The sequence below is a fragment of the Lucilia sericata genome, unplaced genomic scaffold (assembly GCF_015586225.1).
Source record: "Lucilia sericata isolate MDLA Ls3-8-SP2 unplaced genomic scaffold, ASM1558622v1 Contig000441F_arrow, whole genome shotgun sequence".
Lineage (NCBI taxonomy): Eukaryota > Metazoa > Arthropoda > Insecta > Diptera > Calliphoridae > Lucilia > Lucilia sericata.
In genome coordinates, this window is record NW_023994456.1 from 33,542 (window position 1) to 177,720 (window position 144,179).

The 144,179-nt window shown below is 33.6% G+C and overlaps 1 protein-coding gene across 1 annotated transcript; it reads right to left on the bottom strand.

The window, feature by feature from the left end:
- Nucleotides 1–2,233: 2,233 nt before the first annotated feature.
- On the bottom strand, nt 2,234–64,413 carry LOC119604896 (zinc finger protein rotund-like; the record flags this gene model as incomplete). The annotated part of the gene is made up of 4 exons (XM_037957794.1): nt 63,991–64,413; nt 33,212–33,689; nt 2,708–2,758; nt 2,234–2,430 (listed from the first exon to the last, which is right to left on the bottom strand). Coding segments are annotated over exons 1-4 (1,149 nt in total), but the record flags the coding sequence as incomplete, so codon positions are not given.
- Between the last annotated feature and the right edge of the window lie 79,766 nt (nt 64,414–144,179).

The following is a 144,179-nucleotide window of genomic DNA, read 5'->3' on the forward strand; positions in this document are numbered from 1 at the left end:
TAAATGTCTTACAGCACGGTAGCGTCCGTAATAATCTTACCTGTGACCAGTGTCTAGACACTAGAGAGAGTCCTAATCACTGGTTTATTGTTCGTATAAATACGAATATTTCCGCCGTATATTCTATAGTATCTCATCCAGTTTATCGTCCGTTTGATGACCAATAGCTAAGCCTAAAGGATGATGCATTCATTATGTAACTTGAAACATGTTTCTTTTTTGAAATTACAAATATAAAAACCACCACCTACACCTCTCTTAGATGCAGATCCATCACATTAGACTTCAATATGACCATCCTCAGTAGAGAGTGACACATTCGTAGAACATACTGTGAAAACTTCATCAGGGAAAAGGGTAGGGGAGCAGTGATCAATGTTATACGGAATAGAATTACTATTTCATAGATTCTTCCAAGGACCAACGAAAAGAGCACGAGATGGCACATTTGACAAGTGTGTTCAACCAAACCTATGTACCATACCTTAGAATGAGTTCCCCGGGGCATGTTACCTTAGTGAAATCACCATCTTGGTGTTATTAAAATATCCCGGGGAATTGAGGTGCTACAAATACCTTTAATCTGACGGGACTATAAGCTGGTGATTATCAAATGTATACTCGGCCTTTCCTTGGAATGATTTAACATGGGGTCGAACTAGAGCACCAGATAATGGATGACCAGTTGCCCGCAGGACTTGTCCTGGCTGATCAGTTGGTTAAGGTTCCTTTGGGATCCACGTAGTGGCACCAGAGCTGGTACTGGTACTACGGGTGGCCAGTTGCCCGCATTACTTGTCCTGGTTGCTCAGTTGCTTGAGGTTCCTTTTGGGATCCACGTAGTGGCTGTGGGTTAAACTCAAATTTTCGGGGAGGAAATGATGGTTTATATGTATATCCTATGCCATATATATCTGGATTCTCTCTCCGGTGCTGTAGCCATCTCAACAGATGTCACTGGATGATGTGACAGAGCAACTTATGCAGGATTCCTGAACCCGTGAACCAGTATAGGTTGGAGAATTTGCAGGTTGACACTTGCTACTTGCATGTCATTCCGTAATGTAAGTTGATGAACGATAGGGAAAGACTCCTCTGTCTGACAGTGGACTAGTACTGATTTAGTGGGGAAATTCTCGGTGCTGTTGCCATCTCAACAGGATGCATATTGTTTCATGCTTCCTTGTCGAGCTATGCATTGAGATTGATGCTGCCTGTCATTCCGCAATGGGGCTACTATGACAAGAGATAGGTCGAGTACATCGGCAAAGTGCTTCCACATGAACCTTCACAGCCATGTATAAGATTTACCAGTTGATTTCTTCATAGAAGGATTCATGGCCGCGTGGTAGACCGTTTTCAAGTGTGGATGAAAAATACCACCGTGAAATAAGGCCATCAACACTTAGAATGGGCTTCGTCGAAAAGGAATTTCGCAGGGTTCGGGGTAATTCATCAAGTCATACCTATGACTATAGCATCTTTTTCTGCTCTAGCTTTCATATTCAGATTCCATGACAGCTTAGAATCCAGAAAAATGCCCATATACTTTGCTTTATAAGAGAGTCTAAGTTTATCTTAATTGATGCAAGACAATGGGAAGTGTGGGATTTTATACCTTCTGGATAATAGCACCAGTTCCGTTTTCCTAGAACTTATACTAAGACCACTGTTAGTATTATACAAACTATGTTTTCTAAAAGAGTTTTGAAGTAACAGGGAACAAGGCGTTAGTAAAGGGTTAATGGCGAGTGTTGGATCTTATCATTCGAGAAGTTAACATTTTTCTTATTTAATGCACCCTTACTCATTCTAGAGAAAATCTTTCTCCTTGCCAGCATCTTCCCAATGGAATATAATAATTGTCCATTTAAGTTAAATATTTACAAACACTATTTCCCCAAAAACCTCTCTATATCATAACATCGACTTCAAGTTTAACATCCACAAACATTACTCCCTCTTTCCTCGTACTCATATCCTTATTTCGTTTTATCACTTTCCCTTATTCTGTAGAGTTTGGTTCATATTCATGATATAGAACCAACTTTCTCGAATTTTTCTGTTTAGTCGGAAGCTAAATGCCTTTGATACAGAAAAACTTAATCTTTCGAAGACACGAAGCATTTCGTATAATGTACGACATTTGTGGTATATTTATGTCATGTATTATTAAAAAACCAAAAACAATTGCATCGAACTAAAAGAATGTAATACTCAAAACTTCACTTACCTGAGGACACATTTTGCATTGATATTTGCGACCTGTGCCTCCACCGCCACCACCGCCGGAACCACCTAGAGAAGAACCAATTTTTGTGGCATTAATGGGTTGAGGAACAACAAGAAGGGCAGCGGCAGAGGCGGAACTATGATGACCAACATGATTACCATGATGACCACCACCGGCAGAACTCAAAACACTGCCTCCTAAATAGACAAAGATAAACAACAATTAGATAATGTTCTATTAAGAATATCTTTTAAGACAACTTATTAAGAGTAAAAGAAGAAGTATTAGAGCAACAATTGGGGGTACAACATATAACTTCTTATAGCTCTTTACTTTAAGAGTACTTTTAACGAGCAGTAGGTCTCATAATGGGCCTAGAAAATGTTGTTAGAAGTTTAATAAACTATATCCTAAACTATATCTAAACTCTTTGAAATCGTATTTCAAGTAGTGGCTCTTGTTTCTTTAACTTACCTTGTGGTGTTACAGCATGATGTTCCAAACGATTGTCGTCTATGAAATGACCTAAAAGTAAAAATGAAAACATGTTTTTAATAGATTTTCTTCTTTTTTTTCTAAACTCATACATGTTTAATGCAACAATTAATAATGATGTTACTTGTTTAAGTTTTAGTGAATTTAGTTAGTGACTGAAGAAAGGAAAAAAACAATAAAATACTAAATAAATATAAATCACATGAAGCTTCTAAGACAAGTGAGTAGTAGTAAGTAACGATTCCTAAAGAGTTGCAGCAGATCGTATAAACATTAAAGTGTGTCAGAAATATAACTTATAGTTATAGTTATACAAACGTTTGATCAAAGATACAGATAAATGGTGGCGCCACCTATTGAGCGCCCATGTATGGTTTGTGTAACAATTTTCAAATACAACACTACCTAACTCTTGATATTTGTCCACTGGAACATTTGTCTGTCTGTCTGTCCGCGCAGTTTGTCTTTTTATGGTCTTTTGCCAGCTTGACTAAGTTTATGTCGGCATCTTTTTACTGGACCGTTGCAAACTTCTTCATAGATACCATTGCCAGCATTGATTGGTTGTGGCGGTGGTGGTGGCGATGGTGTATCTTAAGTCTCAATGCCAAAAAATTACTCAAAAGCTGACACGTCTTGTACGTGCATCGGCCAATTCGTTTCATCTGATTGCTTGGTGTTTTAATTAAACTTACTAAAATTATAGATTAGTTATGGTTTTACAATCGATATTTGATTGACAGCTGGAATGTGCCTGTAATCGTTTTCTTTTGCAGTTTTACTACTCTGCTCTGCTTTTATATAATGGAATTTCTTGTTGTTTGTTTGAATATCCATTGAGTTGAAGCAAACATTTGCCATTATTATGAAATAATTGTCAGTGCAAATGTGGCAAGGTAAAGCTGTTCCGTTGTCATCAATTCTGTCTAGACATTAAAGAATTAATAATTAATGCTAAAATTTTCTAAATTTTACTTTAGATTTTCTCTAAACGATTGCAAAAGGATAGCTTCCAAGTATAACTAACCAGAGATTTTCCTTGTTATTCGCTTTTTTGTCTGTTAAAGTTCTTTAGGGGTCTGTTTTCTTTACTACACTGCTGCCTTGTATCTCAGGGATATAATTAAGCTGTTAATGGGATACAACTTTGTTCTTCACTAAATATATTAACAATATAGAACTATTCGATAAGATATATTAATGCTTAAGCTAGAGAATATTTTGTTGTCAACAAACTACAAATGCAATCCGTTAGCTAATTCTATAGCTCTCTGTAACCAATTATGATTTACTGGCTATAACTTGTTAGGAAATACAATCCTTGAGGTGTACGCTTGGGGTTTTGCGGGCTACCTACCGGTTACAGCCTCAATATTATTATGAAATACGGATTATGGCTTTGCTACCCAGGATCAAGATATAATTAAGTCTACTTAGATCAACTCGAAGTAGTTAACCTGACAAACGCAAAACCATTCGACGCAACAAAAGCTGAATTAAAATTGCGGGTGAGAGAATCTCATATGGCCTCATGAAATAATGAAACGGTAGGTAGAAATACTCAGATCCTATGGGGCGAGTATGATGAGAGCAAGACGAGAAATCTCCTCAAAATGAGCATGTCCGTGGTTAGTATGATGGTACGTATTCTGAGTGGACACACAGGATTACGAGCACATCTATACAAAATTGGACGTACGGATTCAGAGAAATGTAGAGCATGTGTAGAGGTCAATAACATTTTGGAGCACTTTCTTTGCCACTGATTGGACAATTCTTAGGAATTATGTCCAGGAAACTGAGTTTCTGAATATTGAAAAATAATGCATTCAGTGAATTTTTTCATAAAAAGGAGCGCACAACAGGCCCGATAGTGTCCTAGGTGCATTTCTTTGGATTTGATATAGTATACATCCTCCTATCAACCTAACCTAGATCAACGAACTGAACACAGAAAATTAAATTTTAAACACATTCATCGAAATTGACTCGATGTTTTACCGCAAAATTGTGTTCAGCGATTAGGCTAATTTTGGACTTATGAAGGCATATGGAGTGAAGTTAATCTAGAACAGACCCAGACACTCCATTACATGCAGAAAATTCACCGTTGGGTACGGTTTATGGCTCGTGGCATAAACGCACCTTATTTCTTCAAAAATTATAACGGAGCCCGAATTACCGTCCATGATTTCTTTAATTTTGACAATATGGATGACATTGATTCGGTCGATGTGTTATTTCAACAGGATAATACATACAACGTACCATACGATGACCGTAACCATCTGTATGCTGAAATCAAAACTTGTCTCCAAAGTCGTGCCATTTGAAACTTTTCGATTGTTTCCTTTGAATCCACTTTATGCCGATAAACTAACAATAAATGACACAATAAGTTTCATTTTATTCATGACATAAGGCCGAGAATGCTTAAAAAACAAGTCGCAACTGAACATTCGGAATGACCTTTGTCAAGAACAGCTCCGGTAGCTACATATATGACCGAAATTACTTTCAAATTTTTACCATTATTCAGTTCTCTTGTCCATATTTTAAATTTAGCCCTCGTTGACTTGAACGATTTTGCATTTCCTCACTTTTACTTGCTCGAATTCTCTTCCCTTTAAAGCAAGTACATTCGCTCTTACGTTGCCGAATATTCTCGAGTGGCCTGTTATATGATATGATGTAAAGCCTACCTCAGGACAATGTATTCGGTAAATGTTTTCTTACCTCTTTAAGGTTATATCTTATCACCTGATATAGACCTAGGTTGGCGCCATATTTCTACCAATCCTGGTTACACATTTCGTTAATGCATGGACTTCTGCCGGGAAGTTAGTATTGTGATTAGCTATTAAATTTCTGTTTCGTACCACCCCCGGGAGCATGTTACCTTGATGACCCCTCCCATCTTGGTGTTATTATAAGCCTGGGTAAAAGAGGTGCTACCAGTATATTTAGTCTGATCAAATGTATCCTCTGTAGTTTGGTTGCTCGGCTTTGAGATTAAGGAATGCACTGTGGTAAGTTTTTAGATGATGAGAATTTTCTTGGGAAATGAGCATTCCTCATAACATCAATATGGTTTGATGTTCTATTTACTCTGAACTAGTTATTGCCCTTTCCTTGTCGGGTTATATATGATGATACATGTCTCATGATACCTGTCATTTCTCAAGGGGTCTACTATGGCAAGAGATTAGATAGCTCTAGTACTTGAGCTAAGTGATTGTACTTGGACCGGCAGAAACATGTAGAAAGGGGCGGTGGTGAGTCGTGAAAGAAGCTAAGTACGAGTAAAAGTTGTTACACCAAAAGTTTTCGGATAAATGACGAAATTTAGATTTTATCGCCATTGTTGAAAGTAATTGTTGAGAGTTGACCACATAAAATACCACTTGAACCACTTCTAGCTAAACACAGTGGGGCAGAATCAACATTTTTTATAAATATGGACTTCTAAACGGATGGTCCGATCGGAATAAAATTTAACATGGGCGTATAGTTTATGTTTTGAAGATGCTGAAGAGGAAGCAAAAATCTCAAAAATTTTGTTGTCTAACTTACAACGAAAAAAAAAAATCGTTTTGATTCTGCACCACTGTGCATTAAATGGTAGTTTAGTTTTGCACTTTACCGCTTTAAACGATGTTGTCCACTACATAGGTGCATCCTTTGATAGCAAACTATATACACTGGCGGTATGCATTGACATCGAAGGCGCCTTCAATAACATGCACACTGATACTCTTATCCAATCCCTAGACCAGTTTAATTTTGACCGAATGCTCCGTAACTGGATCAACCACATGCTAAGGAACAGATGGATAAGCTGCGAGATGTACGATATAACTATCAGGAAAAAGGTATTTCGCGGTATACCATAGGGTGGTATTTTACTCTGGGTTACCACGATTAATAGCCTCCTAAGGACACTAACCGAGAAAGGACTTAGACCTGTCTGCTATGCAGACGATGTCGTAATACTTTTAAAGGGAAAGGATCCAAATTACTTATGTAGAAGAGCTGAGGAGGCTCTGATTACGGCCTTGAGCTGGGCTCAACCTAAATGTTAACCCGCAAAAACGGAAATCTGTCTTTTCACAAGAAAGACGAAAATTTCTACGTTTACTGAACCTTTCTTCCTGGGCAAGAAGATACCATTGACAGACAAAGTTAAGTACTTAGAGGATAGGATCAACAAGACACATCGGTGCTGGGCGAATTATATGCATGAATTGGGGTCTTAGTCCTAATATGACAAATTGACTTTATATAAGTGTAATTAGACCTTCAATAATCTAGTGAACTGCTATAGACAAAAAGTGCAATATCAAACTACTACAAGGAGTTCAGCGTACATGCTGCTTGGGTATAAGTGGTGCCATGTGTACTACTTCAACCAAGGCTCTGGAAACGTTGCTAGATATTCCACCCATTGAAACATATTTAAGATATGAGGCGGCGCTTACAGCCGAACGGCTCTTTACTTTAGGCGAACTGGCCAAAAGTGGTTATAGGACACGTCATCAATGTATACTGGACACATTGGAAGGTTATACACAATCATCGGACGTGCCTGATCGTATACCAGACACAGAATATTTGGGAAACTTTGAAACGCTGATCCCAGATAGAATGTTTTAGTCCAGCGGAATATTAGAGCAAAAAACCATTAGGAATCTGTTGTTACACGAATGCCTCTAAATTGGGGGACAAAGTGGGGCTGGGGCTCAATATTGAAGACCCCGAAACAGATATAAACCACCGTTTACCAAATCATAACACAAGCTTCCAGGCAGAAGTACGAGCAATAACGGAATGCGTAAATTGGATTAGAATAAATATGGCGCCCACAGCGCTTAATATATTTACCGACAGCAGGAAGGCAATTAGGGCAATATCAGGCGATAGAACTAAATCTAAGACCGTATTGGATTGTAAGAAAGCTTTAACTGACTACTCTCTCAGAGGTAAGGTTCACATCATATGGGTACCAGCCCACTCGGGAGTAGTCGGTAACGAAAGGGCGAATGTAATAGCTTTAAAGGGAAGGGAGCACGAGGCAGTTAACCTGACAAACGCAAAACCATTCGACGCAACAAAAGCTGAACTAAAAATATGGATGAGAGAATCCCATAAGGCCTCTTGGAATAATGAAACAGTGGGTAGAACCACGAAGATCCTATGGGGTGACCCTGATGAGAGCAAGACGAAAAATCTCCTCAAAATGAGCAAGTCTAAAGTTAGTATGATGGTACATATTCTGAGTGGACACACAGGATTACGTGCACATCTCAGCAAAATTGGACGTTCGGATTCAGACGAATGTAGAGCATGTGGAGAGGACAGTGAAACTCTGGAGCACTTTCTTTGCCACTGCCAGGCATTCGTGGAAGTTAGATCCAAGTATCTTGGAAGTGATGTTATTCCGGAAATAACATTCCTGACTAACACTGATTGGAAGATTCTTAGGAATTACGTTCAGGAAACTGAGTTTCTGAACATTGAAAAATAATTCATTCAGTTCCCTTTTTTTCCATGATAAGGAGCGCACAACAGGCCCGATAGTGGCCTAGGTGTATTTCTTTGGATTTGATGTAGTATACATCCTCCTATCAACCTACCTACCTAGTTTTGCACTTCTTGGTTTTGACCATTTGAAACCCTATGCTCTAACCCATAATTCTTGACTTTATTAGAAGAAAGTTGTCTGTCAGACTTGATGAATATTCTTTCAATAGTTTCAAACTTCAATATGTATGTTTATCGTTTTATTTTTAGATATTTTGATCTCCAATAAACAACAAATAAAGTTAATTGTTAAAACAATGGAATTTGAAAACAAATACAAAATGTATTTACATTTGTGAAGCTGATAACAATATATTTTATAATATGAAGTATTTTGTGAAATAATGACTCATAAAAAGCCATTGTTTTATTATTAAAATATCACAAAATTTTATTTGTTATTTTTTTTTAAATAATGACACTTAACCTCTTATCGAACGGCATCAAATTTACTTGTTTTAAGAACTTAATATACAAATAAAATCTCACAATGATAGGAAAACAAAAATGTTAACAAAAAACCTAGATAATATACTAAGTAAAGCTTTAACTAAAATATATATAAATACAGGAATTATATTGTGGTTAAATTAAATTAAACGAGACATGCAACAACATCGTTACAACGTTGTTTAACATAAATTCCCAACAAAAGACTCTCACACACACACACACACAATGACATTTACACAGAGTGTGGCAAAGAAAATGCAAACTACAGCCTGAGACTACATCCAGCTACAGGACACAATTTTCATTTAAGAAACACATATTCTTTAGTTGCTGCATAATGACAGCCAATACTGCCAAGACCTCCCTGCTGGCACAAAAGAATTTTTACCTCTCTACAGTTTAGTTTAGTTTGTTTATCTTTTGTTTTGTTTTTGTTTTCAGTTGAGCTTGTTAAATTTAGTTTAAGATTTTTCAAAAGATTAAATCACAGATACAAACTCTCTTCGTAGTGCATTTTTTTGTTCTTCCAAATTCTTTAAGTTCTTGCTGGAGTAGTTGTTTTTTTTTTTCAACTTTGTTAGTTGTTTTAAAGATGATATCAGTGTTAAACACAATGACTTGGAGGGGGAATATATACATACATATGAACATACCTAACAACTAAATGCATCCACTCACAACATACTGATACATTTCAGCATGAGATGTGCTAAAGATTAGACCCAAAGTATCGATAAAATAAACAGTTAAGAATCTTTAAGAGATTTTTTTGTGTCTCTTGTATTGAGATTGCATGTAAGTTAATCAATTAATTATAGTATTAATAGAAGAATATTGTGTTGAATATAAATTACCTTTTTGCAGATTATTATGATGATCATTCATTTTGGCCTAAAAAGAGAAATAACAAATATTAAATTACTTCATTAAATCCGAAATTGTATTAATTTGTTTGAAAAATTAACATTTGTAGTATTTAAACAAGTAAGAAATTATAGTTGGGCGAGGCCGACCATATAATACCCTACACCAGTTATAAAAATAAACTGTGATTTAGTTTTTATAATAAAGCATTTAAGTGGAATTGTACCTTGCCTTAGATATCCTTAAGCTATTTATTGTTGAATAAAATTGTGGACATTTAAGCTATATTTTGAAGAGGACTTGGTATAGGAGCTAGGGTAAATTGAAGCCCTATAATTATAGAATTCATGAGGGTTATCAAGGCTAGTAAAGAAATTGGTTTTGCAGCTTTCTTTTGTGATGCGTATATATTAAACATAATTATGAACTTAAAAACCCTATTCGGCTTTTTGTATGGGGGCTAAGTGAAATAATGGACCAATGTAAACCATTTTCAATGGGCTTCGTCTATGGTACAATAGACGATCAAAGTTTGATTACAAGGTTTACAAGCCCTATTCGGGGGTTCAGTTGTACGGGGGCTAGATTAAATAATAAACCGATCTTAACCATTTTCAATAGACTTTGTCCCTGAGATAATAGAAGATCATGTACCAAATTTTATTGAATTATCCTCAAAATTGTGAGCTGTAGTACGGACATAGCTAAATCGACTCAGAAAATGATTCTAAGCCGATTGGTATACTTTATATAATACCAATATTATTGTGCGTTACAAACATGAGCACAAACCCAATATACCCTCCTCACAAAAGTGGTGAGGGGTAAAATAACAAGAAATAACTGGTTTTCGCTACGAAACTGAACTGAAACATCAAATTCCAAACATAAATCGGGGTTAATGATTCGATATAAGTTTGAAAACTTTCTGGTGATTAAGATTAAAGCTTTTACACAAGTTTTTGGTATCATTTGAAAACATTATAACTTGGGGATTAAACTTTAATAGGTATATAATATAACGGATCTTTTATTAGAACAACATTTACGAAAAAGTTCAAAAATCATAATATAGATTTTTTAAATCAAATATAAAATTTGAATTAATGTAAAATTTAAACGAATGAAGATATCGTAACAAACTTTTGGACATATGTATATAGATCCAAGTCTTTCTAAAATAATGTCATTACCACTTTTTTCTTTTTCTATACACAAATACCGAAATTCCTAAAGCGGATAATATGTGTTCAAAAAATTTGTTTTTTGACGCTATTTACCGTGTTGTAGTAAAAATACTTTGTATATATTTAAGAAACATATTTGACTATATAAATTTAGGATCGTTGTGAGGATCGGTGCTTTGAGTTTTTAAAATTTTTTATTCAAATCATAATATTTATTTCAAAACTGACCAAGTTTAGATAGAGTTGGTGGGGGCAATGCTCGCTTAAATGAGCCAAGTTTAATTTCATACGTTTCTATATTAAGTTCTCTTTTCGGATAATATAAAATTTGTATAAAGTCCTGAAGAAAATTTGTTTCTATAGAAAAAATAGAGTATTTTTTATACATTGCAACTTTGAATGCGTCTCACTTTTATAGTGACAAAATAACTGTTGAAATGTTTTCTTTAGTTTTTTTTTTAGAATTTTGTCAGAAAACTATGAGATATTTTTAAAAAAATTTGCGGTCCTCCTTAGGCCCGGCACATTAAAGAAACTAAAAATAGATCGGGAAAATTTAAGAACAAAAAAAACTAAACCTAAATATCTTTTAAAGCAAAAGAGCAAAGCATTTTTTTGTAGATCTTCTCAAGGAATAGTTATATTTTTAATTTCAGCTCATTCCAATCAAAACTGGATTTTTGGCGATTTCAAAAAATATAAATACTTTGAGGGGCTACCCACTGACCCCCAATTCCCACCTCGATTACCCGCAACTGTCAATCAACTTGCATCCCCCAGACATGTTTCCTTGATGAAAGACCCCTATCTTGGAGTATTGCAGTCCCAGGGTAAAGAGTTGCTACTAGTACCTCTAGTCTGCCTGGATTGGTTTAATATGGGGTTTAACCATGGAACCACATAATCTGGTACTACGGGTGGCCAGTTGCCCGCAGGACTTGCTGGTGAGTTGGTTGAGGTTCGTTCGGGATCCACGTAGTGGCTGTACACTTGACACCAACTCTTTTCCAACGCTTAGTTTCACAGTCACTGCTCTGTTGATTATCTGTTGTCTCGGTAATAGCACCGAATTTATCTTGAATTACAGACTTTACCGATTATAATTCTTTTTACCAAAATTTTCTATAAACCCAAATTCGCGGGAAGGGTAGGTTGCGGTTAAAAGACTGATGCAACAGATATGAAATGCGTTGATATTAATAGTATATGATACAGGATGAATGTAGGGGTATACGGGCCTTGCCAACCCGAGTAAGTGTGTCGGATGTTGTTCTCTTATGAGTGTATTGGATTAATGGGAAGTGATCTGGATTGAATGGTGATGGATGAAAGGTATCTTATACTAGTGATACCATTGAATTTTTCTTCCTTGTCCAGAGTAAACTCTGTTCATACCAGAATTACCACAGTGTGCCACTGTGATTAAGAACATAGTCTCGGCTTACTTTATGGATTCGTATCGTCTACCGGTTACGTCTTTAGGTGCTGTTGCCGAATCACCAAAGGCCATCCCATCTGCGTGGTTATAAACGGAAATTATGTTTTTGCATCTCGGAAGTTAAACAACAGGACATCAATGGTCAGAGATTAGATAGCTCAAGTACTCGAGCAAAGTGCACGTTTTATATTCAGTCTAGATCAAAATGTATTTAAAATTTTCGATACCAACTTTCATCCCAAAATAATAGCATACGAAATATTTTGACCCATTATTGAGTTACCGTTACGATTACTTTCAGGGAATGCTTACTAACATGCTTCACTTCATTAACACCCACCAAATAAACTTTTTAGAGCTATTTTAAAAATATTTAAAAATTTTTCTAAATTATATTAAACAATAGTTTAAATACTTTAAACATTCAATAAACTAATTGAAAAAAAATATTAAAAATAGCAAATTCCATTATTACTACACCTCAAAAGGCATTTAAGTACTCAATTTTCCAACAAATCCATTAAATTTCTATTACTTTAACAATTGGCGGAAAAAAATGCACACAGATTTATATGTGTATGTATACAGCTGTTTGTATTTAATCTAATACAATCAAAACATAAAGGATATAGGTTAAAATTCAGTTATTTGAGAAGAAAAAAAAAATGTTAGAAAAAATAGCGCATATTTTTTCAGTTTGTTTTCTATATGAAATCAATTCTAACAAATTCCAACTAACCAGCCGAAGCCAAATATTATAAAAAAAATATAAAAAAATCAACAACAACAAAATAATAAAAATAAAATAGAAAACATGGACATGACCTAGGTTTATATATTGTTAGAATAAAATCTAAAAAAAAAATCATATAAACTTAGAAAAAAAAAATAACAACGACACAATAAGAAAAAAATCATATAGAAAAAATCATTTGGAAAAAAACTTTATATAAAAAAAGTCGCTGGAATTCCCCCTGTTGGTGGCTGCTTTTTCGTCCTCTTGCAAAAAAAAAAGGAAGCAAGAAAAAACTAGACGTAGTACGTTTTTTGTTTCTTTTAAATGTTTAAGTCGTTTTTTTTCTGTCTGTATCATTTGTCCGAGCTTTTTTCTTTGTTTGTTTGAGAATCTTTTTTTTCGAAAAACTGTAAAAAATCTTGAAACATATAAAAAATGTATAAGAGAAAAAAATATGTAGCAGAAAAAAGAAAACAGCAATAAAATTCTATAAATAGAAGTAGACGATGAAGGATGAAAGAAAGGACTCCTTGTTTTGTGGTTATAATATTATGATGACATACTACTACGTTCAGTGGTTTTGAGCGGAATAATATAATACTTATAAAATATCTTATTAATTAATACATATTATTGTTTGGAAATTTTTTAAATTACAAAAAAAGCTATTTTTTAAATAATATAAAACTAAAAATTTTGTAATTAGAACTTAACTATTTGACAACGTCTTCAGAACATCCTCATACAGCGAAGCCCCTTATACAGTTCACTGAGGTTGAGGAGTGAGGCAAGATTGTGTTACCATGCTCTTTAACCTGATATTAGAGTCCATTATTGTGAAAACTAAGGCTGAGCCGATGGTTTGGATTATGTAGATGTTATATACGTGATATATACGATTATCGGAATACAATCAAAAATCAGCATCGGTATAGCAGTACGGATTTAACACTGTTGAAACCCAAGTCTTGCGCTTCTTTGAAATCTGTCATATCTTACTGACGTCAATGCCTATTCACATAAGAATTACCTTACTGACGTCAACGATTTTTCATATCAGAATAGCCGCCTCCAACTTTGCTAGTTATGCTACCCTAAGCATCGTGGTCGATGGAGTCCAAATTCCGACCGTGCACCACCCAAAAATCACATTTGATAGCCTCTTTACTTCCTCAGCTTACGCCACTGCAATCACGCACAAGTTGAAAAGTAGAAACAAGGACCTCAAAGCGCTAGCCGGCAGCACTTGGGGTATGAATAAAGAAACCTTGTTAGCTACATATAAAACGATTGGTCGGTCAGTGGATAATTATGCTGCTCCAGTATGGTCAACTTCGCTCAGTGATACCCAGTGGAGAAACATTCATTGCTGCCAAAACGCCACCCTAAGGACTGTAATGGGCTGCTTACAAATTACCTCGGAACATCACCTGCACGAGGATACTAAGCTCCTCCCAGTCAAGGAACACAACGTCATGTTGACTAAACAGTTCCTCCTGGGATGTCATCGGAGGAGTCATCCCAACTTGAACATCACACAGTTGGATACTCCCCCGAGGCATGTCAGGAAGAATCTTCGTATATACGAGAAAAACATATACAAATATGTGCAGGATCCATTGGATCAGACCTCGTATACGGCAGCTTTGAACGACATTCATAGAGACGCCATAAATTCCGCGGTAGCAGGATACCGCATGAATGTCGTACTTGGAGGTCGCCCACCGCCCATAGCAGACACGGAAGAAAACCTGACGCGGAAAACAAGAGTAGTTCTGGCACAACTTCGATGTCCTGCATGTGGTCAGGGTCCCCATGACACCCACCACATATTCAACTGCCCAGCCAACCCTACTTCGCTCCGTCCAATGGATTTATGAACGCATCCAGTTGAAGTTGAAGTAACCCAATTTTTAGGCCTGGACATTGATGTAGAACTCCCCAACTAGATTATTGTATAGTTTTAGCTATTACAACAACAACAACAATCCTCAGGATGTCTCAGCAGTTTGGCAAAAAGTCAATTCAGTAATTTACACTAACGTCTAACTACCATGTTGGCTCTAATTCTCCTTTCATCATGGAAGTACAGTCATCACTTTAGTTCCCCTTTTGTGAAAAAGAGCGGAAACTTTCCCTAAATAAACTAGAAAGTAGATACTTAAGAGAAAAGCTGTGTTGACATTCCCTGGAATAGTTTTCTTACTGTCTCTTTTGAATCTATGGAGTGACGATTAACTATATATATATGTATCTCGTAAAACTAGCACATGATAAAATATCTAATCAGCTGGACAGTTTGTGGCTAGGGGTAATCCTAAATGTTAGGTTAAATAGTTACTTCCGGCTGTCCACCCGAACTGCAGGGGTAACTAACGGAATGTCTTGGCTACAGATAAGATAACTTCTATACAATCTACTATCAAATGAACTCTTTTTGTCTGTCAGTCCGGAGGTAATGGATTCGATCCCTACTAGATAATCTAGTAAAGGAGCGCACAACGGGCCTGATATTGATCTAAGTGTATTTTTTGATATCTTTCAAACTAAATTGTCCATAAACTATAGCCGTAAACCTAAGCTCATAAGTTGCTAAGTGGTAAACCAGTGCCATAATCGAGAAGAAAAGCTAATCTTATAAAAATCAACCAAAGGCGAATGAAGATCATGTCATTAATGTATATTTAGTGGACATCAGATGTATCCGATCGCCAGAGCAAAACTTCCAGTACGAATAGAATATTTGAACAAGTGTAATAGTCTATGCTATATGAGCAGGTCAAAACAGGAAGATGGAACAGACATGGGGCATTATGTTAAAATCCCAAAATCGAGATCTAATCGACCAAAGTTGAATGTTGATCATGTCATTAATTTATAGTGGACATGTCCGATCGCCAGAGCAAAATTTCATCGTCAATGGAACATTTGAGCAAGTCATAGAGGCTATACCTACTATATGGACAGCTCAAAACAGGAAGATGGAACAGACATGGGGCAATATATTAAAAGCCCAAAAATCAAGATTAAATCCCCGACCTGAATAAATTATGAGACCGACATACATATAAACCGATAAGCAAAGATCAATTAGGCTACATTGAACTTTAAAATATCCTCTCTCCCATTAAAAAAAACTCTGAATTATATAGGTTTAAGGGACTCGGCTATAATCTAAATAGGGGACATAACTTAAAGAATTCAACCTAAAAAATGCAAAATCGTTAGCGATAACGAAAGCGAAGTTCAAAACGCTGGCGATATATTCTCACACGGGTACTTGTATTAAATGAATGGTAGATCCCTTTACATGAGGAACTTCCATAGATCAAAAAGTCTGACTTAGGTATGCACTCCCCCCGAGGGCATGTTACCTTGATGATCTTCCCTAATCTTGGTGTTATTGCAACAACACATCTAGTCTACCGGGACTATAAACTAGTGACGATCTGTCTTTCCTTGAAATGGTGTCGGACCAGAGAACCACATAATCTGTCTACGTCTACGGCTATTGGAAAGGTTTGAAATGGTGTCAAACCAGAGAACTACATAATCTGGTACCACGCAAGCCGGTAGTCTACGGTTATTAGAGAGGTTCCTTCGCCATAAATTCAATGCTGTTGCCGACTCAAAAACGGAGTCTCTTCGACTCTACTTGACTGTTTGCGTGCAGTGAACTATGTTACAGAGACAACGGATAACCCGCAGAGGAGTTAGAGGAGGAGAAAATAATTGCTGTCAAGTGTATACGATACGGGATGGATGTGGGATATGTGGGTCGGATATTTTTCATAATGAGTGTGTGCTGAGTTGAATAGTGATCGATGTAAGGTGATAAATTCAACGATATTCCCTCCTTGTCCGGGTATGTTCAGAGTTTATTCTGTTCATGCCAGATTTACCATAGTGTGTGTTTGATGAATTCGTTTTTCGGTCTACCCATTACGTGCTGTGTGGTTGTAAACGGAAGTGATGTGTTTGCATCTCTCTCAAGTTAAGCAACGGGATCAGAGATTAGATAGAACCAAAGGGACGGTGCTGGTCTAATAAGCTCACTCTGTGGTTATAAAAGTTCCAGCGTGAAATAAGGCCAATATAACTGGTATTCTCGTATTCTGATGGATACTCTCGACTACGAAAACTAATATAGAGCTTCAGCCATGCACTGAAACATTTTCTTCGTTATGGATAGGTAAAAACATTGGCTTTAAAATTCTAAAGAACTTCATCCATGAGACTGAGCTTATGAACCTTCCAAAGAAGACCTTCGAATTCGTTCTAGTACTATAACCATCGATTTATGGCAACGAAAAGATACTGATATTTAAATTTTGAGACGTCTATCATTAATATTTATAAAGTAATAAGGTCAAAATGTCGTCTCAAATATATATTGGCTTCTGAAAATGAACCCAATGAAATGAGCTTTCCGGTGAAAGTTACACAAAGGTCATGACTGTAGTATGTTTCAATGTTTCTACATATAGGGAAAAATAAATATACACGCCTAGTACCAAATTGACACCAAACTGTTTATGATTTTTCAATACCATCCGTTGTCAAATTATATACATACGTACGACAACACTATGTAATGTTGACAACATTGCAACAATTCGTTGACGAAATCTAAAGTTTATACACATCCGTTGTCTAAATATTAACAAACGTGGTAAGCTCACTATTGACAAACAATCCGTTGCCAATAGTGAGCTTACCACGTTTGTTAACATTTAGACAACGGATGTGTATAAAACTTAGATTTCGACAACGAATTGTTGCCGTAGTATTGTCGTACGTATGTATATACTTGACAACGGATGTTATTGAAAAATTACAAACTCTTTGGTGTCAATTTGGTACCAGGCGTGTATATTTCCTTTTCCCTCTATGTACTAACTAATGTAACCTCTTTGGCAAGATCAAACCTATTTTGAAAATATGTTCTCCAAGTTTAATAAAAGATTTTAAGAAAGATGTTAAATTCAAAACTGAGTTAAGTACAATTTTAATTTGATATCATATTTGTAGGATTTCTTATTGCTATTTGAAAAGTAAAAATATATCACAAAACATTGAATTAAATAATCCACGAATTTAATAGAAACAAATCTGATTGTAACATAAAACTAATAACCCAGTTATTTGAACAAAATAGTAGAATAGAAAAAAAATTTCATATGAATACATCACAAAAAAAATACAACAATTTATTGGCTTGAAAAAAAAATCATAATAAAAAATCGACGGTCATCTAAGTTCACAGCGAAAAAAAAATTGTAATAAAAGGTGACAGAGTAAACAATTTTTAAGTTCATATTTTTATATTTTTTTTGTTAAATTCTTATTGCCAGTCATGCAACAAACAAAGGAAATAAAACGCAGGCATATAAAAACCAATAAACTCCTAAAACAATTTAGAGTCTAGAAAAAAATTCAAGCAGAGGAAGAAAAAAACTTTTATTTTTAGTAACAAAAAAAAAAAAAAAAAATATGCAAGAGAAAAATGAATTGTAATGCAAAATAGTATACAAAAAAAACACCGGTGATTTAGAGAATTTGAATTCTAAACAAAAGAAATTTTATTTATACATATTTTATTTATTTTTATTAGAGGTTTAAAGGACTGACTGGTCAGACTGGTTAAATTTAAAAAGCCAACACCAAGATGATAATTTCGAGTACACTGGCAAAATTTAAATAAAAATTAAGAGACATAGAAAAACCGGAAATAGGAAGTGAAAAAAAGGACAACAGTGGTATAATTAACATGAACATGAAAATCCATGGCGTTGAGTTTGTTGCTTTTGCTGTTGTTGGAGTTTTTGTTTTTGCAAAACATCCTAGCCCTACTCAGCCAACACTTTGAGGATTTTGCTAGAGAAACGCACGGCTAACTTACACACCAACCACCAACCCACGCCTCTAGGGGTTTAAGGATGTAAGCAAAAGGGTTAGGGATTTGACCATGGTTAAGGTTTGAAAACTCACACTTAAACTTAAACAACAAAAAACAAAGCTCTCTTACACACAAACATAAATAAATACTACATCGTGTACACTACTACTACTACAATTGCATTTTGCAAAGCCTTCTCAAAACTACCTTTTTCTCAAACTCCTACACACCGTGTTACGAAAAAAAGGCGAAAAACAACGAAAACTCACACACACCAAAATAAAAAAACCAAAAGAAAACACAACAACATAAACGCACTCTCACACACAAACCCAGAAAACAACTTAAAAATAACACATTCATAGAAAGAGAGCAAGAGCGCAAAAAAAAAACATTCAATACTCAAACCTTTTGGACAGGACTAAAAAGGAAGATCCAGTCAGTCCAGTGGGTGGGTGATGCAAAAAATTCAAAACAATTTTTTACAGTTTTTACCCGATTTTCTTTTTATTTATTTTCGTTTTCTGTACAAGTATGGGTAAGAGTTTGCAGTTGGAGTGTGTGTGTGTTCGTGGCTTTGTGTATTTGTATCCTTTTTTGTGTCTGTTTTTTGCACTGTAACCCCTTTGGCAAGACCAAACCTATTTTGAAAATATTTTTTTTCCAAGTTTTATACAAAGCGCGAAATGTGTTTCATACACCGATTCTGTTTAACTACATCAGTGTAGTCATCGTAGTATTATTAAATTTTTTTTTTGTTTGGTACTAGTGGAGCGTCATGATGATGCCACCTTAACAAACGCTCGTACCACACAATTGTACACACATTCAGCAGCAGACCTTATAAAATCTAAAAAAGAATGTATGACTGAATAGATGGATGGATGGCTGTTCAGTTTGGTTAAGGGTTCTATGAACTAAAACAACAAAGAAAAAAATATTTAATATTATTGTATGTATGGCTTTTTTTTAAGGAAAAAGAAGTACTAGAAGATGTTAACCAAATATGATCGATAACGAAGTTGTGTTAGCCCTACGTTATAAGATAAGTTTCACCACTGGTCGAAACTCTGAGCGTATGACTTATGCTTGCATTTTTCAGTAGTTAAAACGGATCCCATTTCGATGAGAGTGTTGATCTCTTTCTTAATTTATAGGGCAAGTTAAATGGGTAGTTCATTCGTTAGTTACATATATCAAAACCGAGGTATCTATCGGTCCTGTTGTGCGCTCTTTTACCATTACCTCTGGTGGAAAACGAACCCACGATCTCCGGTCTACCACACTAGAGCACTAAACTATCAGAGGGTAATGCTGCTGTTGAAGAGACTTTGACCTGAAAACTGGACGACTGAATGATATTGTGTGTTATCATTCAGTCGTCCAGTTTTCAGAAGCCAGGAAAAGAATAGTTTGATAATCCTTCCGACTCCAGCTTGTAGCCGGCAAGGTTCCTGGCATTTAGACATAAAGATGGGCGTTTACTTTTCCCACAAATTAAAGCAACTTGAGAAGATGTAATTTGCTCAGAAAAGAAGTAAGAGTCTTCTTTTATTCAAATATTATTTCCATGACATACACGAGAACCTCCAGTAACTTGTTGGAGAAACACTATGCCGACTTGTCTACGCATCCCTCCCTTACGGATTTGGTCAACTACATGAGCTCCGACTCAGTGGTTCCCATGTTGTGGGGGGAATTGTATGTTGTAAAGACCGCTCGTCATATGTTTGGTGACTATGACACTATGTCGATTTAACTACGCGTCCCTTCTTTACCGATTTGGTCAACTACATGAGCTCCGGGCCAGTGATTCCGATGGTGTGAGAGGATTTGAATGTTGTAAAGACCGCTCGTCAATAGTTAGGTGCCACCAAACCTGCCGATTCTTTGTCCGCTATCAGTGGTTATTTCTGCATCCAAGTTGACCGCAACATTATATACGGTTCCGATGCTGTTGTATCAGGCCAAAGGGAAATTGGCATGTAGTTCAATGAGAAAGAACTCTTTGAAAGGAAACCCCTTGCTATTGATATTCTTCCCCGATTTCCTAAATTACATATGATCAGGCTCAGTGGTTACCATGGTGTGGGATGGTCTGAATGTTGTAAATTGGCATGTGGTTCATTGGGAAAGGACTCCTTGACTGAAAATCCGCTTCAATTTCCAATCAATGAAAATATACTCCGTAGCAGGCATTGTAACGTGTTTAGTTATTAATCAGAAATGATCTCAACAAGTTGAAACTTCCATGTTCCAACATTGGGATATCATTAATATCGTTGTAGCCACATCAATATTGCCACAAGTGTAGCTTGTACTGTGATTTTTTCCGCCCTTTAAATCTAAAGAATCATATGATATATTCCCTGCCTTACAGCCATAGTCATTATCGTCGTCTTTGACTTAAAAATTGACGAAAATCGGAGAAAATTGCAGACATTAGGAAAAATTACAGCTTTAGTTTATATCAAGTGTATTTCTACTAAATCGCCTCATATATTCCGGAAGCCTGGTGCATTGGTCATGGTAACCTCCTACAAAAGTCGACTTTGAATCAGATTACAAATAAGACAAAGCAACGCAACCTTCGACAGCGAGATACACTCGACAACTAAATCCTGAGATGTCAATCATTAACAATATCTTGAAAGCAATAAGGTGGAAATATCTTCCCAAATGCATTTGTATCCTGACGTAACTGAGATGACACTTTGTTATTTGGGGATTTCCCCCAATTAAACAAAGGGACCATCCGGGTTGTAGAGATGATGAAAATGAAGGCTCCCCTTTGGAGCACCTCGATACTTCTCGAATCTACATAAGTGAATTAGTCAGTTACATTGTTAGTATGGAGAAAATGTCGTGGGCGGTGTCATCCTTCAAGCCCCTTAATCTCCATGTCCAGATGGCATATGCCATGGCTAATTATGATATTTAGCAGCAGCCTGGACACAGGATATATTCCTAAATTATGGCGACAGGTTACAGTGGTATTTATACCCAAAGCGGGAAAAGTGAACCATATGGCACTAGAAGGCACTTGACATAAGAGAATATGTTATGGCACCATTCTTGGACATTGATTGTGCGTTTAACAACGTAAACATATCCGTAATAGTCGATGAACTGGGTGACCTAGGTGTTGATCAGCGGATAAAAAATTGCACAGAAAACATGCTCAAGAGCAGGGCCATTAACTTTAATATGGGTATTGGCAAGGCAAGAAAAGTTGTGACAAGGGTCACACCACAAGGTGGTGTCATCTCTCTACTCCTGTGGAATCTTGTCGTAAATAAAATAATTTTCAGAATGAATGACTATAGTCTAAGCTCACGTGGAAACATAATGCTGAGAGTCGAATGAAGAAGGCATTATGTGCCTTCTATATATGTAAGAAAACCTCTGGGAAAAGATGGGATCTTAAACCATATATTTTGCACTGGATGTACCCGCGGTCATAAGACCTATTTTGACCTACGGAGCTCTTGTTTGGTAGAGAACGGTGGATATCAAGACTTACCTCTCTATTCTAAACAAGGTACAAAGATTAGTATGTCCTGCAACCACTGGCTGTTTGAACTCCACCCCTCAGGCTAGTCTAGAGATGATGCTAAATATAACTCCCTCTGATACATATATCAAATGCATTTCTGCTAAATCTGCTCTACGACTTAAACAGTCGAACGGACTGAAGCACGACCGCATTGGTCACGGCACCATCTTACAAAAGATAGGCAGGACAATCATGGGGCAGGCTACATTCTATCTACACTGAATTTTAATAGGTCATTCAAGACCACAATACCGACAAGGGATGATTGGGCCGCGAACACTGTCCTAAGTAACGACGTGATCTCAATCTCTACTGATGGCTAAAAAACAGAAAGGGGCACAGGATCTGGAATCTTTTCCGAAAAACTAAATCTTCTACTATCTCTTCGACTACCTGACACCTGCACGGCCCTTCAGGCAGAGATATATGCCATCTATACAGCAGCGAGAAGAATCCGGGAACTAAATCTCGAAAATTCGAAATATCTGATGAATGCGCAACCAAAGGGACGTCCGTAGACTTAATCCTTGCGTAAAAGGATATTCACACTCACCTGGCGACCCAATCAAAATTGATTGATAAATGGGCTTTGAGTGAGACGGAACTCAGGTGGTCTAATATCTCCATTTATAGAATATCGAGACTGCTCTGGCCCACTCTGACAACAGATAGGACTAGAACTCTCTCGTCTCTTACTAAGACCTCGATTAGGCTTCTAACTAGTATAATTACTGGGCGCTGTATGATTGGACATATGTCGGAACGTATGGGCTACTCACGTTAAAGCTACTGTAGAAGCTGCTTGGACGTAGAAGAAGTGGAATCGGTACAACACTTTCTATGTGACTTCACAACCTTACAAGAGCACAGACTACTCTATCTTGGTAGAGCTCTTTTCCATGATCTGGACTGTCTCAGAGATCAGAGTGTTAAGAGCCTTGTAAACATGATCGATTTTATTAGAAGCATCGGCTGGTTTTCACGAAGGCCGAACGAACCAAGTAGTCAATGAAATTAGGGAGGGAAACATTCTCTCAATATTAGCGACCAACCCACGTAAGCTAACCTAATCTTGGATGAAACTCTTTCAATGGGAAAAAGAAGAAATGGAAAAGACTTCTTGGTACTGGTAACTATTTGATTGGACAGTTGTCAGGTCGTATGGGAATCCAGGAATTGTTTAGAAGCCAAGATGTCTGGAGCAAAACTCTTTCATGTTCTGGATCGTCTCAAATATATGTCACTAATGAATCCGATTACATATGTTACAAGTACTAATTAGTTCTCTCGATGACCAAAGTATATCATGGTCAAACGGAATATTGGATGAAATAGTCCTAGGAATCACTTTCTACTCGGATGGCTCTAAACTGGGAGACAAATTCGACCTTGAAATCTATATTGAACTCGGAAACTTGTGATAACTGCCAATGAAAGAGAAAATATACCCGTTAGAAGAGGAAAGGAACTAGAGGAAGTTAACTTGATGAATGTTAGAAAAACAAGAGCAAGTCCCAGGTTAGTATGATACTATGTATTCTCAGTAAATACTCTGTGTATGAAGGATACAACTAAACAAATTTTTTATTGCAGCATAAGTCAGTATCAGTGGTACTATTGTATACAAAACTATCTTTCAAAGATCGAGATAATCAAACAATATATTTATAAAACAAATGTTGCAAATGCCCTAACAAATACACATTATCCAGTAGTTCATTGTGGGGAGAAGTAGAAAAATTGTTTGGAGTTGTTGGCTAAAAAAAAGGAAGAGTATTAGGAAATATATTTCGTATTTTTTCATAATTTGCTTCATTTTTTTCTTTTTCTCCAGCAATGGACATTCGTTCGCGTTTATATTGATGCGTTGGGTGGGCAACTCAGCCGCAGTCATTAAGAAAGTAAAAAAATCCGAAAAAAAGAATTTAGTTGAAATAAAAAATTGAGTATGCGTTGGAAAAAGCCTTCTACAAATACACATAGTCATATACAAACACACAGACACACACATATAAAGAGAAATGTAAACAGACATGCAGGACAAAACTCCAACAGGAAGAAGAATTTCATAGAAGTGTGGTAGGTAGGTGATGATGGTTGGTGGTGCATGAGTATGCATGCAGCAGTCAGTATTGTATGTAGTATTCGTACTACTTGTATTAGTAGTAGAAGTTGTAGTAGTAGCATTTTTAACATCATCTTCATGATAATGAAGATAATGATGTTCACTAAGATGATGATTATTTTATTGCAAAAACGATAATGATGTTTTGAAATTTGCTTGGTTTTTTCCCTTCTTTTTTTTTGTGTTATTCTACAAATTTTATTTTCAAATCCTCAAACTTGGTACAACATTCTTTTTGCCATATCCTTTGCCTTTACAAACAATATTTTTCATTGCTGTTACTGTTCCCTTATTCTCCGGCTTGCGCTTGAATTTTTTTTATCTTCTACTATTTCTTCTTTTTTTTTTGTTTTTGATGTCGACATAGAACAACGTTTGCAAAACGTTCAAATATTTTTTAGCTTTTACTCACAAACTGCATTTTTTTTGTATTTGTTCGTTTGAGTATATGCGTTCAAATTTTTGCTAGGAAAAAAATTGTTTTTCTTGATTTTTTACGGATTATTTTGTTTTGTTGCTGTTGTACTCTTACTTTGTCAATTTTGTTAACCTTTTTCTAATGTTTTTTTTTCGCATTTTGTTTTTTAAAAATTTTATCGTATTTTTTTCCCTCTGTCTGGTTATATTGATTTTTTAAGCTGGCGTATTTTTTGTGTCCTTTTTCGTTCAGATTTTTTCGCTTTTTTCCAAAATTTTTCGTATGTAAAAAATATATTAAATTGTAACCATCAAATGCTAGATTTGCAATAGTATTTGTATTTGTTTTAACTGTTTTTTAAGTTGCTTCCTTTATTTTTTTCATTTTAGCTGTGGTCTGAGGTTGTGCTGTATGAGAGTGTGTGTGTTTTTTTATTGCTGGTCATTAAAATGTTAGAAAATTTCGTTAACAAATTTATTTAATTGTATAATTTTTTTTTTATACATTTGAAAAAAGTTTGTATTGGTTTTTTGGTCTGTGGTGGTTTTACATAGATGTAGCTTAAAGTTTGAAACGAAAATAAAATTTAAAAAACGCAACAAAATTCATATATTTGTCATCCTAAAAGCATACTAAGGGTTTTGCAAATTACTTACATATTGTTTAATTAATTTAAAGTTTTATTTGAATGAATACTAATATGTTACATTAATCTTTATAATTCGGCATAAAGACATCAAATTATACAATTAAAACTCACAATTAAAACAATAATTTATAAACTTAGGTCATCTTAGTTCTCCCTCAACATATCACGCAGCTCATTAGTCGTATAATCGTGTTATTGACCTCATGGAGATGTCAATGAGCTACCTCAAAGCATCATTTCATCACACTGAACATTTGGACTCTCAGTCCACCAGAATATGTTTGATCACATACAAGAGTACCAGCTATTCGAGAATAATATGCAACGAAAGAACGAATGTACTTGCTTTAAAGGGAACGAAACTCGAGTAATTTAACCTGACGAATGCAAAAGCTTTCGACACAACAACAGCAGAATTAAAATTATTTGTGAGAGAATACCATACGGCCGGTTGGAATAATGAAACTGTAACCCTAGTGAGTGAAGAACGCGAAGTCTACTCTTTAGGTTAGGTTGTGTGCGTTGCTCGCAAGTTAGCGAGTTCATTCCAATATTTTGCGACCCATTGTGGTTTATACATAAAGGGATAAGTAGTTTCCCTCCCTAGTTTCGTTGACGATTCCTGTGGGTCCCGCGAGAACCAGCTGGTACCCCCAAAAAATCTGATCATATTTACTAGTGACACATCTCAGCGACAGTCGAGATCATGCAAAAAAGCTCTACCATACATACCGACATGTATCCAATTACAAAGTGGCCTGTGATTACAATTAGGGCGATATCAGGTGATAGAATTAAAGACCGTATTGGATTGTAAGAAAGCTTCAACTGAATACTCTCCCAGAGGTAAGGTTTACATCATATGGGTATCAGGCCACTCGGGAGTAGTCAGTAACGAAAGGGTAGTTAAAGGTGGTTAACCTGACGAATGTAAAACCTTTCGACACAACATAAGCTGAATTAAAAATATGGATGAGAGAATCCCATAAGGCCTCTTGGAATAATGAAACGGTGGGTAGAACCTCAAAGAGAACCTCATCAGGGATGACCCTGATGAGAATAAGACGAGAAATCTCCTCTGAGTAGACATACAGGATTACGAGTACATCTTTACAAAATTGGCCGGAGCACTTTCTTTGTCACTCTCAAGCATTCGTCGAAGTTAGATCCACGTATCTTGGAAGTGATGTTATTCCGGATATAACATTCCTTACTAACACTGATTGGAAAATTCTTAGGAATTACGTCCAGGAAACTGAGTTTCTGAACATTGAAAAATAATGTATGAACAAATTTTTTTTCATGAAAAGGAGCGCACAACAGGCCCGATAGTGGCCTAGGTGTATTTCTTCTGATTTGATGTACTATACATCCTCCTATTAATCTAACCTAAGGCAGCCCCTATAATCTTAGCTCTGCAAGACCCCCATAATGGGCAGTTACATACAATATGTTCTGAGGTAGACCACAGTAAACAATACCAGTAAACAATACCAGTAAACAATACCGTTAGTACTCTAACATCGCTTTTATTAACGCTAGTAGCTTTTGAGATTTTTCCTTTGACAGTGTTATAAAACGTTTTGTTTGTCTGAGCCCTGGTATTGCTTCCCAATGGCGAATGAATTCAGGATATACCCAAGAGTCACACTTAACCTTTTCATATTCTCGGGGAATACCAAAGATGGGATCAGGATCAATAATTGGTGACTAGCACCCTTATTTGCCAGGCAGTTCGCCCTTTCACTGCCAGACAGTCCGACCTTTCATTGCCAGAGTGACACTCCAAACCAGGTATCCAATATAAAGTCCTTTTTTATGTCTATATAATTCTTTAAGTGAAGTCAAGCAACACCCGACCTAATTTCAGATGACATTAAGACCTTTAGTGATGCTTGGTTGTCCGGCATTATAAACATTCTTAATCCCTTGGTTCTTCTCCTTAAACACTCCCTAGCACAAATAAAGATGGCTTATATTTCTGCTTGAAAAATTGAACGATAGTATCCCATGGTGATGGCCTCTTGGAAGTTGGGACCACAAATACCCGATCCCGTTTTGCCATATATTTGTTTAGACCCATCCGTAAAACAAACTAGATCAGCATTTTCTTGCCACCAAGAAAATACTAAAAATACATCATTTGGGTGCAGAAGTCCTCTGGTTTCATTAGTAGATAATGATTTTCTGCGACATAATCAGGCTATAGACATCGATTAGCTAACATTTAAAAAGCGAAAACACTTCAATTTGAATTATTAAAACTAAAAGCTTCAATTGGGGGATAATATTTCCAAAGTATAGACTCCTTCTCTCTACTCTATATAAGCAAATATTGGCACTTGTTTAAGTATTATGCTTAATATTAGACGAATATTTATAAATTTAAAATCCTTATTTGAAGAGTGTGTACATATCGAACTTCAAAATCAAATACAGGGCGGTTTTCTTATTTACAAAATTACGCATACTATTTAAAAAATATAATGATAAAGTAAAATCTGTAAAATACTTTGGCTTTTCGAAATAACAAAGCAATATTTTGAGTAAAAACCAGACAAATAACCCCAAAAAGTGTAAAAACAAAAAAAGGACAGCTTCGTCAAAAAGCGCGTAAATAAATAAATTCCACTTGGCGATGTTTAGACATATACCCCTTCTTAATTTATTTTCAATATGGTATAACGTCATCATTATGAAACCAAAGAAATCTGTACACATACATACATGCATATACACTATCGGACAAAATAAAGTGCAAAAGTACTAATACTATATTCTATCAGCGACAAAATCTGTTAAATGATTATTGAATATAGAAAATTTTTTTAAATGCTACAAAAATAACAATAAAACAAAATTATTGTACTAAAAACTTTTCTGTATAACGTCAAAAATTAAAGTAAAATCACTTTTTTATCGGACAAAATAAAGTGTAAATTTTATATATCATTATTTAATTTTATTGTATATCAAAATTTTGTATCTATTTTGGTTCTGTTTTGAATATTTGGATCTACTTAAACCATTGTGGTATTTTTTTACCATTATTATTCCCAATCGCTTTCCCTTCCTCTTGTTTTCCCGCATATGATTATTTTCAAAAGGAATCTATTTTTATTCACTACTTCATCAGAATTTTTTATCAATTGTGGTCCAAAATTAATCTATTGGATTTAGGGCGGTGCTCTGAGCAGGTTTTTCCAATTTTTCAGTGTTTTTATTCGTACAATAATGATATTTAGCCTTTGTTGTGTGTTTGAAGTCATGAATCTGTTGAGACATGAAGTCTCCCAAGACCATTTTTACGCCATTTATTCCAGGATTTTTATTAAAAATGCTCGTGTATTGCTCATTTGTAATTACTAACTCCATTTTCACTAAGATTCCCGCCCCTAAAGTTGAATAATGTACCAATACAGATAGCCCTCCACGCTAATGTTTAAAAACCAGGGTATTGTTTTTCAAGTTTTGTATATTAAATGGCTTACCTCTCACTCATTGTCGAAATTTAAAATTTTTCGATACAAATAGGAACTCATCTGACCAACTACATAAATTTGAGCTAAAAAATACAATATTAAATACTAAAATCGGAAGAAACTTTCCGCGCTTTTAAATAAGTTATTGGAAGATTCAAGGTATGGTTCAGTTGACTCTTCGTATGTGTTAAATTTTTAACGTTAGGTGTGCGGAACCTACGGGAATGTATTCAGAAAGGTCTAGTGAACACTACGTGAGCATATTACACTCAAATCTAAAGATCAGTGCCTTAGAAATGGACTTGGGCAAATTTATATCACGGCAAGATAATAAGCTTAAGTACTTGATAAATTTAAAAAGTAACATTAATGTAGGAAAAAAACACCGGAAAATCGGAATGTCCTGTTCAGAGCACCGCCCTAAATACAATAGATTAATTTTGGACCACAATTGATCAAAAAATTCCGATGAAATAGTGAATAAAATTGGATTCCTTTTGAAAATAATTGTATGCGGGAAAACAAGGGGAAGGGAAGGCGACTGACAATAATAATGGTAAAAAAATTGCCAAAATGGCTTAAAGAGATCCAAATATTCAAATCAGAACCAAAATAGATAAAAAGTTTTTATATACAAGAAATTTTAACAATGATATATAAAATTTACACTTTATTTTGTCCGACAAAAAAGTGAATTTACTTTAATTTTAAATTTTATACAGAAACATTTTAAGTACAATAATTTTGTTTTATTGTTATTTTTGTAGCATTGTAGCTTAACTAAATGAATTTAAATAAATTTTCATTATTTAATAATCATTTAACAGATTTTTCGCTTAAAGAATATAGCATGAGTACTTTTGTACTTTATTTTGTCCGATAGTGTATACTGGTACACCATCATTTACTCGCATCTAATAACAACTAATTTCTTTTAATTTTACAATTTTCTCTAATTAATTAAAACTAGAAATAAAATTTCATCCCTTTACTTTATATTTTTTTTATTTTTTGTATTTGACCCAATCAATTTTTCTTTTGTTAATTTTATTTTACAAACCCTAAACCTACCCCCTCCCCTAAACATTTCCCTTTCCTACTTTTTTAAATAACAACAGCAAGTAAAATAAAAAGAACTTCTAACAAAACAGCCAGCAGCAAACCTGTAACAATAAAAATACAAGAAATTTACAAGAAAAAAATTTTTCATTATTTTTTGAGAAAAATATAAGAAAACAAGGAAAAATTTAATGAAATTAATTAACTGTACTTTTGGGGAAAAAATGTTAAGACAAACTAATATAAAGAATACGTATTGGGACAGAGATAAATGACCCCCCACTGAAAGTGTAAAGAAGAATAGAAGAACTAAAGAAGAGGGCTCGACAAAGAAGATGAATGTGAAAAAAATAAAGAAAAACATAAGAATCCATAAAATATTTTTAAACAAGAATTCTTGAAAAAAACATACACTTATACATATAAAATCTAATACATACACACATTTTCATAAAATTTTTAATAAAAAAATTGAAACCAATATACATGCAAACACATGTTTAATACAATAAATAAAGTAAATGTCCTTGGCAACCATCAATCCTTATTCATTTACTTGTGTGTAAACGAATGCAATACTAGCCTCTAGCTAAATTCAATAAAAAACACTACACTTACACGAACGACAACAAAATATTGTGGTAGCAAAAGGAAATTTTAATCCTTTTTTTGCTTCTCTTCCTTTTCTTCATTTTATTATTGTTGTAAAAGACAACGAACTACAGAAAAATTCCTTAGGACAACTTGTTTACAATGCCAAATCAAAAAAAAAAAAAACAACAACAAAAAGATTTTTATTATGTTGGGTTTCCTTGCAACGCAAGAGGAGAGAATCTCAGAGAATAAGAGTGTTAATATGAACATTTGCTTACATTGACATTGTTGTATGATTGACCAAGGAAGTAAATTTAGTACCAAATATTGAACTTTTCTTGAAACATACATACATATTACTTATTACATATGTTGGATACTTAAAAGAACAAAACTTAGCTAGAACTGAACTAGAACTGAACTAGAACTGAACTAGAACTGAACTAGAACTGAACTAGAACTGAACTAGAACTGAACTAAAACTGAACTAGAACTGAACTAGAACTGAACTAGAACTGAACTAGAACTGAACTAGAACTGAACTAGAACTGAACTAGAACTGAACTAGAACTGAACTAGAACTGAACTACACAGGGGGAAAATGAAATATACACTCCTGGTACCAAATTGACACCAACCTGTTTATAATTTTTCAATACCATCCGTTGTCAAAGTATATACATAAGTACGTACGACAACACTATGTAATGTTGACAACATTGCAACAGCTCGTTGTCGAAATCTAAATTTTACACACATCCGTTTTCTTAATGTTAACAAACGTGGTAAGCTCACTATTGACAAACAATCCGTTGCCAATAGTGAGCTTACCACGTTTGTTAATATTTAGACAACGGATGTGTAAAAAATTTAGATTTAGACAAGGAAGTGTTGCAATGTTGACAACGTTGCGTTGTCAACATTACATAGTGTTGTTATACGTATGTATATACTTTGACAAAAGAAGTTATTGAAAAATTATAAACTCTTTGGTGTCACTTTGATAACAGGCGTGTATATTTCCTTTTCTCTCTGTGTAGAACTGAACTAGAACTGAACTAGAACTGAAATAGAACTGAACTAGAACTGCACTAGAACTGAACTAGAACTGAACTAGAACTGAACTAGAACTGAACTAGAACTGAACTAGAACTGAACTAGAACTGAACTAGAACTGAACTAGAACTGAACTAGAACTGAACTAGAACTGAACTAGAACTGAACTAGAACTGAACTAGAACTGAACTAGAACTAAACTAGAACTGAACTAGAACTGAACTAGAGCTGATCTAGAACTGAATAGATATGAATTCATACAATAAAGAATTAAAGATTCTGTTGTCCAGACTACAGACTATTCTATATTTCAGATTATAGACTATTCTATAGTCCAGACTTTAGACTAATCTATAGTCCAGAATAAATACTATTCTATATTCCAGACTATAGACTATTCTATAGTCCAGACTTTAGAGTATTCTATAGCCCAGACTAAAGACTATTCTCTAGTCCAGATTATAGACTATTCTATCCAGACTAAAAACTCTTCTATAGTCCAGACTAAAGACTAATCTATAGTCCAGAATAAATACTATTTTATATTCCAGACTATAAGTAGACTATTCTATATTCCAGACTATAGACTATTCTATAGTCCAGACTATATACGATATTTTTCACCTCAAGTACTACCTGGAATACCAAATTTTAACATCGATTTCATATTATATTAAAATCGAATACAGAATTCTATGGCAACTCACTACTGTAAACTGGGTAGTTATATTGAAAATTGCCCTGGAGTTGTGAGATTATATAGAAAGGATGTCGATTGGATACTTAAGCAAAAATTAAGCAATAGCTAAATATATGTATACTTGAACAATTAAAAAGGTTGAAATCAAAAACCTTTCAGCAACGTTACCAAGAAGCAATTAAACTTATATTCTTTACTGAAGCAAGAAATTTTAAAATCTTTAATTCTCTTTCTATTTTATTTTTCAATAAAAAACTTTTTTGCTTATTTTCTTCCTTATTATTTTAGTTTACTCTTCGCTGATTCTTAAAAAACTTCACTCACTTCATTTTCTTAATTTTCACTTTCGCGCAAAATTTTAATGAACAAACAGCAGCATCAGTAAAAGATGGAAAAAAGGGTCTAGGATCTTAAAAAACAATTAAGAAGTTGCATCCTTCACTGTTAAACCCAATCAAACACAGCAACGACTGGACAAAAGCAAACAACAAAGTTTTTAAATTAATAACAGAACGAATAAAAAAAATGAGAAAAGAGAAAAACACAACAATAACTTCGGCAGTATTTAAATTTTGCAAACCTTGTTAAGGAAAAAACTAACAAAAGAAAAGTTTATGTGTTTTCCAACACATCGAAACATTTGAACAAGAAAAAGGAAACCATTTTCTGGTCATTTTCATGTTTTACATGCATTCATACTTACATCCACATTACCATTCCACATATAGTGCATACCCACTGCTGTGGGATCGTGATGCGTTTGCCCCGTCATGTGTTCAGCCATTACAGCACTCATCCAATGCACTAAACCCTGGGTAGGATTTTGTCCTTGTACTCCTCCTATTGGCATATTAGAGCCGTTGCCAAGATGATTGTCTGATGATGACGACGACGATGTTGTTGTTGTTGCTGCTGTTTGTTTATGTTTGAGAGATTTGTGACTTTGGGTTATTTCTTGATGTTGATGTTGTTCAATTAAATCCGTTTCATCAATGGGTTTTAACGAGTTATTGTAAGATTTCGAGGGATGTTCTAGATTAAGATGGGTATCGGGTGGTGGTGTGGGCGGAGTAGCAGGATTTGTTAAATGGGCAGAATCTGTAATAGTATTGTTATTGGCTTCTGCTTCAGAGCTTGCTGTAGGCCAAACGTAATTTGTTGGTTTCTAAAATGCAGAAAAATAGTAATTAATTAAAGTAGAGTAAACTATTAAAATTAAAAGAAATTTTATATTATGGAATTATTTAGTAAGTGAAAGTAATTATTTAGTGAAAGTAATTAATTAGTTTTTATAACTATGTTTTCTAATTGTATTTGAATGATAAATATTAAAACATATACATGATACAAAACATAAGGAGTAAGTTTGCAGATTCCTTAACTACCAAGGGTTATAACATGTTATTTTGTTTCGTTTTCTAAGCAATATGTTGTAAAGTTATGCCGTAAACTTTACTAAATTTACACAAAATAGGATCTTAGTCCAACTATAAAACACTGGCTGTATAAAAGCTTAATTAGACCAATTCTAAATTACTCTTCAGTAGCTATGCTGATGGTCATTCCTCTTATCGTATTGCTTTAATCATACAAGACGAAATTGACCAACATGAATGCATAATTTATATGAATATGTACTGGACATTCTAGACGTTATATACCAAGAGCAGACTTGCCCGAATGCATACCGAAAATAAAAATTGCCAAGAATTGTGAGATATTGATCCCAGACATGATATCGTGGTCATGCGGAACAGCAGAACAAATGGCTCTAAACTTGATCTGCATTGAAAACTCTGTAACTGAAATATTTTACCGTCTTCCTATCGCCAGTGTAGACTCCGAGAGTTAGCGTCACGCAGTGGAAGAAGCTTCAAAGCCTATAAAGCGATCACCTTAGGACTATAACGGACTGTATTCAATTGAAGTCAGGAGAACATCTGCATGACCAGATGAAGAAGCTTACGGTTAAGGAGCATAGAACCATGCTTACCAAACATAAATCAATTCCTATTGGGATGTCATCATAGGGGCAACCCGAGCCACTATCTTACGGAGTTAGACTCATCTCCCAAGGCATTTCAGGAAAGATCGTTTGTATCAGAGCGGCATCCCAGAACAGCTGTATAATATAAATAATGAAAGCTCATACAAGGCAGCTATAAATACTAGTGTGATATTGGCGCAAATAAGATCGAGATGGAGTACCGGTTTAAACTCGTATTGGTCGAGAATAAATGACACCATTCAAGATCTTTATTTTGAGTGTGGCATAGGTCTATACAATGTTCAACACCGTTTCAACTGGACCCATCCAACATATGCTATTCGGCTACTGGGTTAAGTTACTAGTATATCGCTATAGCTTTTCTAGATTTCCAGATATACGAATTTTTACCGGGCAACATTTGTTCACTCTAGCTGTTCTAATTTTCTAGATATACGAGTTTTAGTATTTGACTAATATGGTAGATGCTACGTCCACTAATGTCAATTCGCCCATTTTTTATGTTTATATAGATGTCAAAGTTATCAATGCAAAATTTTACGATTGTAGCCCATTTAAAATTGCAAAATTGGATTTTACTTTTAGTTAATTCCAGACTATAAAAATTTGCCTTTAAACAAAAACTCAAACAAACACACACATTTCAAAATCTTTTTATATCCTACATCCCTATAGTGGCTAGGGTATTATGCGTTTATGCTGATGTTTGTAACACCTAAATAACAACAAATATTGCTCTTTACCTTAGTATGTCCGTCTGTTTGTGTGCCCATGTAAAACTTGCGCCCATGCTACAGTTCGCAATTTTCTAGACAATTTGATCAAATTTGGCACATACTCTTCTTATGATCCAAACCTATGGAAAATGGTTAAAATCGGTCCATTATTTCGCAAATGGACCAGCGGGCAGCAAAACTTAGTTTTATAAAGGTCTAAATGACTTTTTGTAATGATCAGGCCTCATTTGATCATAACCTCCATACAAACTCCGCTTCAGAAAATGACTTGAAGGTCAAAATTCACTTATAAACACTAATAACACTATGAAATTCTGCATAAATAATTTTAATGTAGACGTAAAGTAAATTCCTCTATCAAAATTTATATGGATAGGCCCATATTTATCCTTACCCCCATTTAAACCCTTTTGTAGGTAATCTCTTTTTTTTTGTCAACGAAAAGTAAAACTATTCCGGAATTAAGGTAAAAACCAAATTAAAAACTTTATTATTTAAAAAAATAATCGTCATTTTTAACATAAGTACTCACTGGTGCAGGTCGACAACGTCTGACTATACATTCATACTTGCTATTCATAAAATTGTTCACAAAATATCTGACTGATATTTGATCAGAAAAATTGAAAGAGACTTCTTTGTTCTCTTTTGTTCCATAGGAGTTACAGTCTATTAGTTGCCAGATTTTTGGGAAATTTGGACCATTTTTTAAAAGAAAGAAAATATTATTTCATAAGTGACCAAAGAGCCCTCTACCGACAATCATTTCTATATTAATATTGACCTATTTATATAAATATTAGGAATAAATCATAGTTAAAAATACAGAGAGGATCCACCCCTAGGTTATTAGACTTTTTTTTTAATTTTGATAGATTTATACAATGGAATTTTTCATGAAAAACACTTTAAAAATGCCACAATCATGTGATCGGATTATCTACAATGTCCAACCACAATTTCTTTCTTATCATACTCACCATCAAAGAAGTATATTAATTTTACTCTTCCGTATATAACGAATATATTGGTCGTAGAGTAGAGTATATAACGAATATATTGGTCGTAGAGTTGGCTACTTCTTGATACAGAAGAGCAAAATCAATGATTTATGATGATATAGTTGGGCATGGATACTGATGGACCGAACTACACTAATATAGCATTCAAAAATTCCATGTCTGTGTGTTTAAAACATGACTGGATCTAAATGGAAGACGCTGAAATATTCCACAAATTTCTGAATTAATGTGATTTGCTTGGTATTCAAAATCGGCAAAATTGACCCACAAGTTTAATTATTAAATTCGATATACATACATTTTTATGAACTAAATCTCATTAGGATTGGTTTTTAATTAATCCTACCCATCATATAACACCTTATACAGAAAATAAAATTCAATTCAGTCAGTCAATGAATCGTCTAAAAGTCGAAGTATTAAGGAAAATTCAACAAAATAATTTCTTATTTAAAGTATTTTTGTCGATCTCTCGGTTCATAATTCTGCACAATCGTACAAATACAACACTCTTATTTGTTTTTATACCCTTCACCTTCGTGAGCAGGGTATGAATGTTGAAGTGCTTTACGTGAACACCTGCCCTGAGGGCCTTATTTCACGGTGATATTTTTCATCCAATGGGTGAGCTAAAATGTAACTCACCACCGCCCCATTGTGCATCTTACACGCCGGTGGCTATTTACGTATCTGGATGTTCGATCCATTATACGTGCACGAGCTATCTAATCTCTTGCCATAGTAGCCCCGTTGGGGTATAACAGTTGTCATGAGAAGAGCTCAATCTAACCCCGACAAGGAGAAGGCAATCACTGGTTAGAGTCAATAGAAGGGGCGGACCCAACATCAGGTGAAAACACTCTATTGATGCCATTCTCATCATCTAAAGACTCACCCCAGAGCATTACTGGACCTTATATGTCATCCAACCATACTACTGAGATGGCTTCTATTGGTTAGCCAACAGCACCTAGAGACGTATTATAATACTCAAAATAATAAATTAGGATCCCACTTCATGGACCGATCTGAGACAAAGGATTTAAGAATTCCCAAAATAAACTGAAACCAATAATTGCCCCGACAAAAAGTCGCGTAGCATGAATCAATATATCCTGTTGAGATGACAACAGTACCGAGAAACTTGTACGAAGCGTAAAAAGGCATTCTAAATCAGTACTAATCTCCAATATATGAAGACTTTCCCGACCTTTTACCAATTTTCGCATCAGTTTCATTCTCATGATCACAAAGATCTCTCTAAAGAATGACAGGTAACTACTGAACGCTAACCTGACAATTCCTCAGCATATATCGACTCCCTAATAAGCGGCCGATAAGAAATACCGATCGGTTTCAGGAATGCAGCATATGCTGCTTTGTACACAGACCTATGTCATTTGAAAAGACAATTAATCAACGCATTATGTTTAGGGTATATCAGCCCTTAAACCAACATTCTCTTCCCGCGAATTTGAGTTTAAACCACAGCCACTACGTGGATCCCGTGGAAGGAACTTCAACCAACTGACCAGCCAGGACAAGTCCTGGGGGAAACTGGCTACCCATAGTACCAGATTATGTGGTTCTCTGGTTAGACCCCATATCAAGTCATACCAAGGGCTAGCCGAGGAGTGGAGCGACATCACCAGTTTATAGTCCCGGCAGACTAGAGGTACTGGTAGCACTTCTTTACACCGGGATTGCAATACACCAAGATGGGAACTATCATCAAGGAAACATGCCCCGGGAGGCCGTGAGCAGGGTATATATAAGTTTGTCATTCCGTTTGTAATTTCCACAATATAATTTTCGATCCTATAAAGTATATATATTATGTATCCTTATAGATAGCGGAGTCAATTAAGCCATAAGGGTCTGTCTGTGCGTCTGTCTGTCCGTCTGTGTGTCGTAGAAGTGTTGCTGTAAACACCTTAAAGACTAAACCGATCATTTTAAAATTTTAGGGCTATATAGATCTTTACGTGTAGAATTCACATTTACAATCAAAGCTTTGCAACGCGGACCGGGCACCATTAAGTAGTATAAAATAAATTGAAATGTTATATATTTTGAATACATTATGGTGAAGGGTATCTCAGATTCGGCAAAGGCGAATATTGAACTTTATTATTTGTTATTATTCCATTTGTAACACAACAACAATCTAGTCATGTCCGTCCGTCTGTCTGTTGAAAGTACAATAGGATCCGAACAGAAACAGAGGGCAGACATTTTTCACAAATAATCCCTATAATTAAGATTTATTTGGTTTTGCAAATGTTCAATATTGGTCCGCGTTTTCGTATAGCTATCATATATATATCGAAATATAGTTTGAACCGTTATAATTATGTTAATTAGACAGCAAATGTGCTGAAATTTAGCATAACTAAGTTGTATATATCCAGAAGTTATTTCTGTAAAGTATTGCCAATGTTTATGATTGGATCCTACGCTTATATAAGATTCCTTATGAAATCCAAAGTTGTGAAGATTTCCTATGATTTTTGTTTAAATAATTTTTGGTTCACACTGTCCACAAACTTCTACTTTGCATGAACAACACTTAATAAACAAAATCAACAATAATTAATTTTTGAGAGAGACATCATTCACTCATTTAACTATTTACCTTCTCATTTGCATGAGAACGTTTAACAGATTCAGCCATGGCAGCAACAGCAGCTGCCGACGATGAAAACAATAAATTGCGTGGAAAATGCGTAGTGTTGGCATTGGCAACATATGATGAAGAATAAGCTGTTGCTGCTGCTGTTGTTGCTGCAGATGATGAACTACTGCTATAAGCAACAGGTGGTGTTGCTGGGGATGTTGTTGATGCTGCTGCTGTAGTATTTGATTTTAAATAACGTGTCTCGACTAAATGAGACTGAGTTTGCGTGCGACTGCTATCATCCGGATTAACATGATGTTGCTGATTGTGATGATGGGCATCATTATTTATAGTGTTGCTATGATGTAGAACAGCTGTAGCAAATAGACTTTTATAGAATTCCGCAGGCATAAGAAATGGCGTAGCAGCTGTTGCAGAATGACAATTTGTTTTGTAGGAACTATAGGAAGATTTTTGAGCTTTTAAAGGCATTCTGGTGGGTTGTATTAAACAAGAAGTTGTCAAGGAATTAGAGGGAGAGTGGGATTGAGAGCAGGGTGACAACATGTTTAGAAATTTTTTTGTTTTGCACTTTTTTTTAGGAACTTTAAATTTAACACTTTCACTTTTTAAAATAGTTGTGGCAGCTTATTTTTTGTATTTTTTTAAACATTTTAATAAATAAAAACTAAGGGCTTAACTTTGTTGTTATTTTTAAGCCATTAGTTGGTGATATTTTTTATTTGTCTAACTTACAAACAAAATCACACATACACACACACATTTACTAGCTTTGTGCAAGAAAAAAAAAACACAAAACTTTAGCACACTTCCGCATCCGTTTGGTTACTTTTTCTTTTCTAAGTTGTATTAGTGCTTTTGTTTTTGCCCATTTTTTCCCCTCAACCAGACACCCACACAAAAACATATATTTTTATAAAAAAATATTTGATCTAGTTTTAGACCGTTTACACTAGTATTTTTTCTATTTATTTATTTTATATATTTTTTGTAATTTTTTTTAGAATTTTTTTTTTTTTTTGTGCTAAAAAATTTAGTTTTATGTGGCCATTATTTAGTGGGGGAGAGCTTGAGTTGGGGGTGGTTGAGTTAAATTTTGTTTTTGTGGCACTTTTTGTGTGAAAGTCTAAAACCGTTTTTATACAAATTTATTTATTTTTTTTTTAATTCTATTTCTATTTATTTTGTTTTTCTGTTTGTCACTGTGCAACAACCTTGAACATGGATGCAGTTTTGAATTGTGGCAGTTGCAGAGTGTGTTTGCCTTTATGCAGCCATTTATTTAGTTTTATTTATTCTATTCCTGACACTGTTGATGGGTGATTTAGAAGTCACAGTTTTTTTGTTGCTGCTGTTGTTGTTGTTGGTCTTTGGCATTTAAACATTTTGGTAGTTTTTGTTATTTTATTTAATAAATTAAATTGATATGTGTGTCTGTCTGTCTGTTGGGTTTTATTTAAATAATGTTTATAAATGATTTTTTAATTTTATTTTATATTTTTTTGGTTTTATTTATAAATAATTTTTTGTTAGTTTTTAGGAACTTTTGTTACTTTATTATTATTTTGTTATTATTACTATTTTTTTTTTGGTATTTTGTATACATTTAGTTTAAATATTTGGGAATTTGCACTTTTATTTATTTGGCTAAATCTATTAGGAACTTTATGGTTGCATAAATGTTTATTTAAATTCGTGTTTTTTTTTATATTCACATTTTTAATATTTTATACAATATGTTGTTGTTGTTGTTTTTGTCAAATTTGTTATTTTACGACTAGATTTAATTATGTTTCCATAGCATAGAGAGATAAATTAAATGCTATTAAAATGCTATTTAGTTAATAATAAAGAAGTATCTATGTACATAAATATTTTAAAATGATTTTTTGACAATTATAACCTAAATAATTGAAGTATAAAAAAGTGTTATTAGCCGTTTTATGTTTATATTTAATAAACAATTATTTAGATCTGAGTTTAGGTTAAATGTTTTTATTAATGATTTAGTATCGTAGTTTATGTAAAAATATGCAGAAAAATCTAATTTGTTTAGTTGTCAAATCTGTATAAGAAGAGATGATTTCTAAATTCTAACAAACGATCCCACCGGTTAGTGGATAAGGGTGATGATGGACTATCTGTTAGCTCCCAGTTATTGTTTAACTTTATTTAGGGAAGGGTAGAATGTCCACCAAATGGTGCAGGGACTAAATAACCCAGCAGTGGCGACAAGTGTAGATCTTCTCGCGTATCGTCTTCATTCTAAAATCCAGAGCTGAAGGCTACTATTAACGTGGCTAACTTGGCCAAGATTATAAAGAGCACACCATCTCTTAGATATAGTCGGAGCTAAGTCATACCACACTCAAAGGAATCTCAAACCAGAAACCTTCGAGTGATAATGTAAAACAAGATATTCCGAAGACAAGCACATCAGCGAAATTATCCTCTAAGATAAGGGTATCTCTAAAAAGGCCTTGAAAAAAACTGTCCGAAACGGACAATGGGTTATGTGTACTGCAGCTCTCTCGGAAAGAGCTCTAAGTAATCTCAAATTTTAAAAAGGATGAAGTACAGCAAATGCTGAAGGAGTTGAATAATAGCTCTGGGAAACAGAGTGCAGTTAATTGAAGAAGATGATTTAGAAAATCCTAGTGAGTCAATTCATTAACACTACATTGGATTCTCTCTTAATATCATAAGCAAAGAGCATACATACGATCTTATTAAGAGCCAAAGTCTAAGAACAAATTCAAGATTATAAAGATCACCCCTCCTCTTACATACAATCGAAGCCAAGTCAAAGTAATCTTAAACCAGAAACCTATAAAACACGTTATTCCGAAGAATTATCCTCTAAAATAAGGGTGTCAAACAATAGACCACAAACAAACTGAAGCTGGAGAGTAGAGCTTACCTATGTATATACAACTAAAAACGGCTTTCTGAGACATACAGAAGAAGTTGCTTTAGAAAATCTCTCTTAATATCATAAATAAAGAGGACCCGATCTCACCAAGACCCGAAGACTGAGAACAAATCCATGATTATAAAAAGCACCCCTCCTCTTAGATACAGTCGAAGCCAAGTCATACTACACTCAAAAGAATCTCAAACCTACGGGTGAGGGTAACAATGTAAAACACGATATTCCGAAGAAAAGCTTGTCGGCAAAATTAACCTCTAAAATAAGGGTGTCTCAAAATAGACCTCGAAAAAAGCTGATACTGGACCTTGGGCTCCGAAACGGACTAGGCATGCTGTTGGCAAAATGTAGGGAGAAAGAGAGTGCTCTAAGGAACATCTGCCTTTAGGATAGGGTAAGAACAACATCATATCAAATTCTAAAAGGATAGCTCTGAGACACAGAGTGCGGTTAATTGAAGAAGAAACTTTAGAAAATCATAGTGAGTCAATTCCATAACACTGCATCGGGTTCTCTCTTAATATCATAAGCAAAGAGCATCCAATCTCTTCAAGAGCAAAAGACTATGAACAAATCCATGAATATAAAGAGCACCCCTCCTCTTATATATATAGAACCATAAAAACGGCTTTCTGGGACATAGAGTGCTGACAATTGAAGAAGATGATTAAGAAAGTCTCTCTTAATGTCATAAGCAAAGAGGATCCGAACAAATCCAAAATCTTCTTAGGTACAGTCGAAACAAAGTCATACCATACTCAAAGGAGTATCAAACCAGAAATCTAGGGTAACAATTTAAAACACGTTATTTTGTAGACACGAACGTCAGCGAAATTTTCCTTCATGATTAGGGTGTCTCTAGACAGACCTCGAAAAAGGCTGACCTGGTCAGGTCAGCCTGGTTGAGCCCCAGGTTTACCAGGTTGGCAAAATGTAGGGAGAAGGAGAGAGCCATAAGCAACCTTTGCCTTTAAGAGAGGGCATATCATATCAAATTCTCAAAAGGATGATGTACAACAAATGGTAAAGGGGTTGAGTGATAGCAGAGCTAATCTATCTACAACCAAAAATAGGACTCGAAAAAAGCTGAAGCTGGACAGTGAAAAAGGTAGCCAAAATGCTGAACAGGACTTGGAGAAATCTTTCCTAGTGAAGTGGAAAATGGAAATTTTTCTTGTGGCAGATATCGATCAGAACTCCAAGGCAAGGTAGGGCATATCTCGAATCTAATGCTATCATCTTTAAAAATGGAGAATGTAATAGTTGTTGTAATACTACTAAGAGGATCCAAATCACTTGTATAGAAGTGCTAAATAGGCCCTGAACACGGTCTTATGCTGGACCCAAACCGAGATGCTCAAATATTAACCCGGTCACTACTGAAATAACTGATTTCACAAGAAAGACCAAAAATTCCTAGAAACATTAAACCTTGCTTCCTGAGCAAGAAGATGCCGGTGTCCGAAGGAGTTAAGTACTTAGGTATACTTCTTGAACGGAAATTTAAATGTAAACACTACCAATAGGATAAGATTAAGAAGGCATATCGTTGCTGTGCGATGTGTGGGAGTATTATAAGGACATTAGTCATATGACATACTTTCTTTCTAAAAGCATTATTAGATCAATTCTCTTTTATGCTTCAACAAGTGCAATATAAAACCACTACAGGGAGTAAGCTGCACATGTTACTTGGGTATAAATTGGGGTCATGAGTACTACGTCATGGTTCTGGAAACGTTGCATACCAAACTCAGAATATGTCGGAATGGTTGAAATATATATGGATGTAAACTGGGAAACAAAACTCTTGAGGGGTTCGACTTTCCAGGTGCAAACGTGCGTCCAAGAGTTCCTGGCGAATGCAAAACCGTTCGACTAAATTTGGGTGACTTATAAACATAAGCGATAGAATCCCATTCGGCTATTTAGAATAATGAATCAATGGGTAGAGACACAAAGTTTTTATGTGGTAACCCTAACGAGCGGAGATCGAGAAGCCTTTGAAGAATGTAGAGCATGTGTAGTGAACAATGAAACGTTGGAATATTTTCATGGTCATTGCCAAGCTTTTGTTGAAATTAGAATTAACGATATTATTTGGGATATAACATCTCTCACGAACGCTTTGAGAAATTCTAAAGAACTATGTCTAGGAAAGAGACCAAGACGAGCAAGTCTGCAGTTAGTATGATGGTACGTATGATGGTACGTATTCTGAGTGGACACACAGGATTACGAGCACATCTATGCAAAATTGAACGTGCGGATTCAGACGATTGTAGAGCATTTGGAGAGGAGAAAGAAACTCTGGAGCACATTCTTTGCCACTGCCAGACATTCGTCGAAGTTAGATCCAAGTAACTTGGAAGTGATGTTATTCCGGAAATAACATTCCTGACTAACACCAATTAGAAGACTCTTAGGAATTACGCCCAGGAAACTCAGTTTCTGAACAGATCACTACAGGCCCGGTAGTGGCCTAGTTGTATTTCTTCGGATCAACCTAATCTAATCTATGTCTAGGAAATTGAGTTCCAGAACATTGAACTTCCTTCCATAAGTCACAATATAAAGTTGTTCCTCCAACAGTTTTCTATGTAAACAAGAACAGAAAAGGTCAGATAGCGGCCAAAGTATAGTTTTTGGGAGTTGTTGTCATTTATTTCCATGTAAAGAAACACTTACGGAAATAAACAAAAGTAGGGTAGATCTTATTTAATAATAAAAAACTCCATCCTTAACTGATTTTTGTTGGATAGAAGTAACATTCCTCTTTCAATATAAACGGTTTATTTGTAAACTAAATTAATGTTTGAAGGGTTTAAATCATCACAGTCATAATTATTAGTTTACATGGTATAATATGCGGTTTGAAAATATTTTTTTTTTTTTTTTTTTTTTGTAGTGAAAAGGTGTCACCTTAATGTTTATATGTAAATTTGTATAGATTTTTTTATGTGTTAAATAGTATGAATTATTTTGCATATAAAATGACTGCAATAAATAAGACATCACTTTTCCCTACTCTTTTGTTGTTGTTACCACTTTCTCATGCTGTCATAAAACTCATCATACTCTTTTTATTTTCACAATTTTCACAATTAATATCACTCATACGTTATGTATTACCATCACGTTGTTGAAAAGGAATCTTGTTGGAGCATTTTTTAAACACTTTAAACAAACATATTGAATGAATGAATTAAAGCCAGAGGAGCATTTAGTAAGGAATGACCCAATTAGGTGCATTTTAAAGAGATTTTTTTTGTGATTCTTAAATTTTTTACAGGAGCTTTAAGACTTTTTTTCTTGTTACTTATAACACTTGTTAGCTGTAACTATAACTTTACTAAATTTAACGATGTAATTTATTTATAATATTATTATTTTACTTAAACTTTGGTTGATTTTAACACATTTTGTTGCAATTTTATTTAATAATTTATTTAAACAATTTTTATATAATTAATTTGTTTTGTATGAAATGTTTTTTGAAGAACGCGCGCTATTTTCTTGTTTTTGTACAATGGCAGCCATCTCCACCAATATGTGAACATCATCTTGGCTACGTATGCTGGAAACAACTGGAGTTTTTTCAAAAGGCATCAGCAAACCAAGCGTTACGTTACGTTTTCAGTTTTTTTCTCTTGTTGTTTTATTTTTGTTTTTTTTTTTTAATATTGTTTTTTTTTTTTTTTTTTTTTTTTTTGTACTTTTTTCGAGGCTCTATATGTTGTGAATGTTTTGTAGTGGGGATTTTTATGTGTTTTTTCCTTCTTGATGGTGTTTTTTTTTTACTTCTTATTATTTTTTATTTCCACTGCTCGACGACTACTACTATTATTACTACTAGTACTATTTTTTTCCATTTTTTTGTTGTTCATCTCTAGCAGTTTTTTTGTTGCTATTGTAGCTGGATTTTTATATTTTTTCATTTCTTAAAAGCAGCTGCAAGCAGGGCTTTTTAAGATGTGAACCTTCCACCGTACAACAAACGGGCTAAAGGAAAAAAAATATAAAATTATTGTATATAAAAAAAAATAACGCCATGAGATGAGGAACAACGACAAAAAAAAAGAAGAATTGTATATCAGCATCAGTAATGTGCAGCATGTAGCATACAAACAGCAGCTAGCTGCGGCAACGACAACACAACGAAAAAAAAGGAAGAGATTGATTTTCTTTTATACGTTTTTAGCGTTTTTTTTTCCATTCAACAGCGACTACAACAACAGCAACAACATTAATAGCAGCACTAGCAACATCTTTGAAATGTATTCTATTTCTATATGTTGTCGTTTATTTTCCATTTTTTTTTTTTTGTTGTTCCTGCAACCATGTCCTGTTTTTTTTTTCTTCTTTTTCTCGTTTTTGTAACTTACATTTTTTCTAAGAATATAGTGGGGTTTCCATTATATTTTTTTTGTTCCTGTTGCCGCCGTTGCTGTTGTTGTTTGACTATAAATACGTATGTGTATATTTTGATCCTTATTTTTTTCTTATATGTGCATGTACGTATGCAAGTGTGCTTGTGCAAAAGTTAAGGTCCTTTAAGTATAAGTAGACCTTAGTGTGTTTAGTTGCTAGGATATTGTGGAAGCATTGCTTTCATTTTACATCTTTTAGTATCCAGCTTTAGCAGTAAATGGTTTGTGGAGTATGAGTTGTTTCTTGGCTTGGAATCGTATGTGTAAAATGTTTGTTTCCCACATTTGCAATAACTGAACTTGCTTGTCATGCTGGTTGTTGTTGTTGTTGCAGCAGCAAGACGTTGTTATCCTTATTGTTGTCGTTGCTACTGTTGCTGTTGTAATATGTGACCATTGCAATGCCAACGTCTTTAAGAGGAGCGAACAACAGCAACATATTTGACGATGTCGTTTCTTCTTATTTTTTGCTTAGTTTTTTTCCATTTGTCCTTTCTAACGGTTTCCTTTTTTCATTTGCTATAGCTGATTTTTTTTTTGTATGGTTTAAAGGACATTAAATATCGTACAGTGTTTGAGGTGAAAGTTAATATTGAATAAATTTTATATAAAAGGCATATAGTCTAGTCTATAGTGTAGTCTATAGTCTAGTCTATAGTCTAGTCTATAGTCTAGTCTATAGTCTAGTCTATAGTCTAGTCTATAGTCTAGTCTATAGTCTAGTCTATAGTCTAGTCTATAGTCTAGTCTATAGTCTAGTCTATAGTCTAGTCTATAGTCTAGTCTATAGTCTAGTCTATAGTCTAGTCTATAGTCTAGTCTATAGTCTAGTCTATAGTCTAGTCTATAGTCTAGTCTATAGTCTAGTCTATAGTCTAGTCTAGTCTAGTCTATAGTCTAGTCTATAGTCTAGTCTATAGTCTAGTCTATAGTCTAGTCTATAGTCTAGTCTATAGTCTAGTCTATAGTCTAGTCTATAGTCTAGTCTATAGTCTAGTCTATAGTCTAGTCTATAGTCTAGTCTATAGTCTAGTCTATAGTCTAGTCTATAGTCTAGTCTATAGTCTAGTCTATAGTCTAGTCTATAGTCTAGTCTATAGTCTAGTCTATAGTCTAGTCTATAGTCTAGTCTATAGTCTAGTCTATAGTCTAGTCTATAGTCTAGTCTATAGTCTAGTCTATAGTCTAGTCTATAGTCTAGTCTATGTCTAGTCTATAGTCTAGTCTATAGTCTAGTCTATAGTCTAGTCTATAGTCTAGTCTATAGTCTAGTCTATAGTCTAGTCTATAGTCTAGTCTATAGTCTAGTCTATAGTCTAGTCTATAGTCTAGTCTATAGTCTAGTCTATAGTCTAGTCTATAGTCTAGTCTATAGTCTAGTCTATAGTCTAGTCTATAGTCTAGTCTATAGTCTAGTCTATAGTCTAGTCTATAGTCTAGTCTATAGTCTAGTCTATAGTCTAGTCTATAGTCTAGTCTATAGTCTAGTCTATAGTCTAGTCTATGTCTAGTCTATAGTCTAGTCTATAGTCTAGTCTATAGTCTAGTCTATAGTCTAGTCTATAGTCTAGTCTATAGTCTAGTCTATAGTCTAGTCTATAGTCTAGTCTATAGTCTAGTCTATAGTCTAGTCTATAGTCTAGTCTATAGTCTAGTCTATAGTCTAGTCTATAGTCTAGTCTATAGTCTAGTCTAGTCTATAGTCTAGTCTATAGTCTAGTCTATCTAGTCTAGTCTATAGTCTAGTCTATAGTCAGTCTATAGTCTATAGTCTAGTCTATAGTCTAGTCTATAGTCTAGTCTATAGTCTAGTCTATAGTCTAGTCTATAGTCTAGTCTATAGTCTAGTCTATAGTCTAGTCTATAGTCTAGTCTATAGTCTAGTCTATAGTCTAGTCTATAGTCTAGTCTATAGTCTAGTCTATAGTCTAGTCTATAGTCTAGTCTATAGTCTAGTCTATAGTCTAGTCTATAGTCTAGTCTATAGTCTAGTCTATAGTCTAGTCTATAGTCTAGTCTATAGTCTAGTCTATAGTCTAGTCTATAGTCTAGTCTATAGTCTAGTCTATAGTCTAGTCTATAGTCTAGTCTATAGTCTAGTCTATAGTCTAGTCTATAGTCTAGTCTATAGTCTAGTCTATAGTCTAGTCTATAGTCTAGTCTATAGTCTAGTCTATAGTCTAGTCTATAGTCTAGTCTATAGTCTAGTCTATAGTCTAGTCTATAGTCTAGTATAGTCTAGTCTATAGTCTAGTCTATAGTCTAGTCTATAGTCTAGTCTATAGTCTAGTCTATAGTCTAGTCTATAGTCTAGTCTATAGTCTAGTCTATAGTCTAGTCTATAGTCTAGTCTATAGTCTAGTCTATAGTCTAGTCTATAGTCTAGTCTATAGTCTAGTCTATAGTCTAGTCTATAGTCTAGTCTATAGTCTAGTCTATAGTCTAGTCTATAGTCTAGTCTATAGTCTAGTCTATAGTCTAGTCTAGTCTATAGTCTAGTCTATAGTCCAGTCTATAGTCTAGTCTATAGTCTAGTCTATAGTCTAGTCTATAGTCTAGTCTATAGTCTAGTTTATAGTCTAGTCTATAGTCTAGTCTATAGTCCAGTCTATAGTCTAGTCTATAGTCTAGTCTATAGTCTAGTCTATAGTCTAGTCTATAGTCTAGTCTATAGTCTAGTCTATAGTCTTCTATAGTCTAGTCTATAGTCTAGTCTATAGTCTAGTCTATATTCTAGTCTAGAGTCTAGTCTAGAATCTAGTCTATAGTCTAGTCTAGAGTCTAGTCTAGAATCTAGTCTAGAGTCTAGTCTAGAGTCTAGTCTATAGTCTAGTCTATAGTCTAGTCTATAGTCTAGTCTATAGTCTAGTCTATATTCTAGTCTATAGTCTAGTCTATAGTCTAGTCTATAGTCTTGTCTATAGTCTAGTCTATATTCTAGTCTAGAGTCTAGTCTAGAATCTAGTCTAGAGTCTAGACTAGAGTCTAGTCTATAGTCTAGTCTACAGTCTAGTCTACAGTCTAGTCTATAGTCTAGTCTAGAGTCTAGTCTATAGTCTAGTCTAGAGTCTAGTCTAGAGTCTAGTCTAGAGTCTAGTCTACAGTCTGGTCTATAGTCTAGTCTATAGTCTATTCTATAGTCTAGTCTATAGTCTAGTCGTCTATAGTCTAGTCTATAGTCTAGTCTATAGTCTAGTCTATAGTCTAGTCTATAGTCTAGTCTATAGTCTAGTCTATAGTCTAGGTTATAGTCTAGTCTATAGTATACTCTACAGTTTAGTCTATGGTATAGTCTACAGTTTAGTCCATTGTATAGTGTATTCTAGTCTATAGTCTAATCTATTGTCTAGTCTATAGTCTAGTTTATAGTCTAGTTTATACTCAATTCTAGTCAAGAGTACAAATTGTATTTTTGTTTTAAAGTACTATTTCAAATTTCATTGCAAAATACCATGCCTGATATGAACTATATACAATGGGACGTATGAGTAATGTATAATACAATTTTTTCAAATATTAAACATACGCCAACTAAATGTTTTTGTTTTAAAAAATACATATTTTAATTACGTTTATTGAAAGGATTAAATTTGTTAAATATTAAAATTTTACAAGTTTTCCTCGGAGTAAAACACTGTTCAAAACTAACTCCCTTCCGTATTATTTTATTGTTGATATTTTTTCCCTTTTCTTTAGCAATTTTATTTTTTTATAATAAAAACTCATATATACGTGAAACTTGTTATACCTTTTGGTTGGCATCACAGAACATACTTCTTCGTCTACATTTCAGCAGTATCTTATAAAAACTAGTGAATATTTCTCTGTTTTTTTTTATTCTCGTTTGGATTTCTTTTTCTTTAACACAGTGTTCTTGACTGGCAATTGCTTTTTATTGTTGGGGGAGTATAAAATGCAATAAAAACCATGTATTATTTCTTTTCTTTAATTTTTGTTGTGTTTTATTACATGAGCAGGAGGAGAAAAAAATGTGAAAAAATTTAAAACATTGATATAAAATTCAATTTTCACGCGATTTGTAGTTGGAATAAAAAAGAAGCTTAATTCAAAATAATAAATAGTTGCTACAGTATTCTGAAGACAAAAGTAAGGCATATAACAACACAATAATAAGTTAATAATAATGGTGATATTTGCAAATTGTTAAAGACAAAGAAATAAACAACAGACATTGACACAAAATATTTATAAATAAGTATTTAGTGATCAAATTCTAATGCTTCATAAAATCGTATCTAGTAAAAGTGACATTTAAATTATGTATTTTATATGGTATGCTGAAATATAAAAAGTACTTAATACAATTTCTTATTAAATAACAGAAAATCTTTAAGAATTGAAAAATGTTCTTTTATTATTATAAATATTTCTTTTCTGTTCATATTTTTGTTCATTTTTGATTTCAGCTGGCGATATATGGAAACGTCTATTGTTTGTATGTGTCGCTTGATACATTTCATTGTTAAAAATAAATATATGAAAATAAAATATTTTCGCATTTAAGTAGGAGATGGTAATACAAAAAAAGTATATATACTTTTGACCAGCCCGAAAATATCTGGGGTCTTCAGAAAATTGATTTCAACAAAGAGACTGACAGATGGACAGAAGGACAGAAGGACAGACAGAAAGACGGACAGACAGACAGACAGACAGACGGACATAGCGTAATCTACTCCGCTATTTTTGCAGGTAAAAACTATGCCCTCATATTTCTTCAGTCCAAAATATCAGGAATCCCTCTCAACTATAAGTTGTCAAACCATTTAATTGTATACCCTATTAATATCCCTCGCAATATATCACCCTCCGGTTGTAGGGCTTTTATAACAATACATTCTGCTCTTTATGTTTGTTGTTGCTACAATATCCATGAGATTTTTTACACGTCTGCGGGAATTCTTTATAAAAAAAACCAAACAAACATTAAAACATGAAAAGCACACAAACCAACAAGTAAAATTTTATAAGAAAAAATCTTTCACAAAAAAAAAATTTAAATAAACATAAAAAAGTAGCGCGCCAGTATTTTTTTCTCTTCAAAAAAAACCCAAAAGAAAAGCGAAAATTGTACTTCTAACATACATTTTTATTGGTAAGGCAGCAAAAAAAAATCACCCAAACACACACAGTCAAACTGGTAAAAGGAAATGAAAATAACTGTAGAAAGGATAAATGTGACTGCTGTTTATATTGGCAGCGTTTTTTTGTATTTCCTCTACATATTTTTATGTGTGCAAGTGTTTTTGTTTTTGTTATTTCGCTTTTTCTTGTAGAAACATATGAAGTAGTGTCAATTACTTTTATGTTACTGTTTGCCTTAAGGAAAAGTGCAAAAAAGTCTTGGAAATTTACACTGTTTCCTGTGTTAATATTTTAATGTAATGTTTTAATGTTGAATTTTTCGTAATATTTACGGAAACTCCGTGATAATACTAAACCCTTTTGCAATTTTACGAAAGTTCAAAAATCTTTTGTGAAAGTTTTATTTTATAAAAACAATAATTTCGTAACAAAATTATTTCGTGGTATGCAAAGCAAAAAAACTAACAAAATACGCAAAACAATAAAACCAACATGTTGTTGGTTCTTTTTTCGAAGCATACACTAACATTCGCTTTTTTTGATGAAATTTTTAGAGATTGTCCCGTATCTTTGTTCATATCTCATTTATTTATGAACGGATTTTGCTGATTTTTAATAGGAAACTTCTCGAAAGCATGCCTGACAGAATCATTGGATAGCAAAGACAGACGGACATGGCTTAATCGACAACGCTATCTATAAGGATCAAGAATATATATTGTTAATATGATCGGAAAATTATATTGCTGAAATTACAAACAGAATAACATTCACTAAGATGAATAGGGTATAATATATGAAATAAAATAAAAACTAATAAGGTGATATTCACGAATTTCTTCACTAAATAAAACAACACAAAATTCGATAATAGTTAGTTAGTTAGTTAGTTAGTTAGTTAGTTAGTTAGTTAGTTAGTTAGTTAGTTAGTTAGTTAGTTAGTTAGTTAGTTAGTTAGTTAGTTAGTTAGTTAGTTAGTTAGTTAGTTAGTTAGTTAGTTAGTTAGTTAGTTAGTTAGTTAGTTAGTTAGTTAGTTAGTTAGTTAGTTAGTTAGTTAGTTAGTTAGTTAGTAGTTAGTTAGTTAGTTAGTTAGTTAGTTAGTTAGTTAGTTAGTAGTTAGTTAGTTAGTTAGTTAGTTAGTTAGTTAGTTAGTTAGTTAGTTAGTTAGTTAGTAGTTAGTTAGTTAGTTAGTTAGTTAGTTAGTTAGTTAGTTAGTTAGTTAGTTAGTTAGTTAGTTAGTTAGTTAGTTAGTTAGTTAGTTAGTTAGTTAGTTAGTTAGTTAGTTAGTAGTTAGTTAGTTAGTTAGTTAGTTAGTTAGTTAGTTAGTTAGTTAGTTAGTTAGTTAGTTAGTTAGTTAGTTAGTTAGTTAGTTAGTTAGTTAGTTAGTTAGTTAGTTAGTTAGTTAGTTAGTTAGTTAGTTAGTTAGTTAGTTAGTTAGTAGTTAGTTAGTTAGTTAGTTAGTTAGTTAGTTAGTTAGTTAGTTAGTTAGTTAGTTAGTTAGTTAGTTAGTTAGTTAGTTAGTTAGTTAGTTAGTTAGTTAGTTAGTTAGTTAGTTAGTTAGTTAGTTAGTTAGTTAGTTAGTTAGTTAGTTAGTTAGTTAGTTAGTTAGTTAGTTAGTTAGTAGTTAGTTAGTTAGTTAGTTAGTTAGTTAGTAGTTAGTTAGTTAGTTAGTTAGTTAGTTAGTTAGTTAGTTAGTTAGTTAGTTAGTTAGTTAGTTAGTTAGTTAGTTAGTTAGTTAGTTAGTTAGTTAGTTAGTTAGTTAGTTAGTTAGTTAGTTAGTTAGTTAGTTAGTTAGTTAGTTAGTTAGTTAGTTAGTTAGTTAGTTAGTTAGTTAGTTAGTTAGTTAGTTAGTTAGTTAGTTAGTTAGTTAGTTAGTTAGTTAGTTAGTTAGTTAGTTAGTTAGTTAGTTAGTTAGTTAGTTAGTAGTTAGTTAGTTAGTTAGTAGTTAGTTAGTTAGTTAGTTAGTTAGTTAGTTAGTTAGTTAGTTAGTTAGTTAGTTAGTTAGTTAGTTAGTTAGTTAGTTAGTTAGTTAGTTAGTTAGTTAGTTAGTTAGTTAGTTAGTTAGTTAGTTAGTAGTTAGTAGTAGTTAGTTAGTTAGTTAGTTAGTTAGTTAGTTAGTTAGTTAGTTAGTTAGTTAGTTAGTAGTTAGTTAGTTAGTTAGTTAGTTAGTTAGTTAGTAGTTAGTTAGTTAGTTAGTTAGTTAGTTAGTTAGTTAGTTAGTTAGTTAGTTAGTTAGTTAGTTAGTTAGTAGTTAGTAGTTAGTTAGTTAGTTAGTTAGTTAGTTAGTTAGTTAGTTAGTTAGTTAGTTAGTTAGTTAGTTAGTTAGTTAGTTAGTAGTTAGTTAGTTAGTTAGTAGTTAGTTAGTTAGTTAGTTAGTTAGTTAGTTAGTTAGTTAGTTAGTTAGTTAGTAGTTAGTTAGTTAGTTAGTTAGTTAGTTAGTTAGTTAGTTAGTTAGTTAGTTAGTTAGTAGTTAGTTAGTTAGTTAGTTAGTTAGTTAGTTAGTTAGTTAGTAGTTAGTTAGTTAGTAGTTAAAGTCTCGGTTATCTCGAATATACAGCCATTAACCCGTCTAAGTAATGCCAACCATAGACCAGTTCGAGTCTGTATATATATTAAAAGTAGAACAAGAAAAAAAATGGAAAAGTACTTTTAAATTACCTCACGTTGCCATTTCTTATGCTTCCCAGCAACAATCTAACTGATAAAGAACTTCTTAAAACTTATTTACTCATAGTCACCCTGTGCATATCACAGGAATTACATTCATTAAAAAAAATTAGTCAGGACACAATCCTTTTTTCCACCACATGATTTTTTTTCCTTCAACTATACATTACCTTTAGAGAAAAAGCTTTTTGCTACATTAGAAAAAGCTTTTGCAAAATATTCTAAACAAATTTACACTCAAAATGAGTGCATTTTCTAAGCTAAACTAATAATATTCTCTTACAAACATAAAACTACTCTTTTCAAAACACAGTTTTTAAGAGAAACGTTGGTTTTGTTATTGTTGTTTTGCTGAAATTCTTAGTGCCGAAAAAAATTTCATTTAGTTTGTTGTTTTAGTGGGCGTGTTTGTTGTGAGGTTTTTTGTCGCTTTTACGAACTGTCTACCATTTTTTTGTGCAAACTTTTTATTTGTTGTTTTTTCGGCTTTTCGTTTTTTTGTGGTCGAAAAAAAAACAACAACATGTTTGGCTGTTGTTGCTTTAACTGCTGCAATAATTTAAATTGTTATGATAACGCCCTTTTTTTCTTACACTCAAACAGTAAAGTCAATGAATGTATGCTCGTTTGTGGTTTTATATGTGTCATTTTGATTCGTTAACGAATTAACGATTCAATTTTTTTTGTTTTTGTATGATTTGTTGTTTTTGTTATATGTATCATTATTTTGATATTTGGTTTGTTATTATTAGTGCGTGTTTGTGTGCATTTGTTGCTTTGAATGTTGTTTTTTTTTAATTAATTTTAAATTATGTGTTGGTATGCCGGGTCTTCAGACGGCTCGGCTCGTCTGAACCAATTTAAATTGTTTTTATTTTTTTAGTTTTGTTTTGATTAATAATTGTGATAACCAACAGCTATTACATAGTACGTCCTATAGTAAAAAAATACAACAAAAGCAAACAAAATGCAGTTTATTGATTACAAGTAGAGTTGCATAATTTAGCAGTAGTAGTCTGATTAGTTGGGAACAATTTATGGTTGTTTTTAATTGTGCCGTTTAATTATTTTAATACGACTGAGAATTGTTGAGAACTGTTTTTTTTAATGTCATATTAATTAGTAAAAGATGTATCTTTTTATACCCTCCACCACCATCAGTGGTGATAGAGGGTATATATAAGATTGTCGTTCCGTGTGTAACACCAAGAAATATTCATTTAAGACCCAACAAAGTATATATATTCTGGATCCTAATGAAATTCTGAGTAGATTTAGCTATGTCCGTCTGTCTGTCTGCCTAAAACACGCTCACGTTAAAACTAAGCAAAGGAAATCAACCAAATTCACCCAAAATATTTATTATTATCCTAAGCAGTTTGGTATTGAAAATCAGCAAAATCGGTTCACAACGTAATAACTTATGAGTAAAAATTTCAGACTACCTCGAAAAAAAATTACTTTTTTTCCTAATTCTTTTGAAGTTTTCTCAGAAACTACCAAAGATATTTCGATGAATTTTGCCACACATTATTTTTTCAGGACAGTGATCAATTATGTTCAAAATCTTTACAATCGATCTAATATTTCCCATAGCCCCCATACAAAGGTATATATTCCCGGAAATTAGTTTATCGTTAATAACTCCCTCAAATATATCGGTATCAGCACAAAATTTTGTACATGCAAATATAATGTAAACAGAAATCATAACATCAACGTAGATCTCAGTCGGTCCACAATTGGTCATAGCTCTCATATAAGGTCCACTTCCGAAAATCACTTAAGCGCTCATATTTCATTGTCAAATAAAGCTATCATGATAAAATTCGACACAAATAATTTTTGTCTAAATATGAATCACTCTACGAAAATTTTTTCCGGATAGATAATTGATAAATAAAGCTATTGTGATAAAATTCGATACAGGTATGTTTTGCGTACATACAAATCATTCTACCAAATTTTTTACGGATCGGACAATTATTGGTCATAGCTTCCATATAAGGCCCGCTTCCGAAAATCACTTAAAAGCACATATTTCATTGTCAAATAAAGCTATCATGATAAAATTCGACACAAATAATTTTTGTCTAAATATGAATCACTCTTCATTGAATTCAAAAGCTATAGGGATAAAATTCGACACAAATATGTTTTGTGTACATATAAATCATTCTACCACTTTTTTCCCGGATCGGTAAATTTTTGGTCATAGATCCCATATAAGGCCCATTTTCGAAAATCACTGAAATGCACATATTTCATTGTCAAATAAAGTTATCATGATAAAATTCGACACAAATATGTTTTGTCTTTATATGAATCACTCTACGATATACGATTTGAATACTAAGCTATCGAGATAAAGTACGACTTGGATATGTTTTGTGAGCATATAAATCATTTTACGGAATTTTTTTCCGGATCGGTCCATAAGTTGTCTTAACTCCCATGCAAGGTTTACTTCTTAATTTTAATTCGTTATTAAATGATTATATCCGGTTAAAATTCGACAAGAATATGTCCTGTGTATAGATATATCATTATAATAAAATGTTTTCGAACTGGCCTATTAATATAAATTTTTCTGGACTTAATTAAAATTAGATTGACATATGCATATCAATACAGAAACAACAATTTTGCCAAGTTATCAAAAAATTTGATAGTTTAATGGGTTTTTTTAAAAATAGCTTGCTGGTGGAGGGTATTTAAGATTCGGCACAGCCGAATATAGCACTCTAACTTGTTTAAATTATTTTTTTTTTTTTTTGGTTATGTCTCGTGAACATTTTTTGTAATCATACTGAAAACGTCTGTAAGGTCGGCAGGTCCCAGGAGTGGGCTATTTTTGAATAGAAATAAAAATAAATAAAAACACTTTCTTTTTAGTTATGTCATATGAAATTGTGCATATAACAGTTTTTATATAATTATGTATAACAATTTTTTTATACCTACATATTCCTATTACAGTTTTTTTTATATTATTTTACAATGTCTTCCGTAGATTATTTTATGTTTCTATAGAAATTTTTTTCTCCATATAGAATAGTTTAGTTAGTTTTTTTCTGTACAGCATAACAATTTTTCTGCAGAAAAAAATTAGTTTACAAATTAAACTATCAAAAGTTATGTGTTTTGTATAGAAAATTGCTTATATAACAGTTTTTTATACAAAAAGTTAAAAAAAAAGTTTTTTCTATGGAGAATTACATATTACAATTCTGTAGGACAGTTTTTTTCTATAGAAAATTATGTACTTGTATAATAGTTTGTTATACAGGAAATTGTGAGTATTACACTTTTGTTATAGAAAATTATGCGTATTACATTTTGGTCTACCAAAAATTATGTTTTTTGTATAGAAAAATTCTATATAAAATTATGCCTAAAACACTTTTTCTTTAGAATATTGAGGATATAACACTTTTTCCATAAAAAATAATGATTTACTCAAACTAAAATATCGGAATTACGAAATCAAACATGTGTGTATAATAATTGTATGAATAAATGTTTTTTTTTTTTATAGAAAATTGCATGCATAAGTGTTTTTTTCTTTATGCGAAATAAAAATTTGTCTCAGCAAAATTCAGCCTCATCTATAGATTATTCCTAGTATAAGAGTTTTTTCAACAGAATGTTCTGCGTATAGAAAAGTAGTTCAGTTGTTATAATGTTCATAGACGTTATGACAATATTGGTTGTAGACCCACAAAAGTATATATATTGTGGGTAACTATCAAATTCTAAGACGATCTAGCCATGTCTGTCCGTCTGTCAGTTGAAAGCACTATAGAGTTCGAACGGAGGATTGAAATTTTGTACAAATATTCTCTATAGGTACGGTTTGTTTGGTTTGGTTGTTTGAAAATGGGCAAGATCGGTCCATGTTTTCGGATAGCCCCCACACAAGTGGACCCCGCCAAAAACAGCTTTAACGGGCATATCTGTTTTAAAAGTACGAGTATAGCAATGAAATTCGACACAAATTAGTTTTATATGATTCAAAATCTCCCTGCAAACTTTTAAGAGGATCGGTAAATAATTCACCTTTCCTCCATATAAATTCCCCTTCATAAAATGACTACAACGCTTATTACTGGCTTAAAAATACGATTATAGTGATGAAAGTCGACACACATAAGTTCCATGCGAGTCAAAATCTCACTACAAAATTATATATGGATCGGTATATAATTGACACTACCCCCATATAAGGTTCCCTTCAGAAAATGACTTTAACGCTCATTTCTGGCTTAAAAATATGAATATAGTGATAAAATTCGACACACATATGTTTCAATGGAGCCAAAATCTCTCTATCAAGTTTTATGAGTGTCCATAGTTGACCCTACCCCGCATATGAGGTCCCTTTCAAAAAATGATTTTAACGCTTATTACTGACTTAAAAATACTAGTATAGCAATGGAATTTGACATAAATAAGTCCCTTATGATCCAAAATCTCTCTACCAATTTTTATGTATATCGGTCCATAATTGACTATACCCCCCATATAAAGTCTCCTTCAGAAAATAACTATAACGCTCATTACTGGCTTAAAAATACGAGTAAAGCGATGAAATTCGACCCAAGTAAGTTCCTTACGAACCAAAATTTCTTAACCAAATTCTATGTGGACTGGACCATAATTGACTCTACCCCCTATAAGATTCCTTTCATATAATTAATTTAACGCTCATTGCTGGCTTAAAAGTACGGGTATATAGATGAAATTCGACATAAGTAAGTTTCTTACGAGCCAGAACCTCTCTACTGACATTTATGAGAATCTGCATATGATTGACCCCCATATAAGCTCTCCTTCAGAAAATGACTTTAAAACTTATCACTGGCTTAAAAATACTAGAAAAGCGATGAAATTCGACACACATATTTTTTATACGAAATTTATTGAGGATCGGTTCATAAGAAAATTACTTTAACGATCATTGCTGACTTAGGAATACGTGAACTTTGATATAAGAAACATTCCTATCGAATTTCATGCGGAAAGTGTGATATTCAATGTAAAGATGTTTTATATGAACCAAAATCGGTCTAAAAAAATTATTGCAAATTTTATGAAAAACGATCAATAATTAACTCTATCTCTCATATAACATGTTGGTATAAAAAATATGTCATATTTTTTGAATAACTCGCTCCTACAACCTTCCGACCAATTTTTAATAAAAATTTCCATTTTGTGCCACATGTTATAAAATCCCAAAGCTGGGATCAGAAAACTTAAAGCAGTTTTGGAAGTCTTGATGTCTTCCCTATTTATCATCAAAGTATACTCTGAGCCCCGTGAGAAATGCGGATCCTATGGTTAAAATTTTAAAAAATACCATTATTGGGATCTTCGCTCCAATTTTTGGGATTTGGGGGCTTTCTTTTGACAATTTTTTTACACTTTATTTTACTTTTTTATACTTTAAAAAAATTCATTCTTTCGAGGACGAAGCCTATTGAAAATGGTTAAAATCGGTTCATTATTTCACCTAGCCTCCATACAACCGTATCCCGAAATAGAGCTTTGAGCCCATAATTATGTTAAAAGTTCTAGTATCTCTACAAAAACATTATTTTATATAAGTCTAAATAATGCTGTTAATCCTATAAACTGGAATCTCATTACTATACTCATTACTTTTAAAGTTATGAGCATTAAGCTAATTATCTGAAGTGGACCTTATATGGAGGGTAGGGTCACAAATAGATCGATCCTCATAAGTACGCAGACTTATGCCCTGTAAAACTAATTTAAATCTATTTTTAATGTTTGCCAGTATTTTTAAGCTATTTATCAGTTCAAAAGTTGTTTTCTGAAGGGCATCGTTCATGAGCTGTAGAGTCGAATATGTGTCAAATATATGCATTAACTAAAGTCACTTTTAGAAGGGGACCCTCTCTTGGGGCTATAATTATAAACACTGGGGAGTGAGGTCGGTAAAATAACGGTTAATGCCAAAGTTTTAATATTAAAAAAAAACGTGGCACTAAATTAAAATTTTACAATTAATGTGTTGTTCCTAGATAATGTGCGATTAGTTTGAGCACAAATTTTACTAGTATTTTGTTATTGTGACAAAAAAATATATCATGAATTCCAGGAAAAATAAGAAAACCTGACAATTTTTGACCACATGTCTTCCAATTTCCTTCATATTATCAATATACGGTCCTTATGTAGAAAATAAAGCAACTCCGTTGTTTATTTTGAAAAATTTCAAGAAACGCGATTTTTATGGCGATTTTAATTTGATCGTAAACTACAAAGAATCAAATAGGTATAAAACTTTGAACCTTTATGCAGTTTCCAATAGAGTAAGTGTGTACAAAAAAAAAAAATGAAAAAAATCTGAAGACCATCGGTAAATTCTTAATTGATTTCTCATGGAATTCATGACATAAAATTTTCACTCAAAATACTCACACGTTTTTATCATAATAATATGTATTTATTATCGAATAAAACCAAACAAAATTCCACATCACTGTAAAAAATTTCAAATATCTAACTTCTTAACTGCCCAGTAAAAAATTTTTAGACTTTAGGAAGCTAAAAAGGGAAGTAACTGCATCTGTATTCGCTTACTATTAAGCCTTACTGAGAAGCAGGAAATAAGGGAATACCAATGATAGGAGTAATTTTATAATGTAAGCTGAAAAAAGTTAAAAGCTTACTACTATCCCTTACAGAGAAGCAGATTGTAAGTGAAGTATTTAAATAATATTTAAGCTTACTAGTGGGAATGCTTCCAAGTGGGAATTCGCTATATAAAAATCATGCCTTATCGAAGCAGGTTTGTAAGGGAGAAAATAGCTTCGTTCCCTTACAAACCTGCTTGCATGTAATCTCCAATTTTTACAGGGTGTCGTCGTAGTGAGCCAATAGTAGTTTACTAGTTATAATTGGTCTGTGATTTTCGAAAAGTACTTTAGTTTGAGAATATAATAAACAAACCTTGAAGTTTTGATCTATCCAGGTGATACGCTGTATTTTTCGGATGCATTTCGACAAACCGAAAATGACCGTTTTTCAATAAACGTCTGGCCATCTGAGATGTTTTAGCAAAACAATTAGATTACATTTGAATTTATACATTTGTATACCTACTATCAAAAAAGATTGGCGTGTATTGTTTACTGTTATTCCGTTTGTAACACATCGAAATATTGGTCATAGACCCACAAGAGTATATAGTCTATTTTCGTATTAAATTCTAAAACGATCTAGCCATGTCCCTCTGTCTGTGTTGAAATCACGGGAGGAGCTAGATAGTTGAAATTTTGCATAAATATTCTCTATTGATAAGGTTTGTTTGGTATTGAAAATAGTTAATATCGGTCAACATTTTCGGATAAGTGGACCTCCGAAAAACAGATTTAACAGGCATAACTGTTTTAAAATACGAGTATACCGATGAAATTCGACATAAATAAGTTTCATAGGAGCCAAAATCTCTCTACCAAATTTTATGAGGATCGGTGCATAAATGACCCTACCCCCATATATGGTCCCATTCAGAAAATGACTATACGCTCATTACTGGCTTAAAAATACTAGCAGCGGTTAAATTCGACACAAATAAGTTTCTTGTGACCAAAACTATCTACCAAATTCTATGTAGATCGGTCCATTATTGACCCTACCCTCAGAAAATTACTTTAACGCTCATTTCTGGTTTTAAAGTACAAGTATAGTGATGATGAATTCGACATATGTAAGTTTCTTAAGTGCCAAAACCGCTCTACTGACTTTTATAAGAATCGGCATATGATTCACCATTAAGTCCCCTGCAGAAAATTACTTTAACACTCATTACTCATTAAATTCGAAACAATTAAATTTCTTGCGAATCAAAATCTCGCTAACAAGTTTTATGTGGCTCGATCCATAATTGACTCCACCCCCATATAAGGGCCCCTTCTGAAAATTACTTTAAGGCTCATTACTGACTTAAAAAAACCCTACGGGTCATATAAGGTCCTATTCAGTTAATTTGATAAGTATTCAACAAATTATGTACTAGTACAGCGATGAAAATCGACATAAAAAAGTTTATATTTAGAAAAATAATTCTTCATTCCGAATTTAATGAGGATTGATCTATAACTGACCCTAGCCCCTATAAAAGGTTACCTTCGTGAAGGGGTTTTGCTTATTCCTTATTTAAAAATACGAGTATAGTTATGAAATTCGACATACACAAGTTCTATATAAATCATGTTCTGTGTACAAAATTTTATGAGCCGTTCGTTATTAACCCCACCTGCATATATGGTCCCCTTCAGAAAATTACTCTTAAGCTCATGACTGAATCGAAAATACGAGTAGAGCAATGAAATTCGAAACAAATAAATAAATGACTGTTCTGTACTGTTCACGGTTTAAGAATTTAGCAAAAATATTTTATTTTCCAAAATAAATATTCAAAAGCCATATTCCCTGATGGTTATAGGAAAGCATTCCTTTTACGCCATACTGTTTGATGGCGGGTATATGAGATTCGGCACAGCCGAAGTTTACTTTATATGTGAGCTATGACCAATTGTGGACCGATAAAAATCTGCATTGGTATTAGAATTTCAATTGTTGTGATTTTGAATACTTGATCTCTGACAGAAAAAAGTAACATGTGACAAAATTCATCCCAATACCTTTGGTAGCTTTAAAGAAAACTACTTAAGAAATGAGAAAAAAACGTAATTTTTTTTTTGAGGTTTCTGATATTTTTACTCATTATTTTTACCTCGTGAACCAAACTGCTTAGGACAATAATACATAAATATTTTGGTTGAATTTGTCTTAGTTTTAGCGTGAGCATGTTTTACAAAGACAGACAGACGGACATAAGCGAAATAATAATGGATGGATTTTACCCATTGTCAATATCAAATCAAAAAAAAAAAAGTATGTACCAAATTTCACCAAATTATCTTCAATGTGCACACAAGGTTTACATGGACAGACAGACGGACATACATTGAAAAATCGACTCAGAAAGAGATTCTGAGCCGATTGGTATTTATCATTCTAAAATCATTTAAAATGTTAATGGTAGAATTCTTAAACAGTATGACAAATTTTTAAAAAGAACTAAATCCTTATCTTTTTTCTAAAGAATGAGTCGCGCTGAATCCGAATCTGTTCAGATTCTCAGATTTTCCCCATCACGTCTTTGATTTAATCTTGATATCGTGCCCAGAAGTTTGAAAAAACGCCACTTTTTGAGTGCCAAGACAACTTTATTTATAAAATGTTGTATGCAATAAAATAAATTCTTAACAACCGACAAATCTTCTTTCTTCTTCAAGATATCTTCAACTTAAGCTGAAAAACGCATGGTTTTCGTTATATTCACGGTATTTATACCCTACATTACGATAGTGCGGGGGGAATTATGCTTTGTAAATATTGTTCATAACGAACGAAAACTTTAGATTCACACCTACTTGAGGAAGATCGAATCGACTCAAAATTACTTTCAGATTCGATTAAATGGTGTCTGTCCGTCCGTCAATTTCAACGGTCTATAAATTTTGCTATAAATTTTGTATTTTTCAAGAGTTTATTTATTTCTAAAAAGTAGACGCAATTTCATATCCATCGGTATATGCAAAATTAAGGAGATAATTTTAAATATTTCTAAATCGTGGCGGTAAAATTTTATAAAGTATACGCCACGTAAGCATGTTAAAGAGATTTCATGTATAGCAAATATTTCGAAATCAGGCAAAGTTTATATATCCGAAATGTTCTTCTTTAGGGAACTATGGCCTTGCCCCGGTGGGCCTATGATACCCAAATCATTCCATTTTGAATAGTTTATAAAGCTAGCATCATGTGGTTAAAGGAAATTTCTTAAAACAAATTTATCAATTCTTATTTAATGCTGTTAAAAAACTCACCTTAAAAGTGGTACTATCTACAATGGAACAATCCAAACCATTGAGAGTATAATCCTCAACACCATTCAATGATTGTGAGTGCTGTTGTGACGTCGGCTGTTGTTGTTGATGTTGTTCTTGTTGCTGCTGATGATCACTATAATTCTGTTCAATTTTAATAGTTGGACTTAAAACCGTTAAATTATTAGATGATTGTACACTAGAAGCAGTAAAAGAACCCTCTACCAAAATCGGGGCACTCGGAGCACTGGGTGCTGAGGAATTGTTTAAAGCTGCAGCAGCCGCTGCTGATACCACCGATGTGGATGCAGAAGCGTCGTGATAGGGGGTAACAACAAAAGAAGGATATGAACGAAACTGATGATACTCGGTATGAGAGTGTGAATGTGCCAGTTGTGGTCCTTTATACCAAGTACCATGCATAATCATTTAAAAATTATGCAAATTGTTAGATAAATGTATACGAGAGGAAATGTTGTTGTTGGTTTTATAAAGAACTTATATATTTTTGTTTTATTGGAACACTTTTCTTCTTAAGTATAAGATAGATTTAGATTTTGAGATTAAGATAATTTTTTTTAGAAAATTGTAATTACTTTAAAGACAATTTTTTTTTAATTTTTACATTGCACAATTACACTTTTTTATTTGTTTTAAATTTATTTATTTTATTAAAAATTTATATTTTTTAAGATAAAATTTCTTAAATTTTTTTTGCTGCTTTTTAAAATCACTTATTTATTGAAACACCTTGACTTGATCATTAAATATTTTTTTATTTTTTTAAAGCTTTTTTCAAGGAAAATTTGTGTGTTTTTTTTTGTAAAATTGTTGTAATTATAACCGGCTTTTTTTTCTTATATTTTTTTACAACAGTTTTTGGTCATTAAATTGTTGACATTCAATGTTTCAATGTGTTTTACATTTAAACCTGAAAACTGATCGATTGCCACTATATTCAAAAGTTGTTTGCGAAAAAAAAAGAGGATCGATTGATCCTCGCTTGTGCTTAAAAATACCGAGATGTATGCACTGAATTTCAAACTTACAAATGGCAAAAAACTGACTTCTTAAGATGGACTTGCACCACGCACAGTAAGTAGAAAACACTGGAAACACATTCGAACATTTAATAAAAATCGCGCGCGCGTTTTTGGTCACAGTTTGCAAAATTTTTCGCTGACTTTTTGCTTGGTATTATAAGTTTGTTTTCGAATTACTGCTTTTTTTTTTTGTTTTGTTTTGTTTTGTTTTAACTGAGTCCAATGTACGAGCACAAGTTTTGTGGCACTAGTCGAACAGTGTCTTAATGTGTAAGGCAGCAGCAATTGGCAAAAGACACAGACACAAAAAAAATTGCTGCCAACTCGCAAGAATTCCGTACACGAATGCTGAGTATGAATTGAAAAAAATATTGAAATGCCTCGATAGCTTTTGCTACTGTTGGATTTTTTCTCTAGTTTTTCTTTCTTTTGCTTTGCACAAAAACAAATACGAAAACCTGCCACAAAAACCCATAACAACAACATTGTGAGAGACGACAACTACAATGAGTAGTGAGTCGTATAATGTGCTTTTACTGCCGCCTCTTGATTAACTTTTTTTGTATCGGGGGCCGTTTCCCTATATGTAGTATGTATTTTGTCCATGCCACCGTGAGTATGTGTGTATCAGTGGTATCCACAAAATCATCAAAAAAACAACAACTTTACCCACCTCTCACTATTTTTGGGTGCATTTTGGGCTCAATCTGTTAACAAAAAAGTACTCAACCACCTTTTTTCCTCTGTTCGGCTACTGTGCACAACTCGTTTTTTCCCCAGTTCTTGTTTAGGTTTTTTCTCCCCTTTTTTAAATGCTGCTCCCAAACAGTAGCCAACATTGCGCATGCTCACATACCGTATTAAAGAGCAAAAACTCTTCAAAACCATTAAGAGTTGTTTGGGGTCTAAAACAGCATATTGGTGTTATACTCGTTGCTTGAAAAACCCACCAGCAGACATTTGATTTAGCTTTGACATTAAAATGAGCAACAGATTTGAGATTTTGAGTGGTTTTTTGTTTGTGGGACGATATTAAAGTTGGGGAGATGCATATGAATTGAATTATAATTTTGGCGGGAAATTTAAACAATCAATTATCTTGTGTAGTAGTGAGGTTTATACCTACTACTTACAATATAATTTTAGAAAACTGTTAATGATATAATAAGTCTGTAATTATTTTTACACGTTATATGTAATAGACTCTTTTCAGATTTTTATTAAATTAGGTTATTTAATTTAGGTTGTCGAAATCCTGTGAAAAACAGAATACTAGATATAATAGCGGCACTCGGGGTTCAGAAAATATAGATAATACAAGCTGTCGGTTGCTCAGAAAATACTTTGGGGATAAATAGAAAACACATCAAGGCTTCCAAAACCGCTTTCAGTTTTCTGATCCCACACAGAGGGAAAAGGATATATACACGCCTGTCACCAAATTGACACCAAAGAGTTTATAATTTTTCAATAACATCCGTTGTCAAAGTTTATACATACGTACGACAACACTATGTAATGTTGACAACGCAACCTTTGTCAACATTGCAACAATTCATTGTCAAAATATAAATTTTATACACATCCGTTGTCTAAATGTTAACAAACGTGGTAAGCTCACTATTGACAACGGAGTGTTTGTCATCCAGACTTAACGGCGAGGTATTGAAGCTATCATATAACGCTAAATAATTGGGTGTTATCCTAGATAAGAAGCTAGCTTGGAGCACAAATAGGCTCTCTAGGGCATCTAATGAGATCTTCTGCACTTGTCATTACCGATGTCCATAGAACAACTTCCTCAATTTGCTTCCAATTGATCTTCTAGCCATTCCACTTCGGCCAGATTGAGCAAGTGTAAAAACCGTTCCATAGGTCATTCGAAAAATCTTCTACCGAGACCCCATTACGACTCTGATGAGACAATTCCAGTATTATATAAATATCTAGAGACTCTCAAGAATCCCTCATTTCGCCAAACAATTCCTTCCGTGTGTATACAGACGGATCCAAAACGACAAAAGGATTTGGTGGTGGCATCTGTATTAGAAGTTGGTACTATAGTCCAGCTGCTATTAAATCTCTAATTGGTGAATTTTCCACATCTAGACTCGTCAGGGGACGCGGGAGTACGTATGGCAATAATATTGCTGACACTTTGGTAATAGTTGGAACTACTCTAAGCAAGATGGAAATATATCAGTTCTGTGGTCTTCCACTTCTTGCAATATAGAGACAGATGACCGATGGCCGCGTAAGCACACTTGCTCGATAATTAGAGCGCCTCATATGGATCCATGCAGGTCTAACTAACTCTTTAATCTTCTTGTTACTGTTTTTTCTTACAGGTATTTTTACAAGGGGATTAACTTGGACCCACATAAAGCTGCATTGGCTATTTATTTCATTTCCAAGTATATTTTTGTGGCCCGGTACCCAGCAAATATTCAATGAGTGTTGTACTTTGGAAGCCTATAGCTCCCTGCAAAAACGGATATAATATATATTTTACATAATGGATCTTGACTATCTATGTGGATCGTGATATCGCTTCTAAACATTTGTCTCTTGCTGTTTGGCCATATATAGTAGCTCATTTGTTTAGTAACCAAAGGGTAGATTCTATCACCTTAGCTAGTAAATTTGGAAACTTTTCCCTTAATACTAATATTACATTGTCGATATATTTTACTGTTCCGGCACGAACTCTCTAGAGTTCTATTAACAACTGACAGCTACGGCATTCATGACGTCACCAACTAATCAATTTTGAAGATGACGTTGTATTAGGTCTTTCACAATCGAAGCAGTTACAGCTTTATTACTTCCAGTATTGTTAATGTCTCTAGTATCAACCTTATAAATGGGTTATTGGAAAAATTGATCCGAAATTTCAATAAGTTCAATTCTAGAAGCCTATTTCTAAACCCAATTTAACAGATACACTTAAAATTAATTTATATAATTTTAAAATTAATAAGAGTTTAATCACAAAACTCTCTTCCTTCACCCTTATTCCTAATCCATTTTCTCTTTTTCATTCTAACCTAAACACAACTCTCTCGCCGAAAAAGGAAGAAAAAAATGCAGGCGCATTAAATTTCAGAGGGGGAGCAAATGTCATGGTTGTTATTTAGTTTTTCGCATTTCTTATTGTTTTTGCAGAAATCCTTTGCCATGATTTGCACAAAATTCAAAGTGAGAATGTGAGTATGAATGCAATGCAATTTTATTGCACACTTTTTTCTTCGTATCCATGCGCTGCTAAAATATTTATACGACTACAATTTCATTTGTTGTGATGGTTTTTGTTGTCGTCCTCATCGTCGTCTTTATAGCCAAAGTTTAAATGCATGCGCATCAATTTTGCCATAAACCTGATGCCTCGCCTTATTTCAAGGTTTTCTTGCGTTCTTTTTCACTTTTTTTCCAAGCGATTTTTATCGAAAATATATGTAAAGGGAAAAAAACAACTCGTGAAAAAGGAAAAGAAAACTTTTGTTCATTTCAAAGTTTGTGTAACTCCTTGGAGACATTTGTAAACTATAAATACAATTACACAATTCATATGTATTACATTTACACTATACATACATGCATGTATTAATGCACGAAAACGTTGTAAAATGTCTACGTTTTTATTTTCAATTCTGATCGCATAAAATTAATAAAAATCAAATTTTAACAAATAAAAATACTAAGAAAAGCAAACATTCAACAGCCAAATCCATATGTGAAGACAGTTGTGGTGAAAGGAATAGCGAATCTCTTCATCTTTATAAATTTTCCCAAAGCAAAGTCCTATGGTGCAACCACTTTGATTCATACCGGAAGTATGATAGATAGATAGATAGATAGATAGAAGATCGATAGTAAGATAGATAGATAGTAGATAGATAGATCGTTATAGTAGATAGATAGATAGATAGATAGATAGATAGATAGATAGATAGATAGATAGATAGATAGATAGATAGATAGATAGATAGATAGATAGATAGATAGATAGATAGATAGATAGATAGATAGATAGATAGATAGATAGATAGATAGATAGATAGATAGATAGATAGATAGATAGATAGATAGATAGATAGATAGATAGATAGATAGATAGATAGATAGATAGATAGATAGATAGATAGATAGATAGATAGATAGATAGATAGATAGATAGATAGATAGATAGATAGATAGATAGATAGATAGATAGATAGATAGATAGATAGATAGATAGATAGATAGATAGATAGATAGATAGATAGATAGATAGATAGATAGATAGATAGATAGATAGATAGATAGATAGATAGATAGATAGATAGATAGATAGATAGATAGATAGATAGATAGATAGATAGATAGATAGATAGATAGATAGATAGATAGATAGATAGATAGATAGATAGTTAGTTAGTTAGTTAGTTAGTTAGTTAGTTAGTTAGTTAGTTAGTTAGTTAGTTAGTTAGTTAGTTAGTTAGTTAGTTAGTTAGTTAGTTAGTTAGTTAGTTAGTTAGTTAGTTAGTTAGTTAGTTAGTTAGTTAGTTAGTTAGTTAGTTAGTTAGTTAGTTAGTTAGTTAGTTAGTTAGTTAGTTAGTTAGTTAGTTAGTTAGTTAGTTAGTTAGTTAGTTAGTTAGTTAGTTAGTTAGTTAGTTAGTTAGTTAGTTAGTTAGTTAGTTAGTTAGTTAGTTAGTTAGTTAGTTAGTTAGTTAGTTAGTTAGTTAGTTAGTTAGTTAGTTAGTTAGTTAGTTAGTTAGTTAGTTAGTTAGTTAGTTAGTTAGTTAGTTAGTTAGTTAGTTAGTTAGTTAGTTACTTAGTTAGTTAGTTAGTTAGTTATTTAGTTATTTAGTTAGTTAGTTACTTAGTTATTTAGTATGGAAGAATTCAATACTGCGAAATGCTAGAATCTTACCTAAAAGAAAGATATTTCCGTGTTAAAATCAATGATGAATTCTCAAATCTTCATCCGATAAGCTCTGGTGTCCCGCAGGGAAGTATCCTGGGACCAATATTATACTTACTGTATACCTACGATTTACTAGTAGATTCAGATTGTATTGTCGGCCCATTTGCAGATGACACTGTAATCATGTCAACTGGAAAAGATGTTGAAGTCGCAACACATAAACTACAACTAGCACTAAATCGAATAGAAAGGTGGACTAAAAAATGGTGTATCAAACTAAATAGCTCAACATCGATTCATGTAAATTTTACAAATAAAAACGTCAACCAGACGCAAAGCTTCGTTGGAAAGCGCATGTTAAGAAGAAAAAGGATGAGCTAGAGTTAAAGTTTAGAAAAATGGATTGGCTAATTGGGAGGAAATCTAACCTTTCAGTCCATAATAAGCTAATTGTCTATAAACAAATTCTAAAGCCAGTATGGAGCTATGGCATCCAGATATGGGGATGCGCTAAAAACGATGTTATTAAAATTATACAAAGATTTCAAAACAAAATCCTAAGGACCATCCTGAATGCCCCATGGTACGTTAGAAACTCTGATATCCATAGAGACCTCAACATGAACACAGTAACAGAGGAAATTATTATGAAAGCAGAACAACATAGGCGTAAACTTATACTCCACCCAAATGAAGAAATAGCGTCCTTATTAAGAACCACAAATGTAGTAAGACGACTAAACCGATGCCAACCTCATGACCTCATCAGGCGTTTCAACCAGCATAATGTTTTATAAAATATTTGAATTGCTGTTAATACTAAATTATATGTTTAAATAATTAGCCTCAAACTGCTAGTTAGTCTATTTTGACTAGTCGCAGTATTTTAAGAAAAATTGTATATATCAATTTATACCGTTTTAAATAAAAAAAAAAAGTATGGAAGAAGGACGTATATAGAAGTTTAAATTGTCATCCCAGCTCTTTTCTCTCCTCGGCCCAAGAGTAAAATAAATATTTAAAGGCGATCGTTTTATTACTATTTAATTAACCCACACTGTCGCCCTGCAACTATAATAATCATAATAATAATATTGTTGTTGTCGTTGTTTAATTTTTATTTGACAACAACATGTTTTGGTGTCCATGTCATGTTGTATTCTCTTTGGTTTTTGGTTTCATTTCAACGTTTTGGGATTTTTTGTTTGTCTGTTGTGTGACTCTATAATTTTGTCATCATATATATGACGACGACTGGTGTTGTACTTATGTTCTTGTTCTTCTTGCTGGAGACTCTTCAAAAAACGTCTACTACTGTTGATATTACTCTTGGTGCTCGTGATGCTGCCATTGATTTCATATCCCACAATGTCCAAATTGTCTTTAGAGAATTGACATACATTTTTGTTGTAAATCATCTCATCTTTTGTAGATTTTTTTTAGTTGTTGCTGAAGAAAAACAGTTTTGTCTTCTTCAGTTTTGTCAAAATTGTCGTCTGTTTCTTGATCTCAAAAAATGGCTGCCTTAAATGAAGTGTATGTTAATTTATGTTTATTTTTTGGTTTTAACGAACGCCATTTTTTGTTTGCTCTTGTCTGAGTGATGAAATCCCAAAATGTCAAGGACAAAATATGGATTGTTGCAGACCATCACATAAAGGAGTTTTTTTTTTTTGTCAAAATATTAGTTGGATAATAATAAGAATGAAGAAGAATTCAAATACATATATTAAATGTTAAGTGTATAGCTTTTTAAAGGTTAAATTTATATTATACTTATTTTTTTAGTTGCAGCTTCATAAGCTCAAACATTACATTCTACTTAAAGCTTAAATATCATAATGTTTTCAAATTAAGCTTCTAAGTTTTGCTTTACTTCCTAATTAGAAAAAAGTACGGTGAAATACACCGATTGCTCACCGAAGGTTATGGTTCAATGTGCGAGATATGGTTTGTACGGTTCAAAAGTCTTGTTTCTGACGTGGGAGGCAAAGATCGCCCAGGTGAACCGAAAAAGTTTGAAGACCAAAAATTTAAGACATTACTCCAGTTTATTGTCAAACCTGACAAGAGGAACAATCTCAAAACGTTTGCGTGCAGCTAGTTTCTGTTTCAAAGTTGGAAAGGATTACCATACGTATTGAAGCCGTTATGTAGATATAGTAGAATCTCGGACATACAAAATCGTCTTTAAAAACATATTAGCATCAATTCCATTTCAACTTTGAAGACGATTTTGTATGTCCGAGCTAATGTAATGCTCTGTATTTGGTGGAATTAAACCCAGATCATCGCAGAGAGCGCATTCCGAATGCAACGATTCGTGTCTTGGTGGAAAAGCGCCCAGAATATACGGCAAGATATGAAAACGTAATATTCCATTATACAGTGGACGTCCACTAGTACGAATTATATAGTGTCAGGCCCTTTCGTAATACCGAAAAATTCGTATTTTGAACAACACATTTTATATGTTTAAATTCAAATAACACACATAAAATATTGGATTTTATTTATTTTTGTTATATTTTTCATGAAAAATTACATAACGGAACAAAATATAATAAATGCGTATTATTTTAAATAAATTTCTTGTACATAAACAGGCATAAAAGGGACATATTTACGTATATGAATTATTAATTTTGAAAGTATCGTGAGTCCAATGGTTGAAATGAGATATATGTAGAAGGTTTTAAATTTTAATGTTTTTAAAAAGATGTGTGCCAAAAACAATTTGCAATTTACATATGTGTTTTAAAATGTAATAAAATGTTCAGATTACATAAAACTTTTATTAGAAACTTGAATGGAATATACCACAATTCTCTAATTTATAATTTTCTCTTAAAAATTAGAATAGTTATCCTTAAACCCATTGTTTGGAATGTGGAGTCACACTACTTTCAAAATTAACAGTTCATACATACATATGTATATAAATATCATTTTACTTATTAAAAAATCCATCATTTAACATCGATGTTTATTACATTGTAAAATGATTCTTACGGCTTTTTCAATAACAGCGCTTTTGAGGCTTCAATATTGTTCACAGCAGAGTTATTGTCGGGAACTAATAAAATACTTTCCTCATTGGCGTTATCATCCAATTTAATTTCTTCTCTTGGGTAATCAAAATTCCAATAAAATAAATTAATAACACTAAATAATTGTTGATTTGTAAATATACATGCAGTAAATTGTGTGTATAGGATTTTTAAAAATACAAAACACTTGTAATAAATACAAAAAAACTTCAAAATTACTGAGCTTAAGGTGAATGATACCGAAATAATAAAATAAAAACATAATAAAAACTTCATTCATACGTAAATAAAACCAAAATTCCCATAAAAAATGCGTTATTCGTACTATCGAACAGAAAAATTGTGACTTTATTCGTACTATAGAGTAGACAATGCAACAATTTTGCCATTCGTATTATTGGATATTCGTAATAAAGAGTATACGTACTATTGGACGTCCACTGTAATAACTCCCGACCGTATGGTTCAATACTTGTTAACACTATTTAAAAATAAGTTTTGCTTCAACCGTTTTATAGTCCAGACCTTGAAAAAAGGGTATCCGAAATTGTCTTGATGAGTTGTTGTTCTTTCGTTGTCCATATGCCGTCCTGTTTTTTTGACAGGACAGGATCTTGCATAAACGAATTGTCTTAGAGGAGATTTCTATGCTCCCGCAAAGGCTTTCTCAAGAGCTGCAAGAGTTATTTGCAGACCCAACCACCAATACTTTTAGTCTCATTGAAATATTTTCGAATCTTTTCCGAATCTTCGCTGTTTTCGGGAATCACCAGGGAGATTATCTTCTTTGCCTTTGGTATCGGTGGTTTGCACGTTTTTTTTGTGTTTGTGGTAGTGTAAGGGTTTGGCGGGGACATCTAGTTTTCCTCCGTCCATGTTATCCAATTTGGTGTCTAGTTAATTGTCACCCTGATAGCCACGCGCCTTGAAGTAATGCCAATGAACTTTATAGAGGACCACAAACGCCTTTCGAAATATACCTTCAGCGTAGGAAACCTTGACTAAGTTCTAGTTATGAGTAAGTAGATCAGGTTTTCCGCTCTAAAGATACACCAGAATCGCCTCCGATTCATATGATTCCGCGCGAAATGATAACAATTGATCTCGTTGACTAAGGCCATTCTTCCACTAGAGACCTCTAGTTTTAAAAGATTTACTGAACGCTAGTTCGTGTATGCCAGGAGTTTGATGAGGCTTTAATATCAGGTAGCATCGTTTTGCGAGACTGACCGGTATTCTTCTTTTTTCAAAATTTCTCCGGTAGATAGCTAATTCACTTACGCTCTTTTAAACAATTTCCCTGATCAGCGGGTTTTTAGAGAATTCCATGCAAGGCCTCGCATTGTTTCTGAAGTTTATTCTTCTACTGTGAGGGGGTTTGAAATAGAAGTTTCTCTGAACGCTGTCACTTCAGTCCCGCAGATGCAACTTGGTCCGCTACACCTAAGGTTGCAGGAGGATCAGAGCCAATGGGGCCTTGACCGAATCGAAAAAATATAATTCCTCGTTTGTAAGCTAATCGACAGGTTTCATTGTACGAAAGATTTCCTAGATAGATGGTTACATCACTGCAATTAGGGAGTTTTCTTAGCTGTGATGGTTTGGTCCTTAGTGTCTGAAAAAAGAAATTTACTGGCATAACTAGGATGACTTTTGCAGCTATTTAGCTTCACTACGAGCGCACATTCTCGCTGCGTTCAGCCGAACTTCAACCAGAAGGTTAAATAACCCACCATTTGCAGTCCATTTGTCATTCAAATTCTCGACAACACTACTTAGCACCTAAACCTCACAAGTGAGTGTCAGATAAATGGGGAAGGATCATTTAGCTGTTGTGATATTTTGAAAGTTGAACCTGTAAAATGTTTGAGTTAACTTGACCTATGATATTATTATTTTAAGGGTTGAATTGTTTTGACATCGAATGCGGTATTGATTATATGAGTACACAAACCGATAATTTAATCGTACTTACCTGGTGTTTGATTGCTGTAAAATCAAATATGTATCTTTTTAATAAATATAAATTCTAAGAGATTATATTTCTAAAAGTATTCACAACAATGTTTCAAATTGCTTAAGGCTACATACATAAATATTCTGCTGAAAGTTGCTAAATTACAAATTTATCAGCCATTTTTAAAAGAAGTTTTTTTGTGGTAACAGAAAACCTTATAAGAACTTCTAGATATAAACCACAAAATAATGTTATTTTATAAACTAAATTTTAAAATTTAACTAAAATTTAATATAAACCACACAATCATTTAAAAAAAAAACAGGCAAAAAACACTTAAACTAAGAAGCAAATATGGAAACATGGAGATTGTTTTCCAAAAACAAAACAATAAAAAATAGGAATAACAAGCAATCAAGCAAACCCAACTAAGCTGAAAGAAAACTCCATGAAAGAGCATTCCATGCAAGTGTAAAATGAATAATGGTTTTAAAAACGTCAAATCTAAATAAATGCAAGAAAATTTTGCAAAAACATTTAAACACAATCCAACCGCACGCATGCAAGCGAAACGTCAAGCCAAGTTCTTATACAAACAACCAAGCCAATGTTTGTTGGCTTTCAATGATGATGATGATGTGGACAGTAGCAAGGATGATGATTATCAACATCAACATAATGACGTTGCAAAATAAAATAAAAACCAGGAGTTTTAACTGCTGCTGCTAATACAACCACAAAAACATTGATGACGACGATATGGTTGGTCATGGACGCCATAGAATAAATGGTTTTTTGATAGACACTTTACAAAAGAACAAAAAAAAAAAAACAACAACAACTAAAACAACCACAGGAACGTATGCATGTATACAGCAGCAGCAACATCAACCAACACAACTTTAACATTTTGCATGAACTTTTTTGTTTTCGTGTTGTTTTTCGTCAAATTTTTAAATGAATTTGCAAACTGATATACGAGACCCTCAAATGCAATGGGCTATTTTGGTCAGAACTTTAAATTGTTTAATTCTAAGTTGACTTCAAAATTTTAATGTTCTTCAGCCTTCATTATGAATGTTTTTCAGTTTTATTAGTCTTTTCCAGCTGTAAGGAAGATGTATTTCAGGGATATCGGATGAATTTCAAGGAATTTAAGGAATATTCGAGAAACTCTTTGTAGAATTTCGAACCTCTGTTAATGCTATGGCCGCACGGTGTGGTGAGTGGGGTGAGATGAACAAATTTTATGAATTCCCATAGACTTCGGATATAGGCCCCTAATATAGTTTCCAAGTAGGAAGGACTAGATTAGAGAGACTAATGTTTGAATATTGTGCCGTTTTTACTGGTCAATCCAAGATAAGCTATGGTACAGGAACGTAATGTTTTTAACAGTCTAAAATGTTGTATAGACTCCTGTATTAATCGAGTGTCTTTCACATAGAGATCTTGGAGCGGTAATTGAAACTTCTGAGACTTAATAGTAGCGTTGGATCGATTACAGGTTAATCTCCGAAATACTGCCAACCAAACCAGCCATTTTGAGGGGTCCATTGACTTGTGGCTGAGGCCGCATACCAGAGTATTATTACTATTGCACAGGAAGAGTTGAAGGAAACTTGTAGAAGTGATAGGTCACTGCGAATTGGAGGTAACTCCAGGCTCACATGGGACTTTTGACTTTTTGGTTATGGACAGATTTGTACATTTAAACTATAATAGTCGTAAGTTGTTGTAGCAGTTTGACTTTCGGTTGATACAGCTATCGCTGGACTGGCGTAGTTTGACTCGGGTCTTTCTGGAGCGAAGATCCAATTGTCATGGCAACGATCGTTGTAGGTAATTAACTTTGTTAAATCCCTTACGAAAGCAACTGCGGTTAGTAAATGTCTCGACAAGTTTGGAAAATTTGCCTGTTTTCTTTACCTGTCCTTTTTAGTAGGATTCGCAAATTATTCTCTCGAAAATCCGTACAAAAATCAACAAACAACCAAAAATCCACAAAAATGTTGGAAAATCGGTAACCTTGATTTGAACTTCTATCCTGATGAAACAATCTGTCTCAAAGACTTTGATAACCAACAACTTCTTTTGGAGTTAATGTATTTTGATCAAAAAGGTCATGCGGTATAACTTAGCGATGCTTATAAATTATCCCTTTATATTGTCCACATCACGTGAAGATGCGACCGAGATTCAGCTATGTCGCAATCGGATCCCTTATGTGTTCATTTTCATTTTTTCGCCAAAAACCCTGTATAAAAAGTCTTTATAGTGATCTATGAAATAAATCAGTGTACACTGTCCTTAAATTCAGTATTCAGGAAGTATTTCCTTACAATTATCCAATCTATAATATCTGGAATATTTCTCTCAAAATATTTGGATAAAATTCGACATAAACCTGATAATGACATAGAAAATACTACAGCGTTTCACTGTCCACTCCACATGCTCCACATTTATCTGAATCCGCTCGTTCAATTTAGTAAAGTTGTGCCCGTAAACCTGTATGTCTACTAACAATAAATACTTGGAATTAATAAGCTCTCTTGGCGCAATATTCAATATATTGGGTGGTAGTACAGTCTTCCTACTGAGAGCTATTCTTGTGATTAGGATGAATGTTATTGTTATAGAAATAACACGTGTATATAAAGTTAGATTATTCTCTACTCTTTCTCTTATTCGCACCGGTTACCCAAATCATCTAGATTTAAAACCAGTAGCCGAGGAGCATTTGTCGGATGGGTCCAAAGAAATTCAGGTTTCAACTGTTAAGGATTTACCCTGCATTTGAAAGGCTGTTAAACATTGTATGGGCCAATGCCATACTCAGAACAAAGACCTTAAATGGTGTCATTTATTATCGACCAATACGACCGGGTATTCCATCTCGATCTTAGATGCGCCAATACCATGATAGTGTGAATACCTCCCAGCTATAAATACTTCCAACACTTCTTGGTAGATATGATTTATAGCTGCCTTGTATGAGCTTTCATAATTTGGATGTCGCTCAGATACAAACGATCTTTCCTGACATGCTTTGGGAGTGGGGTCTAACGCCGTATGATGGTTCGGTTAGCCCCTCTGATGACATCCCAATAGGAAGTGATTTAAGTGTAGTAAGCATGATGTTATGCTTCTTAAGCGAAAGCATCTTCGTCTCGCCATGCAGATGTTTTCGTGACTTCAATGGAATACAGTCCGTTACAGTTCTAAGGTGATCGTTTTGAAAGCTTTGGAGCTTATTTCACTGCGTGTCTCTAACTCTCGGAGTCCACACTGGCGCTAGGAAGATTATAACTAGCATATTTCAGTTGCAGGGTTTTCAATGTAGAGCCATTTGTTCCAGTGTTCTTCTTGACCAGGATATCATGTGTGGGTCCAATATCTCACAGTTCTTGACAGTTTATATTTCCGATATGCGATCAGCTAGGTCTGCTGTTTATTGAGTATGCATTTATGTTGGCCTTATGTGTTAAAAGCAATTCGATGAAAGGAATGTCCATCAGCATAGCCGCTCAACCCTCTGTAGTGGTATTATATTACATTTGTTGTCCATTGCAGTCCATAAAAATATAGAAGTGTAATTTAGAATTGGTCTAATTAAGCTTTATACAGCCAGTGTGTTATAGTTGGACTAAGACCCCATTTCGTAGCTATGATTCCCGTGTATAGCACTAACTGCTGAGTTTTCGATAAAGGACTACGCTTAGGTATTTAACTGTATACTATAATGTACTCCAACTTCACACCGAAGTTCTTCCAGTATTCCAAACCATATTGGACCACAATGAATGCAAACACATACTCATACAAATTTAACTCATACACTTACATAGGACCTTGGTATATAATAGACGATTTATTAATCGACCTGCTACCGGAAAAGGACATTCGAAACTAATTTGAACACTCGAAAATACTTCAATACTTTGCAATAGTTATTGAATTGATTGTATCCCCATTCTGAATTGTTTTTTTGTCTAAAGTTTAAGAACTGTTACATTTAAAACTCTGTTAGCAAAAGCATAACAACTTTAACCAGGCACCTTGCCAGACAGCCAGCCAGCAGAGTTGGACTAAAGCGCAAACGCGTTTTTGTATCTCAAGAAACACATACACATTTACCATATATACATACAAACTAACACATACTTTTTTGTGTGTATGTTTCGGCGTACTCCGCCTTTTTTTCCAGTGTGAACAAATGCTAAAGTTGTATGTTGCAAATGTGTGCGGTTGAGTGTTGTAGAGCATAGACAGACAACTTTTTTGTTATTGGCCAAACTTGAACGGGTTATAAAAGTGCTGTTATATGGAATACAACTAACTCGGTGCTTTAAACTAGAGTTGTGAGCATCAGAAAGGGAACACAATATAGAAAAAAGTGCATAAATTGGGGATACAAGACAGAGGCAGTTGCTGCTGCTGTTGCAAGAACGACATAAAAAAACACTCGTTGCACATTTACAGTAAAAATACCGAAAGTAGTGAAAAAGAGAAATATTAATTTCATTTCTCAAGTCTCCCCAACATTGTGGAGCACAAAAAATAAGAGATGAGCAGTTTTTTCTCTAAACTCTTCGATGGAGCTGTTTTTTTTTTGTGTTTGAAAAGGAGGGCAGAAATCTCAGTATATGAATTTATGTTGTTCTGTTCATTTTTTTATGTTGTATGTTGTTGCGCTCTTTGAGTGGTATTTTAAACACGTGCTTCAGTTTTATGCACAATTGCAATGTTTTACAACACTTCTCTTTTTACGTGTTATTGTTGCTGTTGCTACTACTGGTGTTGCTATTGTTTTTGCTCTTGTTGCAAGTTAATAATTCCAACCTCTTTTTGCTTTCCTTTTGCACATACATATGTACATATGTACATGTTCTACCGATTCTTATTTTATTATATGCAACAGCAATAGTAGCAACAAAAAAACATTGCTATTTTAGCAAAAATTACTTGTCATAGTTTTAATTTTTATTACAATTTTTATCGTATTTATTTCAAAAGTTTTTGTTAATTTTCTTTAAAAATTGTTGTTGTATTTTTTGCTCATTTTTACCAGTTGTAAAATTCATTTGTTTTTGGTTTTTCATGCCACTTTTACAAGTGGCAGGCAACATTTTGACGCATGAAAAATATATTGCATTCGTAGTCATAAGAAACGCTGAAGCAGAACAAAAAAACACAAAAAATTGCTGCTACAAGCAACAGCAATCGTAGCAGTCAGTCATTCAGTCGTGTTGTATTGAAATGTGGAACACTTGGCGTATTCATTACGTGTTTAGGTTTTTATTAGTTTCCAGTTTAAATTGTTCACACCTTTTTCACTTTTTCATCAGTTTTTTTTTTGTTGCTCCTTTTCGTCTTGCTCCCATTCAGAGCTGAGCTCAAGTGATTTTTGTACTTTTTTTTGTCGATGTGTATGAATTTGTGTAAAATGTGCCAATTAAATTTTATTTGTTAATTGTTACACTCATTGTAGGCTTTTTTGGGTCTTAGGTATTTGCATTAATGAAGATTATTTAAAGAAATCCGTCGGATATTTAATTTAAATTTCGTAAATAATATACAAACATTTATTTTGAATTCAGTATTGAAAATCATTATGATACGTACATTAGATATCGTGCATCTAAAAACTTGAACTGAGATCTAACTTGCCGGTCCGTCTGGGCCTGTAAAAATCCGTAATCAACTTGCATCAGCAACGTGAGCACAATTGTGAAATTCATAATCCATTTTGCTCAACTATCTCTTAGTAAGTACTTAGTTAACTCCATATTTGAGTCCCTTACGGACGGTCACCAATATACTACATACTGCGTCGTCATAAGTAAGTCATATAATACGACGAAAATTCTGAGTAGTTATCATCCTTAACATTCCCATTACTGTAAAGTATTTAATCCTTGGCTCCTATTTTTATTACAATGAAAGAAAGTGCAGTACCAATTAGGACAAGTTGAAGTTTTAGTCCTCGCATTAATCTTTTTCTGCCGTTTCCTCAAGGTCTGATGCCTAGACCTTGAGTTTTAATAAGCATGCGAATCCAAATGTAGACGAAGGCTTTGTGTTTGATCGGTTATCCATCAAGACCATTTTCGGTTAGTTTTAATGATCCCAGACTAACGAACTAACGAACGAAACAACGAAAACTAACGAACGAACTACGAACTAACTAACGAACGAACTAACGAACAACAACTAACTAACTAACTAACTAACTAACGAACAACGAACGACAACTAAAATAACATAACTAACTAACTAACTAACTAAACGAACTAACACTAAAAACTAACGAACTAAACTAATAACGAACTACGTAACTACGAATAACTAACGAAACTAACGAACTGAAACGAACTAAAAAAATACTAACTAACTAACTAACGAACTAACTAACAACGAACAACTAACTAACTAACAAAAACGAACTAACTAAATAAAACGAACTAACTAAACTAACTAACTAACTAACTAACTAACTAACACTAACTAAATAATACTACTAACGAACTAACTACTAACTACCTACTAACTACTAACTAACTAACCAACTAAACGAACTACTAGCTAACGAACTAACTACTAACTAACTAACTAACAACTAACTAACTACAACTAACTAACTAACTAACTAACTAACTAACTAACTAACTAACTAACTAACTAACTAACTAACTAACTAACTAACTAACTAACTAACTAACTAACTAACTAACTACTAACTAACTAACTAACTAACTAACTAACTAACTAACTAACTAACTAACTAACTAACTAACTAACTAACTAACTAACTAACTAACTAACTACTACTAACTAACTAACTAACTAACTAACTAACTAACTAACTAACTAACTAACTAACTAACTAACTAACTAACTAACTAGGTGAAAGAAAAATCCCCAATTCCCAAAAAGGTTTCAAAAATCTCAACAATGGGATTAAGCTTTTTTAATTCAAAATATTTTTTGGGATTTTCAAAAAGTACAAATTCTTTATACATTTTCTAAGAAAATGAAGTAAATCGGGAAATATTTGTACTGAAGTAGGGCACGAAAAAATTTTGAAAATTTTATTTTCAAATGCGAATATCTCCTAAGCTATAAGAGATATTTTATAGCTATTTTATTTTTTATTTTTCTAGGAAAATTCTTAAATAACTTACTGGAGGAGTCATGAGGTCCAAATTTAAAACTTACAACATTACATCTTTAACATGTAAAAATTGAATCTAGCGAACCGTTTAAAAGTTACAGAATTATTTGTCACTTTTTTACTTCAATAACACCGTGTGTAGATGGTAGTTGGAACGACTTTCAAAAGTCGTAATATGAATTAGCCTTAAAACAGGCGTGGGAATATGGTAAAATATTATGTGCCATAATGTAAAAGTAATTACAACGACATAATTTAACTTTAAAGAAACGACTTTTACAAATAAATATAATATCACCAAAATTAAGTTCGTTTCCCTTATTAGTAAATAGTCATTCGCACTATGCAAATATTAAATCAACTAAATAATTGTGTGTTTAAAAAATGTCAACAGTTTCCGTTTTTGACTACAACAGCTAACAAGCGGAAACGGATAAAAATAAAGAAAGTTACCAAAGATTTCTTAAGAGACCCATGTTATTCAAACCAATTTGTTTTGAAGTAAAAGATAAAGACAGTCCAATGCAGGCTGCTGCAGTAATTAATTCAAATATTAAATCTTTTGTTAAATTACAAGAGGATTTTGCAAATTAAACATATTTGTCTTTGAATGTTCAGTGTGTGTTCTTAAATTTTATCTTAATAATGAATTTATGCAAATTAGAATTGTATATTTTAGCGTAAAAGATTGTGTAGCCGATTAAACTGGCAGCAGTATCTTATATATTTTATAACTAAATAAATGTTTATTTGTTTATGTGTCTTAAAGTCGGTCTCTTCCTGTCTGTCCATTTGTTATGTGTTATAATTTGCCTATAAATAAACCTATTTATTTACAAGTCTTTTCGTGTACAAAAGAAATCACATTTATTTGCCAAAGAAACCCTTTTTCACTTTGTATGTTTGTACAATTGCCTTAAGAGAAACAAATACCAACTGTAGGATTTCTGGTATTACATTTATCCGTCTGTCGTCGTTGTTTTGTAAATATGTATAAGAAACATATTGTCTAATATGTATGTGTTAGTCAGTCAGCCCATGGTGCAAAGATGAACATAAACTACAGATTAAGAAGTCATTTAAACTCATTCTGGTATGAGTATATCATGTTTGTTTTAAAAGAAATATTTTATCCAAGAATTTTATATCTTTGTTCACTGGCATAATTTCACACTCTTACGAAATTATGTGGAATATTTAAAATGTTTTTCGTTTTCTTTAACAGAGTGAAAGGAACTTTTTTAAATGCTTAATTACTGCGAAATTTAAAGATGAAAATATAAATGATTTTAAATGGAAATTTTTTGAATTACATAATATGTGTGCGACAGCAAATCAGAATTGATAAGCTTAATTACAAGGAATAAGTTTAACTATTAGTTAAGTAGATTTATATCAGTATAACAGATCTAGATCTGCCAGAAAAATCTGACAAGGTTTTACCAAAAAATTTTTCCTATGAATACACTATTTGAATTGTTTAAAAATCTTGTGAAGTTATTGAGATATCATCCATTGAAGTTGACGGACGGATAGACATCGTTCAGTCGAATCAAAAAGTAATTTTGAGTTGATTGGAAAATCCACAGATAGGTGTGGATCCAGCATTTTATTAACAAAGCATACCCTCCGCACTATAGTAGTGTAGGTTATAAATACCATTAATATAGCGAACACCATAAGTTTTCAAGCTTCAGGTGACGATATCTCAAAGTACAAAGAAGATATGTCGGATGTTAAGACTTAATTTTAAGGCCGAAAGAATGGACTTTTAGATGGCATACAACATTTTATAAATAAAATTGTCTTGGCACTCGTATAACGTCTCAAAAAGCGCCGGAAATTACGTTTTTCAAATTTCAGGACACGATATCTCAAATCCCAGATGTGATGGAGAAAATCTCAAATTCAACGCGGCACAACCCTTTAGAAACCTCTAACTTGGTCTCAGGATTTTTCAAAATTTATCGGCCTGAGATATCATTAATCATTTATTTAGGATAGGTTTATTAGAACAGATCCAAATTTGTACACCAAGGACCCAATCGAACCTGTTTTAAGCAAATGAGAAAAAACTCTATACAGCGATCAATGAAAGCAATTATCGGCTAATGCTCACAAACTTAAAATTCTGGACGTTGACCCTAAATGATGTAATGTGAGGTACAATATTGATAACAAGATATTTGGATATATGAAATAACGAAGAACATTATGAGACGACATGGCCTAGGTTCGATGAACGATATTTGGGAACGCCTTATAGGACTCTGTCAAGAGGTTATCATGGTATTTGGATGGACGACATTTCCCCATAAACAGATAAATACACTTGGACATCCACCGACATAAAGCGCAGCTCAATCCTTTAGAAACGTCTAACTTGGTCTCAGCGTTTCGGCTTTTTCCAAGTTTTGTCGACCTGTGATATTATTAATTATTTATTTAGGATAACTTTATAAGAACAGATCCAAATTTGTACACCAAAGACCCAATCGGACCTGCTGTATACGAATGAGGCAAAACTCTATATAGCTATCAATGAAAGCATTTATAGTCTAATGCTCACAAACTTAGTCTCCTGTACCCTAAAGAATGTAATATGAGATACAACATCGATAAGAAGATATTTGGATTTAATTTTTAAGGTATGACCTACGTTCGAAGAATTATAATTGAGAACGCCTTATAGGACTCTGTTAAGAGTTTATCATGGTTGGATGGACAATACTTCCGCAAACAACAGATTTATAGATACACTTGGACATACCCCGACACAAACACCAAAAATCCAAATCGATTACATATCGATAATGTAGAAGTTCGTTAATGGAAGTACATATGTACGTACTAAACAACTAACGCTTGTATTTATAAAAAAATCTTATTTTGCTTTTAATGCACTCAATAGTTAAAGCACACTTTAGCCTTAAAAACCATTAATAAAATTGTGATATTCATAAAGAAATAATAAACGTATATTAACTATTGTGCTAATTTATGTTTAAGTTGGCAGCACTGTACAATATGGCTGTCATTTTATGTGTTAGTGTTGCGTACAATTAGGATAAAATATTCGTTGATTCGGTTTTCTTAATTTCATATTTTTGTTTATAATAGATTTTTGACAATAAAAACAAACTTTTAAGAAAAATAAATATATATATGGCTTTAATAAATGTCTATTTAGTTCAGATGTATAAATATAACATATAATTTCTAATTATTATTAAAAGTATCCGAATAACGGATATTTTGCGACAAAATATACATCACTATGACACATTTTCTTATTTTTACTTATGTATATTCCTTGTAATTTTTGATAAATTTTTGCAAATATTGATAAATTTCTTTGATATTTGACTAATTTTAATGCCGGCGAATATATTTTGCATTAGTATAACACTAATCAATATAATTTACATGGTTAATTACTTTATGGCATTATATTTAACCAACAAAGTTTGAAAAAGCCAAATCAAATGATTTTGTCCATCATTTGGTTGACAGACGGGCATTTCCAAATTGCCTAAAAATAGTGCTGGACAATTGGAATATTGTCAAATATTCATGCATTAATCCAATAATGCCTAGATTTGAGTTTTTTCCTCAAAATATAATCGTTTAAAAATTTTCTGGGATTTTATTTACAAATTTGTAAACGTTAAAATTAGAATTTTTAGATTTTATTTTAAAAGAAACCATAATTACTTTTCGCAATCAACCTAAAATTACCGGAAAAATCTTTATCTGAGAAACAAATAGTTAAAAATCAAGTTATTGTTGGCTTAAAGAAGGGTCGAGCCTACAATAAAATTCTAATTGTCAATGGTTTATTGAAGGTGTTTTAAGCTATTTCACGTTTATAAATACGATTTTCCTGAATTTTGCCTAAAATTGTTTAATAAACCTAAAATAAGTTTTTATAAATACAGCCGTAATATTTTAAGTAATATAATCTGTTAATTGGTTTTTTGAATTACGAAATTAGTTTCCAGGATTATGACTTTGGATCATTTTTTAAAACGAAATAAATTTGCTAAATTTATAAAACTTTTAAATAGCATTTCATTACTTTTTCCCCCTAAAAATAAATCAAATAAAATTTCCTTTAAAATTCAATACCCATACAAATTCCCCCCATTTTCAACATTGCACTTTTGATGATGGATAAAGTAGTCAGACTTAACGGCTCCAATGCAACCATTAAAATCAGCCAACGAAGAAGACACTTCAGCCAAAAACTGTCACAAGTGTCTGGCTACCGTTTGCAACAAACAAATAAATATAAAAACCAAAAAAATATATAATAATAACAACAATCACGAAAAAAAGAGCTAAAACTTCCGTTGCACACATTAAGAGCGTTATTATTGACACAAACGATGGATTAACGAACAAACGAACACGGTGTCTCAAAGGTTAACTCCAGCATAATAATCGATTTTTAATCGTTGTCTGCAAATGTCTTCAGCAGCAGCGGCTGAAATTCACAAAAAAAAAAAAATTACTAAAATAAAAACAAGAAGCGTTTTAGTGAAAAATGAAATGAGAACAAGGAGACGATGATGATGGTAGAAGAAAACCAAAAAAATAAACATAAGCGAAGTTGGTAGCAATTATTGACAGCCAACTTCAACGCACATCCATCGTCGCACAGTTGTCAGTCATTCCGTCAGGCAGGCAGTCATTCATTCGTTCACTCATTGTTTTGTGTACATGAAGTAAAGTCTAAGAAGTAAACGTTTTTCAAAAAGTTTCTGAACTACAAATATCATCAATTCGAACACTTACACTATTTTCATACACATAGCGAAATGAATGACACAGGGAATGAACTAACCATTCTGGGTTAAAGTTTTTAATCTATCCATATATAGTTTATATTGATAAATAAGCCTTGCTTAAGTAGCATTGAAAATGGTCAATAACTAACTAACTAACTAACTAACTAACTAACTAACTAACTAACTAACTAACTAACTAACTAACTAACTAACTAACTAACTAACTAACTAACTACTAACTAACTAACTAACTAACTAACTAACTAACTAACTAACTAACTAACTACTAACTAACTAACTAACTAACTAACTAACTAACTAACTAACTAACTAACTAACTAACTAACTAACTACTAACTAACTAACTAACTAACTAACTAACTAACTAACTAACTAACTAACTAACTAACTAACTAACTAACTAACTAACTAACTAACTAACTAACTAACTAACTAACTAACTAACTAACTAACTAACTAACTAACTAACTAACTAACTAACTACTAACTAACTAACTAACTACTAACTAACTAACTAACTAACTAACTAACTAACTAACTAACTAACTAACTAACTAACTAACTAACTAACTAACTAACTAACTAACTACTAACTAACTAACTACTAACTAACTAACTAACTAACTAACTAACTAACTAACTAACTAACTAACTAACTAACTAACTAACTAACTAACTAACTAACTAACTAACTAACTAACTAACTAACTAACTACTAACTAACTAACTAACTAACTAACTAACTAACTAACTAACTAACTACTAACTAACTAACTAACTAACTAACTAACTAACTAACTAACTAACTAACTAACTAACTAACTAACTAACTAACTAACTAACTAACTAACTAACTAACTAACTAACTACTAACTAACTAACTAACTAACTAACTACTAACTAACTAACTAACTAACTAACTAACTAACTAACTAACTACTAACTAACTAACTAACTAACTAACTAACTAACTAACTACTAACTAACTAACTAACTACTAACTAACTAACTAACTAACTAACTAACTAACTAACTAACTAACTAACTAACTAACTAACTAACTAACTAACTAACTAACTAACTAACTAACTACTAACTAACTAACTAACTAATTGACGAGTGAATGAACAAACCTGTTTTTGGGAATTTCGTAGGCACAAGACCCATTAAAGAATCTGTTCGGAAAACTGTAATACAATTCCGCAGAAATTTAATAAATAAGTTTACTCAGGAAAAGATAGATCTTCACAGACCTAAGTTCAATTTTGAACTGCTTCCTGATATTGATTGCATATTGATGAAACATGAAACTTGATAAAGTCGAATAACAGGCTTGAAGGTTAATGATTACATTTCAATTTCAATGACATTTGAAGTATTTGTAATTGAAGCTTTACCCATTACAATTACTTGCTATTGTAATTTGCCAATAACCAATTACAATTACTTGTAATATTAATTGAAGTATTGTCAATTACATTTACTTGTAATTAAATGCAACTCTTATAATTATATGTAATTTATAATAAGTAATACCTTAATAAAAATTACATGTAATTGTAATTGGAAAACTTCAATTACAAGTAATTGTAATTGGCAACACAACAAAATTACGAGAAATTGTAATTGGTTGTTGGTCAATTATAGATTACAAGTATTTTAAATGGCAAAACTTCAATTACAATTACAAATAACTGTAATTGGTTATTTCTCAATTACGCATTACAAGTAATTGGAATCAACTATGTAATGGGCTGGCGAATAACACTTGTATTATTTATATCGAGATCGTGTCCTTATTTCCATGTCCTAAAATCGAATGATGATGCCGTTTTTAGCACATCTTTTCGCTCTGTGCAGTGTTACACACATATTCTTTTAGATAAATACACATAAAGAAATGAAAAACAGTAGCAATGACAATTTCCCCATTATTGTGGTGTAGGGTTTAAAAAAAAATGGAGAACAATAAAAACAGTGTCAGTTACTTTTGATTGTTAATGTTTTGTTCATCAGTGCATATACAAGTACGAGATACATACTCGTATCAGTTGGAATATTTAGAAAACTCTATATAGAGCGAGGCATAATTGCCTGTGTGCTGGAACGCATTAATAATTCGCGCCTCTAAATACAAAAAAAATATATAAAAAAAGCGAATCAACTACAACTCAGCAGTATGCCATCAATAAAATACTCATATTTACTTCTTAACAAACAAACAAACAAACGAACAAACTAATAGATACAATAACTCGTACTCAACTAGTACGAGTAATAATGGCTGCGTGTTTAAGTATCTTAAAAGATGTTTCTGTTACTTTTTTTTTCTGTCTGTCTCGCTGTTGATGCCTTCCACATCGTTGACAAAAAGTGTGATTATGATGATTTTCAAGTCATATTTGGTACTTTTGTACTTAAAGTAAATACGGAAGTACAAGTTGATTTTTATTGTATTTTCTTCACATTTGTTTGTTTTTTTTCCTGTAAATTTTGTAAGAATTTGTGTTAATACATGATTGGCATGTGCTTCAATTTTATTTTGACTGACCGCTACCATATTTCCATTACGGTAATAAACAATTAAAGATGTGCATGTGCTTTTACCAAAAAAAGAAAAGAGAAATGGGAGCACGGCCTAAAAATTAAGGAAGTGAAACATTTTGGATAAAATCATGCAATTGTGTCATTTAAATTTTATAGCTAAAGGAACAATACTTTTTGTAAATTTTTTTTTAAAAATGGTATATGATAAATTTGAAAGAAATTCATATACATATGTATGTATGTATGTGTGTGCATATGCAGCAATTAAATGAAATTATTATGTCTCAACAATCGTTTCACATTGGCCAAATTATTGCCAAAATGTTTCTTTTTCCACGACAAATCGTGTTTATTAAATTAAATGATTACAGAATCTTAGACTTATGAACATATTAATGATTCCCACCAGGTGATGACCTATACTCAGCAATGCATCATGTTGCAACATGTAGAATAGAAAGGGAAATAATAGTAGTGTTTGTAGGCATTTGATTTAAATATTTTTGTTTGATACCCTACTGAGTGAAAAACTTAGAACTTTACGTGGAATAACTAAAGCTGAACGAGAAATCTTCTCAGTTAGAACAAGTCCGTGGTTTGGATGTCTGTTATGTCGAAATTAGATACAAACATCTTGGGAGTGATATTTGAAAATATTAACGAACGTCCAGCAGACAGAGTTTCTCAATCATCTGACAATAATTCTTTTTTAAATGGTAATAATTTACTACATCTTCAACAACAACAAGCCCGATAACGATCAATATATAGCATCCTCCTTTTTAACTTATCCTCTGGAACATTATTATATCCGCTTGCCGCTTCGCCGTGTTGATGATTTATGGCTTGATCTAACGAATGGCTTGGTCCTAATATCAACTATCGATCTTATTACTAGATTTTTCGCATGGTATTCGATCTTTAGTAGCTTAAACGATATAGTCTAAAGGGATCTACTCGCACATGCAAGACGATTAATTGATATCGAGAAAAATGCTCTCCTACCGATTGTTTGATGTCCTATATAGCATGGTGCTCCATACTACTGAAACCGAAGACAATCCATTCCATCACATAAATCATGACTCCATAGGGATCATTCAAGGAAATATCATTTTCAGTACAACCGATTGTGCCCTACAGAGGGACGTTCACAGTATGTTATGTATATGGAATATTCATATATATGTATGTTAGTGGGGCTATCTATCTATCTATCTATCTCTATCTATCTATCTATCTATCTATCTATCTATCTATCTATCTATCTATCTATCTATCTATCTATCTATCTATCTATCTATCTATCTATCATCTATCTATCTATCTATCTATCTATCTTTCTATCTATCTTTCTATCTATCTATCTATCTATCTATCTATCTATCTATCTATCTATCTATCTATCTATCTATCTATCTATCTATCTATCTATCTATCTATCTATCTATCTATCTATCTATCTATCTATCTATCTATCTATCTATCTATCTATCTATCTATCTATCTATCTATCTATCTATCTATCTATCTATCTATCTATCTATCTATCTATCTACCTATCTATCTATCTATCTATCTATCTATCTATCTATTCTATCTATCTATCTATCTATCTATCTATCTATCTATCTATCTATCTATCTATCTATCTATCTATCTATCTATCTATCTATCTATCTATCTATCTATCATTATCTATCTATCTATCTATCTATCTATCTATCTATCTATCTATCTATCTATCTACAAAGCAGGATTCGACATGCTAAATTATTGCATTCATTTTAATTTTGTTTATTTATGGTTCAATGCATTTAAGGAATAATTATTTAAAAAATAAGTTTTATGGAAAATTTAATAATTAACGTTGACAGCTAGTATAACCTTATGATCTCACTATGATTTTCCGATAAAAAAAAACTTGAAATGTCATAATGAAATATTTGCCTACTCAATTGTTATTTTACTCTCCCGCTTTGGTAAAAAGTCATCGTATTTTGATTAAAATTTATTGTTTTTTCAGAATATGACAGATCCGAAAAAAATAAATCAAAATAGTCTATAAAATTATGAGTCTTAATAAACAGAACTCAATCATTTCCAAACCTGCAGCCCCAACGATGTAAGTGGGTTTAAGGAAGAACTTCATCATTCATTGCACCTATGTATAGTCGAAAAGTTGTTTACTTTTATTTATAATGGCCACCAATTATGGTAATTACCTTATGTGTTCTTTAACATCTTTAAGAAACCAACAAGCAGTTACTTACTAAAGATATTACATGTTAAGTCTGCGAAGTGCAACTGAAGATGGTTGGCTAATCAAAGTAGGGGTGTTGCCAAAGAGATTTGTCAATAGGAGCCTTTAGATTAAAAAAAAAAATAAATGCCTATATGGACTTCGTAATTTTATTTGAGCTATTTTTATGTCTGAAGGAGTTTTTCCAAAAAATTTGTATATTTCTTAAAGAAAATTCCAATTTCATATTGGCAACACTGTTTACAATCATCACTACTTGCATTCGTTAAGTAGATGGATGTCTAGTAGGCAGAATGACTGACTGACGGACTAACTAACTGACTGACTGGGTGCCTATTTAGCAATTGTTGCTGCAAAAGGCCATTGTTGTTTATTGATTGAAAATTGTTTTGCAATTACCAACTAAATTGTAGTCTTCGTAGTCGTAAAACATCCATAACTATGGTTATTATTACTATATAGTTTTTTTTTCAATCATATTACAATTGTTGTTGCATACAAAGTCCATAGCAAGACAATTATGGTAGTATTAGGTGCTGATATTGACACTCGATTGGCACGAGCCATAGTATAACATCTTACATCCTCCACATTTATGGTGTAGAATACATTTTGTGTATATGATTGTAATAAAGAAATCACCATAAATGGTTAAAATAATGAAAAATCCATTAAACTCTAGAAAAACAGCTTCTAAATCAGAATTAAATTAAATTTTAGTCAATAATGATTATGTTTTTCTTTTAGCCAAAAATTTTTTTTTAGCAACATCATTTTGTTCGGACAGTGAGTGAGTGAAACATTGTTGAAACACCTGTTTTTTAGCCAGGTTGTAATAGTATTTCGTTTTCATTTAACTACTTGTTTAATTGAAATCATTTAACCCAACTAAATACATATTGTATTTATACAGACATAAACTGATAAATGTTGGCTTTTTCTCTCAAATTGCATAAATTTTAATTTTTAATTTACTATGAATACCACCAGAAAAACAAACATCAGCTAACCAACTAAACCAGCCAGATGATGATGATGTTGTTGTTGATGTTGATGATATGAAACTTAAAATAAACGTTTAAACCTCAATTTATTCCAAACTTAAGCGTATACAGTGGAATTTAATATCGAATATTTGGTAATCTATGGGATATATTGTTAAAAATGTAAAGCAAAATCAGATGTGATGAAGAAATTCTTAGATTCAGGGCAACTCATATTCTGGTCTCAGGAATTCAAATTTGGTCGGCCGAGGTAATTGTTAGTAGTTCCCTTTATCAAGGAAGATTTTTATTAGTTCTTAGTCATAGTTGATCGTCGACAAGACTACAGCATCACCCTATACAGAACGTTCCAGCGACAGGCTGTTCTACTTACTGAAACTACTCGAAATTTCTCGGCGAAGGGCTGTCAACCCAGCTAATACGATTAAAATTTTTAATTTCGGAGCATCATCTACCTGCCATGCTGCTCCATATATTTTTGGTCCGAAACGCAATTGAACAGAATCCCGTACCTTGGTTTTGCACTGTGTGCCATAACCGCTTGAACCACATGTCTACTCAAATAAGGTGCAATTTTTGTTAGGGATGGTGGAACTGCTCTGGTTTAAAACATGAAAGGGAATGGTCGGTAATATTCGTTGCACCCTGCTGCCAAAATCAACAAAATCCGACGTCTTGGCGTCGAAAGAAACTCCACTATCCTCCCTAACGCAACAACAGCATGCAAATCAACATCATCAGCCACCATGCCCATCACAGCTGACAGCACAGATTGCGTTTCACAGACCTGAAACAATTAACATCCTACAGTTCAATGGCAATGGTCTCCAAAGCAAGATTACTGAGATAACTGCTTTTATGAGACGTTACAATATCGTGGTCTTTGCCGTCCAGGAGACGAAACTAACTTCGAATGGCAATCTGCAAAGTCACAATGACTTCAACTTCCTACGTAAGAACCGAACTAGAGGTAATGGTGGCGGCATCGCGTTCATCATTAATCACAATTTGCAGTATAGAGTTATTTCTTCTGAATCCGATGACTAGCATCTTAAGTTCCAAGGCATTGCCATCAGATCATGAGAGACGGATATCGTTTTGATATCAGAACCCACCAGAATAATGGGTGACTGCTTACATAACTATTGCCAGCACAGGCCTGCTCAATTGTATATCCTGGCGAGCTATAATTTCACTTGGATGAGACCAATTCCCCATTATCACATCCCTCGACCGACCCAACGATTTCATGCTCTCTGAACGTTGTATGTATATTAACCAGAAAAAAGTAGATTGGAATGGCTTCAGAGACCACACTAACAGCGCATTCAATAGCTCTCCAATAGCCTTGATCTGACGCAGAACCATAGTTATTTATAATTTGTTTTATTGTATTAGCTGCTACAACAACAACAACAATCCTATACAGAACTGCCTAATCATTTAGTTAACGAAATTGGAGACAGTACACTTCGTTATTTGCTTATTTAGTTCCTTCACTGATCTGTCAGTTAAGAAAATGCCCTTGCTGTATTTGAATTCCAGTCCATTAATAGTTATATAAATAGGTATAGTCGTGATCACTCAACAACTATTCCGCATTGTTACGTTTTAAACAATTATTGTGTCAGTGGAGGATCTCTTGCGTTCAATTAGAAAATTCTTTCAATTATAAAATTTCCATTGTAATTTCAGGATATGGAGTTCAGTTAGGATCCCCCAATCGAAACGCATATAAGACATGAGTAGGTATGAGCAAGCCAGAACGGGATTTGCTTATTTGGATACCTCCAACGCTGTTTTAGTAGCAATTCCGTTGGAATATATTATATTTAGTATATTCAGGTTCTTTTTTCAAAAGGTTATTGATATACGCACATCGTATAGCACGACGAACTAATCGACAAAAATTCGTTGCGTAAATTCGTCGAATGGAACAGAATCAAATTATTCGTCCTGCGAATTCGTTTCAAAATTGTTCGAAATTGGAAAAAGTAAGAAAAAGAAAAAAAAAAATATATTTTTGTGAATCTTCACGATTTTGAGATAATTTTAACAGCTTTAAAATTTATTCCAACATTATTTCGAAATTAGAAAATGTAAGAAATTGGCTTCGAAAAGAACTAAAATTATATTTTTGTGAATATCCCCAATTTTGAGATTATTTTAAAAGCTTCAAAATTTTTTCGAACATTACTTCGAATTTTCGATCTTAATTTTAAATATTCCAACATAGCATTGTAGTGTCATCAAGTGTACTCCAGATTGCCAAATTTCAGACAATTCGGGCCACGAGAACTGGTTTTAATGGCTTTAAAAAATTTTCGAACTTAAGTTCGAATTTTCGAAAATTTTATTTTTAGATTTTATGGCCCAGAGATTATTTTAAGACCATAAAAAAATTTTCGAACATAACTTCGAATTTTCGAATATAATTTCGAATATTCGAACATAACATTGTATTGTCATTAGCTGTACCCACAACTGCAAAAATTCGGGCTACCGGAATTGGTTTTAAAACAATTTTCCCCAATTAATTCGTCGTTCGTCGAAATAGAAATAAACCTATCGCACAGTTCGTTACGTACGACGAATTTCGTCATACGCAATGATTGTGTACATTTTCATATACCCAAGTGTGTTCTATTTCTGACGACGAATATTCGTTCCGAAAAATTCGTCGTTCGTCCCAATTGTGCGTATACTATAAAAACAGATGGAACACTCTAGGCATATGAAGAAGGGACAAGGGACGTGGTAGTTTGCGGCGCGAAAACATTCAAGTAGAGTCTAGGCTGGCTAAAATGTACCGAACTTCATAGCAGTTGCTAACAAATACAAATTGAAAGGAAGATTGCCTGCAAAAAGTTGAAATGGATTGAACTCACTCTGAGGAACCTTCAAATAATATGGTCAGATCGGCTGTGGACTTGAACAAGGAGCTCGGTATAGAAGAAAGCCCAGAAGAACAAGGCGTAGAAGTGTGCCTAATGTAATAAAGTTGGAGATGCTTGTGATCAGATCACTAATTAAAGCAATATCTAGAAATCGTAATAAATTTAAGGAATTTCGGACGGCACTATGCACTTCTTAGTAGCGCTGGCTGAGGGACCCAACTCCACGTTGCACAGATTATAGAGAAACACTAAAACACTTTCTGTGTCATTGCCAGGCTTTTGTCGAAATGAGATTCAAAAATCTTGGGAGCGATATTTTACCAAATATTACATCCCCTAGGAACATCAATAGCAAAATTTTAAGGAATTGAGCGGTTAAAGCTTATTCACTCACAAAGAAATATTCAGGCTATATAGCGGCCAAGGTTTATTTTTTCGGAACTGATATGGCACATATGCTACTTTCGAACTAACCTAACTCACTTAAAACTACCGTGCAACTAGCAGCAAAGAAATGAAATATTATCAAACCAAACTAACTGAACTGACATTCATTCATTCAACCAACAACAACAACATTCTATAATATAAAACGAGTGTATTCGGAAGTTTGTATATTTTCCTTATTATTGTTGTTGTTGCTATTGTATAAATTGTAATTTTATATTATTTATTTTCGCTGTACAATCATCTACTTGCAAAATTGAAAAAAAAGAAAATGGGGAAAAAAATAATTGCATAAATAAATATTTGAATAGTCAATGTTGTATAAACTTAAACAAATGCACAGACACACACCCATATTAAAAAATGTATATCTATCTATGTATGTACATAAAAGTACATTTCAAAGATACACATCACATGTTTGTACGAATACGTACAAGTTGTTTTGGAAAACCTTTTTTTTTTTTTGTGTGTGCAAATAAAAGAAGAAGCTACAGCAGAAACGTTCGTACAGATAAATTTTTATTTATTTTCATTCTTTAATTTGTTGTATTTTTGATTACAATCAGTCAAGCGACAATCGATGAAGGACTGGTCTGAATGGTGATGACTGTCTACTTGACTGACTGAGTAGCTGGCGAATAAAACAGCATAATTTAAGATTCATTTAAGGTGATTATTTTGGCATAATTTAGAAAAGTGAAATAAAACGAAATAAGTCAAACTGAAAACATATCAAATCATTTTAAATGAATTAATTTTGTTTAAAACTCGACAACAAATTAGAAAATTTCCCAACCTTTTTGGCGAAAAATTGACATTGACTAACGTCCCTTTTGCAGAAAGGAGTCTAAACAAATAACAAACGGTTTAGTAGTGCTGAAATTAATTCTAAACACATACCAGACTTTGTTATAAATCATCTTAAATATTGAAATAATTATGATTATGAATTCCACTTTTAAGAAAGGGATTACAAAACTAACAGGTCATATACATACATAGTTTGTATTGTATATATTTTAGAAAACTAACAGCAAATTTATATTTTTAGAAGAAATTTTTAACAAATTCTAACAAAACACGCAAAACTAACATTTGTCATAGAGTCTTTATCCCTTTTCTTTTGTACATGTGTGTATGTAAGTAAGTGCTACTGGTAAATTTGTTATCGAATACTTGTAAGACATTTATACTATTTACCCGTCCTACAAAACTTCTTATACCATATATGAACGGTTACACTCTAGTAAAATAGTATTTTTGCTTAGATTTACAAAATAGTTTTAAATTTAGTAAATTGAAAATTAAATAATATTAAGCGATAAAGTCATGCCCCCCGGGGCATGTTTTCTTGATGAAAGACCCTCATCTTGGTGTATTGCAATCCTGGGGTAAAGAGGTACTACCAGTACCTCTAGTCTGCCAGGACTATAAACTGGTGATGTCATTTCACTCCTAGGCTAAGTACTTGGAATGATTTGACATGGGGTCTAACCAGAGAACCACATTATCTGGTACTACGAATGGCCAGTTGCCCGCATGACTTGTCCTAGCTGTTCAGTTGGTTTAGATTTCTTCGGGATCCCCCTAGTGGCTGTGGTTTAAACCCAAATTAGCGGGAATATTAAGTTGCGGTTAAAGGATTGATGTACGATGAAATCTATATTTCGGGATAACTTGCCGATTGAAAACAGATACTCCACAGAGGAGTGACTGTGTGACTAAGCATTGGAAATGAGTTGGTGTTAATTGTATATGATACAGGGTGAATGTAGGGGTGTACGGAACTTGCCCGCCCGTATACCTAGTGTGAGTCTGTCGTATATTGTTCTCTTATGAGAAGTTTGCTGGTTTGAATGGTGATGGATGGAAGAATCTTATACAAGTGATACCAATGAAATTTCCTTGTCCAGGTATATTCAGAGTAAACTCTGTTCATACCCAAATTACCACACGAATATCGAATGACTTTACGTGAGTACCTGCCATATTGGTCTATCTCACGGTGGTCTTTTTCGTTCACTGGGTGAGCAAAAATATAACGACTCACCACCGCCCCTTTGTATATCTTACACGCAGGCTGCAATTTACGTATATGGATGCCGGTCCATTATACGCGCACTTTGTTGAAGTACTCGAGCTACCCTCTAGGTGCTATTGCCGACTCAACAGAGGCCATCCCATCTGCCTGGTTGTAAACGGAAGTAGGGTTTGTGAATTTCGGATGTTAAGCAATGGGGCAGCAATGGTCAGAGATTAGATAGCTCAGCAAAGTGCACGTATACTAGACCGGAACTTCCATATACGTAAATTGCCATCTGCGTGTAAGCAGCACAATAGGACGGTGGTGAGTCTTCACCCAGTGTGTGAAAAAGATCACCGTGAAATGGGCCAACACGGCAGGTGTTCACGTAAAGCACTTCGACATTAATTACAAGTAATTGTAAGTCCCCCAAGCCTGCTTTTTGGAGACTTATTTCATTTTTGTTTTGGGGAGTTACTTCTTGACGACGCGTCGTTGGAGGATCTTTTATTTCATTAGGATCCATCTGCAAGCCACTTGTAGTTTCGGTGCTGATGTCAAGCTAGAAGATGATTTCAATAGTTTACACTCAGGCAACTGAGTATCACCTGATATTTGCCGCTTAATATTAAGTCATGTTCACAGCCACTGGTTGTAGCTGTGTTTTGGACTCTTACTTAATAATCTGGTCGCGTCACGTTGATCGGATTTTTCCTTATTTCAAATGGAACAGTAGTGCTCTTTACTTCGTACTACTATGCGATAGGTATTCACTTTTTCCTAGCAGTCAGGGACCCTGGATCTCGAGTACCATACATCTTCATATACCCAATAAAACGCTTGTAGTTCAGCAGTCTTTTTCGTTCGAAATTCTTCCCAAGTTCTGCCTTTGCTGGGTCATATACCTTCCAGGCTCATAGGTTTCGTAAAAGCTTAATGCTTGCCTAGCTAGGAGGTAGTCGAAGACATCATATGAATCAAAGTTGTCTTGTCTGTCTAGCGAAAATCAGTAGTATTCTGGATATGCGCATAGTTAGTCTCAGTTGCAGCGGCTGCAGTAACACTTTGACTTGTGGCGTCCTGTAGATGATTCAAATTTCTCTTGGAGATTAAAGTTGCCTAGACAAAGGTCATAGCCCATTTTTCCATTAGTATAAAAGGAGATAATAGTGTATACATCTGCTATAAGTAAGAAACACTGTCGCTCATTTGGAGTCAGACATAGATCAAGATGCTTCATCCGAAATACAACACCAAGAAATAGACGCTGAAGGCTGCGGTAGCAGCTTTACTTATTCCAAGTCCCAGTAATGTATGTGATGGCATTTGGCGTAGGAAACATACATTAGTTATTCCGAGTCCCGTAAACTAATAGAAGAATAGGTCACACAGCCGTAACCGTTCTAAATATACCTGACCGTTATTGTGAAATATAAAATGGGTAGTGGATGCTATGCTGTTCAAATTTAAATAGTTTTCTTTTAGATCTTTAGATATCCATTTAATCTAAAAAAAATTCTTGGTCAAGAGTGCTAAGTCCACTGCTTTCTGCTACATAAAAGAACCTCAAGGGTTCCGCAAACAGTTTTATGTAAATTTCTTTAACTCTGTCCTCTTTGAAAGAGGGGGATTACTTATAAGATGTTCTGATTTTCTTATTCTTTGAATTCTACAGCAACTGTTCTACAGTGGATGACCCATTTAAATATCCTCAGTTATCGTGTCCTGACACGATATCTCCAATCCCAGATGGATAAAATTTGAGATCAGATTCGGATACAATCCTTTAGATAAGCATAACTTGGTTTCAGGGTTACGACTTTTTTCAATTGTTTTTAGGCCTGTGTTGTGAACTACCATGTTTCCCAAGTGTCTTTGGACTGGAGTTAAACTATTTAACCTCCTTTACCACAATTATTACTCTGCATATAAGGAACAACTTAAGTGTATAGTTATAACGACTAAACAAAAGTTACGGCAACATTTCATTTCATAAATACTTTCCCCTTATTCACAAACAACATTTTTATTTTATAAAAGGTTTATAAAACAAAATTTTCATACAAAATCCAATTTATAAACCGTTTATAAAATAAAAATTTTGTTTGTGAATAAGGGGGTTTGTATTTTAACTCCCATGTATAAGAGCTTGTGTATGGATTTGTATGTATTTAGTTTTAATTTATGGAGTTGTTATTTTTTAACGGAAATTTTTAGTAGTTATTCAGTAGTTGTTTCTTATTTACCATTCGATATTTTTTACAACCTCTTCGATACGAGTATTGTGGTTATTTCAAACATTTTATAATTTAAAACTAAATTTGCATTTGGATTGAGAGAAGTATGCGAATGAAGGGAAATGAAGAGCAGTTGTTATAAAATATACCTATTTCAGGATTATAGTATCTTTAGCTTTCCAAAGTTGTAAGCAATAGATGTTCTTTGGATCTGCTTTTACTCTAGCATTGGGTCCATTTAGAAAGTTATATTCTTCTTACATAATACCCTAGCAAACGTTAGTTCTCCATTCAAAATCATCGCTATCCTTCACTTCAATATTCAAATTAGTAATAGTTAAACTTTTCTTCCAATTGTTAGTAATGTGGACACAACAGTCTCACAAAGCAACCTCAACTATGGGTCAGTTTCTTGCTGTTAGTTTTTCTAATTCCCCAAGTAAACTTAATTAAGCAAAGAGATTTTAAATGAAAATCCAAATTTTTTTGTTTTCTCTTAGACCTCACACAAAACAACAAATAAATTGTGCACTCAATTACCCAATACAAACAAACAACAAGGATAACAGCAAACATTTTAAGGATATAAATCTTGACCAATGGTGTTGTGGTCATTTAATAATAATTTTAAAATCAAATTTAAGCCACAAAGGACCCATAACATGTACTTATATAAAAAAGTCAACTTTTAAATATGAAAAACTATTAGTTTCTTGAACTCCAGGACAAAATATTAAACTAAAACCGGAACCTTCTCTTTAACAACTACAACAGCAAGACTACAAGCCATTTATTTAATTAATTAAAAACAATACTAAATGGTTACTTAAACACTCTCCACTTCAATACTAATCGAGCATAATGTTTTGATAACAACACAATGATTTATGAGGGATAAATGTGGTTGGAGCTGTTAAACGTTTTAAACTTGGGATCGCATTCATTAGACTTGGAGTAGAAATGTACAGTTTTAAAAGAAGCTTTTTTACAGTTTATGATTTAATGTGGGGCTAAGTTTGTTTGTTTGTCGCTGTGCGGTAGTGGAATTTAAGTAGCAGCTCATCTTAAATGGATTTTGCCGCCTTAAATGGAATGTTAGTGTGTGTATGTTTTGCACTTTGAGAAAAGAGTTTTATAAGAATTGATTCTTTTATTTTGTAGACTTCTCTAAAGTGATTTTGCCAATTTGAATGTATAGATAGGTAACTATATCCACTAGCATAAACTATAAGTATAAATGTTTTCCTCCATGGTCTACATAGTATTAGTATTTTATGGTCGATCACTAATAGTGAAATTAAAAGAAAGCACGAACACATATTTTGGAACAGTTATTTCAAGTTACCTTTTACCAGTGGGAACGAGACTATCGAAACCCAAACAACAGCAATCGGCCTGATCACCTTTAAAATATAATTATAATGATGTTCAAGTTGTTCTTCAATGCAGAGCAGATTTGTGGCTAGTTCCTGAAGATCATCAGTGGATCAGATGATCATTATTGAGCACATGTAAGATATGAATATTGAGATATGCTAAAAAAAATAGGACGATGCCCATTATCAAGGTAGATTTCAGCGATACCGTTATGCGACTAAAATCATAATTTGATTCTTGTTCAAGAGTCATGACCCTTTGGATTTTGAATTGAGGGCGTTTGATACCTGTTTGCACGACTTTCCCCTTTTTGCACGACTTTTTAAAGTTTCCCAGACGCGGCAACTCTATGAGTGTCGTATTTTCATGTTATTGGAGGATTTAAGGATTCAGAAATTGAGCAGAGATTTGGCTATAACTAAGCCAATTAGAATATAGAATTTTTTGAGTGAGCAAATACGATTATTCCCTTGCGAATGGTCATATTGTTGAGATGCAAGCTTAAGTACGAAGACGCTTGAGTCATACTGGCGGTTGTGATGGTAGTTATAAAACCCATCCCTCTCTGTATACTATCAACTCTGTATACTATTATTCTCCTAGTTGGGGCATTTATCATACAAACACACTCTCTACATCCTCTGCATAAGGACTTAGATTACGCGTCCGATGTCCCTAGCTGGTAACATGTCCGTCCTCCTAAGGGTCGTCAGTGCACTAACTACTAGAAATCCAACATCGTATGTCCTTCTGTTGGTTTGCGTTTGTCTCCAGTGGAGCGGCAGTTTCTCATGTCTGTCAGTGGGCATAAAATAGGATTCAGTTTTATCCGTAATGTCCGAAATTATCCGGCTTAATCTCCGTAGACAAGACTACTATAGCGTCGGTTATAGGCTATAGTATGTCGCCTGCTACTGATGCCTCGTGTAATAAACGATCTGATACTAGTGACGAGCTTCATACAGTGTGATTCTTCAAAATTAACTATCTTAAAGTCTCCTAAGGTCCAAAAGGAATCCAATCCTGTCGAAATCCCTTCTTCAGGTGCTGGCTCAGATTCAGTCCACCGCCAAGTTAGTTTAGTTGTCAAAAGTTAAGCAAGAAAAGCATACGAAAGATTCTTCGACGCTCTTTAAGGCTTCTCTCTTTACCTCAGTGGTCTCTAAAGATAAACTTGATCAGTGCAAAGGAGGCCGATGAACTCACAGGACAAGAGAAAAGCTTTCTTTAATGATCTAAATCTCACAACGATGGGATGAAAGGTAGCGTTGGTACTAAAGCTACATCAAATTGAGCAAATGAGCATTCGATGCAAGTGTACTAGGCGCCAATAGATTCGCTCGGGGATGTTTGGTCAGGCGTGAAACCTCTTAACGATTTTCAACAAAACCCAAAAAATATATCTTTGTAGATTAACAAAGATTACTGAGGCTGTGAAAGGTTCAAGGAGCTAAACTTTATATAACAGTTACTTACTGACGTTACTTCGGAAGACACAGGGGAAGTTGTTGTGTATATTTGAAACTATATTCCTTCGAGTCTTCAAACGGGACGACAAAGATAAGCGTCTAGCTCCAGAGAATACCAACCAAGTGAGCTGAGATGACGAAGCTGCTGCAACTGTCAATGAAGACACTCCATTAGTTTCTAGCCTGATGAGTGACTTCCTTGACAAGATAATGAGAACGACCTTCAGAGAACCGATGACTACGACCCAGAGGACACATCGATCGACTATGGTGAAGGTTATACAGATTAACCTTCACCACTCCTACTCTTCTACTAAGATTAGCTGCAGGCATGGAGGAGCTGATTTCGGTGTAAAAAAGCGTTCATGGTAGCTGAAACTGCAAGTGTTCCTATAATAGTATCACGGAATCCAAATGCTTTCAGGAAGTATTGGGTCCATAAGCTCTCTTAGCGATTAAATAAGAATGAAATTAAAAAAAAGAAACTAATCATTTCATTCCTTTAATTCCTACTCCTCTAAGATTAAATAATACGATGTATGATTTAGAAAACTGCACCAATTTTGAAACATTATTTGTTGTGATCCAACAGCAACAACAACAACTCCACACAAAGACGGTAAAACATCAAAAGGATCATTTTCATTTATGGCGGTCTCTTGTTATTTGATCTCGTTAAGGGAATACCAAGTCTTAGACTCCTATAGCGATCAAACAAACCAACAAACATGGGTTGACTACGTTTTATATATGTATGCTTTCATTTTCAATGGGAGTATTATGGTGGGTAAAGTGTACAGCACGGCACCAGTGTACGTACGGTAGTCAACAACATGTGGTTACAAATTAATTGTTTGTCAATTTATATTAAATTTTTATAACACATAGAGATTTTTGTCATTTGAAATATTAATAATTTACTTGTTCCATATTTGAAGTTTGAAATTAATTTGTTAAACTAGATTTGTCCATTATTCTAGTTTTAACATTACTTTTTCCATTACAGTCCCTTTATCCCTCAGCCAAATATGAAATGTTTGATATTGACTGTGCACTCAATTTATTTTAGATTTTTCATATAAATCGTATATAATCACAAATTAGTGGCTATTTTGTTTTGGTTTTTTTATTCATGTTTCTTTTTGGTTTTGATATAATGACCAAAGAATTTTTATTTCTCACCATTTTAACTGGTTAATTGTAATAATTTAGCGCATGGGATTTTCAGTAAATATTTGGGATACTCACAGTTTACAAGGTAAACAAGTGCTAAAGTTTTACACTTATTACAATATTTACTACCCAGTTAAGGTTTCTCTAAATCTAACAAATTTGTAAACTAACATTAATTATGAATTATTTTCTACTTAATTTCAAACTTAAAACTATGATTAGCCTAAAGTGTTATTACGTTATGGCTGACCATCAAGTATAAAACCAGTCAAATGTGTCAATTTCCGTTATATATTTTTATAATATTCATTATTTATTTAGATAGACAATCAGACGGACAGACAGACTTTGGTTATTTTATACTACATGTGTATTCATAATTATTATTAAGTACCAATGTTGTCCATACGTACATACGTACCATTGCTACAATCAACATCAACAACTAATTATAAAATGTGATAATTTTCCAAACAGCACTTGTTGCAACAATAAATCAAAGAATGAATAGTAAAAGTTAATTAACCTGTGTACCCAGTTTGATATTAGTCATCAGACAGTCACTCCCAATATGTATACGGATCTTGAACTGATGTCAAAGACTTAACAACATACAAACAAATTAGATGGTGTTTGTTGCATTGTACGTAATTTTCGGAAGATGATCATTTATGGATCAATAGTGGACCGTATGGGTAACAGAACAAATGGTTTTTGCCAGTAATAGTTCTGAATCTCATATGGGAGTTACGGATGTTTGCAAAGATCTGGAGTGCTTTACGTGACGGCTTAAAGCTCACAAGCAGACCTAGATACGACTCATGATACGACAGAAAAGAACATCCAGCTATGTAAAGGGCATGTAAAGCATTACTCTCAAGTACCCGAGCTATGTAATTTATGACCATTGCAAACCCTTTGGGGAATGTCCGGCATCGATAGCACAAGGGCATAAATACTGTACATCCATCACCACACATACAACCCATCAGACAGAATTTTCATCAGAACATATTCCACTGTAGGGCCCTGTTGAGTCGCCAACAGCACCGAAAACTTATTAATTTTGATTACGCCATGTATCAGTTATATTCTTTTAAAAAGTTCAAGTCCGCGCGACATTCGGATATTGGTTAACGAGGTATCAGATAGTTTAAGTTCTCTAGTCATACAACGTGTCAAATGACATCCCCGTAGTTAAGACATAAAATCTGTGTATATAAACCAGTTTAGATTACATTGAATGTAGATTGTTTAATCCGAAATAATACTCGAGTCTATTTTAACTGTATTCCGGGTCCACTCGTATATAGATAAGTGAAGCGATAACTGATGTACTCGTGCTATGTAATTCTTGACCATTGCAAACCCCTTGTGGAATGTCCGGCATCCATAACACAAGGCCATAAATATAGTATGTACAACAATCCATCAGACAGAATTTTCATCAGAAATATCTCACATACTCCACTGTGGGAAAAACTCATTAATATTGAATATTGAATACACCATGTATCAGTCATATTCTTTTAAAAAGTTTAAGTCCGTACGACATTCGGATATTTGTTAACGAATGGAGGTTGTTTGATCCGAAATAATACTCAGATCTGTTTTAACTGTATTCCGGGTCCACTTGTATATAGATAAGTGAACCGATATTGTCATACATAAATACATACCCAGACAAATCTTTAATTATCCTTTATGGGTGAATAACTACTTATTTTTGTTCGACGATGTACCGTGGGGCAGAAAAGAAACTTGTTGAAAATAAATCTGGCATTTCTGACACGGGCATAGCCAAGGAGTATTTGAGTTTAAGTTATGAAAATGGATCCCACAAATGCTCCAGGGGCAGCTCAAAAGTAGGGTACCTTCGACATGTAAATGAATATGAATTAATCGCCTCCTAATGACCCTAACCGAGAAAAAACTTAGACCTCTCTGCTATGCAGATAATGTCGTAATACTTTTAAAGGGAAAGGGTCCTAATTACATATGTAGAAGAGCTGAGGCCTCAATATTAACCCGGCGTAGACGGAAATCTGTCTTTTCAAAAGAAAGATAAAAATTTCTACGTATGCTGAACCTTGCTTCCTGGGCAACAATATACCAGTGACAGACAAAGTTAAGTACTTAGGTGTAGTTCTTGACCGAAAATTAAAATGGAGACACCACATAGAAGATATAATTAACAAGGCTCATCGGTGCTGGGCGATATGTAGCAAAACTAAGGGCATGAAATGGAGTCTTAGTCATACTATGAAAAATTGGCCATGTGTACTACTTTGACCAAGGCTCTGGAAAAGTTGCTAAATATTCCATCCATTGATACATATTTAATATATGAGGCGGCGTGTACAATCGAACGGCTCTTTACTTTAGGCGAACTGGCAGGTTATACACAATCATCGGAAGTACCTGATCGCATACCAGAATATGTCTGAAACGTTGAAACGCTGATCCCAGATAGAATGTCTTGGTCAAGCGAAACATTAAACAAAATACCAGTAGGAATCCGTTGTTACGCGGATGGTTCTAAATTGGGGGACAAAGTGGGCCTGGGGTTCTATATTTAAGACCCAGAAACAGAAATATACCACCATTTAAGTGCTAATTTGATTAGAATAAAAATGGCGCCCACAGGGCTTATTACATTTACCGACATCCAGAAGGCAATTAGGGCGATATTAGGTGATAGAATTAAATCTAAGACCGTATTGGATTGTAAGAAAGCTTTAACTGATTATTCTAAAGTTTACATCATACTTGAATGTAATAGTTTTAAAGGGAAGGGAGCTCGTTGTAGTTAACCTGACGAACGCAAAACCTTGAATCGATCAACAAGGCACATCGGTGCCGGAAGATATGTTGGAAAACTATAAGCATGAAATGGGGTATTAGTCCTACTATGAAAAATTGGCTTAATGAAAGTGTATTTAGACCAATACTAGCTTATGCTACAATAATCTGTTGGACTGCTTTGGACAAAAAGAGTAATATCAAACTAGTACAGGGAGTTCAGCGTACATGCTGCTTGGGTGTAAGTAGTGCCATATGTACAATTTCAATCAAGGCTCAGGAAACGTTGCTAGATATTCCAGAATACAGAATATGTCGAAAACCGAACCGCTGATCTAAGATAGAATGTCTTGGTCAAGCGAAACAGAGAAAATACCAGTAGGAATCTGTTATTACGCGGATGGCTCTAAAATGGGGGACAAAGTGGGCCTGGTGTTCTATAATTAAGACCCAGAAACATAAATATACCACTGTTTAGGGCTTATTACATTTATCAACATCCAGAAGGCAATTAGGGCGATATTAGGTGATAGAATTAAATCTAAGACCGTATTGGTTTGTAAGAAAGCTTTAACTGATTATTCTCCCAGAGGTAAAGTTTACATCATGGTTATCAGGCCACTCGGGAGTAGTCAGCAACAAAATGGGCGAATGTAATAGCTTTAAAGGGAAGGGAGCTCGAGGTAGTTAACCTGACTAACGTAAAACCTTTCGACGCAACAACAGCTGAATTTAAAATATAGGTAAGAGTATTCTATAAGAAGTCTTGGAATAATGAAACGGTGGGTAGAATAACAAAGATCCTATGGGGTGACCCTGATGAGAGCATGACGAAAAATCTCCTAAAAAGTAGCAAGTCTGAAGTTAGTATGATGGTACGTATTCTGAGTGGACACACAGAATTACGAGCACGTCTACACAAAATTCGATGTGAAAAGGACACATGGAGCACTTTATTTGCCACTGTCAGACATTCGTCGAAGTTTATTACGGAAATAACATTCCCGACTAACATTGATGGGAAAATTCTTAGGAATTTCGTCCAGGAAACTGAATTTCTGAACATTGAACAATAATACATTCAGTGAACATTTTTTTCTTTTCATGAAAATGAGCACACAACAGGCACGATAGTGGCCTAGGTGTATTTGATATCCAAGGTGCATTTCTTCTTTTGACAAACATTTAAAATTATTATCATATTAAATTAAACATAAATTTCCAGTTAAAAATTATTGAACAATTTACAAATTGCCAACTAATCCACAACGTTGAAAGACACTTATAAATTAAATTTGTTATTAAATTTCCACTTAACAACCCTTAAAAAAATGTTGCTTTCAATATTGTTTTTTTGGAAAAACAACTCAATCACAATTTTCCTCATCATTTCCAAACAACATCATCATCTACAACGAAATGTCGAACGATAGCAACAACTGAACTAAGTAAATAAATAAAGAAATCATTCGTTATTTTTGTATATCCGTTTCCTGAATCCGGTGTCATTTGTCTGACGATCAACTGAAACTATGAAAAATTTGTTGTCTTCAATTTATACAGCATGTTCTTAATGTTGTTGTTGTTGCTATTTTCGTTAGATGACAATTGAAAGGGAAAATCTTTGCTGTTGTTGTGTCATTAGCATTGATTAATTTTGTTTGAAAATAAATTTGTTTTTTTTTTTTGCTCAACTTCTTGTAGTCTTTATTTCGTTTAACATAGAAAAACAATCAATCTTCAAATAAATATAAAATTATTCCACCCATTTAAAGAGAAATTAAAAAGAGATGAGATGTTAAACGAAAAAATTTAGAATAATTTAAGAATTTTATATACAAATCAAAGTTCTTAAAGTGATAGGTTTTCATTGCGAGCATATTCTTTAAGTTTAGGTCATTAACATTAAGTTAAGGGTGCTTTTATAAGAGGACATATTTGAATTATAAATTAGGTTTAAAGTAGGTTGTAAGTCAAATTTTGAATGTTTCCTTATAACTCTTGTAACATGTTCCCTAAAATGAATTTAAATTAATAAAGAGTTATCGGCATTGGAAAACAATCTATTAAAACATCCTAAATGTCTTCATTAAGGATGAAATGTATTTCAAATACAACCCAGCTACACGTGTACAAATCAACAGCCGTTAAAATTAATACAAATTCATAATTCCAGGTGCCGTCACAAAATACCACTTGCCCTATACCTTTCAATAAACAAAACCTATAAATATCAACGATATTCATATTTTAAATAAACAGAAGGACAGACCTTCCAAATGGTTATTTATGAATTTATAATAAAATTCATATAAATACAAAAACAAACTGACTGACTGATTCTGTTTATAGTAAATATGATGAAATGTTGTTGAAGATTTTGAATAGTGATAAATACGAAATGTCATAAATAAATATTTTGTGATGAATTTATTAAATATTCAATGAAAGGGGAAGTAAAAACAATAAATAATAATAAATGTAAAAGCTATAGTTGCTAATGAAGTCATTTGGTAAAGAAATTTCGAGAGAAATACATTTAAAGAGGTTGGTTTTTGGCGCGAAAACTACGGTTTTCTTCTGGATGTTAAAAAATAAAGGCACAACTGACACAACAACACGTTGAGTTGATATGGGTTCCAGGACATGAGGGCATCCGGGGAAATGAAATATCTGATATATGCGCAACCAAAGGGTCCCTAGACTTAACCCTTGCGCAAAGGAATATTCACACCCCCTGACAACCCTATCAAAATTGATAGATGAATGGGCTTTGAGTGAGACGGAACTCAGGTGGTCAAGTATCACCACTTGTAGAATATCGAGACTGCTCTGGCCCATTCTGACAACAGATAGGACTAGGACTCTCTTGTCTCTTAGTAAGAACTCGATTAGGCTTCTAACTGGTATAATTACTGTATGATTGGACATATGTCGGAACGTGTGGGAAACCCAAATCATAGCTACTGTAGAAGCTGCTTGGACGAAGAAGAGTGAACTCGCTTTTGATTTAATTGAATTGAGAGAAAAATAAGATTGATTTAAGCATGTAAAATATTGGATTGAACCCAAAATGGACTTGATTGAAGCTCGATTCGTACTTGATTTTAGAATTTAGAACATTTCAGTAAATATGTATGTATGTTAATTACAAACAAGTAAGAATATTATATTCGGCTCTGACGAATCTTATATACCCACCATCAAATCATAAGACGTTGTAGGAAGGTTCCCTAACCAGCAGTTCGGAAGACAGACCCATACTACCTATATAACCTACTATTTAGGGTTACCCCTAGCCACCGACTGTCGAGGTAACTAGCTAACATGTGCTTTTCCTACGAGAAAGTCAATCGTCACCCTGTATGTTACGTAGAGACAGGCAAGAGTTTTTTTAATGTCCACTCTCTCGCTTACAAAGAAGTCTCTAAAGGTACGATTATCTTCACCCTTGTTTACAAAGAGTACATCCCTGACGAAAGGTGAATTAGAGCCAACCAGGTGGTTAGACGTTAGTGGAAATCAATCGGATACATTGACTCTTTGTCGAACTACAGAGTATAAATCAGGTTTGGCAAATGGAATTTTCAAATTGTACAAAACAGCATTCAAAATTATACTTTTTTGATTCCGATTGTACCAAGTTAATTTTTTTTTGAAATTTTATATGTATTAGCCCATGGCCTCACTATGGACTAGATAATAGACTAGTCTATAGATTAGACATTAGAGTAGTATACTAGACTAGTCTGTGGAAAAGAATGTATATTAGCCCAAAGACAAATTCCTTGAGTAGATAGTAGAATAGTCTATAGACCAGACAACAGATAACTCTAAAGACTAAATAATATACTAGTCTATAGAATAGTCCGTAAGCAATCCAAATACTATTTCATATACTAGTCCCTAGACTAATTTATAGACAAAACAATAGAAAAGTCTTTATACTAGATCAAAGTCTGGCAAAAAGTACTTTAAACGTCTATTATTTAAATTTTTAGCGGTCGGTTAAAAAAATAATCCTACAGAACTAAGCACTCTCTTTGTTAAAAGTTTTACTGCTTGTATAGTTGTAATCTTTTCAAGAATTCTTCTGAAGTTTAGTCAAAATATTAACCGAAGTTGGTAGTCCTTTGAATTTTGTGTCAGAAGTAAAATTTCAGATTAATTTTTCAAAAGAAAATAAACTTAAATTGTAAACAATTGGTATATGTACCATTGCACTTTTGAGGATTGAATTGTACCAAAAAAAGTACGATTGTACCAATTTTGCCAACCCTGGTATAAATAAATATACTTTGATATTTATGAATCGATGCTTTTGGTTATTGTCAAAACAATTGATCAATTTATTAGATTTATGTCAATTTTTTTTAATAATTGGATATTAATATGAACATCAGTATGATATTTCGAATAGGCTATTCTATAAGAGTCGGTTCAATTATGGGCCGATCCTTATATAATTTTGATTTTTATAAAACTTCTTTCTGTTGAATTCGATCTCTATACTCGTATTTCTAAGATAGTAATAAATTTTTAAAGTCATTTTCTTAATTGAGCATTATATGGTGGGGTAAGGTCAATTGTGGACCGATACTCATAAAATTTTTTAGACAGATTTCGGTTCAAATAAAACATGTTTATATAGAATTTTTTTCAAATCAGTAATGAGCGTAAAAGTATTTTTCTAAAGCGGTCCTTATATGGGGTCTAGGACCAATTATGGACCGATTTTCATAAAATGTACTAGACGGTTATTGTGCATATTCAATTTGTTTGTGACGAATTTTATCGCTGTACTTGAATTTTAAGACAAATTTCTGAAAGGAGCCTTACATGGGGTAGAACCAGTCATAGGCCGATTCTCATAACATTTTTTAGACAGATTTCGGTTCATATAAAACATGTTTATGTTGAAATTCGAAATTAAGCCAGTAATGAGCATTAACGTCTTTTTATGAAGGGTATCTTATATGGGAGTAGGGTTAATTATGGACCGATCATAGTAAAATCTTGTAGAACGATTTTGGTTTACACAAATCATGTTTATGTCGAATGTCGTCGCTGTACTCGCATTTTTAGGTCGGTAGTATGCGGGATGAAGAGTGTCTTATGTGAGTAGTAAGGACCTTATATGGGGGGTAGTGTCAATTATGGACCAATTATATTAGAGTTTTTTATATGTAAATATTTCGGTTCTTGTCCAAGTCGAATTATTGCAGTTATTTTTAAGACCATAAAAATAATTTTTTGTAGGGAATCTCTTATGGTGGGTAGGACCAATTATAGACCGATATCCGCCATAATTCAGAATTTAATTCCTGTAAGCAAAAAACTGTCTTAAGCGAAATTTTGTAGCAATTGCTAATTAATTAACAAATTCATGACAGTTTGTAACTTTTTACACAATATCGCAGGGTCACATTTATATGGGAGCTATGTGAAATCATGGACCGAATACGAAATTTTTCTGATCAATAAAGAATATTTAAGGAAAATTTTATTTTCCTGTGGAGGCTATTATCACAACAACAGACGGATGGACATAGCTAGATATCGCTCTTAGACCTCATAAAGAACATATAGTCCGGGTCCTTGTAAGAATGTAATACAATCTAGCTGTGTCCTTCCATCCATCTGTTTGTTGTTGGCACAATAGCCTCCATAAAAAAAGCGATTGCTTCCAAATAAGAACTGGAGTAAATTATGACTGTCAATGACTACTACATATTGTCTGGATTACATAGAAGCAGTCGAATAAGGTCTTACTAATAATGTGTTATATAAATACTTCCTAATTCATTAGTTATCGTTTTGTCATGCGATTTGCAATGATTACTTTTTCAAATTACTTATAATCGTTTGTGGTAAGTACTTGCGTCCAATGACATCACCGTGTTAAAATAATGACTTAAAATGTAATAAAGGGTAACACCATTAAATTTAAAATGTAATAAATGCGTACATTAAAATATTATTACTTTCTGTACGATTTTGCTAACAATTGATTTATTTTCTTATTAACAACCTCAACTTTTTTCCTCATTATTTCATGATATTATTTTCTCTGATCAATAACCACAAAATGCTTTTCGATTATTACAATCTTGTCAATTTACTACATTACTAAAGGTTAAAGTTGCATACATTTAATATCATTAACAATCAAACATTTATGATGCTGTTGCTAAGGGTTGCCAGGAATAAAGTTATAAAGTCCAGGCATATCTAGCTAGTTCATTATAAATTTACAATTTCGGTAATTTATTCGGAATTCTAGATTTACTATGATAATATAACACAGTGTTTTGGCTGTATTGCTCAACACGACCTTTTGAAATTTCTACAAACAGAAAGTTCTCGAAAGCATCTGCTAATATTTAGAACTAATATCTGAAATTACCTACACATTCATAACTTATTCCCTCATTTCACTGAAAGCAAACCACTTGGGCCACCTTGATGTCAAATCATTTAAATTTTTAAATTGTTTTGTGGTCAATATAATACACAAACAGTTAATGGAAATAGTAGCAACTATTTACATTCTTAAATGACCACCACCACCACCAACAACCAGCAGCATCAACTAAACCGCAAAAGAAGAGTGAAGCAATCAACAAGATCAGTGAAGCGCGTAACTGAAAAATTCACAAAAAGAATGAAAAGATATCAACAATTTAAACATGTGAATTGTTGTTTAAGTTACAACAAAACAACAATAAAAGCACCAACAATAGCAGCAATCAGCAGCGGATGCTGTTAACAAAAATCTTGAGCAATAACAGTTGTAGTTGTTGCATTTTTCTTGAATTAACAGATGTAGATTTGTTGTTGATACAATGATGGCAATCAAGAATGGCAATCATGATATTGTTGATAATGATGTTATTGTTGTTTTTGATAGTATAAACTGACCAGATGACGATATTGATGATGATGATGATGACAACAACAACAACATCGTCGACAACGTATTTGATTGTGATCAATTGTAAAAATTGCAAATTTTTCATTCAAGAAACTTGTGCGATTTCTTTGGTTGCACAGTGGGGTAGTTTCGAAAGAAAATAAAATTTTTATACGGGGTCTGTTATTATACATTACTATAGTGAGGATACTGGTCCTACACCAATCGATTCGAAGTCATTACCGTTTGTCTTTCTGTGTGTCCATGTAAACCTTGTGCGTACGATGCAGGCAATTTTCCAGATAATTTGATGAAATGGTTTAAATTATTCAACTAGACCCCATACGACCTTTTCTCCTGAATAGGTCTTTTGAGCCTATAAATATGTTAAATGTTTTATTATCTCTCCAAAAATCGTTATGTTCTTGATATCTGGCCTAGTCCAACGTATTTGAACATACTTTTTTCTCTGCGATATGTAATCCATGTAAGATTTGAAGCCAACTGAACCTTCACCAACTTACAGGCGGCAAAGCTTTGATAGTTCTTTGACGCTTGCCAGGTTTTTTTTTGAAACGGATGCTACTATACTATATTAGCCCCGAAGCCATTTCAGGTTTTACCCCAATATACTGAAGCTCTGGAATACTGCATCCAGTAAGCCAAGACTATATCCGTTGCTGTAGTTAACTGGAATATACACTAAGGCATCAATCTTCAACCATCGCCTCTCTTTAGGGCACGCCCTATAGAAGGATACCTTATTAACAGGCGTCCTCCATTCTTCTTCTTGCAAAATTGTCATCCAACCCCTGCACCTTTTTATATTATACTTTCCATGCACTCCATGTCGAAGACTGCTCATCTATCGCTATAGGTCGTTCAGTTATCCGCCATCTATTGAACCCGATAGTTGCCTGGACTCAGCCCTATCATACATGTATTTTGTATGTATTAAGATTATCATTTTATTACAATTTTACCACTGTGCATTATTCATTTCATTGCAGTTGTTGATCGTGGCTTATTGTTGTTGTTGGATCACATCGTTTTAAAGAATCGTTTATGTAAATGTTGCCCTAATAGCCATCATTAGTAGCAAATATGAGTACCAGTACATACACTATGAAAAATTCTATTATGGACTTGCCTATGGACTGGTCTCTTACCTAGTAAATAGTCTATTGACTAGTCAAGAGAACAGTCTAAGAAATTTTCTATTGACTAGTTAATGGGCTAGTCTCTGGACTAGTCAATACATAAGTTAATAGACTAACTCGTGGACTAGTCAAGAGACCAGTTCAAAGTTAATAGACTAATCCATAGACCATTAGAATTAATCTACTTTCTAGCCTCTAAACTTTTCCATTAACGGGTCTGGACATTTCTATGGACAGATCTATGAACAAGACTCCTGACTAATCTAGTCTATAGCCTGGTCCATGAACTACCCCATATGAACTATTGACTACTATATGTACTTATGCATGCAGACTAGTCTAGTCTATTGACTAGATTTTGGGCATGTATATTATCAATTTAGTTAATGAACAAGTATATTAACTAGTATTAACCAATTCTTTGACTAATCTATTGCTTAGTATATGGACTGGTCTATTGACTATTTCACGGACTATTCTACACATATTACAGATTATGGAATGGTCTATTGACTAGATATTGCAGAAAAGATGAATAGAAGAAAAGTTAAAAAAAAACCCGATCGGTATTTCTTATCGGTCGCGTAGTAGGGAGCCGGTATATGCTGCAGGTTAGCGTTCAGTAGTTGCCTGTCATTCCGTAGAGAGATCTTTATGATCATGGGAATGGAAGTGATGCAAAAATAGGGAAAGTCTCCATATATTGGAGATTAGTGCTAATTTAGTATGCCTTTTTGTGGTTCGGGGAAGTATCTCGGTGCAGTTGCCATCTCAACATTGATTAATGCGACTATTTGTAGGGGCAATTATTGGGTTCAGTTGACTTTGGAAATTCCTAAATCCTTTGTTACAGATCGGTTCATGAAGAGGGATGCTGATTGATTATTTTAGGAATTTCTGGCTACAAAATACGTCTCTAGGTGCTGTTGCCAAACCAACAGAGGCCATCTCAGTAGTGTGGTTGGGCGACTTTTAGAGGTCCAGGAATCTACTGGGGTGAACCTTTAGATGATGAGAATGTTTGTAGGGACAGAGCATTCCTCATAACATCAATAGGGTGTTTTCGCCTGATGTTGGGTCCGCCCCTTCTATTGACTCTAACCAGTGATTGCCTTTTCCTTTGTCGGGGTTAGATTGAGCTTCCCCAACGGGGCTACTATGGCAAGAGATTAGATAGCTCGAGTACTTGAGCAAAGAGCACATATACTGGACCGGGTATCCATATACGTAAGTTACCACCGGCGTGTAAGAAGCACAATGGGGCGGTGGTAAGTGGTTACATTTTAGCTCACCCAGTGGATGAAAAAGACCTTCCTGAAATAAGGCCCTCAGGGCAGGTGCACTTCGACATTTGTGTACCAAACTTAGACTCACTCATTTGGGTATCAAACTATTTCTTCCAGTGTTTGTATGAATTAACAATGTTGTTGTTATTAGGTAGTACCTGAACATTACGATTCGGTTATAAAGCGTTGCAGCAACAATCAAGGTCGCTGCACAAATTTGTATTTAAATCACTTTGAAGCCGAATGTTCTTTGTATTATTTTTTGCAGTAGAATGTTTGTTTATTTTTATACTCGTATCATTTAGTATTACATTATTCTTTATTTATTTTAGTTTGATTTTCTTTTTGCATAAAATTGGTCATTTTAGTGTATTAAAGTTGACAATCGACTGTTTACACACAGGAAATTGATTTTAGTGGTTGGTATGTAGTTACTTGCAATAAGTAAATTTAGCCAATGTAAATATGTAGTAAATAGATACCACAACAAATCATGTAATACTAGTATGAGTAATAACAATATTGCGTTTTTCTTGCAAACATTTGCAGCAGTTGAAGTTGCAGTAGCAGTCATTAGAATACAGCATTTATTATGGTTACTTTAATTACACTCTCTATTTATATTTCTTTCAAATTTAAATTTAATTCAAGTAGTTTAAGAAGTGGCAGTAGTTGCGCGGTGGTACATATTCGCAACGCAATAGTTTTCTATTTCTAAGCTGTCTGTCTACTCAACTTCCTTTTTGGTTAAAAAATAACGGACAACACACAGACAGACGGACGGACGTTGTAAATAAACATGTCGTTTAAAGTCACAACAGCATTCGATATTTTTTATGAAACTGGTGTTAATTGTAAAACTGGTGTTTATCTAAATAATATTTAAGTACAGTGTCTGACAACTAAAGATAAATCAACACTCTTTGGCAACGTATTACAAACTAAACCTCTACAAGAATTTATCATGAAATTTCTTATGTTCTCTCTGACCTTTTGTCTTCTAATTAACTTGTCCACTAAATCCACAATATTTCTCAGACTCAATTCTTAGCTACAACACCCAAACTATAAGCTCACCTTAATAAGTAATGCGGTTGAATTTAAACGCAAACTTTATCATTTTCGTCACTTAATTTTCTTTGCCACTGTTCACTCTCAACGATCTTGTTTCATTTTGTACAACAGTTTCACTTTCGTTCCAAACGAAAGGAAATGTTGACACAAACAACTGAGACACACACACAGAGTTTAGTTTTGATAAGTATAAATCAGATTAGGTTTATGTGTCAACTATCGATTAAAATTCAAATATTTGCATGTGAACAAAAGTGAAACCAGCGTGTAACCTTTGTGTAACTAAAATGTGAACTAATAGATTTTAATGGAAAGTAATGATCAAGTTGGAGGGTTAATATTATGAAAGCGAAGACAAATTTTGTTTTTATTCTTCTTATAGTAGAATATAATAAAATGCCTTTCATAAAAATTCTAGTTAACGATAGCAGTTAGAGGCAATTCGACCCATTTTAATGCCATGTTTTAACAAAAATAGTAATTTTTGGGTTTTAAAGAACTAAACTAAATCTTATAGACTAAACTATATACTAAATTATATACTATATTATAGTCTAGATTGTAGACTAGACCATAGAAGAGATTATAGACTAGACTATAGATTAGACTATAGACTAGACTAAAGAGTAGACTATAGACTAGACTATAGAATAGACTATAGAGTAGAATATAGACTAGACTATAGACTAGACTATAGACTAGAATATAGACTAGACTATAGACTAGACTATAGTCCAGACTATAGACTAGACTATAGACTAGACTATACACTAGACTATAGTCCAGACTATAGACTAGACCAACGGTTCCCAAAAGGGGGTCCGCGGACCCCTAGTGGTCCGTAGCAAAATCCTAGGGGGTCCGCGAAGACGAACGAAAAAAATCATGAATAAAAAATATTCTCTATATGTTAGAAAATATTAAAAATATCTCCAAATTTTTCATAAATACTAAAATACACAATTTTTATTCAATAATCCCAGATTTGTTGGTGACTCTTTGAATTTTATTGTTTCGGTCGTTTATCAGGATGAAGCTAGGCCCTACAAATTTATTGTTTCACTTTTATAAAGTAAAGTATTATGTGATTTGCAATTTTTATAAATGTATATGTATCGAAATAAGTGTTTTTATAGCAGACGGATAATGATTTGCCTTAGAATTAAATACTGATACTGGTATCCCGGAATATGAAGTTAGGTCACATTTCATATTTTTTTTAAATTGTAAGCAAAAGTGTTAATCTAGTTAATTTTAAATATAAATATTCCATTCCGACGTGATACACAGATTTTAACTTAATTTTGTTGTTCAATATTATTAAATCAACATCAGAAAATTCATAGCGTTATGCGTAAATAGTCAAAACCACGCAGTAAAATAATTCGTAGGTATTTTAAAATTCAAATTTAAGATCCAAATTCACAGTACATTCGCAAAGAGTTCAGGTCATATTTTATGTGGGTAACGCATTCCGCAACAACATCGAAGAAGTCTAACTTTCACATATTTTCCCGAAAACTTAGCTTACATACTCAGCTCACTCCTATGCAATCGCAAAAAAAATTTAGAAACATGACTCTTTAAGCACATGTCGACAATACTTGATAAAGAAACCTTTTCGCTACCTTGACGAGAAATGAACATGAAAGCTCTCACGATCATAAAATTAAACATCATGTTAGAAGTCATTCTATATTTAAAACCATGCAATTGAAAACATCTCCGAAATACTAAATATTCTCAATGTACGGGAATATTTTATAGGGTTTATGAACCAGGACTAAGACAATTTTCGGACGAACAATTACACAGTGATACAGCAAAAAAATGCAGGGGTTCTCATATACCAATTCCATTTCGTTATAGTCCATAGAGTAGGAATATATTTTTAATTTCTCCCGATCACTTCGTTTAGTTCCTCTTTAAGAGCAAAAGATGTGAAAAAGAGCTATTTTTGAAGTTTTAACTTTAAAACAATATATGTTTGGTAGTTTGCAACCGATTTTCAAATTGGATATTTTGTTTTAAAGATACAAGTGTTGTCTTTCAACCCAAAAAAATAAATCCAAAATTTATGATTAATGTCTTGGTTACGGCCATTTAAGTAAAAAAACTCACACTTTTTCAACAATTTTTAATTTTCATACTGCTCTACGTTGGCCATGAAGAAGTAACTTTAGCTTTTATTACATTTGAAAAAAGGCACATTAAGTTGGGTTTCCAATGATGGTCAATTTATGATAATCGATGAAAAAGGTTATGAGTTGTGCTCAGTTTTATAAAAATATAGCATATTTCTTCCATACAAAAATGTTCATGTTTCTGGTTTTCTTTGTAACAAGTTTAAAAAATGTTTATAAACATTTTTATGCAAAAATTAATTTGTATGGAGAAAACCAAAAATTCGAGGAACATGCTATTAGAAAAATTGTCATAAATCATCCAGTTTTTCATAGATTTTTATGAAATAACAAGTTTTAGAAACCTTTCTTTATGTGATTCTTCAGGAAAGTAATAAAAGATGAACTCACTGCCTCATGGCCAAAGTAGAGCATGATGAAAATGAAAATTTTTTAAAAAAGTGTGAGTTTTTTACTTAAACGACCGTAACTCAGACATTTGACCATAAATTTTGGATTTCTTTTTTTGGATTAAAAGGCAACACTTGTATCATTAAAAAAAAATATCGGATTTGAAAATCGGATGAAAACTACTAAACTTATGATTTTTCAAATTTAAAATTTCAAAAATGGCTCTTTTTCGCATCTTTTGCTCTTAAAAAGTAAGTTAACGAAGTATGGACCATAACGAAATAGAATTGGTATATGAGAACGACTGCATTTTATTTTTCTTCACTTTTGTATCACAGTGTTATTTTAACAATAAGATATCAAATATGTATGGGGGGGTCCGTGAAATTCAATAAATTCCTCAAGGGGTCCGCGCAGTAAAAACGGTGGGAACCGCGGACTAGGACTATAGATAGAACTATAGATTAGGAACGATAGACTATACTATAGTCTAAACAATAGACTAGACATCACTAGACAAGACTAGCCTATAGACTAGACTATAGACTAGACTAGACAGATAGACTGACTAGATAGACAGACTATACATAGACTAGACTAGCAGATATAGACTAGACTATAGATAGACTATGACTAGACTAGGAATAGATAGACATAGCCTTTAGACTATACTCTTAGACTAGAAAATACTAGATATAGAAGACTATAGACAGAATAGACTAGACTATAGACTAGACTATAGACTAGACTAGTAAGACTAGACTAGAATATATAGACTAGACTATAGACTAGACTATAGACTAGATAGACTAGACTATAGACTAGACTATAGACATATATAGACTAGAATATAGACTAGAATATAGACTACTATAGACTAGACTGACTAAGATAGACTAGATAATTAGATAGGCTATAGACTAGACCTATAGACTAGAATACTATAGACTAGACTATAGACTAGACTATAGACTAGACTATAGACTCTATAGACTAGACTAGACTATAGACTAGACTATAGACTAAGACTATAGACTCGAGTATAGACTAGACTATAGACTAGACTATAGACTATACTACTATAGACAGACTATAGACTATACTTAGACTACTATAGACTAGAGAGCTATAGGACTAGACCTATAGACTAGACTGTACTAGACTAGACTATAGACTAGACATAGCTAGACTATACTAGACTATAGACTAGATACTAGACCTAGACTACTAGACTAGGACTATAGACTAGACTAGCTTAGACTAGACTATAGACTAGACATAGACTAGACTATAGACTAGACTATAGACTAGACTAGAGACTAGACTATAGACTCGACTATAGACTAGACTATAGACTAGACTATAGACTAGACTAGACTAGACTATACTAGACTATAGCTGACTATAGATAGACTATAGAACTAGACTATAGACCATCTATAGAGACTATAGACTAGACTATAGATAGACTATAGACTAGACTATAGACTAGACTATAGACGATACTATAGACTAGACTATGACCTAGACTATAGACTAACTAATCGAATAGACTATAGACTATTCTAGACTGACTATAGACTAGGACTATAGGACTAGACTATAGACTAGACTATAGACTGAACTATAGACCTAGACTATAGACTAGACTATAGACCTAGACTATAGACTAGACTATAGACTAGACTATAGACTAGACTATAGACGTAGACTATAGACTAGACTATAGACTAGACTATAGACTAGACTATAGACTAGACTATAGACTAGACTATAGACTAGACTATAGACTAGACTATAGACTAGACTATAGACTAGACTATAGACTAGACTATAGACTAGACTATAGACTAGACTATAGACTAGACTATAGACTAGACTATAGACTAGACTATAGACTAGACTATAGACTAGACTATAGACTAGACTATAGACTAGACTATAGACTAGACTATAGACTAGACTATAGACTAGACTATAGACTAGACTATAGACTAGACTATAGACTAGACTATAGACTAGACTATAGACTAGACTATAGACTAGACTATAGACTAGACTATAGACTAGACTATAGACTAGACTATAGACTAGACTATAGACTAGACTATAGACTAGACTATAGACTAGACTATAGACTAGACTATAGACTAGACTATAGACTAGACTATAGACTAGACTATAGACTAGACTATAGACTAGACTATAGACTAGACTATAGACTAGACTATAGACTAGACTATAGACTAGACTATAGACTAGACTATAGACTAGACTATAGACTAGACTATAGACTAGACTATAGACTAGACTATAGACTAGACTATAGACTAGACTATAGACTAGACTATAGACTAGACTATAGACTAGACTATAGACTAGACTATAGACTAGACTATAGACTAGACTATAGACTAGACTATAGACTAGACTATAGACTAGACTATAGACTAGACTATAGACTAGACTATAGACTAGACTATAGACTAGACTCAGAACTAGACTATAGACTAGACTATAGACCTAGACTATAGACTAGACTATAGACTAGACTATAGACTAGACTATAGACTAGACTATAGACTAGACTATAGACTAGACTATAGACTAGACTATGACTGACTATAGACTAGACTATAGACTAGACTATAGACTAGACTAGACTAGACTATAGACTAGACTATAGACTAGACTATAGACTAGACTATAGACTAGACTATAGACTAGACTATAGACTAGACTATAGACTAGACTATAGACTAGACTAGACTAGACTATAGACTAGACTATAGACTAGACTATAGACTAGACTATAGACTAGACTATAGACTAGACTATAGACTAGACTATAGACTAGACTATAGACTAGACTATAGACTAGACTATAGACTAGACTATAGACTAGACTATAGACTAGACTATAGACTAGACTATAGACTAGACTATAGACTAGACTATAGACTAGACTATAGACTAGACTATAGACTAGACTATAGACTAGACTATAGACTAGACTATAGACTAGACTATAGACTAGACTATAGACTAGACTAGACTAGAGTGAGTTGTGAGTTTTTCCATACTGATTGTAGATTCCCGGATGCTGCACTCGCTTTTTTGAGCCTGTTATTTACTTCTGTTACTGCACCGCCATTCATGATCCCAGTACGGTCTAGACGTTGTAAACTGGTTGGCCTTGTAGCATGATGTTCTCTTAGCTTAAGCTTGCTTGATATTTATCTCAAGTTCAGCATTGCCCGTCAATCTCACCAAATTCTCTTATTTTGACTATATGTTGGAAACCTTGTTCAAATATCATCTGCATGTTGTCACAACATAGGCGATGCCAAAGTTTGTTGCTATAAGTTCCGGTCCGATGTCATTTGTCTTGTGATGTGATTGGTCTGCTCTAGCGATCCAAGTACGATGGGGCTGTCATATATCACCTAAGAACAGAGCTCTCCGTGTGTTTTTTTGGTCTAGTGATGGGAAACCTTGCCAGTATATGATTACGGCTTTTTCTTAAGTGGTAACGCCACTGCCTCCACCTTACATATGATATTATCCTTTTTCCAAAGGTTGGGGGGCGGTGTGAGGTGGCTTATTGGATGAGTTTTTTGGAAAGCCTCGAAAGACATAATGAAAATTTTTCGTTCTTTACCGGGATTCGAACCAGGGCTGTAGTCAAGCACTGTAGCCACGTAGTGGTCCTTTTGAGGTCAGAGTATTTTGGATGAAACTATTTCGCATATAGTCGATCCATTAGTTGCACATACATTAGGAGTTTTCCATAGTCATTGGAAAATATATTAAGTTGAGTAGTCAAAGTTAGAACAAAGAAAGGCTTGTATACCTGTCTTTCTTCTAATATGCCAAGTCTTTTCTAAGGCAATATCCTTAATATCTTCCAAGTTCTCTCACATCAACATAAGTGTGTATATCACAAGAAATCCTTTCATAAATTCAACTTGTTCGTCATCGACTAAAATAAACTCTTTAAATGACTCGTTACATTTTGTTTTAATGAACTGTCAGACAAATGACACATAGACCAACCAACAAACCAACAACCATCTATCTATACATCCATCCATCCAATAAACAAACCAAACAACCATCATAAATACCAAGATACAAGAAACAATATCAAGTCATTCTTAAATAAAAGACAACCATAACAATAGATACAATAGTGACTTGGAACGTGACTTTCCATCAAAACAACAATAAAACTTGGCAAAAAAAGTCTATGGACAGACAGACATAATAGAAAATAGAGTCTTCTAGGCGTTGATGCCAATCAAAAACAATCCACCAAAAGAGTGTTTACTGTGTTCGCGTACAATGTTGTTATTCTAACCCAAAAAAGAATCAAATGATTTATGATCTTTAAAGATTTAAAGATATAAAGTTTTGTTGTTGTAGTATTTATTTAACAAAAATGTGCTGAACTTTAATATAAACTTTACAATTTAAAGTTGCTTTTTCGAAAAAAAAAACTTTGAAATAAAAATAGAATTTTAATTGTTTCATATTAAACTGACATTTAGTTAATTTTTATATATGGGAGAGAGTAACATATTACCCACTAACTCCACCCTCTGTGAAACTTCCCTTATTTGGATATTTGTGTGTGTTTTGGAGTTTTCTTTGTCTTGTTCTGTTGTTGCTCCAGACACAATATTAATTTATGACCTTTTTAAAGTGACACACGTTTTCTTGTGGCATCCACAAAAATTCGCTCCTTGGTTTTCTTACGACACCCTATAATCGCAGTTTTATGCTTTTAAACTTAAGAGTTTAAATTGAATTTACTGAAGTTTCGTTGAACCGTTGTATAATTATGTAAGAAATTTCTTTCCAAATCAACAAATACACTCCTGAGAGCCCTTAACTAAAATGAACCTGTCCGATATACATATGATGTCGTAAAGCGTCTGAACAGAAGTGATCCTAGCTTTTGCAGCGAGAAGCACCAGAACACTGTCTTAATCTGGGCTTAACCGTATATATTAAATGTTACCCAGACCAAAACTAAAATGTTTTTACAAGTGGACCTACTAGACATGTCCGATATGCATAAGAGATTGTTAAACTTCCAAGTGGAAGGGATCTTTAACTAAGACGGGTAGATTGAATGTTAGCACGGCGAAGATTGAAATTTTTTCACAACAATTTCTGATTTCACATTAAACCTGATCGACAATTCACATCAGTGCTGGCAGGTCCTATTAGGAAAACCATATTCGCTGAATTAAAAGTATAGGAAAGAGAGTCCCATACACCAGTTGGAATAATGAAACAGTTGGCAGAATGACAAAGATGTAATATGAGTGGACACACAGGAATACGGGCATGACTTTTTGAGCTTACGGCGTTTCCAACAGACAGAGTCACAGAGAGACATGGTAATATTGCCTTGCCTTTCTTAGGTTTGTTGTTGTAACAGCTTAAACTGTATAATTTTAAACCCGGAGTTCTATATTAAGGTCCAATCCAAGAAATTTGTCTACTTCTACAGGTTTAGTCCATAGATCCATTTGGGCTAAGTAAAGTAGGGTGAGTTGGATAGTTGACTATGTAGAGGGTATCATGAGGACCCTGGCCACATGCTTGGCATATATATTGGGGACGGCACGGTCTATGCGGTACCAGTAGGCGTTGAACCTGTTGCTTCATCCCGATCTGTTGTGCCAGAGAACCTCTCGTTTTCATCGGGTTCTTCTCTATTTCTGATATAGGTTGTATATGCAAGATTCCTGCGGTAACCTGAAACAGCGGTATTGATGGCAGCACTATGAATGCCAAAGAAACCTGAATATATCTTCGTATGCTCTGCTTGTATACAAGGAGGTCTTTCCTGATATGCGTCGAGGTATCCAATTGTATGATGTTAAGGTTGAGATGACTTCTTGGATGACATCTCTGGAGAAACTGTTTAGTCAGCATAAAATTATGTTAAATGACTGGGAGGACCTTCGCTTCCTCGTGTGGATGGTGCTCCGAGGTGATTTGCATGCAGTGGAGCATTATAATTGACCACTAACCGAGCACCAAAGTTTCTTTGTTCATTCCTTAAGTGGTGCCGGCTAGCGTTTAGTTTAACCTTGTTTCTACTTCGCAATCTAAGGTGACCCCAAAGTGAGTCTCACAGTCGGTATTTGGACTCCATCGACTATGGTTCATTACCAACAGCCGGTTCTACGTGCCGGAATGACCCGAAATTATTGAACAAGGGCTGTTAACTCCAGCAACAACTACAACTAGTTAAAGCTAAGTTAAAGTTATTTTCTTAAAAGGAGTTTCTACCCTAGTCCTCATAGGGTCAAATGTGGCCCGAGCGACATACTCCACAGTATAATTTTGATACCGTATTAACTTATTTCTTTTTAACCAATATTTTACAAAATTAGGAAAAATACTCCTTAAATATTAGGTATACATTGACACTTTGTAAAACTTCCTGGGAATGCATGTTTTCACTTACACATGTTTATAACGTGTGAAGGATGCTGCTGGTGAATGTACATATGAAGTGAAATTAAATTCTTTTGGTTGTGGAAATATTTCCACAAAAATTTGTGTGCTTCATGTGTACTTGCTTTTATATTTCTCCCGTTAAAGTTGGCATAATTTTACGCCTTTTACATTGACATTTGTTGGCTGTTTTGGCTTCTTAATAAACTGACTCTTATATTGGATAAACTGAAAGTTTCTATAGAAACTGCTGTTCTTGTTGTTTATGTTAAAGTTTTTTGTTGACAAGTAAACATAAAACATGTGTTTATTGTAAACAATTTTGTTGATTTTTTTATTTCTTCCGTATTTCTTAAAATTTGTCGGGGCTCATTATTGATTTATGGGAATTTAACTAGTTGTTTTATAAATCTCTTAATATGTTTGTTGGATTAAATGAAAAGATTATTAAGTGTTAAACATATGGAAAACTTTTTTCAGATTCAATTCAAAATCAGTCTTATTAGTTGATGGAGACAAATTTGAATTTTATATGGAGTGTTATAACTGCAATATTTAAATTCAGATTTTTTGTTGCAAACGATGCACAGTGGTATAGGAAAAAAAAAGAGGGAAATAATTCGGTAACTTCTAAACGGTTAATCCGATTTTAATGAAATTTGGTATGCACAAAGAGGAGGTGTTGTTTAGGTTTTGAATTTGGACCTTATAGGCCAACCAGGGGCCCGGCGGGGGGTCCTCAAATTAGGACACCTCGGCTATGTTAAATTTTTAAAAACGATCCTATTTCTTCATTTGAGTTCCGATTTAAAAAAAATCTCACTTAAAAAACATTAGGTAGGCATGTTATATATCAATAGAAAGGTAATTTTGCCTATTTTTCAAAACTGTATATAATTTTTGAAAATTAAAAAATTCGCGGAATACTTTTTAAAAAAAATTCAAAAATGTTTTTTATTCAGTTTTTGCGAAGATACAAATTTTTCAAATTGCAATAAAAACTTTATTTATGAATATTACTCAAAATCCAAAATTAAATAAAAATTTCGAATTTTCTTATTAGAAATCCCGGAATTCCCAAAAAAGTTTTAAAAAATCCCAAAAATGGGATTTTTTGGTTTTTTTGCCTATTATATCCATACCAGGGGCGGGGTTATCGAAACCCGTTACAAAATGATTAAGAACATATTGGGTCATATAAAACAGGTCACTATAATTTGATATCGACTATGCGATTTGAGAATTTTTGCTCAAAATTGAATTTTCCATAAAAAATAGGGTTTTTTTTTTTGATAGACCTGGTCCCCTCGGTATCAAAAATTTTTAGGTTTTGTTTCATTTATCGTATTTTATGTAAAGTCAGCTTTCCAAAAAGTATAAATTCTATATACATCTTCTTAGAAACTTTTTAGATAACTTAAAAAGAAAAAGATACTTTTTTCCCAAAAAAATGGCAAAAAATCGGCTTTTTTTAATTTTTTAAATTAAAATGCCTATAACTTTGGACTCAGTCATGATTTTTACATAATTCTTTCACTGCTTGATATATAAACTTGTTGTTAAGCGAATAAAAAAAATATGGCGAAAATTGGGAATATTTGGACCCGCTATTATCAAAAAACTAAAGTAAGGACGGTAAAAATTTTAAAATTTTAAGTTTCAAATGCGAATATCTCCTAAACTATAAGAGATAATTTACTGCTACGACGATTTTTTATAGTGCTCGATGAGGAGATTCTATATACGAAATTTTTTTTAAATCGGAACTCAAATGAAGAAATAGGATCGTTTTAAAAATTTAACATAGCCGAGGTGTCCTAATTTGAGGACCCCCCGCCGGGCCCCTGGTTGGCCTATAAAGTCCAAATTCAAAACCTAAACTCGACAACACCTCCTCTTTGTGCATACCAAATTTCATCAAAATCGAATTAACCGTTTAGAAGTTACCGAATTATTTCCCTCTTTTTTTTTTCCTATACCACTGTGCGATGGGCATAGCCAATCATATGACACCCTAGACCGATCATTATAAAATATTTTGGATACTCAATAAAAAATAACTTCCACAGAAGTGAAAAAGAAGTAAAATTTACCCCACAGAAGTAGTGCTGTAATATTCGACTACTTTTGATTACTCAATACTACTCAATACTTTTCGTTTGGGTACTCAATACTACTCGTTACTTTTAACGGTTTTATTTTAAATTAAAAACGAGTAATTTTTCCTTTTTTTAAGTAAGGTTAGACCAGACATCACACCTCTTTTGAGACATTTTATTTTTTTAGATTGCGTCAATGAATATCTGTAAATTTTTAACTATTATTGCAGTTTTTAAATTATTTTTACATTGATTTGATATTGCTAAGAGTTGCATTTGTAATAATGACTTGATCTGTATTAGTTGTTGAGCTGTATTTTTTCACATCATAGCCGTTAAATTTAAATAAGTTAAATCCATATACAAGTCTGAAAGTATTGAGTAACTACTTTTTAGTATTGAGTACCAAAAAAATAGGGGCAATTACTCGATACTCGATACCCACTACTCAATACTTTAAGAGCATTACACAGAAGTACTAGACAAGACCTGAAGAAGTGATGATTTAAACATAGGCTTGTCGTAGGAAGCTAGTTAGTTAGTTGTTTGTTAGTTAGTTAGTTAGTTAGTTAGTTAGTTAGTTCTTAGTTAGTTAAGTTAGTTAGTTAGTTAGTTAGTTAGTTAGTTAGTTGTTTTAGGTTTAGTCTAGTTAGTTACGTATAGTTAGTTCGTTCGTTCGTTCAGTTCGTTCTTGTATAGGTTCGTTCGTTCGTTTTTCGTTCGTTCGTTCGTTCGTCGTTCGTTCGTTCGTTCGTTCTTCGTTCGTTCGTTCGTTCGTTCGTTCGTTCGTTCGTTCGTTCGTTCGTTAGTTCGTTCGTTCGTTCGTTCGTTCGTTCGTTCGTTCGTTCGTTCGTTCGTTTTCTTTCGTTCGTTCGTTCGTTCGTTCGTTTGTTCTTGTTCGTTCGTTCGTTCGTTCGTTCGTTCGTTCGTTCGTTCGTTCTCGTTCGTTAGTTCGTTCGTTCGTTCGTTTTCGTTCGTTCGTTCGTTCGTTCGTTTCGTTCGTTCGTTCGTTTCGTTCGTTTCGTTCGTTCGTTCGTTCGTTCGTTCGTTCGTCGTTCGTTCGTTCGTTCGTTCGTTCGTTCGTTTTCGTCGTCGTTCGTTCGTTCGTTCGTTCTTCGTTCGTTCGTTTCGTTCGTTCGTTCGTTGTTTTCGTTCGTTCGTTCGTTGTTCGTTTTTTCGTTAGTTCGTTCGTTGTTCGTCGTTCGTTCGTTCGTTCGTTCGTTCGTTCGTTTTTTGTCGTTCGTTCGTTCGTTCGTTTCGTTCGTTCGTTCGTTTCGTTCTTGTTCGTTCGTTCGTTCGTTCGTTCTTCGTTCGTTCGTTCGTTCGTTCGTCGTTCGTTCGTTCGTTCGTTGTTCGTTCGTTCGTTCGTTCGTTCGTTCGTTCGTTCGTTCGTTTTCGTTCGTTCGTTCGTTTTCGTTCGTTCGTTCGTTCGTTCGTTCGTTTCGTTCGTTCGTTTTCGTCGTTCGTTCGTTCGTTCGTTCGTTCGTTCGTTTCGTTCGTTTGTTCGTTCGTTCGTTCGTTCGTTCGTTCGTTCGTTCGTTTTCGTTCGTTCGTTCGTTCGTTCGTTCGTTCGTTCGTTTCGTTCGTTCGTTCGTTCTTTTCGTTCGTTCGTTCTTCGTTCGTTCGTTCGTTCGTTCGTTCGTTGTTCGTTCGTTCGTTCGTTCGTTCGTTCGTTCGTTCGTTTCGTTCGTTTCGTTCGTTCGTTCGTTCGTTCGTTCGTTCGTTCGTTCGTTCGTTTTCGTTTTCGTTCGTTCGTTCGTTCGTTCTTCGTTCGTTCGTTCGTTCGTTTCGTTCGTTCGTTCTCGTTCGTTTCGTTCGTTCGTCGTTCGTTCGTTCTTTCTTCGTTCGTTCGTTCGTTCGTTCGTTCGTTTCGTTCGTTCGTTCGTTCGTTCGTTCGTTCGTTTCGTTCGTTCGTTTTCGTTTCGTTCGTTCGTTCGTTCGTTCTTCGTTAGTTCGTTCGTTCGTTCGTTCGTTCGTTCGTTCGTTCGTTCGTTCGTTCGTTCGTTCGTTTCGTTCGTTCGTTCGTTCGTTCGTTCGTTCGTTCGTTCGTTCGTTCGTTCGTTCGTTCGTTCGTTGTTCGTTCGTTCGTTCGTTTCGTTTCGTTCGTTCGTTCGTTCGTTTTTCGTTCGTTCGTTCGTTCGTTCGTTCGTTCGTTCGTTCGTTCGTTCGTTCGTTCGTTCGTTCGTTCGTTCGTTCGTTCGTTTCGTTCGTTCGTTCGTTTTCGTTCGTTCGTTCGTTCGTTCGTTCGTTTCGTTCGTTCGTGTTCGTTCGTTCGTTCGTTCGTTCGTTTTCGTTCGTTCGTTCGTTCGTTTGTTCGTTCGTTCGTTCGTTCGTTCGTTCGTTCGTTCGTTCGTTCGTTCTTTCGTTCGTTCGTTCGTTCGTTCGTTCGTTCGTTCGTTCGTTCGTTCGTTCGTTCGTTCGTTCGTTTCGCCTTCCGCTCGCCTTCCGCTCCCGTGCCCGTTGCGCTGCCCTCGGGCCCCGTTTCCCCTTTCTTCCTCCCCTTCTCTCCCTTCCCATTGCTCTGTCCCTTCCTTTTCCCCCCTTTTCCTTTCCTCTTCCTCTCCCTTGCTCATGAAATTTCTCTTCCTTATATTAGAGAACTAATTATGGAATTTCTACTTGATTTCCGTTGATGTAGGAAAAACTTAAAATTATGAACATACATACAACATTCATAAATTAATTCTCAAATGTACATACGTTACACACAAAAATAGTCTTAGTATTTCATAATTTATGTTTGAACAATTTCAAATTGCATTTTAACAAAATGTGGAAAAAAGGCCCAGAAAAATAGAGAAACTTAAAAATGAATAATGAAAAATTTACATAAAATTCTTCAACAATCCACGGACGAATGCCATTGGAAAAGAACCTCTTAGATAATTTATGTCCATCATACTTGTACTACATACTACTTGCCACTAGTTGTAGTACAGACATTTATTTGTATGTTGCAAAAGGTACGAATTGGACAAGTATTCTAAACTCACAGGTTGCTGCAAGAAATTTTAACATTTTTATACCAGTTTTCCGGCATTAAAACAAATAAACAGAAACACACACACACACATATTTTGAGGAATAATTGTGTTGATTTATTAAATTTAGTGAAATGAAAGAATAACAAGAAAAAATGGCATTAGTAACTAAAATAGCAAATTCATACTTTTTGAACTAACAGTAGCGGCAGCAGCAGTAGTGCTATGGTTTAACAACAGAGAAAAATGTTGTTTTAGCAGCCATTAAAATTATGCAAACAATTATAAAACAAAAAGAGTAAAAAATTCTTACGTTTACCCCTGGAAAAACAATGGAAGTTATATATCAAAATGAAAGGTATGTAGTATGTCGGCCACTTATCAGGTACAATATGCGTCCCAAAATTCATTGTAGTATTTTAAAGGGGTTGCGTGGCCAGCAAAAAAGAACAGAAAAGAACATTCATGTCAAGTTAAATATTAAATCGTGAAATTTATGAGTTCATTTGTAAGAAAAACATTTAAATTTGTTTTATTAAAGTTTTTCTTTTTTTTGTGCTCAAATTTCAAATTAAATCCTTTAATTGTTGATGAAGAGGACAGCATTGTGGAAAATTTGTCATTCTTGTCTTAAGGAATTTATACCGAAGTGACACATTAGTTTGGATTCATCTTCTTTGTTTCGCAGTTTTATTTTTGTGTCAGGCAGCGATTCCCAAAAATGTTGCATAGTTCCTGTTCCAAAAATAAGTTTAAGATGATCCTAACTGAGCAATGCCACAGATGGCTATGCTCAGTTAGGACCTTTGTCAGTAAGTGGGACTGTAATATACCGAACTATTGCATGTTATGAGAGGCTGAAGTGGAATTAGATACGTCCGAGAATATAATTTTTACTCTGCAAAAATACATAAGATCAAGCTGAAATAGCTAGGGAATAGGTTTCACGACAAACTGGCATCCTACTAGGGTTTATCAAGTGAATTAGTAATTTCTTCGACTAGGCTTTATATGTAGACTTTGGTTCTTTCTCATTTCTTACTATAGGGAATTGACTTGGTATATCCTTTGGGGTGAAATCCCTTGAACATTGACCGGGTTCTTTTTCTGGTTTTCTTATAGTGTCTTTGTTTCTCTTTCTTTAGATCTTCACTGTCTTTGAAGAAAATCACAATGAACCTTATGGTCTAAAAGTGAAAGTATTACTTTTTATGGTACATTACCCTGCGTAACCATCTCGAATAAAGCCTATGTTGTTGTATGGTGCACTCGTGTGGTGGAAATTTGTACAAAAAGGTACCCATTGCAAAAAAATTTAAGGAATCCTCCATACATTAGCATTAACGATGATTGGAGACCTTCGTACCACTCTATGAATAGATCTAATAGCCCAAGAATATTCTCTCAACTCGGCGATTAGACTCAATAAAACCGGTATGCGGCATATGACTCAGTCAGGTGACTTACCATAATCAATTTCCAGGAAGAATTCCCAGACAATATTGACTATTGAAAAGGGGGTTTCGGTATCGTTTTAACAAGACCCCAATGTGAAGGTATCGATCTTGGTACTGAGTCGTTTATGATCTATTCTGATGGCTCCAACACAAAACACAGTATAGGAGGGGGCTTTGCCAGAAAGAAATACCAGACATCTTTTGAAAAAGTGCTTTCGGTATCGTACGACCGAAATGTGAGGGAATCGATCCGCAGTACTGGGTAGTTTATGATGGCTCCAAAACAGAGACGGTGTAGGAGTGGTCTTTACTTCAAACTTCCTGATCAATGTATCGTTCTTCAGCCTTAGCTATCAGCCATAAAACGGACTGTCTTAGGTTCTATTGTATATACAATGTTGATATCCAAATATACACAAATATCCAGCGATGTTTATACAACATAAAAATGGGTCCTAGAATAACGGACATCCCATAACGAGATGGCAGTCCACAATAGGACTGTACTGGATTCCAGGTCATCAACAAATACCTGGCAATACCACTGCGGACTACCTAGCGAAACGAAAACTGTTCGGTGATAAACTGGAGCTACCTGTTGACTGGCGAAGATCATGTGGCCTTTATACAAGCTACAAATATCTCAAAGACTGCAATAATATTTCGAGAACACAGCTACGGAACAGTGGTAATATTCTATTTGGTTTTCACGCTAGAAATCTGAACTTACCAAGTACTGATTTCTGCAGAAGTTGCCAATATGAAGTAGAAAGCGAGAGCTTTACTCACTTTCTCTTTCAATGGCCTCCCCTGGCTGATCACAGTCTGAACATGCTAGGTAGTAATTCTCTACACGACGGACTATCTGAGTAGTTATCCGTAAGATAAACTCCTTCATTCGTTTGTCAAAATGATTCGGATAGGTCGAAGTGTACTAATACACCGACTATTATCTATTTAATTAGATAATCAAGTGTACTGAAACTTACATCGTATATGATACCAAACATATATACCTAATACACATGGCGGCACTAATATACAGCCGATTATCAAGGATAAACGGCATTGAAATAAAGCAGCATGTGCTTAGAACCACTAAATCCCTATGAGATAATCCCAAGATAATGTGAAACAATATCCGGATTTCCATTAGGCACATAACAGGTGCGATATCAGCTTAGAATTATATTTATGGATCTGGTGTAGTATACATCCTCCTATCATATAAAACTAATGATCGGTTTTTTAACCCTAGCTCCATAAAATTTCCTTTCCCAATGGACACATAAGAAGACAGGAGTAGACAGTCGTTACTTTACTGTCTGCAAATTATCTAGTACCACGGAAATCGGTCACCCACAGGGAAGAGTTTCGGACTTTGTCTTGTCCCGGTTATTGGAGAGGTTCCTTCATGGTGGCTCTTATTTATGTGAGTGTGTATGGTTTAGTTAGTGTGGTCAGAGATTATATTAGATGGACCGGCAGAATTAAGTAAAAAATTGGCTCCGGTGTGTAAGCTACACAAAGGGAACATGATAAGCGATAAGGTTCATAGCCATGAATGGACTCCTTTGGACTAGCATTTCAACTGCCTTTTTGTAAACTAAGGAGGGACGATTGATTTTTTCCTAGGACAAGCACATGTTTAAATAGCTAGTCAACTGACTCTTACGTGTAGCAATCTTACTTCATTAATTAAACGGACATTCTTTATTAATTAACGCTTTAAGAACCACTGATAGTTGTGATAAAAATTTTGCATTTCCGTTTCAACCCAAAACGTTGACAATTGAAGTGAAAATTCACTGTCATTAGCATTGATTAATACATTGTTGGAAAATGTTCGTATGGAATTGTACTAATGATAGACCAAAAAAAAATCAGCATCACCACCACCATCATTATCATCATCACAACCATCCTAGTCCTCAACATCAACTAGGATATAAAGAAGAAAACGAAGAAGTAAAATAAAAGAAAAACAGAAAAAACAATCAATCTTCACGTGGTGTGTCATGAAAATGTTTAAAACTACATTTTTCGCTGTTTCGGTATAACATCTCAGAGTCAAAGATACAGAAACAGATAGATAATCATCATCATCTTCATCAAACTGATGATGATGGTACATGGTAAATGGTTTTAATGTTCAAGGTATATAGATTAAGAAAATGACATAGATGAAGAACAGACCAAGACCAAAACGAAGGCGAAACATCAGCAGCAGCAGAAAAGATCTCTTAATTCACAGAGATTTCCTTGAACTTAATCCAAAGTTACTGTGTTAAGTGTCATTAACATTGTGTTTGTACGGAGTGTGATGTTAGTGTCTGTCTGTGTGTGTGTGTTTGTTTGTAACAATAAAGTATTACATTAAACACAACATTCACCACCACCAAATGGTCTTTCAGTAAGTGTATGGACTGACTGGCAGTTTCACTGACTGATGATGGACTGTCGGACTAGCTAGCTGACCGTTTTGCTAGATGGGTGGCTGTCATAGATTGTTGTCCATGTGGTGTGGTTGCTACCACCGCACAACAATGACATTCGTTGAGAAGTGATTATCATTAGTGTTGTTGTGCAAATGATGCTGCAATATATTTATTTATGTTTGCTGCTGTTTTGGTTTTTCTCGATACTAAAACACAAAACAACAAGAAAAATTGCTACATTTTTAAAGTTGTCAAGGATTTAAGGTTAAGTTTAAATGGTTGAAGTTTTCAAGTTTGGAAAATTTAAGAAATTTTAAATAAAATTAAATATAAATGATCCTCAGTTTACCAATCGGCTCAAAATCAAGTTCTTATTTAGCTATGTCCGAACTATAGCTCTAGCAGTTTTAAAGTTAATTGGATAAAATTTGAAAGAGGCCTATTGAATAGGACTAAATGAGTCTACTACATCAAAGAAATATTTTACACACTTACATATAATCATACTAGTTATAGGCTAGGCTGTAATTCATTATATATCCAAGGGTGTAGTCCCTTCTATAGATTAGACTACAGTTTAATATATTTTCATGCAGTATCTAGAGTCTAGACCATTAATTCCCAAATAGTTTATTTAAATATTGGTTCCGCCTTCTTAGGCCCAACAACATGTATTTTAACCTTATTACTAAAAACTAAGACAACAAACATATTAATTGGGTGATAAGTCAGCTCCTATAAACCTTGTTCAACACCATATTATTGTTATGTTGCAAGCGTACTAGGATGTGAGGGACAATAAAATTGAAAATTTTGAAACCCAGAGAAGAAAAGTATAATTTTCCAAATGACTGATCTGCGCAAAATCCGAACCTGGTCTCAGAATATCAAATTTGTTCCTAGAAGGTCCACCAAAGTTAATAAGAAGATGTGTAGAAGAATCTTAGATTGCTCATTTTGAAGTGGCTTCTCGTCTTGCTCTCGTTTATTCAGACTTTCGCTGCCAACTTCTGCCGAGTGGCTTGGTACCCATATGATCTTAACGTTACCACTGGTACAGTATTAGGTTATAGCTTTCTTAGAATTATATACGGTCTTTAACTGTATCACCTGATATAGCCATAATTGTCGGTAAATATGTTAAGCCATGTTAGAGCCACATTTATTCTATTCCATTCTATTATTAGTCGAACTTCTGCCTGCAAGTTAATGTTGCCATCTAAGCAGGAACGGATTCCTACGGGTATTTGATCTAATGTTCCGCTTGACCATGACATTCTACATCGATTCAGAGCTTCAAATTTCCCGTTACTTAGTTAGCTAGTTAGTTAGTTAGTTAGTTAGTTAGTTAGTTAGTTAGTTAGTTAGTTTGTTAGTTAGTTAGTTAGTTAGTTAGTAGTTAGTTAGTTAGTTAGTTAGTTAGTTAGTTAGTTAGTTAGTTAGTTAGTAGTTAGTTAGTTAGTTAGTTAGTTAGTTAGTTAGTTAGTTAGTTAGTAGTTAGTTAGTTAGTTAGTTAGTTAGTTAGTTAGTTAGTTAGTTAGTTAGTTAGTAGTTAGTTAGTTAGTTAGTAGTAGTTTAGTTAGTTAGTTAGTTAGTTAGTTAGTAGTAGTTAGTTAGTTAGTTAGTTAGTTAGTTAGTTAGTTAGTTAGTTAGTTAGTAGTTAGTTAGTTAGTAGTTAGTTAGTTAGTTAGTTAGTTAGTTAGTTAGTTAGTTAGTTAGTTAGTTAGTTAGTTAGTAGTTAGTAGTAGTAGTTAGTTAGTTAGTTAGTAGTTAGTTAGTTAGTTAGTTAGTTAGTTAGTTAGTTAGTAGTTAGTTAGTTAGTTAGTTAGTAGTTAGTTAGTTAGTTAGTTAGTTAGTTAGTAGTTAGTAGTTAGTTAGTTATAGTTAGTTAGTAGTTAGTTAGTTAGTTAGTTAGTTAGTTAGTTAGTTAGTAGTTAGTAGTTAGTTAGTTAGTTAGTTAGTTAGTTAGTTAGTAGTTAGTTAGTTAGTAGTTAGTTAGTTAGTTAGTTAGTAGTTAGTTAGTTAGTTAGTTAGTTAGTTAGTTAGTTAGTTAGTGTTGTTAGTAGTAGTAGTTAGTTAGTTAGTAGTAGTAGTTAGTTAGTTAGTAGTTAGTTAGTTAGTTAGTAGTTAGTTAGTTAGTAGTTAGTTAGTTAGTTAGTAGTTAGTTAGTTAGTTAGTTAGTTAGTTAGTTAGTTAGTAGTTAGTTAGTTAGTTAGTAGTTAGTTAGTTAGTTAGTTAGTAGTTAGTAGTTAGTTAGTAGTTAGTTAGTTAGTTAGTTAGTTAGTTAGTTAGTTAGTTAGTAGTTAGTTAGTAGTTAGTTAGTTAGTTAGTTAGTTAGTTAGTTAGTTAGTTAGTAGTTAGTTAGTTAGTTAGTTAGTTAGTTAGTTAGTTAGTTAGTTAGTTAGTTAGTAGTTAGTAGTTAGTTAGTTAGTAGTTAGTTAGTTAGTTAGTTAGTTAGTTAGTAGTTAGTTAGTTAGTAGTTAGTTAGTTAGTTAGTAGTTAGTTAGTTAGTGTTAGTTAGTTAGTTAGTTAGTTAGTTAGTTAGTTAGTTAGTTAGTAGTAGTTAGTTAGTTAGTTAGTAGTTAGTTAGTTAGTTAGTTAGTTAGTTAGTTAGTTAGTTAGTTGTAGTTAGTTAGTTAGAGTAGTAGTTAGTAGTTAGTTAGTTAGTTAGTTAGTTAGTTAGTTAGTTAGTTAGTTAGTTAGTTAGTTAGTTAGTTAGTTAGTTAGTAGTTAGTTAGTTAGTTAGTTAGTTAGTTAGTTAGAGTTAGTTAGTTAGTAGTAGTTAGTTAGTTAGTAGTTAGTTAGTAGTTAGTTAGTTAGTTAGTTAGTAGTAGTTAGTAGTTAGTAGTTAGTTAGTTAGTTAGTTAGTTAGTTAGTTAGTTAGTTGTTAGTAGTTAGTTAGTTAGTTAGTAGTTAGTTAGTTAGTTAGTAGTTAGTTAGTTAGTTAGTTAGTTAGTTAGTTAGTTAGTTAGTTAGTAGTTAGTTAGTTAGTTAGTTAGTTAGTTAGTTAGTTAGTTAGTTAGTAGTAGTTAGTTAGTTAGTTAGTTAGTTAGTTAGTTAGTTAGTTAGTTAGTTAGTTAGTTAGTTAGTTAGTTAGTTAGTTAGTTAGTTAGTTAGTTAGTTAGTTAGTTAGTTAGTTAGTTAGTTAGTTAGTTAGTTAGTTAGTAGTTAGTTAGTTTGAAAGGAGGAATCCGACAAAACACCTAGTCCTCTATCGGTCCTGTTGCGCACTCGTTACCCAGGACCTCATGTTGGAATCGAAACCATCACCTCCGGTCTATCAAACTAGAACACTAACAGGATGCATATGTTGGAATTGGTCTAATTACACTCTTGTTAACCCAGTGTTCTCTTACATAGCACCCAGCACTGTTAAACCTATCCTTTATGCAGTGCCTCAATTATAATTTCCAGTCAATTATTATACCTAAGAGCGTAACTCTGTCAGTCACAGGTATCTTCTTGCCCAGAAAACTGGGTTCTATACATTTAGAAATGACTTGACTTTCTTGCGAAAATACGGATTTCCGAATTCGTCCGGTAAACACAGAGATCAGTTCGACTTATTTAACACTGGCGGTCAGGGTCAAATATTGGTGAATGATCATATAATTTAGTGGAATGATTTATATTTACGAATCACGAAGAAATCGTTTAACCTATGTTTTTAAGAAACCCACTTTAATTTATTTTTTATCAAGTGAAACATACTTCACTTATATATATTCCTATTTAACTTAAACACTTCAAAATTACTGACATTGTACTTTATGTGTGGATACGATTACGAGTATTTTAGTGGCTAAAAAACGTTGAATATTCTGTTTTTTGTTGTATTGGCTAAAGTTGTTTTTCTATATAAAATTGACACCCTTGTAAACCTTTTTATAGTGACGATTTTCGTAGAAGATACTTGGCCATGTTTGTTTCTATTTGTTGTTGTTTATGTTTGTTTTTTAAGTACTAATATGATGTCTATTTTGTTGTTTTTTGTATGTTGTAATATGTTTTGATATGCGGCATTTAAGTTAACTCTCTGGGGACTACACCTGCCCTGTTTGTATGTTTATGGTTGTAACATGGTGTGACATGTCTTTTGTTGCGGTCAACTTGTAGAAAAAGGAATTTAAGACTATAAAAAGGGACATTCATACACATATTCATACACATGTTTTAAAAGATATACACACACACTAACATTTATTTATACTTACATGTCAACTTTTGTCAACTGACAAAGTTAGAACAACAACAACAACAATAATCATGAAGGACAGTATAGAGTTTACATAATGAAAAAGGTACTTAGAGTTCTTGTTGTCACACAGAACAATAAAAAAGGTTTAAAGGTTCAGCAGACAAGTAAACAAGTCTGGTAAGTTTTATGAATTAAAACCATGACCTTTTGTTAAACACTTAAACGTTTTACTAACCCCCTTCTACTACTCGACTCTAACACTTTTACACTTGCCATTGTTATTCTCAATCCGCAAATTAGATCTTAAAATTCAGTAGCCCAACAACACCACTAATAATAGCAGTAAAAATACATCATCCATATTTGAGGTCATTAATAAACCCAACCACACATGACCTGTTTGTTCATTTCCTTCTACGCAAACCAAATAAGGGGATGCTTGCCATCGTATTAAGCCTTGGACTATAAGTTTCTTTTGGGGTTTAACCCCAGCCAGTAATACATATAACTTTTAAATTTTTGTTACCTTTATGATGGATGACTTGTTAAGCCCTTTTCCGTTTAACATTACCATTTTCTCCTTAGTGCCCGAACATCTCTTTAAACAACTGTATGTATGCGCCTTCTTGGTAGTGTTTGGACATTAGCTTAAGGGTTTTTATTTAAGTATGAAGATGTATTTCTAGTCGTTGCAGTGAGTGTAATGGATGATCCTTTATAAACAATATTACGTTTATTTAGGATTTAGAAATTATTTCATTTGTAAAAAGGTTAATTCGCCCTTAAATAGATAAACAAATACACATGTGGTCATATTAGAGTGCGCTACGTTTGGTAATGGTTTAGATTCTGATGTAATGTTTCAATAAGTGTGGGTTAATGTGGGGCTTCTTGAGGTCACACTTTTACAAGAATTTAAGATTTCTACGATATTTGTACATTAGGTAAAGCTAGGGTCTGGACAATATTTAAGAACTTGGATATATAACCATACTTCTGAGAAAACATGAAGGCAAACGATTATATTTTTAGAATAAATGACTATACCAATACAGTATACATATGCATGTACATCCATAGTAAATATTGTCGCTTCTGAAATGAGCGATAGCGTTGAAGATCCTTGTCAGTTATATCCGTTTGAGTAATTTAAGTAACTTATAGCTGGTAAGGATAGACAATCTATATAAACAATACAAGCACATCCTACCAAAAAGTTTTAGTTGAAGGCTGTAGGAGAACTCTTAGGAAATTAATATAATTGCTGTGGAATCTGCTATATTTATTTAGTTATAGCATCTTCCTCCAACTTGACGAAAGCTTAGGTTTTCGGACATCTCCATCTGCGACCCATTTACTACCCAGAGAGAGAGAGATAAGGCCAAACTAAATATTGCTCGCAAACTTCTCAACCTTCCAGTCACGGTCACACCACATTAACTGCGCCAAATCATCAAGAGCAATGGAATGTTCAAGTTGATGTAAAAGCACCTTGGTGAGCGAGTGACTACGTCAGTGAGCAACCTTGTAATACACCATAACCGGCATTCCTCCTTTTACTGGCTGCGAAAAGTCTTGAGAATCTTGCCATCCCAACTTATCAACATGGTTCCTGGAAAATACAGAGGACCACCACAGTTTTAAACGTCGTTACCAGTCAGATTTCTCCCAATGAAAGCCTTTGTCGTACTCAGCCATGTCATACTCTTTGATTATATCCTACTATCCACCAGACAAAATTTTGAAGAGATTGATCATGAATTATGTGAGTTACTGCCAGTCGTTCGTATAGTTTGGATACAAACGCTCAAAACTTCATTAGTTAAACAGGGCAGAGTTCTATAGCCGTCATTGTTTAAGTTTTACACCTGTAAACTGCCTACATCACCAAAAGAAGTAAATCGAAGTAAATCTTAATCTTGACATCGTTATCAATGCAGCCCAAATTCTGACCGTACACCAACAAAAATTGTTTGCGTTACCTTTAACAGCATCTTTACTTCCACAGCTCATACTGCAATCACCCACAAATTGCGTTGTGGAAACATGGTTCTCAAAGCCAGCAGCACTTGGATCATAAACGAAGAAACCTCGTTGGTTAGATACAAAATTATCGGTCGGTCAATGGTTAATTACAGAACTACCCTGCTTGTGGTCAGGTTTCTCTGATACCCACCACATATTACTGCTCAGTCAAACTACCCTGGGTGCATGTTACCTTGATGAACTTCCTCCATCTTAGTGTGATTACAACCCGAGGTAAAGAGTTGCTACTGATGTTGTCAAATGTATCCTGGAGTCGAACCAGATCACATATCTTATCGGTAGCCGCAATAGAGTTTCGTACTTTGTTCTGAGCTCCCTTCGGGGTGCATGCTGTGGCTGTAGTTAAAACCCAAACACACGGGACGAGTATGTTGGTTAAAGGACTGATGTACGGAGATATCTATATTTCGGGATAAGTTCGGTGCTCTTGCCGAAAAAGACAGTCGCTCCTCAGAGTAGTGACTGTAGGGTTAAGCGTTGGGAATTAGTTGGTGATAAATGATACAGCATGATCCGTATACCCAGAATGAATGAGTCGGATAAATGAAAAGAACATTGGTTGTACAGTATTGTTAGGTTATGTTTAGGGTTTATTCCGTTCATACAAAGCTTAATATAGTGTGTTTTCTGTGAACATGGGCTTTTTCCGAATCCCATGTACATGGTTGTAAACGGAATTGATATCGATTAACAAAAATGAAAGCAATGGCCAGAGATTAAGTACTCGATGTTTGTACATGTCGGTAGTTGATGAACAGTAAAACAATGGTCAGTGATCAAGTACTCGTGTAAAATGATTGTACATGAACTGGATGAACCATGTAGCCATTCAAAAAAAAAAAAAAAAAAAAAAAAAAACAACAAAAGGTCTATCACTTTAATCTCTGGTGTTACATCCCAGCGGAATTCTTTCTACTGCTATCTAAAACCAAAGACAATTTAGATGCTACTCATTTAAAAATCAAGTCAATATACAATTCCTCGATACATCTGCACCCAGCAGAGGCTGAGAATCAAACCAGGGCCCAGTGACTATATTATACTTCGTGATCACGAGCTAACCACTTTAGCAAAATCAGCTTCAACATTATTTGAATCAAAAACAGCAGGAGAAGACAAACATCTGTAAGCAGTAGAAGAGCTCCAGGACAACATAGATCGCGAATTTGAATGATCGAGTCATGCAAATTGATTCCAGCTTACATTTGAACGATGTCGTATTCCATAAATAATGGCATCATTATTACTCCGTATAGTACTTCACAAAGTCGTCTTAGTTACACTGGTTATTTTTGGTTTATTTTTCATTGTTTCTCTAAATTGTAACATGATTGTGATAATACTAATTTAACATAATTTCATCTTCATCATGTGTTTTAACTTCAATTTATCTGACCATTTCAAAACAAGAAACAAAAAGGACAAGTTACTCAAACAATAATAACATCATTATATTAAAGTATTTATTTATCAAATGAAGACCGACATGATTTTTTTATGACCCTTGAAGAAATTAAGGACTTTTAAAAAAAAATAAAAAGGATTTTTCCACAATTTAGGTCATTATGTTGATTTATTTAGTTTAAAGTTATTTTATTAAAGATTTTTTCTAGTCTTTAAAAAAGCTCTACGAGTAGACCTATAACAAGATTTGTTCGTTTTTAATACGATTCACTTTTAAACATTTTCAATTTCAATTCCCAACAATAAAATTTGCTGAAAATTTACAATTACCCTTAAATTACAGACCAAAAATGAAACAACTTCCAGTCATAAAATAATAAACGGGTTCCTTCCTTACACAGGACACTTTAACGAAACCGAAAGAAGATAAACCAAAAAAAAAAACAAAAGTGGGTTGTACTTAGTGTTTACACTAAAGGTGACGTAATTATAGATGTACTGTTCTTCGCCTGAATACTCCCTCCGAGAAATTTGCAAGCGCCTTTTTGAATTGTTAAACATTAAAACAAAAATGCACTTTAAGGGTAAAAGCAACAACAACAACAGCAACCAAACATACAAAACAGGATCATAAATTTTGCAAATAATTGCAGACATGCGAATTTGTTGCCTGATACTGCTGATATGATGGTGAAACCGAGAAGGCATGAAAATCCGGTTTTATATTTTTCATTTTTTTGCACCCAAGAGTTCACAACAGGAACAGACTTTAAGGTAGACTTTTATGAAATTTGTTAAAACACCAAATGAGGGCAACTTGAAAAGACAGCAAAGCGAGCAAACTGAAAATGTAAATGTACAAATGAATGAATGAGTGAAACAAAGGTGGTAAAGAAGTTTATTGACTTAAATACATTTGTAAAACCACATTTACAT